The 120633-nt window shown below is 39.5% G+C and overlaps 2 protein-coding genes and 3 pseudogenes across 6 annotated transcripts; 4 read left to right on the top strand and 1 right to left on the bottom strand.

Moving 5' to 3' along the window:
* Nucleotides 1–13229: 13229 nt before the first annotated feature.
* Nucleotides 13230–48959, top strand: Cops4 (COP9 signalosome subunit 4). 3 transcript variants are annotated; one of them, XM_020167169.2, is made up of 10 exons: nt 13254–13458; nt 19202–19281; nt 21575–21726; nt 22395–22498; nt 26293–26446; nt 26610–26760; nt 34466–34636; nt 37003–37118; nt 41009–41093; nt 48448–48959. In XM_020167169.2, exons 1-10 carry the CDS (start codon nt 13385–13387, stop codon nt 48579–48581), a joined length of 1221 nt encoding a protein of 406 aa, XP_020022758.1. In that variant the 5' UTR covers nt 13254–13384; the 3' UTR covers nt 48582–48959. The 3 variants fall into 3 exon arrangements, with proteins under 3 accessions (XP_073897972.1, XP_020022758.1, XP_073897971.1); XM_074041870.1 differs by lacking the exon at nt 13254–13458 and adding an exon at nt 13652–14068; XM_074041871.1 differs by lacking the exon at nt 34466–34636 and having other exon boundaries at nt 13230–13458.
* On the bottom strand, nt 45237–84949 carry Plac8 (placenta associated 8). 3 transcript variants are annotated; one of them, XM_074041873.1, is made up of 5 exons: nt 84813–84949; nt 74103–74229; nt 72636–72760; nt 67310–67425; nt 45237–45667 (listed from the first exon to the last, which is right to left on the bottom strand). In XM_074041873.1, exons 2-4 carry the CDS (start codon nt 74212–74214, stop codon nt 67321–67323), a joined length of 342 nt encoding a protein of 113 aa, XP_073897974.1. In that variant the 5' UTR covers nt 74215–74229; nt 84813–84949; the 3' UTR covers nt 45237–45667; nt 67310–67320. The 3 variants fall into 3 exon arrangements, with proteins under 3 accessions (XP_073897974.1, XP_020022749.1, XP_020022750.1); XM_020167160.2 differs by lacking the exon at nt 45237–45667 and adding an exon at nt 64341–64587; XM_020167161.2 differs by lacking the exons at nt 45237–45667; nt 84813–84949 and adding exons at nt 64341–64587; nt 81347–81920.
* LOC109688658 (ubiquitin-conjugating enzyme E2 variant 1 pseudogene) lies at nt 55176–59156 on the top strand (annotated as a pseudogene).
* A 14649-nt stretch (nt 84950–99598) lies between the features above and the next one.
* LOC141410937 (U1 small nuclear ribonucleoprotein C-like) lies at nt 99599–102403 on the top strand (annotated as a pseudogene).
* LOC109688662 (heat shock protein HSP 90-alpha-like) lies at nt 102111–102979 on the top strand (annotated as a pseudogene).
* Nucleotides 102980–120633: the final 17654 nt, after the last annotated feature.

Raw genomic sequence — 120633 nt, 5'->3', positions numbered from 1 at the left:
GTTTCAATGAGGTTGGCATATCCTTCACTGGGCCATTGGTACTAAAGGTGTGGTCCCTAGGCAGGGGTCCTGTCAGGAGGTAGGGGAACTGTTGGGACATGAGGTCTAGTAGGAGGACCTTAGGTCCTTGCTGGTGTGAGGTAGTCTGTGTGTAACCCCTTGGTAGTTCTCGTGTGACCCTCGGAGTTCTTCAGAGAGGACTGTTGTACAAGGAGCAAGCCTGGTCCCTCCTGTTTTCTCTCTACTTCCTTTCTAGAGCTATGAGGATTTGCTCTGACAAACACTCCTGCATTGTCACCTACCATTTGCCATGAAGTCCTCACCAGAACTGAAACTCCAAAACTCTGAGAGCTATAATGAACACTTTCTCATTGTAAGGTTGCTGTCTCATGTATTTTGCTATAGTAACACAAACTTGACTAATATGGTAATATGCATGTTAGGGCGGTGGATTTTGAGGTGGGGAGTGTTTTGAGGTTCTGTTTTGTTTTGTTAGGAGACAGGGTTAGTCTTGTGGTATAACCCAGGCTTCTTTGGAACTCCCTATATAAGTCAAGCTATCCTTAAATTCCCAATCCTCATGCTTCAGCTTCCCGAGTGCTGGGATTACAGGCCTGGAGCACCACATCCAGTCCCCAATTTACATATATGTTGGATCATGTTGGTCCATATCTCTTGGATACTCTCTCTCTTCCACCCCACCTCCCTTTCCCTCTTTTGATCCTTCGTTTGAGTTCTTTCTATTGCCCTATCTTTAAATTCCTTGATTCTTTTCTTGACTGCATTGAGTTTTTCATGAGTTCACGGAGAGCATTCTTCATCTCTCTCTCTCTCTCTCTTTTTTTTTTCTAGAGGCACTGGGGTTTGATCTCAGAGCCTCACACTTGCTAGGCAGGCGCAATAACCACTTGAGCCACTCCACCAGCCCTCATCTCTCTTAAGACATCTTTGCTTACATTTTCTTTTAGTTTCTACCACTCTGTTTTAACTCATCTGTTCATTAATATTACCTACATTTTCTGTGAGCTTTAACATATTAACTATAGTTTTCTTAAAGTCCCTATCTGATAGTTCTGACATGTTTAGATTGCTTGTCTCTTGATATGTGTGTGTTTCACACTTCCCAACTGCATGCTTAACCTCACGAATGCATAGATGAGATGGAGGTGTTATTTTTACCTGAAAATAATAATATGTAATATCTTATTAAAATAATACCTTCTGCTTGGCTATTAATATGAGAGGTTGAGCTAGTCTAATCAGGAGTTGAGCTTGGCTTGGGTTTTGTTGTTGCTATAGTTACTTTCAGCACACCATCTTTTTCAAGTTCCTTTAGAGCTATTTTTTGTTTAGGGTGGGGACTGGTTAGTTTTCTCAATGCTTCTCTTCAACTTTAAGTTTTCTGTGCTCAGAGTGGGTCTCTCTTCAAGTTCATTCCCTTCTCCCAGCAGTAAACTGCTTGTTACTTGGAACATTCTAGAGTGGTTGATTTTGGAGGTCAGGAAGGAAGGGAGCCAGTTTTTCTATGGTCTTGTTCCAGTTTCAGTCTTTGGTAGACCCTGTGTTCTTGGGTCTTGAATGGGGCTTTTTCTGTGACCCTGGCCTAATGGTCTGGACCTAACATAGTTTTCAGATCCTCCCACAGGGATAGAAGGTTTTTTTTTTTTTTCATTTTCCTTTTCCTCCAGGATTTTCTGCTTTCTCCCAGCAATTTAAGTCTTTTGTTCCTTAAGGAAACAAGGTCTGGGCTTATTTTGGACTAACCATTCCTCTCCTCCTGCCTGTATCCTATTACTACCCTCAAGAAGACTTTCTCTTATTTTCTAATGTGCCCCAAATCTTCAATCTGGGTACCCAGGGGAGGTTCATGGAGAAGAGCCCAGTAGTGACTATCAACTCCCCTTGTGATTGTGACTCCCATTGGGTTCTACAAGTATGCCAGCACACATTCAGTCTTTAACAGTTGTTACTGTTTGGATCTGAAATGTCCCTCAAATGCCATGTGCTACAGGTTTTCTCACCAGCCAATGGACTATTGGAAGGTAGGCGAAACATTAAGAGTTGGGGCCTAGTGAAGTGAAGTTATGTCACTGGGTGTGTTCCCTTGTTTAAGACCCCTGTCATCTCTCTCTCTCTCTCTCCCTCTCTCTCTCTTTTTCTCTCTCTCTCTCTCTCCTGGTGAGCAACTTTCCTCTGTCATGTGTTTCTGTCATGACGTATGACTGCCACAAGCCCAAAGCAACTAGGCCATGTGACCATGACTGAAACCTCTGAAACCATGCATCAAAATAAATCTTTCCTCCTTTTATTTTATTAATTAAATTATTTATTTAGGATATTTGACATAAGATTTTGCTAGGTAGCACAGCCTGGCTGTGAATTCACTATGTAGCCCAAGTTGGCCTTAAACTCACAATCTTCTTTCCTCAGCTTCCCAAGGACTGGATTACAGACATATATACCATACAGGCACATGTACCACCATACGAGCTAATCTTTCCTCTTTTTTTTTTGTTGGTGGTACTGGGGTTTGAACTCAGGGAGACACTCTCCCACTTGAGGCACTTCTCCAGCCCTCTTTCTTCCTTTTAAATTAGTTTTCCCAGGTATTTTGTCACAGTAATGGAAAATTGACCAACACTCAGCAATTTATTTAAGAATTTAGCTGACCTCCTTTCCTGTTTGACTGTTTCAACTCCTCTCCCATGCTCTGCCACAGATAAGCCATGGCTTGCAACTCATCTCTTTATTTTTTTTTTAAAAATTACTTTTGGTAGTGTATATTAGGGTACCAAGTGGGGGTTTCATTGTGTATGTGTGTATAATGCACTTCGGTCATGTTTTATCTCATCTCAATTTAGAATCCCTTGTCTTTCCATGGGATTTCAGGCTAGTTGGTTGCCCTGAGACCTCAGCTCTCTGATTGGCTCAAAGTTTTAAGAATTATCTAGTTTGTTGTTGTACTGGGAGCAATGCTCCATCCAGCCTTCCATACCTAGACAGAAGCGGCAACACCTCCAGGTGTTGTTTCCTAGCATCCTAGACTCCAAGGGTCTCTATTGTTGGGGCACAGTGCACATGGTCATTACCATTTCTACACAGGACAGTCTTCTATCTACTGTCTTACCTCACCCTTCCCTTCTTGTCCTTCTGGATTTCTTTCTTTCTTTCTTTCTTTTTACAGTACAGGAGCTTGAACTCAGGGCCTACACCTTGAGCCACTCCACCAGCCCTTTTTTGAAAATGGTTTTTTATGAGATAGGGTCTTGCAGATCTATCTTCCCAGGCTGGCTTCAAACCATGATCTTCCTGATCTCTGCTTCTTAAGTAACTAGGATACAGGTGTGAGCCACCAGCACCTGGCCTCAACTATATTCTTTATTTGGTTTAACAAATATCTTTTGAGTACTTACTAAATATAAGGCACAGATTCCTGAGTGCCAAATAGTTTGTAAAAATGAATCTCTCCTCCTTCTCCTTTTTCTTCTTTAAGACATGGTCTCACTGTATTGCTTAGGCTGACCTCAAACTCACTATGTACAGCAGGTTATCATTGAACTCATGATCCTCCTGCTTCAGCCTCCCAAGTGCTGGGATTACAAGTATGTACCACTTCACCAAACAGGCTGTCATATTTCTTTCTCCCTTTTCTCCCACTTGCAGTTCAACTATATGACCCCAGGAAACATGAATTCATGGGAGCCATCTAACATACACAGTAGGCACTAGACGGTATAAATGAAGCCTCAGTTATAGTAAGTGTAGACTGGGAAGGGGAAGAGAATCCAAGCACACGGGATTATGGAGTAAGGGTAGCCTGTGAAGATCCACAGATACTTACTTAGTTATCTTTCTTTAGAGGACCTGTGAGTCATACTGATACCAGAGTAGCTTTGAGGGACCTAGAAGAGTTGTACTGACACTTCTCTTCCTTCAGGCTGAAAGATTGCTAGCTTTTTTTCTCCTTTATTGTTATGCTGGGTGGGGGTACATTGTGGCATTTACAAAGGTTCTTGCAATGTATCAAATATATCTTACTTGAATTCACCCCTCCACCATTCTCCTTTTCCCCCCTCCCCCAATTCCTGGAACTGTTTCAACAGGTATCACTTTTACATTTACATACATGTGTACACATTTTTTGCATGTATTCATCTGCTAACCCTTATCCCTGCCACCTCCCCCCCTCCATTGGTGCCACCCCCACCCCTGGCAAAACCTATTCTGCACTCCTCTGATTTTGTAAAAGAAAAAAGATAAAAGATAGATAGCAAAATATGACATTTTTGCTAGTTTGAGATAAAGATAGCTACGCAGGGAGTTTCCTTGTGATATTTCCATGCATATATGTATTACAGCCCCAGCTGTTTCTTCTCCTCTAATCCTCTTCACTCCTCCATAGTCCCAGGGTGTCCCTGGTCCGTTTAAGATTTCTATATTCATTCCTGCACAGAGAACACATCAACCACATTCAAATTCTTTGTTTCCTTCCTTTGCCCTATCCCTCTTGTACATGACCTCTCCTTAGTGTGACCAGTGTCCTACAATTTTGCTGCATTTGTTTTAGGTCTATATTCCACATATGAGAGAGAATGTGTGGCTTTGGCCTTCTGAGTCTGGCAAATTTCACTTAAGATGATGATCTCCAGTTCCATCTATTTACCTGTGAATGACAAAATTTCATTCTTCTTTGTGGCTGAGTAAAATTCCATTGTGTATAAAAACCACATTTTCTTAATCCATTTGTCAGTAGTGGGGCATCTTGGCTGTTTCCATAGCTTAGCTATTATGAACAGTGTTGCAATAAACATGGGTGTACAAGTGCTTTTGTTATGAGCTGACTCACATTCCTTCAGGTATATCCCCCTAGTAGTGGAATTACTGGATCATATGGCAGGTCTATTTTTAGTTTTTTAAGGAGCCTCTATAGCATTTTCCATAGTGGTTGTACTAGCTTACATTCCCATCAGCAGTGTATGAGGGTTCCTTTTTCCCTGCATCCTTGCCAACATTTGTTGTTATTTGCGATCTCAATGGTAGCTATTCTAACAGGAGTGAAGTAGAATCTTAATGTGGTTTTTATTTTTATTTTTTTATGGCTGGGGATGGTGAGCATTTTTTCATATTTTTTAGTCATTTGACTTCTTGCTTTGAAATGTCTCTGCTCAGTTCATTTGTCCATTTCTTCATTGGGTTATTGATTTTTTGGGGAGTTTAGATTTTTTGAGCTCCCTATATGTTCAGGTTATCAGTCCCTTGTCTGATATATAGCTGACAAAGATGTTCTCCCATTCTGTGGGTGACCTCTTCAATTTAGAAACCATTTCTTTTGTTGTACAGAAGCTTTTTAATTTCATGTAGTCCCATTTGTCAATCCTTTCTCTTAGTCGCTAAGCCAACTGAGTTCTATTGAGGAAGTCACTGCCTATTCCTTTTGCTTCCAGTGTAATCCCTGCTCTTTCCTGTACTGGCTTCAAGGTTCCAGGTCTTATATTAAGGTCCTTAATCCACTTTGAGTTGATACTTGTACAGGGTGACAAACATGGGGAAAAAAAACTAAAACTAGATCACTAGCTTTTGAAGACTGGAGGTGTGACTCAAGTATAGAGTGCCTGCCTAGCAAGCATGAGACCTGAGTTTAAAACTCCAGTATTATAAAAAAAAATAAAAATCACTAGCTTTTGAAACTGAGAAGCAGAGAATTTCCAGGTAATTTCCTTAACATGAAACTGGACAGGAACTGCTGTAATTCCCACTACCTGTGACATTGCACTGAGGGTTCTTCTGCAATCAGGTCTGAGCTCTGAGAAGTAGGTGATGGAAATGGAATGTACTCTCAAGGACCCAGCAGCCACGAAGAACAGGTAAAACACGGAGAACAAGTAGCTCCTAATAAAATGAAGCTTTAGAGAAGACAGAAGACAACTGAAACTATAAACATACGAAAACATAAATATAAGTATTTAAGACTATAGTCAATACACACAAGGCTATGGAACAAAATGCATGATTTTGTTCCTTTTTCAATTTGAGGTCTTATATTCTGTGAAATGCCCAGGTCTTAAGTACATGTTCCAATTTTGATAAATCCATACACCCATGGAACCCATACCCCATCCCTATCAACACATAGAACTTTTCATCACCTCCTGACACTTCCCAGTAAATTTCACCATTCCCCATTGTTCCCTCTTCTGTTTCTTTCACATAAATTAGCTTTGTCTGCTTTAGAACTTCATGTAGATGGACCCTTAGCATATGCAGTTTTAAATGCCTGCCTCTTTTCACTCAGTATAATATTTTTGAGATTCATTCATATTGTCAAATGTGTCCACGGTTCTTTCCTTTTTAATGCTAAGTAGTATTCTCATGAATGAATATACCAAGTTTTACCCACTTGCCTAGTAGAGGACGTTTAGGTTGTTTCCACTTGTGGCTATTATCAATAAGGCAGTTATAATATCTTTATGCAAGTATATTTATGGCTGGAGGAGTGGTTCAAGCAAAAAAAGCACCTTCCTAGCAAGCATGAAGCCCTGAATTCAGTGGGATGATGACTTTTGAAAATAAAAGATGTGAAAAGAGAAGTAAAAAGGTTTTGAGGAAATGTGACTGATACTAAAAACAGACAAAGAAGATCTAACATATAGATATGGTAGTTTCTGGAAAAAAGAAACCAAAGGAGACTGGCACAGTGGTATAGACCTATAATCCAGTCACAGGCAACAGGAATTTTGGGGAAGCTGTGTGTCCAAGGCCAGCCTGGATTACACAATGAGACACTATCTCAAACAAATAAAAAAAAAAAAGAAAAGAAAAAGAAAGAAGGAAAAAAATGAAAGAAGCCAAAAGAATGGAAGAAGCATTGATAATTATAACTGAAGTAAATTTTGGAAAAATTAAAAGTAAATATTGAAAGAGCACACTGTGTACTTGAGAATACTAGCCCAGATTGCCCAACACTGATGTGTAGTCTAGCAAAACTACTTGACCTTAGTGGAAAAAACTGGGAAAAAGGGGGAAAGAAAATTAGACTCTCATCAGATATTTTCAGCAATGGTTTATGCCACAAGAAAATGGAGTACCACACCTGACTCTCAAGCAAAGTGTGTCAGTTTTATTATGTGAGGTTATTGGACAATCACTTTATTTTCCTAGTCCATTCACGTGCCCATTTTGTTTTTTTGACGGTGCTGGGGTTTGACCTCAGGGCCTCATGCTTGTTAGGCAGGCTTGCTAAGTGGCTCTACCACTTGAGCTACTCCTCCAGCTGAAGCTTTATTGTAACAAAACTGATTTTCAAACATAAAAAGCACATTATCAACATTCAACAGTATGGAAGAATTTGTCTTCCATGCATCTGTTCTGAGAAATCTATTAAAGAACTAATTTTGGAAAACCAAAATGTCTAGACAGAAACTGATATAAGAGCTGATGCTAAGCATTAAATATGTATTATTTTTAGCACTAAGAATAAGGATGGCTTAAAAGGAAGAAAGTAGCCAAGACTGAAGGTGCACAACTTACAAGGCAAGCATGAGGCTTTGGGTTCAATCCCAGTACCATAAAAAAGGAAGAAAGTATAACTCATAATAGCTAAATATGCTCTCAATATAGATATAGCACAATTATAAGCAATGAGAAGCTGGGTGTGGTGGTACACTTCTCATTTCTGTAGTGGGTGGAAAAAGAGAGAGAGAGAGAAGGAGGAGGAGGAGGAGAAGGAGAAAGTAGAGGAGGAGAAGGGAGTGATGCAGAGGGACACAGAAAGGGACAGGGAGAGAAAAGAAGATAGTGTAGGAAAGCATTTAACTTTTCAGTAATCATATTGATGGTGGTAGTATTGTTATTCTGAAACTGTTGGGTGTGATAATGTGCTATAAACAAAATGAATAAATATTCTGATTCTATAATTCCTTACATACTTGGGAACCAGGATTTTGGATGTGGAAATAAGAAGATATAGATGTAATATAGAAGAGGTTAAGTAAAGCCACTTAAATTGGGATTGAAAGTATTGGTATGAACTTATGAGCCATTTTACCCTACAATATGTTCCTATGTTCTAGTTCTGTCTTAGGAAGGATGCCAAATGGCTGACATGATAGTAAAAACATTCCTAGCTTTTATATTGTTATCTGTAACTATCATCCCCCACTAAAAGAATAAGGGCCTATTGAGAAGTAACTCATTCCAGTTCTAGGCTAGAAAACAGTGACTCTAGAACAGATTGTTTTATAGCATTAATAAGATGTGAAATAAATGTAAAATAAGTATATAAGTGTAAAGTAAAAATAAGTGTGTAGAAAACAGAAGAATAGCTGGGTGCTGTGACTCATGCCTATAATCCTAGCTACTCAGGAGGCAGAGATCAGGAGGATCGTGGTTCGAAGCCAGCCCAGGCAAATAGTTTGCGAGACCCCCTGTCCAAAATCACCCATCAGAAAAAAGGGCTGGTGGAGTGACTCAAGGTGTAGACCCTGAGTTCAAGCCCCAGCACCTCAAAAAAACAGCCAAATATATACAATCAAGTATGCTCTTTTTTTCTTCTGTTGTGAGGTGTATTCAGTGTGGGCACAGTGGACATAAAGTAGAGTATGTACCAGGAAAGGAACCCAGGATAACTTGCTTTGCATATTTGTAGGGAAGCTGTGAGAGGGTAGAAATCAGTTTGCTGACTAGAATAACGGGATATTCCTAGCCAGGAAAATGGCTTAATTAGGTCAGAGTTTAGTGAGTGGAATTCATAGACCAATAATGTTGACTTCTGATAGATGCTTCACAACTTTAAATGTGCAAGAATTACTCAGGGACTTATTAACATGATGATTTTAATTCAGTAGGTCTGAGCTTTGAGCCAGGACTTGTGCACTTACCTTAAATCAGTTCAGATGTGCCCATCTGAACTTAGCATCTAACTTCTTGCTAAGCAACTGAAAAGAGAAGAGGGAATAAGCCTGGCTGGGCTATCCAGGTTTGCCTTTTTTTCACTGTTTTAAGTAAAGGATCCCAGAAACTGGCCCAGTCCTAGGCTGCAATATTGATGGGTGCTACCCTTATGAAATCATAGAAGACAGCAATACTGATGCAGTGGACACCAGCTAGTTAAGAGGTACAAAGGACAATATTTAAATGGGGATACCCTCCAAAAAAAATAGGTTGCACTCAGGTGTGGTTCAAGTGGTACAGTCTTTGTCTAGCCAGTGCAAGGCTCTGAATTCAAACCCCAGTACTGAAAAAAAAGGCAGAGGAGGGATTAGCATGGAAACCAGGAAATAGGACAGATTTAACAACTACTTCTAGAAAGAACTTTAGGTGTGAGTACTGAGTACTGGCACCAGAAACTGTCTGGAAGTAACTAATCAGAGATTATTGGATATTCGATGGAATATTAAAAGCAGTCAACCTAGTAAGTGCAATGCCCTGAGTTTGATCTCCAGTATTGCCCCCCGGCCAGAAAAAATTGAACATGGAAAAGTCCTAACACATTCTCAAAAAGGGAATACACTCAACATCCAGTAATCCCTTGTCTGTGATTTTGCTTTCAGGAGTTCAATTACCTGTGAGAACAACCACAGTCTGAAAATATCAAATGGAAAATTTCAGAAGTAAACAACTCATAATTTTTAAACTGAGCAGTGTTCTGAGTAGTGTGATGAAATCTCTTGCCATTCTGCTCAGTCTTGCCTGGAGAAATAACTCGTCTTTTTGCCCAGGACATACACAATGCATATACTACCATTCCATTAGTCATTCAGTAGTTGTCTTGGTTATCAGATCTCCTATGGCAGTATCACAGTGTTAAGTTATCTTTATAATGGCTCCAAAGTGCAAAGGGTATTAATGCTGGCAATTCTGATATGCCAGAGAGAAGTTGTAAAGTGATTCCTTTAAGTCAAAAGGTGGAAGTTATCAACTCAATAAGGAAAGAAAAATAATATGAAGTTGCTAAGATCTATAGTGTAATAAGATATCTTGAGAGAGACCACATTTGCAAACTTTGATTATTGTAGATTGCTATAAGTGTTACATTTTATTGTTATTAATCTCTTATCATGCCTAATTTATAAATTAAATCTTACTATATATATATAAATATATATATGTATAGAAAAAAGCAGTGTAGGCCAGGCTTAGTGGCTCATACCTGTAATCCCAGGTATCCAGGAGGTAGAGGTAGGAGGGTCTTGATTTGAGGCCAGCCCAAGCCAAAAATAGAAGAACTTATCTGAAAAAAAAAAAAACTAAAGCAAAAAGAGCAGGGAGTGTGGCTCAAGTGGTAGAATGCTTGCCTAGCAAGGGTGAGGCCCTGTGCTTAAACACAAGTACCAAAACCAACCAACCAAACATAAAAAGCAATATATATATAGTGTTTGGTATTAGTGGTGGTTCAGACATCTGCTGGGGGGGGCGGTCCTTGGAATTATTCCCTATATATGTGCCAATAGAGTGGAACTGCTGTATTTAGAAAATACGATGGACAATGGCAATCCTCTGAGAGCAGAACCAAGGTGTAATCATGGAACTTAGTCCACCACCAGGGGAGTGGATGTTCATAATTCCTGTCAGGACTCTGCCATTGCTGTGGACATGTAACCACTATGTGTTTCCTATTCTTCTCTTTTTTGGGTGTGAATTTTAACTGTGAAATCTCCAAGCCATAAAATAAATGGACTTCATACACCTCACTAGTGTTCTGCTTCTACTTCACTATTGTTTGTATAGCATGTGTGAGTATGGGCAGGTCATTTATTTTGTAGTACGTATACATACATATTTTTCTGGACCATGAAGATCCAAACCCCAATGAGATGGAGAGGATTGAACGTCATCAGACATCCTGTACTTTGAGCTGATGTAGAAACTGCTAAATAAAATTACAGGAGACATTGCTTTGGTTTATAATTCTTCTTCATTTATTAGAGCATATTAGTTGTACATAAAGGTGTCATTGTGGTATGTCTATACGTACTTATGGTGTGCTTCAATCAAATTCACCCTTATATTATTCTTTCTTATCTCCCCTTTTTAAAAACAATTTTAGTGGGTTTTATTATTTTATTTTCATACATGCATATAAAATACTTTGATCATATTCACACCCCCCCATCACCTCTCCTTCCCCTCTCCTCCCTCCCACTGGCTCTTTCCCCCAATAGTTACCCTTTCTTACATTCTCATACTTTTTTAGGTCTAGATTCCATGGCCATAGTTTTGGACTAAGCTCCTGCACTAGCCCCTACCCCGCCCCCCCAAAAAAAAACCCTTCCAAAATATCAAAATGGACTCTTTCCATGCTAAAGCTCCTTGTCACCAGGCTGAAAGTAAGCTATTTACTCTACCTTCTGAGAAACTAGGATCAGAGACTTCTCAAACTAGTTACAGTGGATATAATGACCAAGTTCCCTCTGCCTTTAATACATTCGCCAAAACCAGATAACCTAAAATTACCTAGGGTTAACTTATCAGTTAGTTTTTTATTGTTCTGTCTCCCTGTCTCTGACTTACAAGGAAAATAACTTTAAGTAGGGTCTCAGTGGCTCATACCTGTAATCCTAACTACCCAGGAGGCAGATATCCGAAGGACTGCAGCTTGAAGTCAGGCCCAAGCAAATAGTTCCAGAGACCCTATTTTGAAAATACCCAATGCAAAATTGTCTGGTGGAATGGCTCAAGTGGTAGAGTGCCAGCCTAGCAAGTGTGAGGTCCAGAGTTTTAAACCTCAGTATCACCAAAAACAAAACAAAACAAAACAAAACCCAAAAACCTTTAAAATACCTGGTCCACTTTTCATTTGTTTCATTTCTTCATTTATTCTGTTTTCTCCAGCCCTTTTCTGTCTATAAAACTAAGTACCTCTCCTTGGCTCATTTTATGAACACTTACTCTATTTTATGAAATGAAGTATTGTCTGATTCTAAAATCAAAAATAAATCCAGTTAATATCTTTAAATTGTTGTAAAATTCTCTTTTGATAAAACTGGATGGGAACTGGAACTCTCATTTGTAGGGAGGGAGGATGTTCCAACTGTGAGAAAGACACAGATATTTAGGTGTTCCGAGGGACAGATTGAGGTAGAGACTGTTGTCTCACTAACCACATCCCGTTTTCTTTTTCTTTCTTTTTTTTTGTGGGCAGGATGCTCAAGTGGAAACTACATTTCCATCTTGCTAATGGGATGTGTTGGGATTAATGTGGACAATCTCCACCTTAGTTCTTAAAAAAGAAATTCCTTGTTCTGGTCTTCTTTTCCTTCTTCTTCATAGTAGAGGAAGCATGTCATTTATTACATATCAAGATGGCAAAAATTCTAAAGTTTAACAACCTTCGAAGGTAAGGCTGCAAGAAATTGCAGTACTATGTGTCTGAGTGGAGGCTAAAACGATAAATTTAAATGCAATTTAGCAATACATACCAAAATTTGTGTCCACCCTTTGACTCACTCCTGAGAATGTATTTTACCTGTACATATATAAAATGATGCATGTACAGTTATTCATTGCAGTATTGATTGATTTACTTAAGTAACTTCAGTGTCCTACTTAATCCTTATTAAATAAATTATGGCATACCCTCACTGTGTAATACTCTTCAATTCTAAAAATAATTATCTTTTAAAGCCCGGATTTATATGGTAAAATGTCCAGAAAAAGTGAAAGCATCAAGGGCAGAACCGTAAGGTGTGTTACTTTTTGTAGAAGAAAAATTTCAAAATTTATTTGCTTGTATTTGCAGAAAGAGATTTTATAAGGATACATACGTAGTAATGAATATAATCACTTATAAAAGTAAGATGACCGTATGTTTTGTCATTCAAATGGAACCGTTTCTAGAGTGAAACGGGGTGTTATTAATAATTACTTCATGACAACAGATGGAAAATACCATTGTCCTGGACAAAATGGGATGTACAGTCAGTCCTGAAAAAGTATGTGTTGTCATTTTACAAAAGGATCGGGCTGTGGTGAACGAGAAATAAAAACTCGTTCTAAGTAGTTTAAGCGGTGCCTTAAAGAAGGAAGGACAGTATACCATAGACATAAGACGCGGAACTTAGCGAAAACGTAGTACTTTAACGTACCCGGACCTTACTGAAGTTGCACAAGCGACGCACGCCTTGAAGTTCTTCAGCCAATCACAAGTCAGAGCGTGAGAGCCCGAGTATGTGGGCGTGGCCTGGATGGGTTTTAGACGTGAAGAGAGGATCACGAGTCATTCAACCCTGGGGGCGGAGCTACCTTCTGCTCCCGTTGCTGGCGCTCTAGCCCACAAAGGCGAAACTTTGTGGTCTCTCGGGTTCTCTCTAGCTACCCTTGGGAGGACCATACTCGTTTTCTTTTTGGCTGCGAGAGGCCGGGCTGCTGTGACTGGGCTGGAAGAAAGATGGCGGCCGCCGTGCGACAGGATTTGGCTCAGCTCATGAATTCGAGCGGCTCTCATAAAGATCTGGCGGGCAAGTGAGTGTTTCCCAGGAGTACAGGAGCAGAGAGGTGGGGAGGGAAGCCGCAGACTTGCTCTCCTTGAGGTGACCGAGGCGCTCGAGCGCGTGGCTAGGAGCGGGCCTGGCGACCCGAGGGGGCGGGCCTGATAGTCGCCGGGGCGGTTAATGTGGGAGCACAAGGGGCTGAGGGGACCTTTTGCGGGGGCCTCTCGGGCCTTAGGTCCTCGTAGATATCAACTTGTGCAACTCTTGGTAACATCCGTACTGGTTCCTTTGGGTTCTGGAAGCGTGGTCAGAGAAACGACTGCTCCCTTGGCCTTTACTAGTCCCCATCTCATTGCCGGCCTGTCCCCGACACCGATTCAGACTTCTCCTTGCTCCTCCTCACCCACCTTTGGTTGAGGGGATTTGCATTCTGGGATCTTGGTGCAGAGTTTTCCAAGGAGGTGGCTTCGCGGGTTGACAGGCACCTAGGAGGTATGGCCGCTGTCCTGTCTCCCAGAGCTACTCGGACCGTCATCTGTGGTTCTTGTGTTTTGGATTCTCTTCACCTCACCACCAACTCTGAAGAATGTCCTCTTGTCGTGGATCAGGATGTCTAAAACAGTGATGTTTGCAGGAAACAGGTTTGTTTAGGAATTTTCTCGAAATCGTGTAGAATGCTTAGCTCCACTCCAAGTTAGAATTTGTGACACGTGCCTGTCTTGCAAGCTGTTCAACAGTTTAAAGGATAGGTAGGTGGGTGACTAGATCGTCTGTTTTTGCCTTGTAGGTTTCGAAGCATTGCTCTTTGTAATGAGTGTGCTTTCTGTTTAAAGTAAGCCTTTCAAGTTGGTCCTAATATTTATATCCTGACAGCTGAGATCTCTTTGATCTGAGGAGATACACTTGCTCAAACCTGAACTTTGGCGTTGTGAATATGTTTTATGTGAGCTGTGGTTCCTTTTTTTTCTGGAGGTAAACGTAACCTACTTTTATTAGGAAATTTAGCAGTATATCTTGGGCTTAGTATTTTGTGCAGCATTTTTTCCACTCAGGAAAATGGGAACTTTTTCTTGTCTGAGAACTAAATAAGTATGTGTGTGTGTAAATCTCCTAGTACAGTACCTGGCACATAGAAAATACCATCAGAGTGTTGTTGCTACTATAAGCAGTCAGCAAATATATTATTCCATGGGCTGGAAATAAGTTGAATATGTCTTCATGGCTCGGTCCTTTTTGTATTTGATCTTGATAGATTTGGATGAAAGTAAAACTAACTTCTTTACTTCCCCATGTTTGCTTTTCTTTTTATTATATTGAAGACTAAATCCATTAGTTATCAGGAGAGATACAACTTTTGAAGCCTCTGCAGAATTCTGAAACTTCAGCTATTTATTTCTTCAGCTCTGAATTGGAGATAATAGTACCTGTTCTATCTGATGCTTCTGTTTTTTTTTTTTTCACAAAGGCCCTCATGCTTGCTGGGCAGGTGCTCTTAACCACTTGAGCCACTCTGCCAGGCCCCACCACCCTGTGTGTGTGTGTGTGTGTGTGTGTGTGTGTTGTGTGTGTGCTTTTTGTGTGTGTGTGCACACTTTTTCACCTCGGGCTGGCTTCCAACCGCAATCATCCTGATGTCTGTCTTCTGAGTAGCTAGGAATATAGGCGTGGGCTATTGGTTCTTCCGTTATTCCTTCCCATTTAGTAAACTAAAAACTTAGTAGTGTAAAACAACTATTATTTGGATTACAGATATTTAGATTACAAACTATTATTTGGATTAAATGGATTTATTATGATGATAAATGAGGTAATTAGCTTGATTATCAATAGCCAGTGCAATGGTAGCTAGCAACTCCCTCAGAGATGCTGTCTGTGAAAAGTCCTGGCTTTGCCTACTGGTATTTATCTGGTCCTGTCTGGGGACTAATGTGTCAGGATATTTATCTGCATAACAAAACAGCTGTCAGGCTCAGAACTGGCACTTCACTTCTGCTATATTCTCCTGGTCAAATAAGCTCAGAGCCAAGGAATGAGGGAAATAAGCTGTACCTCTCTATGTGAAGAACTACCAAGTCACATCACAAAGGAGCATAGATAAAGGGAGTGAGAGATGTGGCCAATTTTTTTTTTTTTGTGGCCACTTTTTGTAAATACCAACTTACCCTGTTTGACCTTCACTGGGTTTCTTGAATCCATGGGTTGGATTCTTTCAACTGTCTTGAGAAATTTTCAGTTACAACTCTTTAAATATTGCCTCTTATTCTCTCCTTGTTTCTTTTTATTGTTGGGATTTTATACTATCACACCTTTTTTTTCTTTTTTGTATCTCTTTCATCATTTATGTTGTTGGGTTTTTTTGTTTGTTTTTCAAGGGTTGTTGGTCCAATCATCTAGTTCATCTACTGTAAGTAGAGCTTTTAGTACAAACTGTACGACTCATTTTGATACTAAATAATGACTGTGGAACATTTTCATGTGTGTATTTACTCCAGATTCCTTTCAAGTGCCAAAAACCCAGATTTTTACTAAACTTTGGTTGGTATACATAAGAGATGCTTAATAAACATACGTTGATGATAAATGGTTAGAATGGATGTAAAGTATCTTAATCAAATGAAATTTACTTTCCTCCATGAATTTTTTTCCATAAATATTTGGTTGTACTGGGGATTGAATTCAGAGCCTCACACTTGCTAGGCAGGCGTTTTACCACTCCACCAGCTCTTTTTATTGTTGGGTATTTTCAAGATAGAGTCTCATGAATTATTTGCCCAGGGGTGGCTTTGAACCATGATCCTCCTGATTTCTGCCTCCTGAATTGGTAGAATTTACAGGTATGTACCATCAGCACTTGGCTTCCATAAGTATTTTTTAAGGAAAAAATATTTGGTACTTGTTATGTTCTCCCTCAACCACTTTTCCATTGTGTGCATATTGAATACTCAATAAAAAGCTGTTACTGTCATCTGTGAAATTTTTTCTGACTAACTCATTTTGGTTTTACTCTTTTCTGACTTAATATATTGCCTCTTCACTTGTCTAACACATTGTCCAGTCATAACTTTTGTTTTTGTATTGTAATTTAATACTCGATATATTATTTAATTTTTTTGATGCCCAATGTGGGGCTCAAATCTTTTAAAACTTTTTTGTTGTTGCTTTTTGTTTGTTTTGAGACAGGGACTTTATGTAGCCCAGATTGGTCTCAAACTTGCAATCCTCCTGCCTCCGCCTCCTGAGTGCTGGTATTATAAGTGTGCACTGCCACTCCCTGCTTAACTTTTTACTTTCATTTTCCCAACTATAAGATCGTCAAAAACTATCTGGTTATGGTGGTACTTGCCTGTAATCCCAGCACTCCGGGAGGCTGAGGCAGGAGGATAGGAGTTTGAGGCCAGCCTGGGCAACATAGGAAGACCCTTTTTCAAAAAAGATCTTTAAAGACTAAGGTATTTACAAATTTTAAACATTGTACACAGAACTTCATATGGCATATTAAAAAGCCTAGGAACTGAATTAACATTAACTTATCTGAAATGTAACCAGGATAATAAGTACATAAATACAGGTATATGAAAAATTTAAATTTATATGTGCATGTAAATTTATATGTATACACAAATACATGTACACATAAATTATGATAGAGAAATTTTACCCAAATGAATTTTCTGATATTGATATTCCCTTTTTTTTCTTGGTGGCACTGGGGTTTGAACTCAGGGCCTAACACTTGCTAGGTACCCTATCTACCCCATGAGCCACTCTGTCAGCCCTGTTTTTGTGTTGGGTATTTTAGAGGTAGGGTCTTTAGAACTGTTTACCTAGCCAGGGCTGGCTTTGAATCTGAACCAAGATCCTCCTCATTGATCTCTACCTCTTGAGTAGTTAGGATTATAGGCCTGAGCCACCAGTAAAACAAAAACAAAAAGAAAAAAGATGAAAAAAGAAATAACCCTCCACCGCTTTTATTCCTTTAAAGACTCTCAAACTTATCAATATTAAAAGTGGTACTTTTGTTTCTGAAAGTTTAATATTTCCTTGCTTAGAATCAATGGGCTATTTTAGAATTTGCTATCTTTTCTGCCAGTATATCTGTTTTCATTGTGGTTTTGTGAAGTTAGATAACCAAGATTATGAGAATTTTGAATTGAGAATGACTTAATGCTACATTGTAGCTTTGAGGGTGTTCCTCTCAAGTTAGAAATCAGAATGAGTTCAGGTTTTATTTGTGTAAATTTTATTTCTTGGCTACATTCTGGATGACCTTCTGAATAATTGCAATGCTATTAAGTTTATAAAATGCATTTAGCTAAATAGTTTAAGACCAAAAGAGATAAAGAATAAAATAGTTTAAATGTTATGTACTGACTCAGTTTAAGAAATAAGATGTTACTAATATTGTTGAATATTTCAGTGCTGATGATGTGCTGAGTGCTGTTTGAGGTATTGTGTGTATTGCAGACAGAAATCTGTCCTTGTGGAGCTTGTATTTTAGGAAGGAATTTACCATTGCCTGATAATTACTGTTTATTTTTAGCATTTCCCTCATCCTTTTAGAATACTGATTTGAATCTTAGCATGGTCATGGACATTGGGTAGAATAGTTATTAGAATTGAATCCAAGTAAAGAACAGATAAGCACTGGCACATGAGGGTGTTCTATGCTGCATTGGACTTGGCAGAGTTTATTTTGCTCACACTGAGACATCAGTGTCTTATTTGGTTTTGTTGCCTACTAAGCGTTATCTTACTTTAGATAGCATTACGTCCAAAAGAGGAAAAGGTTCTGAATCACCTCAAACAGTGTTCTTGTGTGTCTGCGAAACATATGATTGAAGGAAAATATGTCTTTAAGAGACTTGAAAGGAAATTGGTTATTTATTTGGTTATTCACTTATAATTTATTTATTTTTTTATTATTGTTATACTGGGAGTACATTGTGACATTTACAAAAGTTCAGTTCACCCCTTCCATCAGAAATTGGCTTGCCTTTTTTTTTTGGCGGTACTGGGGTTTGAACTCAGGGCCTACATCTTGGTTACTCCACCAGCTCTTTTTGTGATGGGTTTTTTTCAAGATAGGCACTCGTAAACTATTTGCTGGGGCTGGCTTTGAACTGCGATCCTCCTTATCTCTGCCTCCTGAGTAGCTAGGATACAGGCGTGAGCCACTGGTGCCTGGCAGAAATTGGCTTTTTAATTCAAATTCTAAACTAACACTTGCAAGAAAAAGTGGCACTTCAGATTCCATAACAGAGTTATAGATTCACTTTTTCTTTTGATGGGCATGAAAACTTTAAAAAATTCTAGTATACTATCCTAAAAACTATAAGTGGCATCTTAGAATTATAGATTTAGTATTTCTTTTGATTGGCTGGAAACTTAAAAAAAATTCTTTGATGTCTAATAAAGAAAACCTCAAACTAGAGCACCATGAAAAAAATCAGGGTAGCTGGGCGCTGGTGGCTCACGCCTGTAGTCCTAGCTACTTGGAAGGCTGAGATTAGGAGGATATGGTTAGATGCAAACAGTTCACAAGACCCATGTCTAAAATAACTAGGGCAAAATGAGATGTAAGAGTGCCTGCTTTGCAAGTGTGAAGGCCTGAGTTCAAACTCCAGGCCCACCAAAAAACAAAAAAAAAATCAGGGTAAATAGAAGTGTATAAATACACATCAAAGTTGACATCAGAAATGAATAAATAAACTTCAGAGTTTACATTAGGAAATGTAGTGCCTTCTGGAAATTAATTTTATTTGATATTGTTTTAGGTATCGTCAGATCCTAGAAAAAGCCATTCAGTTATCTGGGGCAGAACAACTAGAAGCTTTGAAAGCTTTTGTGGAAGCAAGTAAGTAGAAATGAAAGTTTGGTTTGCTTGTACTTCTGAGCTAGTGTTTGAACATTTTCTCAAGCCTTGTTTTAAATCATATTATCAACGTTAAATATGCATTGAGATTGATTCATTCTCAAATTTAAACTGTTTATAGCTTAATTACTTTTCAATGAATTGTTTTCAGAATTACTACTAATTCTGTACAAATTACTTCCAATTAAGATTTTGTATAGTTTTTGGCATAGCAACTGATGAGAGACAGTGTAGCATAATTTAAAGAGAATGGCTTGGATTCAAATCCCGAAGTGCTGTTTTATGATCTTGGGTAAGTTATTTAAGCACTTTGTACCTCCTTTTCCTCATCTACAAAGTTAGCAGTAGAATTGTTGGGAAATTAAATGAGTTAATAAACAATAAAGTGCTTAGAATAGTACTGGCATGTGGTGAGTGCTGTTTGTTTACCATTACTAATATTAAGAATGTTCCTTTTGAATTGGGAACTGGAAGTTTCCATTCATCACTACACTTTTGTTCTACTTGCTGACTTGAAGCGTATCTATAATTATCTTGAAAATTACTCAAAATTCAGGCTGGAGTTTATACTGAACTAACATTATTGACACTTGATGGTGTTTTATAGTTTCCAGTATGTTCTCACATGTGTCATCTATCACAGAGGCTCCTTTCAATAATTCTATGATTAGACAGTATAGGTACAGGCATCCCTGTGTATATCGTAAACTGAATCTCAGGATTAAGATATATTTTTCTCTCTGAGGCTGGTTAGCTGGCCATTGGCAAAGCCTAGACTAGAAACTAGGTTTTCTGATTTTCTGTACTTAAACTTTCCTGAGTAATACTAGTATGTAGTAATTTTTTTCTGTCATAAGTGCCTAATGGCAGCTATAATGAGACTGTTTTCTCAGTCACATCTGGTATTACCCAGTAGTAAGAGTCAGTCAATATATTGTAAACTAATAATAAGAGCTATAAGTTACTACCTCAAAAAATTAGAGCCTCCAGTGTGAGATAAATTGGCAGTGGTTTCAGAGAAACTGTTCTGAATGGCTTCATTAAGAACACTGTGCTGCAGTAGCAAAAGAATAGTGTTTTTTTAAATTAAATTTAGATCTTTATATAAAATTTGAATTTAGTAATTCTCCCAAGAAAGGCAGTCGACTGTTAAAATTGGTTCAGTCTACTGAACAACTTTTAAATCACTTATTTTCATAATAATTTCTGCTTTTAGGCTTGAATAATTTATCTAAGTAATGGCTCACAATTATGATGCATTTAAAAGTGTATAATAGGGCTTGCCTAGCATGCTTGAGGCCTTAGGTTTGATCCTTATCACTGTTAAAAAAAAAAGTAAGAATATAATAATAGTAACCAACATTTGTTAAGTCTAACGTGCCAGGTGTTTTTTAAAGTACTTTGTGTATATTATTGCGTTTAAGCTTCACAATAATTTTATGAGGCAAGTGATTTTATCCTATGCTTATAGATGAAGAAACAGAAACATAGAAAAGTTAAGTTTCTAAAGTCATGTAATCAGGAGTGATAATTTAGAGTTTTCTTTGATAATCACATACAGTGATATCTCATAAGCATTTATAACCAATGTTGATACATCTAGTGCTGATTGAAATTGTTTTTATTGGGAAAGTACAAATGGCGTACCTGTACTGGTAGCACCTGGCTTCCTTTAAGTATCATGACCATTATTTTACAGTTTTTCTTTTTTGTGGTACTAGAGTTTGAACTCAAGGCCTCATGCTTGGTAGCCAGGCACTCTACAACTTGAACCATTCCGCCAGCTGTGTTTTGTGTTGGGTATTTTCAAGATAGGGGCTGGCTTTAAACCTTGATCCTTCTGAGTAGCTAGGATTATAGAAGTGAGCCACCGGCTAGGATTACTGGTGTGAACCAAGAGCCCAGTACTGTTTTCTTCAACTTCCTTTTGGAGCTATGTGGGATATAAACACATAAATAAAAATATAGGCATTTCTGTGCCTTTACTTTATAGAAAATAATAAGGAAGCATAAAATTTTCAACTATTAAACAAAGCTTTTTCTTTTTCTTAGAAAAGTTAAGGTATTACCCATCTGTTCTAATAATTTCATAAGTAATCCAGCATAAAGAAAACTGTGTAATATAAAATGATAAGGGTATGGAGATCTCTGGATAATGCATTGAAGGCTGCTCTAATATAGATTTTTTTTAGTATTTTAAGTATTTTAAGTAAAGGTTGGTTGCTTAGTGAAAATTTATAAATTACTCATGTTTTCTTTTATCTTTTAAAACAAGTGGTCAATGAGAATGTCAGTCTTGTGATCTCGCGACAGTTGCTAACTGATTTCTGCACACATCTCCCTAACCTGCCTGATAGCACAGCCAAAGAAATCTATCATTTCACCTTGGAAAAGATCCAGCCTAGAGTCATTTCATTTGAGGAGCAGGTAAAAATCTAGAGCAGTTGATTTTGAATTTGTGATTGCAGCACTTTTCTTTTAGAGCCTGGTATTATTAAATTCTTAAAAGGAGATAATCATACAATTTTACTTTTTACAGACAGTGTGCAAAACATCATTTTATAATGTAAAATCAAATAAATATTAGAACAGGTTTTTTTTTTGTTTGTTTATACTGGGGTTTAAATTCAGGGCCTCATGCTTGCTAGGCAGGTACTTTCTCTACCATTTGAGCCACTCTACCAGCACCTCCAATAAATATTAAGATGTTGCAACTCCAACTGTAACATTTGCTCGGGTATTAAAATTTTATCAACCAAATATTACTTATTAGACAATTTAAAAAATCAGTAAAATTGTAAGTCAGGTTGAAAACATAAAACTTTAGCATCATATGTGCAATAACATAAAAGCAAAAGTTAACATTTAAACTAGAGTATCGCTATAATTTACTTTGCAGAAATATGTTGTTTTGGTATTTTGTGAATGCAAGATTCATAGAAAAATTCGAGTGATCCATATCAACTTTTACTATTTACTTGTCAGCTTACTTTGTTGATTGAGAGCATTGTCAACGTAGATTACTTGTTATTTATTTATTGTAATTAGTTCCTATTCCAGTTAAAATAATTTAATATGTATACCTACTCTTTCAGGTTGCTTCCATAAGACAACATCTTGCATCTATATATGAGAAAGAAGAAGATTGGAGAAATGCAGCCCAAGTGTTGGTGGGAATTCCTTTGGAAACAGGACAAAAGTATAGTAAATACTGGATATTGGATAAATATATATGAGCTATTTATAATTGTTCACTTAGATTTTTTTCTACATTCTAGTTTAGGAAGCCGACAACTTAATAAATACGTTTTATAGTATGTTAGAACATGATAAATGTTATTCAGAGAAGTGTGGAGAGCAGATTATGAAAAGCCTGTGAGAACTGGACATAAGCAAGGCGACATGCAGTTTAATTGCTTTTACCTGTAGGCCTAGATAGACACAGCCCCGGCCAGGAAAACCTCTGTGTCTTCTGAGCTTGCATTCAGAGAAGCAGGAATGCAGGCTTCTTCTGTTAAAATGTGATGTCCCTCCCTGAGAGCCTCTGCTCCACCCTGTTTGCTGCTGTTTATAAAAGGCCTGCTGAAGGAGGGCTTAAGGCTTTTTGCCTTTTGCCTTTGGCTTTTACTTTGGGCTTTGGCTTGGGGCTTTTGCTTTGGGCTTTTTGGTGTGGGAAACTTTTGGAAGGGAAAAGAATTATTGAAGGGAAAAGAATTGCTAAAGGGAAATTGCTGAAGGGAAAAATATGGCTAAAGTCTGCACCGAGAACTTTAACATAGGCCTTAGAAAGCTAAGCCAAAGAAAGAACTTTAACATAGGCTTGAGAAGCTAAAGAAAAGCCAAAGAGAATGTGGGACAGTGCAAGATAAGAGGACCAAGACTTTGCAAGTCTGAGCATCAAGGCTTTAAGAAAGCTAAAGAAAAGCTGCAAGCCTGGGGCAAAAGACTTTAAGAGCCATTAAGCTAAAGATAAGCTAACAGAAAACATGGGACAGTATGGATCTAAGGAAAGAGGTTTTAAGCAAGGTTTTAAAGAAGACATTAGATGCAAGATTTTAAAGAACTGCAAGGAGTAAGGCCTTAAAGAACATAGAAAAAAGAAGCAATGAGGGTTGGGTGTCTCTATCTGAGTGCCCAACACACCTGACTCCACTTTTTGTCTGTCTGTCTGTCCTGTGTCTTTTCTGAATCTCCAGTTGCCCCCAGTTAAGCCCAGTTAGGTTCAGTAATAACCAGGAGTGAGAGAGAAACCTTGCTCCAACAAGGAAGGGAGTGAAAAAAGCAGTGCCCCCTCTAGAGAAGTAAGGAGGCAGACCATGCATGATGCTGTAATTCTAGCACTCAGGAGGTTGAGGCTGGAAGATTGTGAGTTTGGGGCCAGCCTGGGCTACATGAGTTCCAGACTGAGCTGCATTGTGAGACCATGTCTTTAAAAAAACAAAAAAAAAACCCAAAAAACAACCCAAAACAACAACAACAAAGAGGCTGGAGTGATAGAGTTGCCTACTTAGCAAGTGGTAGAAGGTCCTAAATTCAAATCCAGTACTGACAATAGACAAAGAAAGTGGACAAAGAGAAGATACATATGTATGTCTTATATAATATATATATATATATATATATATATATATATGATTAAATGGGGTGATTGGGGTAGTGGGCTGGTCCTGATGTCATTTTCTCAAAGATGTAGTGGAGGTAAAGGAGTGGCTATGAACTATCTGAAGGCAGAGTATCACTACTTTTAGAAGGGATGGTTAGTGCAAAAGCCCTAAGATGGCAATATAGTCAGAATGTTTTCTTAAGAAAAACGAGGAGGCCAGTGTGGACAGTGTAAACAGTGGGTAGAGAGGGAATGAAATATTAGTACCAGGGACCAGATTAGGTGTGGTCTTATAAGCCATTGTAAGTACTTTGGCTGAAAGTGAAGTGAGAGGAAGCCATTGGAGGATTTTGAACACAAAAGAGTGTCATAATCTGACTGTCAGATTTTACAGAATCACTCAGCTACTGGGTTGAGAATAAACTGCCAGCAAGCAATGACAGAGGAAGGGGTATTAGTTAAGAGGTTTGCACTACCACAGAAGTGATGGAGGAGTTCTGAGGACTGTTGGATTTTGGATATGGTTTTTAAGGTAGGGTGAGGATTTCCTGATGGATTCGATGTGGAGTATGCAAAACAGGGTCAGGATAAGTCCTGATTTTTGGCGTGAGCAGTTGGAAAAATGGAGCTGCCATCTACTGAGCAGGGAAGAACCCGATTTAAGGGATGACCAAGAGTTCCATTTTGGACTTATTTTGGACATGTGATGACCTTGTGGTAATATCTAGTAGGGAGTTGAACATAGTAGTCTGGAGTTTAGTAGAGAGGTAGTCTGGGCTAGAGGTGTACATTTGGGAGTCATCAATGCGTCGGTGAAATTTAAAGCCATTAGATTGGATGAGATCTTCAAGGGAGGGAATGCAGATAGCAGAAAGGACTGAGTACCGAGGCCAGGAAGGAGGAAGATACAGCAGGTGAGAAGAATTGTCCATTGAGGTAAGAAGAATATGGAATGTGTTGTCCTGGAAGTGAAATGAAAAAAATATGTCAAGAAAGAGCAAGAAATCAGATATGGTGTTGATAAGAACTGAGGGTTGACCATTGGCATTAGTAATGTGTAGCCATTGCTAACCTTGATGAGCAATTTTGGTGGAACTACTGTTGAGAGTGAAAGCCTAATTAGTATGGTTAAGAGAGAATAGGAAGAGAAGAATTAGAGACAGTGAGTAAGGGTAACTCTTTGGGGGAGTTCTGTGCTCCCCCCCCCCCACTGGCCTTAGGGGAAGTTTTCAAAAAGGAGAGAAAAGAACTAGGCTAGAAGATGACAGATGAGGTTAGGATAAGAGGCATTATGATTCAGAGGAAAGCAAAAATTTGATGTTGAGAATTTGGGGAAAGGATTCCTGCAGGAGTAGACAAAAGGGAAAGGAATCTAGTAGAAAGATAGATTTTGGTAGGAGTATAGATAGTTCATTGATGGCAGGGTTTCTGAGCCTGTGCACTATTGGCTTTTTTTTTGGTGAGACGAGTTTGAGCTCAGGGTTTTGCACTTGCAAAGCAGGCGTATTGCTGCTTGATCCCCACTTCCAGTCCATTTTGCTCTGGTTAATTTGGAGATAGAGTCTCATGAACTGTTTACCCGGCTGGCCTCGAACTCTGTCCTCCCAATCTCAGGCTTCCAAGTAGCTAGAATTACAATGAGTCAGCAGCACCAGCTAGATGGGTAATCCCAGCCCCAGCAAAAACTCGAGACTCTTTCCAAAAGACAACTAAAAAAAGCTTTATGGGGGCATGGCTTAAGTGGTAAAGCACTTGCCTAGCAAGTGTAAGGCCTTGAGTTCAAACCCCACTACCATCAAAAAACAAAAAACAAAACCTGTGGTGACTGTGAGCACATAGTAATGACTATAACTGCATAGTAGTCTGCCTTTTTTATGTACCACACTCGATACTATAAATACCGTAATAGGTGGTTTCCATTTTTCCTATCATAGATATTTGTACATAACTTTATAAATCAATACCTGTGTACATAAATATTTGGGTATATCACTGATTTTCTTTTTAGGATATTATCTGGAGGTAAAGCATAGTGGGTTAAGGACATCTGCAATTTGAAGGATTCAAAGGGTAGAGAGTATACTGTCTGAATATAATCCCACTGGTAGTATAAAATGTGTCCCGAAAGTGGTTAGGAGTTTTTTTAATGGTCTTTGGCTTATGAGATTATCTGAAGACTAAAAGTATCTATGATATAATGTAGTCACTGATGATAAAAATGATAAAAATTTAGTAAACTTGTATTTTAGTTAGTCTGTAATTCAATGTAGTTAAAATTTTAATTTCCTTGTATTAAGAGTATATAAAGAAACAAGTAACAATTTTTATTAATCCTAAAAATTTTCCTGATAAACTATTGAGCTATTCCATGTTTTTCTGATCTATTATAGACAGTACAATGTAGATTATAAACTGGAGACTTACCTGAAGATTGCTAGGCTGTATCTGGAAGATGACGATCCTGTTCAGGCAGAGGCTTACATAAACCGAGCATCGTTGCTTCAGAATGAATCAACCAATGAACAGTTACAGATACATTATAAGGTAACAGATGAGCCGTTTTGGAATTAATTTTGTATTGGTGAACCATGGCATACTAAAATGTTCCAGAATACCTGATAAATATTTTAGAAATTCTCTTTTCTCTTTCTCTCTTGGCCTTTTAAAAAAAAATTTTTTTCCCTAATTGAAACATTTCCCCCTGTAGGTATGCTATGCACGTGTTCTTGATTACAGAAGAAAGTTTATTGAAGCTGCACAAAGGTACAATGAGCTGTCTTACAAGACAATAGTCCATGAAAGTGAAAGACTAGAGGCCTTAAAGCATGCTTTGCACTGCACCATCTTAGCATCAGCAGGTAAACATGTCATTTGTGCTTTAAAGAAGTTAGTTATTTTACTTAATAACTTTAGAATGGTAACTACTGGAAAATTTAGCAAGGAAATAGTCTCCTAAGGGATGTCGTCTTAATACAGTTATTGTAAACTTAGTTTAATTATGTAAACAAAAACAAGAATAAAAAGGTTTGTTAGCTTTGAAAGTACTTAATAGGCCAGGCATGGTAGCATGTGTGTGTAATCCCAGCTACTCGGGAGGCAGAGATCAGGAGGATTGTGGTTTGAGGCCATCTCAACTGCTTGCCGAGCAAGCAGTTAGTGAGACTCCATCTCAATAAACAACCTAGGCCCAGTGATACATATTTGTAATCCAGCAACATGGGAGGCATAGGTAGGGGGATTGGAGTCTGAAGTTGGGCTAGGCAAAAAAGTCTTAGCTGGGCACTGGTGTCTCATTCCTATAATCCTAGCTGCTTGTGAGGCTGAGATCAGAAGGAATGAGGTTTGAGATCAGCCTTAGCAAAGAGTTTATGAGACCCCCCTTTCAGCCAATAGTTGGGTGCAGTGGTGCACACCTGTCATCCAAGTTTATTCTGGAGGCTGAGATTGGGAGGATTGTGATTCCAGGCCAGCCTGGGCAAGAAGAAAAAAAAAAAGGTGAGACCCTATCTCCAAAATAACCAGAGTAAGGAAGGCTGGAGGTGTGGTTCAAGCAGCAGAGCACCTGCCTAGCAAGTATGAGATTCTGAGTTCAAAGCACAGTACAAGGGGGTGGGGGAGTGAGATCTTACCTGAAAAATAACCTAAAGCAAAAAGGTCTGAGGTGTGGCTTAAGTGATAGAGCACTTGCCCAGCAAAAGACCCTGAGTTCAAACCCCAGTACTGGCAATAATAATAATAGTAATACTAATGATATGCGTGTATTTGTCTATTAGGAACACTTAAGAGAAGTGACATAAATTTAGTTCTAAAATTTCACTGAAAAAATACAAAATTAAATGAGAATTACACAGAAGAAAACAAAAAATCTAAAAATTAATGATATAGTAATTAGTGTACTGCTTTTAGAATTTCTTTTAACCTTCAAACCTCAGTTTTAGTGCTGGCATTCATCCTTTTCATCAATAAATATAACAAGCTTTTTACTAAATTATAGCATGCAAATCACTGAACATATAAAGTAGGAAGGACATTACAAAGTATTGCTAATTCTAAGCCATGGCCTTTCTCAGTTATCCTGAAATCTTCATTCTTGAACAGTTTTCACTTGTGAGCTAATGACATGTTCAGATTGTTGAGTCTTCCTTCATATTCTAGAGAATTGTTATGACTTCCTTATGTTTTCTTTAACGTAGAGGTAGTTTTTTTATATTCACATTGATAGTGTTTTAGTCAGTTATACATTGCTCAACGCTGCTCAAAATTCCAAGTTGAAAGTCTTCTCTGAGGCTCACAGGTAAACTCTTAGCTATGAGCCCCTGTAAAATCAAAAAGAAAATGACATAGTTACAGTAGCACAGAATAAACATTTCCATCCCCAAAGGGAGGAGTATGGAAATAGCAAGGAAGAATCAATCAGACCAAAGGAAGACTGAAACCTATCAGGGTAAACATTATATCCTGCAGCTCCATGTCTGGCAGCTGGGGCACACAGTGGCATGATGTGAGCACCAAAGAACTTGGGCAGTCCCGCCCTTACGGTCTTGCCATTGTAGCCACATGGCCTCTGTCTTAGGGTGGCTCAGCTTGCTGCCTGGTAGACATTCCACATTCCTGGTGTCTCCAATTTCCTGCAGTCTCCTTTGCATCTTCAGTATCACTCTCATAGCTTCACGAGTTATCCTCTCAGTGCCTGCTCACAGGGACTCTAACTTTGCTGCGTACACATTGTCTAGCCTCTCAGGCTTTCCTTTGAAATGTGGGTGAAGGCCTCTAGGATCCTGCAACTCTTGCATTCTGCATGCTGCAAAACCAGCATCATGTGGACAATGCCAAGATCTGCTGCCAGCTCAAGCAATAGCTAGGCCCCCTTGGACCATGGCCACAGTGGCCTCTCAGAACCGGGGTGGCTGAGCATGATGAAATGAATCCTACCTGAGATGGCCTGAAGGCATCTTCCCTAATGTCCCAGTGCCCTAGTCTTTGTAACAACTACAATTTCTGTGACCCCCAACTCTTAAAATGCTCCCTTTCTGACCAAACTGCATGCTTTTTGTTTTATTTTTAAACCCTTCTGCTCTGCTTTTTGTTCCCAGTTCTCACTTTGTAAACCTGGCTAGAAGCAGCTGGTAATAACCATGCCACAGCCTGAATGCTGGGCTGCCTTGAAATTTCCTCAGTCAGATTAATTAACCCATTATTTTTACATTCAGTCAGGCCAGGTGCCAGTGGCTCACACCTATAATCCTAGCTACTCAGGAGGCAGACATCAGGAGGATTGCAGTTCAAAGCCAGCCCAGGCAGATAGTTCCACAAGACCCTATCTTGGCAAACCCTTCACAAAAATAGGGTTGGTGGAGTGGCTTAAGGTGAAGGCCCTGAGTTCAAGCCCCACCTAGTAGCACAAAAAAAAAAAAAAAAATTTAGTCAGGATACAAAATGTAGATAAGTTCTTTGCCAGAATGTCATACTCTTGGCCTTTAGTCTAATTCCCAATAGATTCCTATTCCTGTCTTTATATTTGCATTCCTGTCAGTATTGATTCTCTGAGTTCCCACCAGAATTGCTCATGAAGGTCTGCTTACAGTATTCTAGGAGTTCTCTAGCCCACTTCTCCAAACTTCAAAATTTCTTGCACAAACCAGTTCCAAAGTGTTCTTTTGAACTACATTGGCAGGAATAGTCACAACAATGACCCAACTCTTACTACTAGTTTTCTGTTTCAGTCAGTTATTTGTTGCTGTGAGCACATACCCCATGGCAGAGTGGAAGCAGGGTGAGGAGCAGGACAATATACAGCCCCCAAGGACACTTCCCCAGTGACCTACTCACTTTAACTGAGGCCCACCTCCTAAACTGTCTACCGCCTCCCAAATAGTGCCATCGATGAGGGCCATCCTGCATTCTCCTCTAGTAGGCTCAGCTTTAGGCCTTATACGTAGGTCTTTGATCCATTTTGAATTATTTTGGTACGGGTGACAGATGGGGTCTAGCTTCAGTACTCTTAAGTTTCCCAGTACTGTTTGTTGAAGAGGCTGTTTCTAGCATATGTTTTTGGTGCTTTTGTTGAAAATCAGAATGCTGTAAGTGTGTGAGTTTATTTCTGGGTCTTTTATTCTGTTTCATTGGTTTTTCTGCCTTTGTGCCAGTACTATGCTATTTTTATTACCGTGGCTCTGTAGTGTAGTTTGAAATCAGGTTTTGTGATACCTCCAGCATTGCCCACTTTTTTTTTTTTTTTTGCTGGGCAAAAATTCAGGGCCTTGTGCTTGCTAGGCAGGTGCTGCTTGAGGCACAGCCCCAGCCCCAGCATTGCTGTTTTTGCTTAAGATTGCTATGGCTATTCATGTCTTTTGTGCAACCCTGTGAAATTTAGGATTGATTATTTCTGTGAAGAACAATGTTGGGATTTTGATGGGGATTGCATTGAATCTGTAGATTGCTTTCACAAAATTAAGTCTGCTGTTCATGCAAATGGGAGGGCTTTCCATGTTCTAGTGTCATCTTCAATTTCCTTCTTCAGGGTTTTATAATTTTCATTGTAGAGTTCCTTCGCCTCCTTAATTAAGTTTATTCCTAGTTGGTTTTCTGTTTGTTTTGTGTTTTATTGAGTGTGTGATTGAGACAGTATAGCACCTTGCTTTGTGCTATGGTACTAGAAAATTTACCCACATTACTTTTACACCACCAATGTGTAAAAGCGAAAATGTGAACACAGTGAAAAGATGAAGATGTGTTTGCATTATAGAAATTATAGTAAGAACTATTATAATAATTATAATTGTAGCATTGACTTCACTGATACCTTGAAAAGGTCTTGGGAGAGAATCAGTGCTTAGGGTTTGTTGTTGTTGTTTTGTTATACTGAGGGTCAAACTTGACTTGGCTCTTGCTAGGCAATGGCATTCTACCACTTGGCACTCTGCCAACTCTTTTTGCTTTGTTATTTTATTTTAATCTTTATTTTTGGTGGAACTGAAGCGTGAGCTCAGAACTTCATGCTCACAAAGCAGGTGCCGTACTGCTTGAGCCATACCTCCAGTCCTGCAGTTCTGTTATTTTTGAGATAGGGTCTTGCTTTGTATTGGACTGGCCTGGACTGTGATCTTCCTATGATATATTATAATTATAGTATATTTAGGATGACAGGCATGCACCACCTTATCCAGCCATTGGTTGAGATGGGTTCTCTCAAACTCTTTTCTGAGACTGGCCTTGTACCACCATCCTCCTCATCTCCACCTCCCAAGTAGCTAGGATTACAGTCCTGAGCCTACATATCCAACTTTTTTTTTAACCTGGCTTTTTTTTTTGTGGTACTAGGATTTGAAGTCAAGGATTCTCGTGCTTATTAGGTAGGTGCTCTACCACTTGAGCCATTCCTCCAGCCCTTTTTGCTTTAGTTATTTTTCAAATAAGGTCTCATGTTTTTACTTGAGTAGCCTTGAGTGTCCATGGTCTTCCTGTTATGCCTCCTGTGTAGCTGTGATGACAGGTGTGTTCCACCACACCAGGCTTATTGATTGAGAAGTTTTTGTCTCATCCAGGCTGGCTTCTTAATTCATTTGAATTTATTACCGTGTAAGAAACAAGGTGGGGATTTAACTTGTGTGTTTTTTTTTTTTTTCAGTTGCTAAGTGGTGAGTCATGTGACCTAGCATGATTTACTAAATAATTCACTGTTTTTCCTATTGATTTGAGACATGGAATAATAGATTTCGGGAACATAATACTACCTGTTTATAAAGATACTAGTATTAAGCTCTTAAAATTATTATAGCTTTATAATATGCTTTAATATCTAAGAGAGTCACTCTCTTTATTGCTCTTTCTCTCATTTTCCTGACATTTTAACATATTTGCTTTTCTCTCTATCTGTCACTCACTTTTTTTTCTTTTTTGTAATATTGGGGATTGAATCTTGGTCCTTGGGCATGTTAAATAAGCACTGTACCACTGAGCTACATCCTCAGCCCGGTCTCTCACTTTTTGATGTGTTGTGTTATGCTCCCTTCACACATCTAAAAACAAAGGCACTTTTCTGCGTACATGTAATCATTGTCGACCCTAAGAAAATGAACATAATTGTGTGTAAAATCTAATGTCTGGTCCAGTTGTGTCAGGAGGATCATTATAAAAGCTGCCTTTTGCTCCCTGAAGAAGGAGTAACTTCACACATAGCACTTGGTTATTATGTCTGTAATCTCTTTGAGTCTAGAACAGTTTCCTCACTTGAAAAAATACTGCGCTTTTGAAGAGCTCAAGGAAGTTTTTGTGTAGAACAATGTCCATTCTAGATTTGTCTGATAAGTATTGTTTACATGTTTCCTTTTTTTTTTTTCCATTGGTTCAGGGGTTTGCGCACTCCTCCCCCACCCAGGCCCATCACTTGCCTAGTAAGGTTGTACTTGCTCTACCACCTAAACCGTATCGCCATCCCTTTTTGCTTTTAGGTTATTTTTTAGATAGAGTTGCACTTTTTTTGCCTGGGACTGGCCTTGGACAGTGATCCTCTTCCTTCTATGCCTCCTGCATAGCTGGTACCACAGGTATGACCACCACACCTGCCTTATTTGTTGAGATGGGGTCTCACAAACTCTTTTGCCTGGACTGCCCACAAGCTACAATCCTCTGATCTCTGCCTCCCAAGTATCTGGAATTATAGGAATGAAACACTTTGTCCTGCTGTTTACTTATTTCTTAACCTTATGTATTTCCTGTGAACTAGAAGTTAGTTAGAAATAGGTTGGGTTAGATTCAGGTTAAAATTTTTCTGGAAGAATGCCCATGTAATTTCAATCACATCACTTTAGAAGACAATACTGGGTTGCCCCTTTGTTTGTGGTGCTGAGTTTGGTCATTTGACTTAAGGTAGAGACTCCATTGTAAAGGCACATTTGTCTCTTTTCATTTACTCAGTAATCTGTAGGAGCTGCTTTGATGGTCTATAAAAATCCTACTCCCCCTTTCCTTTCACGTAATAAATTAGTGTCCATTAGTTTTTGCCGTATCATTTGTTACGTTACATATATAAAGCAAGTGGTGACTTTCTAATTCTCTTCTTCAGCATGAACTTTCCTTTGGTTTCTTTTTATTTTCCATTTTCTCCTTTTCATTTGTCTCATGATGTACTTTTTTCTACATTCTTCCTGTATATATAATTTACATATAAAGAAATACACATATCAGAAATGTACAGCTTGATGAATTTTCACAAACTGAACACCCTCATGTGATCAGCATCCAGAGCAAGAAGCAACTTATTACCATCACCCCAAAAGCCCCTTTCATGCTTTATCCTGGTGATTAGTGCCAACTCCTCATACTCCAAGAACCTGGTCCTTATTTTTACATCAATGAAATCATTGATGTAAAATCTTTTTCAGTTTAAAAAAATTTTCACTGGTGTATGTTAATTGTACAAAGGGGTTTCCCTGTGGTGTTTCAACACCACATACATTTGTTGTTGTCTTGCTTCTTGTGCTCAGTTTTATGAAATTATCCACATTGTTCTGTCTAGTGTTCTTTCCTTATTTTCATTGTTGTGTAATATTCCACTATATGAATATACCAGTTTATCCTACTGCCTTTGGTTAGCGGTTTATTAGACTGTTAGAAATGGCACTGCTGTGAATATTCTTGTATATTTGATTTTAGTTTTTTGTTTATTGAGTGTGTTTTAATACATTGTAGTTGTTACTGTTTTTAATGCTTAAATTGCCCCAAATGTGATGAGGCCCTATTCGTCTTTGAATACTTCTCTGCATTCTAGCATAAAAGAATGCCTTATCATGCTGAGGCCCTGGGTTTAATTCCCAGCATAAAAAAAAACAAATGCTGAAAAAGTTGCCTTAGGCTCATCTTGTATTTTCCCTACCCCAGACTTGAAACCTGTTTTTCAAGAATCCTTCCTTTTAATGCAATACCAAGATTTAGACATTAGGTCTGCTCATTGCTCCTAATGACATTGTTTCATTCTATAGACTTAGAAATACATTTAAAAAGAAAAAGTTTATGGATAGTATTTTTTCATTAGTTTGACAATTTTATGTCACCAGTTGTTAACATAAATATTCTTGAAAGCATAAATTGAAATTGTGAACATTACGTCCTATCAGAGATGTTTGTTCATCTTTTATATATATATATATATATATATAGTTTGTTTTTTGAGACAGTCTCATTATGTAGCCAGGCTAACATTGAGCTCATGATCGTCCTGCCTCAGCTTCTCAAGTGCTGGGATTACAGGTGTGCAGAGTTACAGTGTTGGATGTGTTCAGTGTTAATGAATCAACAGCATATATTAAATAAGGTATCTTTAAACAGAAAGACATAAAACAAAGTCACAGAACAATTGGTTGATAAAAATATGGGAACCTAACCCTGTATTTCCCATTAAATTAACAGTTGACTCAATAGTTCATTAGTGATGGTAGTAACTTTATAGGGCATAACTATCATGATTAATGAGGATTATATTTTAGTAGGCAAAAAAGGGTCATAAAATATGACCACTTTTCGTTGAGGAAACATTGAAATCTTTGATGCTCATGTTTTCCTTAGGACAGCAGCGCTCTCGGATGCTGGCTACTCTTTTTAAGGATGAAAGGTGCCAGCAACTTGCTGCATATGGGATTCTAGAGAAAATGTACCTAGACAGGATCATCAGAGGAAATCAGCTTCAAGAATTTGCCGCCATGTTGATGCCTCACCAAAAAGCAACTACAGCTGATGGTAATGATCATGTCCTACAGTATGTGTGGAAAACTCGTAGTGCAGACTAGTTAGAAAGTTCGCTAAACCAGAGCTTGTTGCTGTCTTTATATACTTTTGTTAATACCTTCTGATTTCAAATAAAGAGGAATATTATACTGACTGGAGGTGAAGGTCATACATAGACATGGGCTTACAGTATATTTTTATTTATTTATTTTTGGTAGTACCGGGGTTTGAACTCAGCGCCTTATGCTTGCTAGGCAGGCACTCTTACTGCTTGAGCGATAAGGGTTTTTTGAGGTAGGGTTTTGAACTGTGATCCTCCTGATCTGTGCCTCCTTAGTAGCTAGGATTACAGCCATGAGCCACTGGTGCCCAGCTACAGTAGGTTTTTAAAAAGTTCCTACTGGAAAGCATTTTGTGAAATAGTACATTTTTTTGGAAACCTGTTAGAGCAGAAAAATTATAAACTATACCTATAATGTCTGGTTTTAATAAAAATTTAAACTATTGATAAGCAACTTAAGGATTAGATTCAAACAGCATATTTATTCAGTCTTACTTTAAATGGACCAAATTTTAGCACAGTAGCTTGCTCAAGATTACTCAGGTAAAGTGCTGACAATGAGACTAGAACTTCGTGTCATATTTTCTAGTTAAGCTATGTATTTGCTTAAGTCTGACTGCCTTTGCCAGGACAAAGGTTTTTAATAGTTGCTTATTTATAAATGAATTATTTTAGGTGCTTTTATCTACAGATGTTTTAAAGTAGCTGGTAACAATAACACATGATACTAAAAAACATAGATGCAGACAAGTAGAAATGTGCCAGATCAAAATCAGCATGCATATGGGTTAGACGTCCTGCCTTGGATTGATTGTCATCCTACATCAAAGAGAAATGAGCTGTAAAGAGTCATTTATGGTGGAGCTGGCTGAAAGGTGTGCACTTTACCCATTCTTTCTGCCCAGGTTAAGCTAGATCAGTGAAGGGATTGCATTTCTTTTGTTTAATTGTACTCTAAGAAGCAGCTCAGTTGATTCTTATCTTTCTGTTGAAAGGTGCTAATTCTTTCCAGAAAATCTTTATACAGATCCTCAAGAAAAATTCCTTTATAGTTTTAGGCTTATTTCTGATTCTTCTGTTTTTTACCTTATTTAAACACCTTGTGAATTGATAAAATAATTTTCTGATTTTGCTTGGCTGCTGCTAGAAAGCTTAAAATTAAATTTGTAGTCATTTCCTACCCCATCATGAATAGTATATATGTGTTTTTTGTATTTTGTGATACTGGGGTTTGAACTTAGGGCCTCCTGCCTGCTATGCAGGTGCTTTACCACCTGAGCCACTCCACCAGCTATATATATATATGTGTTTTAATTGTAACTATTCTTGTTTTTCTTTTTCCTGTTTAATTCTCTTACCCTCTGTATATTCTAAGAAGCAATAACTTTTTTGATAGATGATATCTGACACATAAGTTAAAAGCTATGTAAAAAGTTTCTGGAAGTGGTTTGATTCACCTTCAGATTGACTGTGAGCTTTCTGATCATGAAAGAAAAGTAAAAAGGTATAATTAGATAATTCTTTTCAGAAAAGAGGAATATTCACTAGTATCTTTGAGCAGCAAATAATTTTCATATGGAACTATGTATAGAAAAAAGATAATTGTTTTCTTCCACTTCCATGTTAGACCTTACTCCTTTACTTATCTCTTAGACATTTTTGTTTATTGCTATTACAGTTAACCCTAAGTGAACAATCTTAAGGCATAGTTTTTCTTTTTTTCCCCATTTTTTTTAGTATAAACTACAATTTGTGGGTTTTAATGTATTCTTAGGATTGCACCTTAGGGCCAGAACGTCATCACCTCACTTACAGGAGGATTCTGTGCCTGATCCCTGATGAGTCAGTGCCTCTACGTTCTGAACAGTTCTCACCTTACCTCAGAGTAAGGTGCAGGTGGAGTGACCAAAAGATGTGAGATCAGGGATCGCTATCAGGTTTACAGAACAGGTTGTATGATTGTTGGCTGCTGCTTACTAATAAAAGTTTGTGCTTGTAACAAGAAAAGAAAAATGACTGAATTTGGTAGATAGCCTCAAAGAGAGCAAAGCCCCAACCCAAAAGAGTTAAATCCATTAACTTAGTAATTACATAGCAGTCACTCATTTTCCAGTGCTGTATTATCTTTATGTAATTGTATGTTAACCAAACTGTCATGTAGGGAATTTTGATTGCTTTTTAAATATTGTTCAAAGGAATAAAGATGATGACTATGTATTGTTACATGCCTGGAAATTTTCAGAGGAAAAACGGGGGCATCTTTTTAAAGTATGAAACTAGTTTCAAATGTTAACTCTTTCGTATATGTTTATTTAAGGTTCCAGCATCTTGGATAGAGCTGTTATTGAACACAATTTGTTGTCTGCAAGCAAGTTGTATAATAATATTACCTTTGAGGAACTTGGAGCTCTTTTAGAGATCCCTGCAGCTAAGGTATTTTCTTGATGCCAATATATGAAAAGGAAGTTAAGAACCAGAATTATTGTAGTAATGAGAAAAAATGATGTGGGCAACTATGACAGAACTTACAGATAAAAGCTGCAAGTAGCCAGGCATTGGTGGCTCACACCTGTAATCTTAGCAACTCAGGAGGCAGAGATCAGGAGAATTCGTGGTTCGAAGCCAGCCCAGGCAAATAGTTCACGAGACCCCCATCTCAAAAATACCCATCACAAAAAGGGCTGGTGGAGTGGCTCAAAGTGAAGGCCCTGAGGTCAAGCCCCAGTACCGCAAATAAAAAGCAAGCAAGTAAATGGATATAAACCATTTAAGTACTAAAATACGATTGCGGTGAAACTGCCTTAGTACTTTTGGTTTTTTTAAAATAGTGTGAGTAGAGGACTGGCAGAATGTCTTAAGTGGTAGAGCACCTGCCTAGCAAGCCTAGTGAGCATGAGGCCTGGGTTCAAGTCCCAGGACTGCCAAAAAAACAAGTAGTGTGAGTGAAAATTTTATAAGAGTTCCAGGTTATGATACCCATTTCATAAGAATATTTTTATTTGGTGCTTATTTAAATCCACTTCATAGTAATTCCTGATTTCTGACATTTTAGATGTTTTGTTGTTGTTTTTTTAAATAGTGTCCTGTTATATAGCCCAGGTTGGCATTCAACTCACAATCCCCCTTCCTCAGCCTCCCAAGTACCAAGTGCTGGGATTATAGGTGTGCACCACCACATCCAGCAGATATTTTAGACTTTTTTTTTTTTTTTTGGTGGGACTGTTTTGAACTCAGAGCTTCATGCTTTCAAAACAGGTGCTTTACTGCTTGGATCACACCTATAGTCCATTTTGCTGTGGTTATTTTTGGAGATGGGGGTCTTGAGAACTATCTGCCTGGGCTGGCCTTGAACCTAGATACTCTGGATTTCAGCCTCCCAAGTAGCTGGGATTACAGACATGAGCTACTGGCACCCAGTGACATTTTAGGTTTTGGTACATGCCTTACTTCTTTTACATTTCATCTCTTTCAGAGAATGAGTATGTTTGTAACCCAGGTTACTCTGTTTTAACTTCTGTGCTTGGTTTAATTTAATAAGTTGACTTAACTTATTACGGAATTTAATTTCATTCTGCGGATGTGTTTGACCATGTATAAATTCCAGCATAACATCAATAGTACTTAGCGAGTGTGTTGATTATCATTTACAAAAGATTCTCTTAGGCTGGTGGAGTGTCTCAAGTGGTAGAGAGCCTGCTTTGCAGGTATGACACCCTTAGACAGGGTCTCCCTATGTTGCCTCGGCTGTCCTTGAACTCATAATCCTCCTGCCTCAGCTTCCTGAGGGCTGGGATTATAGACATGTACCACCATGCCAAGCTTTCTTAATTTTAATATTAAAAGCAATCAACTTTAACGTTACTTGCAAACCTTAGTCAATTATGGGTGAATATCTTTTTTTTTTTTCCCTGTGACAACCAGCCCTTTTTTTTTTTTTTTTTTTTAATTCATATGTGCATACAATGCTTGGGTCATTTCTCCCCCCTGCCCCCACCCCCTCCCTTATCACCCACTCCGCCCCCTCCCTCTCCCCCCCACCCCCTCAATACCCAGCAGAAACTATTTTGCCCTTATCTCTAATTCTGTTGTAGAGAGAGTATAAGCAATAATAGGAAGGAACAAGGGTTTTTGCTGGTTGAGATAAGGATAGCTATACAGGGCATTGACTCACATTGATTTCCTGTGCATGTGTGTTACCTTCTAGGTTAATTCTTTTTGATCTAACCTTTTCTCTAGCTCCTGGTCCCCTTTTCCTATTGGCCTCAGTTGCTTTTAAGGTATCTGCTTTAGTTTCTCTGCGTTAAGGGCAACAAATGCTAGCTAATTTTTTAGGTGTCTTACCTATCCTCACACCTCCCTTGTATGCTCTCGCTTTTATCATGTGCTCATAGTCCAATCCCATTGTTGTGTTTGCCATTGATCTAATGTCCACATATGAGGGAGAACATAAGATTTTTGGTCTTTTGGGCCAGGCTAACCTCACTCAGAATGATGTTCTCCAATTCCATCCACTTACCAGCGAATGATAACATTTCGTTCATCTTCATGGCTGCATAAAATTCCATTGTGTATAGATACCACATTTTCTTAATCCATTCATCAGTGGTGGGGCATCTTGGCTGTTTCCATAACTTGCACCAGCCCTTTTTGTGAAGGATTTTTTTTGAGAGAGGGTCTTACAAACTATTTGCACTGGCTAGCTTTGAACCATGATCCTCCTCTGCTTCCTGAGTAGCTACAATTACAGGCTTGAGCCACTAGCACCCAGCTCCAACAATTCCTTTACTTTTACAGAATAAAAAAGGAAAGTGGATTAATTTGAGAACTGGTATTTTAGTTGCTATTTAAAAGGTGCTCTTTTCTCAGGGTTTGAGGTTTAATCCTTTGTTGAAACTAAGGGAAGTGAACATGCTGTTAATACATGGGAGTCATAGTCTGTTAGGAGTGATTTAAGAATTGATTGTGAAGATGGGCAAAAGTAATGAATGACCAAGTCACAATGCAGTCTGCTTACATAGTAAACATTAAGTGTGTTTTCAGGAACTGGATAGACTTTTTGTTCCCAGTTTATTATCTTTTTTTTTTTGTGGTGCTGACGTTTGAACTCAGGGCTTTGTGCTTGTGAGTCAGGTGCTCTACTGCTTGAGCCATGCCTCCAGACCCCATTTAATTATCCTTAAATCCTTTCATTTTCTTTTGAATTTGAGCATCTATTCCTTCTTTCAGTGTTTTCTTTAAAAATATTACTTTTTAGGCCAAGTATGGTGGGTGACTCATGTAATCCTAGCTACTTGGGAGATGGAGAGTCAGAGGATCGAGGTTTGAGGCCAGCCCAGGCAAATAGTTCTTGAGACCCCATCTTAACCAGTGGCTAGGCACGCTGGCATGTGCCTGTCATTTCCAGCTATGCGGGGCAGCACACACAGAGGATCATGGTCCAGGCTGACTTGGGCATAAAGTGAGACTCTTATCTCAAGAATAACAAGAACAAAAAGGGCTGGTAGAATGCCTTCATGGTAGATTGCCTGCCTATCAAGCACAAGGCCCCGAGTTCAACACACAGTACTGCCACAAAAAAAGTACATATTACTTCCTTAAAGAATATTTCAGCTGGGCATGGTGGCACATGCCTACAATCCTAGCACTTGAGAAGCTGAGGCAAGAAGATGGTGAGTTCAAGGCCAACCTGGGTTGTGTTATTTTAAAACCGTGTCTCAAAAAAGTACAGTGTTTTTGGTTTGCTTTTCTTTTGTTTTGGCTATATTGGGGTTTGAAGTCAGGGCCTCACACTTGCTAAGCAGATGGTCTACCACTTGAGTCATGTCCCCAGCAAAAAAAGATTTTTTGTGACAATAAATGCTGTAGAGATTAAAATGAAATAAAATAGGAAAGCACAAGTTTGGCTGGGTTTTGTTATTGTTGTTGTTTTGTTTTTTGATGTAGAGTCCAGCGAGAAGAAAAATAATTTTTTACTTTGATTTTGAACAGAGGGGAAAATTGGTAAAAGGGATAGATTCTTGTCTAAAATCTCACATCAAAAAAAGAAAAAAATCCCAATTAACTTAAAATGAGTTATACCCTGAAAAAAAATTACTGAAATTAGCAGATAAACACATGTAAATTTTAGTAGTAGGTAGTTAAAGCAAAACTTTCTAATCTGTTTTTTAATATATAGTGAAAATGATAGTAAAGTTTTTTTGGGGAGTACACTTCAGCAGACTGAAGGCGGATCATCTCTAGAGTGGGAACGACTCCATTTTTTATATGTGAGTAACTGTTAGATAAGATAATGTACATTTCTGAGAGTTTGTTTTTCTTTATAGGCAGAAAAAATAGCCTCTCAGATGATAACAGAAGGACGTATGAATGGATTTATTGACCAGATTGATGGAATAGTTCATTTTGAAAGTAAGAAGTTCTGTGTGTTTGTCATAATGGAATGGCAGTGAACTGTTGTATATTCATGGCTAAAATATGTTGATAATGTCCTTTGACCTAGAATTTTACTACTGGAACAAGCATGTCTCCAAAAGAAATAATTCCAAGTAGTTATATTCATGAACCTACTTAAATGCAGCATTGCCTAAACTAAGGGAAAAATTGTAACTTGAATTGTATTAGTTCACTTATTTACCCATCAAACATTCATGGTAATGGGCAGGTAAGTGGGTCCCTTGACTTTCTCATTGTCTGAAACCTTTTCAGCTTCTTATTCCCACCTGCCACACACTCTGGACCTTGAAGTATCCAGAACTGTTCCACTTAAACAATCTTAATTTGAAATACTTCATGCTGCCCATGACTTTTTGCTTTTGTTTCTAGGAGTCTGTCTTAGTTCCTCCCACTTCATAGCTGGTGCTTGACCACATGGGAAGTAGCTAGCTAATGTTGCTGTAGGAGAGTCAGCAACAAACAACACTGTGAATCAGAGTCCACAGGTCCTCAGTACTTGGGATTCATGGTATATCTCTCTAGTCCATTCTTTTTCCTACTTTGCGATGATTATTTCAAATTTGATTCTTGTTAAATCTCTGAGTTTTATCCCCTCCTGAACAAAAATCCTTGTTTTCCATTTCACAGAAGATAAAAACAGACCATCAGTGACATTTTTCTAACTTCTTGATCAGATTTATAAACCTCTAAATTTTAGGTATAGATCTAAATCCTTTTTGTTCCTTCTTGTTACACTGGAAGTGGTTTCCATTCACCTGTTTTTAGGATTCCTTCTCCTACCACCCCTCCTCCCCCCAAATGCTGTTTTAGGACCTTGAGGTTAGCAGTAATTTCTGTCTGTTTTCATTCTTTCTTTCTTTGTTGGCTTCTTCCTATCAGTATTTAAACACATACAACTCTCTCTCATTTAAACAAAGATCCTTTATCTTCTAGGCTTCATCTTAACTTTACAACAAAATGAATAGTGTTGGTTACTCCTTTTTGAATACACCGCTGCCTTCACTTCTGTCATCTTTTCTACCTCTTTCTCCTGCTTTCCCTCCTAATTTTCCAGGTATTCTTTGCAGTCATCTCTCTCTCTTCTTTGGCCTTATATTCTTTTGTTGTTGTTGTTTTTTATTTTTTATTTTTTGGTAGTACTGGGGTTTGAACTCAGGGCCTCATTCTTGCCAGGCAGGTGCTTTTACCATGTGAGCCATTCCATGTCTTTGCAGTCATCTTTGTAGATTCTGGGATGCCTTTAAATTTAAATATTGGAGACACTCAGGGCTTAGTCCTAGGCCTTGTCCTATTGAGTTTCCATAGGTAATCTCATCTCTTCCCTTTAAATTCAGTTACCATCAATATGTAGACAATGGCTGGACTGACTTTGTAGTGCCAGTCTCTCTTCTGATTCCCAGACTCATGGCTCTAATTCATTATTCAGGTGTTGTGCCTGACTGCTTGGTAGTCATCTTAGAATAAACACATATCCAAAACTGAATTCATTATCTCCCCTTTCTGTATGCTCCCTATGACCAGCCAGCCAAGCAGCCATTCAAAAACGGTATTATTCACTTTCCATATCCTTGCGTTGTTCACTTATGAGGAATGACGCTTCATCTCCTTCCCTGCCCCGAAAACCTGTTAATTTTACCTCTTCATTTTGTACCATTTACCAATCTGTTCTGAACCCTACTATCATAATGTCTTCTGGTCTTCTGAGAAATAGTTTCTTTACTTTTTTTCTTAAATCTACAATTACTCCTTTCTTATATAAATTTCCTATTACAATCAGAGTGCTTGTGATCTTTTAAAAATGCAAGCATAAAAAAGAAATAAAAAATCAGGTGTGGTGGCACATGCCTGTAATCCCACCACTTGGAAGGCTCAGGTGGGAGGATCTTGAGTTCGAGATCCTGGGCCTCATAGCGAGACTCTGTTTCGAAAAAATAGGGCTTGGGATGTGGCTCAAGTGACAGAGCACCTGCCCTGCAAGCACAAAGCCCTGAGTTTAGACTCAGTACTACCAAAACAACAACAACAACAAAAACCAAACAAAGAAAAAGAAATAAAAACCAAATGATTGAATCCTATTGTTATTGTCTTGCTTGCACTCCAATGAATGGCTTCCCTCTTGTTTATAGAGCAAAGTTCTACAAAGTCCAACAGCTCTGCCTGGTCCTTTCTAGCTTTCTTCTGCCAATCCAGTCACATAGGTCTTCCTTTGATTTTTTTCAGCATTGTAATTTCCTTTTCTCATCATACATTCTAAAATATCCACTCTAAAATCTCTAGCTGTCTTCTTTCTGTCCTGGAGTCTCAGTTTGAAGGGTGATAATTGTTAGTGATTTTCCTGTCTCTCCAGATGAGATATGGTTCTAAATCCTATGTGCTCATGATTCCCTGACTTCTTCCTAGCATTAATCCTGATTATTTCCAGTTGTGGAAGTTTGTCTCCATGTTCATTTCTTCTTCCAAGCCATAATTCCTGGTGATAGGGTATTAAGTCTGTCTTATTTCCCATGTATATCCAATATCCAGCGTCTAGCACATTGTAAATGAGAAATAAACACAGTGTATGATGAGTAGTATGACAGAGGTGTCACCAAGGCAAAGAACCATGTAAGTCAGTTTATATCACGTTACTAGAATAAGAATTTTTCTTTCTAACTTTTTTAAATTGACAAAATTATAATGGTAAATATGGTCATTACAAGTAAAGCATTACAATGACAAATAAAGGGATAATTGATGCATCCTTCCACTGCCTCCTCTGTTCCTGTAATGTGAGCTCCCTCATGTAACCCACTTCAGCCTTTTGTGTCTTTCTAGATGCTTATGCAGATATATAAACACATAACAGCTTTTTAAAAAGTGGGATTATGGAATTATATTTTAAAGTGCATAGTATTCTGTAAATTGCCATTTAAATTTATTGTATCATGGACATATTCTTGAGTCAGTGAGTAACAATCTGATGTGTTAGTTTTATAGCTGTAATATATATTGGAGTTACACTCCTCACTTTGAAGTGTTTTTCTTGTACCTATACCTTTATATGATAGTATACTTACTTCTACAGAACAGTCTTTAAAGGTAATACTGTTGCATCAGAAGGTATGTATTTTGATTTTTAAGAGATACTATCATTTTTTTTGGTAGGACTAGGGTTTGAACTCAGGGCTTCTTGCTTGCAAAGTAAACACTCTACTGCTTGAGTCACATAGTCCATTTTGTTTTGTTTATTTAGAAGGTGGAGTCTTGCAAACTATTTCCCTGGACTGGCCTCAAACTGAGGTCCTTAACCTCCCAAGTAGGAGGGATTAAAGGCATGAGTCACCAGCAACCGGCTAGAGATACTGTCAGTTTGCTTTTACCCCATTTAGAATTTCACCAACATAAGAGAATGAATCAACAGCCCTTTTTATCTTTTGCCAGTTGATTTGGGGGGGGTTAGTTTGCATTTTCTTGGCATTAGTGAAGGTTAATATCTTTCCATGTATTTGGCATTAGCATTTCTTCTTTGTGAATTAATGTTTCTATTTTCTGTCTATTTCCTCCTTCCTACTATACTCTCACTCTTGTTTTAACCTTTTGGTAACAGTTTTCTTTAACTTTAGGTACAGTAAACATCTTAATTTTGTTTCATGTATTACAAATGTCTTCCCCACTCTGTCAGTTTTCTCTGGAAGGCAATGCATGCTTATAAACACTTTTTAAAATTTGTTTTACAGCCAAATATATCAGTTTTTAAAATTTTATGGCTTTGGGGTTTCCTATATTGAAAATATCTCTTCCACTTAAGGGTACAAATATTGTTTTCCTAAACTTTCTTTATATCTTTACTTACTGTTTTATATGTAGAAATTTGATCTATCTACAGTTCATTTTTATGGCCAATTTCAGGGTAATCTAGTTTTTTCTAGATGAATAGCTAATTATGTGAGTATAATTTGTTGCGTAAAATATCGTTTCTGATTGAATTATGTCCTTTGGTATATGTTGGGTTCCACATACATACCTCATTATACCAATCTGTAATAATATGATAATAAACAAATTTCTACTAATGGTAAAGCATCTCCCACTCACCCCGACTACTGTTTTTTTATTGAATTGAAACTCACATAACAAAATTCACCATTTTGAAACAAGATAGTTCAGCGGTGTGCAGCGCACGCCCTCGCCTCCATCTGTGTCAGTTCCACAATCATTTGCCACAAAGCACTTATTCCCATCAGTCCCTCCCCAGTTCCTGCAGTCACCAGTCCTCCTGTCTCTGTGGATTTACATGTTCTATATATTTCATCTGAATAGAATCATACCTATGTGACCTTTTGACCTCTGTTAGTGGCATAATAATTTTGAGTTTCATCCATGTTGCAGCATGTAGTCCATAATTCTTTCGTTTACAGCATGTAGTCAGTACTTCCTTTTCTGAGGTGGAATGGTATGCCACAGTTCTATCTCTGCTTTCCATTTTCAAAATTATCTTGGCTATTCTCCAGTATTGGTTATTTTTCCATATTAACTTTAATACTTTTGTCCTGGTTATAAAACAAAGTAGAAAAGGGGTGTTATTTTGGATTTCATTAAATTTATAAAATAAAGGGAAAGGACTGATAGTTTTATGACATTATACACTTCCAGCTGGGAATGTGATTTGTGTCTACCCAAGGTAATATGATTTTATATTTTTTTCATTAAATTTGTGCCCTTTTTTTTTGTAAATTTCTTTGCTGTTTTGTTTTGGTGTTACTGAGGCTTGAACTCAAGGCCTCACATTTGCTAGGCAGGTGCTTTACCATTTGAGTCATGTCCCAGCCATTTCTAGTTACATAGTGCTAGTATACAGAAAAACCTGGTGAATTCATGATAGTGTTTTGAGTAGTGGTTATTGGGTTTTTTGTTTGCTTGCTTTTTTTGTTTGTTTGGCAGTACTGGGGATTGAACTCAGAGCTTTACACTTGCTAGACAGGGACTCCATTGCTTGAGCCACTCCACAACCCTTTTTTGTGTTGAGTATTTTTGAGGTAGGGTCTCACTATTTATCCAGGGCTGGCTTTGAACTGTGATCCTCCTGATTTCTGCCTCCTGAGTAGCTAGGATTACAGCACCAATTACAGCTGGTGTTGTAATCCTACAGCCGGATTACTGGTGCCTGGCTTGTTTTTTTTTTTTTTTTTTTTTTAAGTAGTACACTCATGTAATTTAATGACAGGAACACACTCTGAGAACTGTCACTAGGCAGTTTCGTTGTTCGAACATCATAGAGTACATCTGTGCAAACTGAGACGGCTATAGTGTCACTAGGTCATGAAATCTCATGGAACCATATATGTGGTTCATTGTTGACTAAACATCAGTTATGCAACGCACGACTATAACCAAGTCCAGATTCCCCATGGTTGTAAAAAGAGAAAACCTGCAAGTAGGAGGAAGAGCTGTGGACTCCCAGGCCCCAGTCTCATCTTCTGGGACCTTCTTCCCCTTGAGATGGTTCACAGATGACCTTGGCCACTACCCATGGCAGTCGTGCTCCCAGTTAGCACTCAGTCTTTGTGTGGATACCTGTTCATACTAATGCCCAATGGAACAGCTGGGACCGGGCTGAGAGAATTATTATTGTTACACAAAGGATCAGGGAGATGAGGAGGTGAGCACAGGGAGTGACCTACTGTGCTTGGACTGACTGTTGTCACTAGGCCTGGCTTGTTTTCTGTGGCTGGCAGGTTCTGTCCTGCTCTAATCTGGATCAGCTGCATGTGCTGGGCACCATTGTGACCGTAGTTTCTTCGCTGTCCAGACACTAGGCAGTGGAGGGGATCGTCCCCTGCGCTACAGTAGCAGCAAGGTAGCCCTAACTGAGCTGTTGAGTGTTAAGCACCCTATCACTGTGCCAGGAACTGTCACGCCTAGCCACATGTACTCTTTACAGCCCTTTCAAGTAGGCACTCTCATTATTTCTCTGTGTTCAGATAAAGAAACTTGAGGACCAGAGATTTTAAGGGACCTGCCCAGGATCTCATGGCTAATAAAGTGGAGCAGAAATGTGAACTGGTGCTGACTCCAAAGGCTGTTTTCACCGTATCATCTCTCCACGTCTCTGTGGCTAATACAATGCTGATTGTTAGGTCTCCTTGTGGAACCTGCAGAAGCAGGATCCCTGGGTGTGGAGTGTAAGAATCCAATTTTTCCCTGGCTTCCTGGGCTATCTTCTTGGAGATGGTGGAGAACCACTGCAGGCACATACACCCTGTCCAGCGCCACTGTACCGTGGCCTGGAGGGCAGCTCCTGGGATAGCCTGAACAACACATTTAAATCTCATGGTTTGCCTGTGATTAGTTTATTTGTTGGTGTCTTCATTCTAGAACTCTGCCAGTGGTAGATGGGGAGTGTCTGGGTTGGAAAGTGGCCCAGATTTATCTGCCATTAACTTGCGTGCAGCATCCACAAACTTGTCTAATCATCCACCAGCATTTTTGCCATTAAAATAACCCCCTGTTAATTTATCTTTGGGAAAATAATCAAAAAATTTTTCTTTGAGTCCAGGCAGTCATTGAAAATGGGATTACATTGCAATTGACCACTGTGGCATGAACAGAACAGATGGGTTGTCTTGAGCAAGGCTCCACATGGAGGCTGCTGTCTGTGGCTAACATGCAGTAGCAATGCTCACTCCACCACCATACAGGGAGTTGGCTGTGACACACAGCAAACTGCATGTCCTTTCTTAACTGTGGAACTGAGTACACTGGCCCTAGCGGGGGAGATGGGAGTCTGGGCACAGAATTCTTCTTGAACTTGCCTCCTGCAGGTAGCTGTATGGGATGGGCAGGATACACGTGTGGAGCACCAAGGCTTGGGTCACACAGTATCATGCAGGAAAGAGGTGAACAAGGTAGAACTTATTCCTTCAGGGTGACCTGGTTTAGTGGGATCCAATTCTCCCTCCACCCAGCTGGCTTGTTTTTTGTTTTAAATGTATTTATTGAGTCAGGTAGAAGCAGTATTGAATATATAAATATACTTGCCTTCCCCAGTAGGTGGCAGTGTCTTATGGATCAGTAAATATTGAGACTGCCTTTTTTGTGATGATCTTTGTGGCCTGAGGTTGCTCAGTTGATGGGTTTTATTTTGTTTTCAAGGGTAATGACAATATGTGTCTGTGTATATGTTTTGTTTTATACTTTCTATCAGTGATTTGGGTTCTTAACTATTGCTTAATTAATGGAATAAACTTTTAAAGTTAATATTACTGTATTTATCTTTTAACTCACATTTGCTATGAATACAAAGGAGTAATTTCAATTTTATATTTTTTAGCACGAGAAGCCCTGCCAACGTGGGACAAGCAGATCCAATCACTTTGTTTCCAGGTGAATAACCTTCTGGAGAAAATTAGCCAGACAGCACCAGAATGGACAGCACAGGCCATGGAGGCTCAGATGGCCCAGTGAATCCTGCAGAATGTGTGCACACTGCATCTCCATGTTGTGCACATTGATCTCACTGTCCCTCCAGAGTGTGTGCATCATGACCTGTACATTTCAATCCCTTTTATGCTGGATTCCATTAAAGAAAAGGTTAGAGCAGGAAGGACAGGCATTTAAACATACGTAGTCATGTATTCAGGGACTGTGCACTAAGCTAACTCAGATGTTTTGAAAGCTTTCTCTTTAAACTGAGGTGAAGTATCTGTGACTAAAAGGTTTGGGATTTGTGATAACTTTGCAGTCATGTAAAACAAGTGCTTTGTGCCTCTCCAAATGTTGTAATTCTAATAAATGGAGAAATGAGCCAAATAAAAGTAGTACTTCGTTTTTAATTAGTGAAAAGCATTATTTCCTTTTTTTCTTCATTTTGCACATTGATTTATATCATATACTGCAAATATAAAGATAAACTATCATGCCTGTTTTCCAGGTATTCAGAGTGACAGAGCCAAGACATGGTAAGTTTAATAGTTGCACATGCACTGAGTACTAGCGCCCACACGGGGGAGCTCTTGTTTAGCAGAGAGAAGTCAGGGAAGATGACTCAGAGGGTTATTTGAGCTGAGCTTTGAAGAATATGGAACAAGAACTTTTTGAAAAGGATGTAGGTGACTTCATTTTAGCTCCAGTGTGTAAAGAGCTTGTGTCAACAACAAAAGAGCCAGGGTCTTTTCTTAGATCCATCAAAAAATTATAGTCACAGGGAAAACCACTCCCAAAACTGAAGAGGGCAGGCAGGTATAAAGGATCACCGATGAGGGCTGGAGGTGTGGCTCAAGCAGTAGAGCAACTGTCTAGCAAGTACCAGACCCTGATTCAAACTCCAGGACCACCAAAAAAACCCAAGTATCAAGTCTGGCTTTCAACCTAAAAAAATTACAAGGCAGGCTAAAATGCAAAAAAAACTGAAGAGATAAGTCCAGCATTAGAACCGGACTGCACTGTAGGAGTGTTGGAATTATACACCAGGAGTGTAAAAGGATTGATGAGCATGCTGAGGACTAATGGAGAAGTAGACAACAGGCAAGAGCAGATGGGCCATGTAAGCGGATGAGAGACCATTTACCAGAGCTGGTGGCTGGACACGCACCTGGGAGCCCCATTCTTCTGGATGTCCAAGCCTCCACGTGCTTCCCCTTTGCTGCTGGTGGGGTCCACCGGTTCTGGGCTTTGCAGGAGGCTGGAGATGGGTATGCATCCACATCCTTCCTGGGCCAAGAGAGGGCTGTCCTGAAGAGGAAGGCTGCCTCCCCCGCCGTGAGGCTCCCACAGGATTTTAAATCCCCTCTTCACCCCAGTATGCAGCTGCTGTGTGTGTGCTTCCTCGTGCTCTTGGGTTCGTAGCCTCATTCCCATCTTCCAGGGGACTTCTGGCAGCTGGTGTGTCATGGAGAATGGATGGGTGGCAACACTTTGGCTTTCTGTGGAGCTTGCCCCTAGGTCTTGGTTGCAGTGCTAGGCTTGGAACTGAGGCAGTCTGACCCTAGATCCCCTCATGCTCCTAAATACTTCCATATGCCCATTCTCTTATACTCTTTATTCAGCAATCAGATTTGTTTGATAATGTACCTAAAGATGCCTGGCACTTAGGTGCTATGTGTACACACATGAATGAGTGAATGAAAAGCATTTGTTTTTAAAATCAAGGTCCTCCTCATCTGTTAGAACTTCCATGGCAACTTGAGTCCACAGTAATCTCAGACTTCCGTCAAACTGTAGCTATTTTTCTTTTTACATCTAATTTTATCTATGTGTAGTTGTCCCTCTCATCAGGGAGAATGAAAGCTTGACGTCAGGGGCCTTGTCTGGTACTTGTCTGGTACTTGTTTGTAATAGAGCAAAGCAATCTCCCTGAAATTAGCTACTGGTTGATTTTTGTGGGATCTTTCTGTGGCTGGCAATGCAGGCCTACAAGCTGAGCTGGTTGGCATAGCTCGGGCTTTGGAGTCAGGCAGACTTGAGCGTGAATCCTCTCACTGATGTTTTTCTGCCTTGGGATACCTGAATTCTTTACGATACTTGCCCCTTTTAAACTCACTGAGTCAAACATGTTAAAATTCATATTTGGGTTGGAAGGTTAAAGACAGTTAAGACAAAGTGACTTTGTATTTAGAATGCAGCAAGGCATTGTGGTAATGTAAATGGTATTTTTGATGTTTCTTTGGTGCATTTGTATGGTAATGATGCAATATTTTTATCATAGGTGATTACATAACTTTTTTGTATGTGGTACTGGAGAGACAATGCTGGGCCTCCCACATACTGAGCAGTCACCCTCTTGCTGATCTCCACCTCAGCCTTTTGAGGTGTGATAACTTTTGAGGTCTGTCTGTACAAAAGTTTCAGTATGGTTTTCCCTCACTCAAGGAAACACATTCCTTCACTTAAAAGAAACGAAATGCTATAAATACTATCACAGAAATGAATACCATAGATGGCTCCTCATCAGACTAGAGCTGACAAAGAATCGGTGAGCTTGAAGCTCTGTTGGAATAGGTGCTTAAAGCTGTTTTTGCTGAAAAACACTGACTCCTTCCTTGGGCTTATGAATTCGCTGAAAGCAGGAGAAAAGGCTGGCATCTTTCCATTTTGTACCTATTGTCCTTTACTCTGATATGTTCTCTCCTGTGGCTACCTTGGAATCTAGGAAGAACTAATTGGTAATATCTTCACAGCAAGAAAAGGAGGACACTGCCCCCAAGAAAAGGAATAGCAGAGCCTCCCATAAGACAGACCCCTGGCCAGGCCACTCAGCAATGACGTACTGTAACAAGGCTCCACCTGATCAGTCCTGAAACAATGAGCTGCCAGATCACTTGTTGCCACCTCTGACCACTGGAACACACCTGTGACTGAGACTATTTAATAATTATGCATACCTCTTCCCCTGCCCCCAATTCTCCCTCCTATTTAAACATAAAGCAAGTATCTCTTCTGAGAAGATGAGTTGAAATGCTTACTGCCTTTCTTCTTACTGCTGCCTGTGTTGTGTGATAAAATTCTTTTCTCTGCCCTTCACCATTAGTCGTCTTTTATATTTGGTGTGTTAGTACAAGAGGCCAGACCTGACCAATGAAACCTAGGATTTGGAGTCTAGAGCCTAAAACATCCTGTAACAATGTCAATAAAATCTTCCCAAACTAGGGACTGGCTGAATGGATAAAGTGGTAGAGTGCCTGCCTAGCAAGTGTGAGATTCTGAGTTCACATTCCAGTACTGGAAAAAAACACCTCAAATAAACACAAACCTTTTTAAAACTTCCCGAACTAAATGCAAAGAGAAAAGAGAATGAGAAAAATAGAACAATATCCAAGAAATGTAGGTGTCAATCATGTAATGGGAATACCAGAAGGAGAAGAAGGAAAGGAAGAGAAGAAATATTTGAAATAATAATGGCTAAGAATTTCCCAAAATTAATAATACTCATCAAACCACAGCTCCAGGAAGTTTAGAAAACAAGTAGGAGCTGGAGATGTAGCTCAGTGGTAGAGTGCATGCATAGATAGCATGCATGAAGCCCTGGGTTCAGTCTAGAGCACCAAAAAACCAAGCAACCAACCCCCCGCCCCCGAAAATATCAAGTAGAATAAATATAAAACACTCAATACCTAGGTATATATTCAAATTGTAGAAAACCAACAACAGAGAGGAAATCTTGAAGCAAGAAGAGAAAAACACCTTATCTATAGAGAAACATGAGAAAGAATTACACTGATGAGCTCAACCCCAGTACTGCCAAAAAAAAAACATACTACTACATGGGATTTCTTATCACAAATCATACAAATAGCACACAGCTGAAAACTAAGGTGTTGAAAGAAAAAAATATCCACCAATATATGATTTTTAACCAGCAAAATTGTCCTTCAAAAGTAAAGTAGAAGTAAAGACTGTTTGAAAAACTAATATAATTTTTTTTTTTTGCCAGGAGGCCTATCTTGCAAGAAATTTCAAAGAAATTCTTCAGAGAGAAGGAAAATGGCATAAGTTAAAAATTCAGATCTATAGCCAGGAATGGGTGAGTCACACATGTTATCCTACCTACTTGGGAGACTGAGACTGGGAGGATTGTAGTTCTAGACCAACAGAGGCAAATAGTTAATGAGATCCCCATCTCTAAAATAACTAGAACAAAATGGACTGGAGGTGAGGTTTAAGCAGTAGAGCGCCTGCTTCACAAGTACAAAGCCTTGAGTTCAAACCCCTATTCCTCCAAAAGAAACAAAACAAATAAAAAAACTTCTCAGATTTACATGAAGGAAGATCAGTAGAAAAAATGAGTATTAAAAAGTATTCCCTTTTTTCAATTTTTTTGGTGGCACTGGGATTTGAATAAATATAATATTTCAGCTGTGTGCTGTTTGTATGATTTGTGATGAGGAAATCCAATGTAGTAGTATTTTTTTTTTTTTTTTTTGGCAGTACTGGGGTTGAACTCATCAATGTAATTCTTACTCATGTTTCTCTATAGATAAGGTGTTTTTCTCTTCTGGCTTCAAGACTTCTTCTCTGTTGCTGGTTTTCTACAATTTGAATATATACCTAGGTAGTGAGTGTTTTATATTTATTCTACTTTATTCAGGGCTTCATGGTTGCTAGGCAGGTGCTCTACCACTTGAACCACTCCCCGGCATAATTTTTTGTGTGTATTGGTTATTTTCAAGATAGGGTCTCCTGAACTATTTGTCCAGGATCCTCCTGATCTCTCCCTCTTGAGAAGTAGGATTACAAGAGTGAGCCACAGGTACTTGGTTCTTTTTTCAAAATTTCAAGTGAAGGGCTGGAGGTGAGACTCAAGTGGCAGAGCCCCTGCCTTGCAAAAAAAAAAATCAAAATTTTGATTGAACATTGGCTCTGTGTTCAAAGTATGTGTTAGATCACGTGTTAGATCAAGTAGCAAATCAAATCCAACAATTCTTTAAAAAAAAATTACACCCTGCAACCAGGTGGGATTTATTTATTCCAGGTATGCAAGCCTGATTCAACCAACATCCAAAAATCTGTTAATAAACAGGCTAAAGAAGAAAACCATATGCTTTTATCAGGTGGGTTCAGAAAAGTATCTGATGAAGTCCAGCACTCATTCCTGATATCCATCCAAAACAGGGCTGTAGAGTGGCTCAAAGTGTAGGCCCTAAGTTCAAGCCCCAGTACCACAAAAAAAAAAAAAAAAGTTAGGAGATGAAACCTGAATAAGTTTAAAAAGCATGCTTTTAACATATATTCCTTTCAAAATGTTTATAAAATCCATCTCTCCACTCTAATGGCACAGATTTTTTTTCTCATATAGCCTACTATGTGGCCATCTGTAACTGAGATGGACTCCTCTGCTTCAACAAGAAAACACAGGGGAAGAAAATCAATGGCATCTCCATAGGAGTCTTCACACTATTCGATGGGAAATACACATTTACAAAAGACAGACTGGTGGAGTGGCTCAAGTGGTAGAGCACCTGCCTAGCAAGTATGAGGCCCTGCATCTGACTCTGATGCTAAGGTGACAGTATATGTAAGTATGTTTTTCTCTGTCTCTTCCATTTTTCCTTGTACACTATTGGGGTGGCATTTTTGGGTAACTGGGGTTTGAATTCAGGGCTTCATGCTAACAAAGCAGGTGCTCTACCACTTGACCCAAACCTCCAACCCTCTTGCAGTACTGGGGATTGAACCAGGGCCTCCCTGCTTGTGAGGGAAATGCTCTACCACTTGAACCACGCCCCCAACCCTGTAAAGTAGGTTTTGTTTTTAGTGAAGGGCACCTGAGAAAAGGTGGATTTACTTTCTTCTATTCAAGAGTTATCAGCTGATGTGTGCTCTTGAACGCCCTTGCTCTCTTGCACGAGAGCACAGGCCAGGACCGCAGGCCTGCAAGTAAGGCTGGCTGTTTTATGCAGCACTCACAACTCACCCCAGTGTGCTACTGCAATTTTTGCTGCCTACATGTGTCAGCCAGGAGCATGATCTGATCTTGAACATCACTGCAGGTTAACTACCTTGTTAACAAAACAAAATGAAACAAACAAATAAAAAGTCCAACCCTGCCAGCAGAGCCTGTGAACTGAAAGGTGAGTTCTGAGTAGTTATTCAGAATTGTATTTGCACAAGAAAACGGATGGGAGAGGAGATCCAAGATGGCAGAAAGTTTAGGGAATCAGAATTCCTGAGCTCCATGATTTCAAAACCCACTTGAAGATGTGGGAGCTACACTTGGGTAATTCTGATTGTGTCTAGACAACTTAATAACTGCCAATATCCTGGGCAAACATAAATTTCAAGGGTTGATCCTTGAAACAGCTTTTAATTGCACCTAACAGTCAGGGAAATCCCAGCGTGGCATAGCACTAGGGCATACCTGCCCTGGGTAAAAGCCCCCTGGCCATCTCTCCTCCTTTCTTCTTTTTCTCTTTCTTTCTTCTTCTCTTCCTTTCTTTCTTTCCTTCTCTCTCTTCTCTCACTCTTGCTCTCTCTTTTCTTTCCCTGGGAAAAAGCCCCTGGCCATCCATCTCTCCCTTTTCTTTCTTTCTTTCTTTCTTTCTTTCTTTCTTTCTTTCTTCTCTCTCTCTCTCTCTCTCTCTCTCTCTCTCTCTCTCTCTCTCTCTCTCTCTCTCTCTCTTGCTCTCTTGCTCTTTCTTTTCTTTCTTCTTTTTTTTCCAAGAAGCAGAAGATAGAGCATCAAAAAGAACAAAATCCTGTGACATACTGGACCCCTAACCTGTGGAAAGCCTACCTATGCCCTGATGGGCTGAACCTAGTCCCAGTAAGTGTTTGTCTTGAGAAAAACCACCTGCCATTTCCCCCTGCTGGCCAGTTTCAAAGCTGCCTATGTAAATCTGCAGACCCAACAAGTGAGTGACACATACCACATGCAATCTCTTGCTATTTTTACCTGGACACATACCACATGCAATCTCTCACTGTTTTTACCTGTTATTGCTAATTTATTCTTCTAGGCCAGGGACAGAAAGAGGTTGATGACAGAAAGCACATCAACCTAGCTAATGACTAAGCCAGTCACAACACAAAAATTAAATCAAGGGAAAGAAAATAGGCAATTAAAATCACCAACTAGCCAATCAAAATCATAGTTGCACAGCACCAATTAGAAGCATGGGGAGAAGAAGGCAAGGAAACTCCACTCCTCAAAAGAACAATGCAAGAGAGGATTTATAAAGAAAATGTATACCCAATTCCTGACCCCAACAGAACAATAATAAATATCACCAATGAGCTCAATGATGTCCACAAAAAAATCTCTCAAAGAGGAAATCATGGAAGAGATCACTGAGAAACTCATGGAGAAGCTACAAGACATGATTAAATAGAAGGGGCAGGATGAACTCAAGAAATATCAAGACACCACAAATAAAAAACTTGAGAAGACACAGAAACAACTAAGTGAATTCAGAGAGGACTTCAACAAACACCAAAGTGAAACAAAGGAGACTATGAAAAAAAAGAGAGATATATGAAATTAAGGAGACAACACAAAATATGAAAGAGGAGATTATTTCAAGGGACAGTGATGCAAGATGGCATCCACCACAGGTATAGGAATAAAAGTCCCTTGCAATTTCCAACTGTTGGAAGAACTTGAAAGCCAGAAAGGAGTAGGAGATGGCACAGTTAGCTGGGATCTAGAAGATGATGGAGACATGGCACTTACAAGATGGACAGGGATGATAATTGGGGCTCCAAGAACAATTTATGAAAACTGAATATGCAACCTTAAAATAGAATGTGGACCTAAATATCCAATCTTACACCCCCCTTGGTAAGATTTGTAATGAAAACTGATATGAATGGAGTTAATAATTCTAGCGGAGTGGTGGACCCAAGAGCTATATCAGTGCTAGCCAAGTGGCAGAATTCATATAGCATCAAAGTTTTCCTGCGGGAGCTTTGGTGCTTGGTGATGTCTAAAGAGAACGTGAAACTCTCTCAGCCACCCAAAGGACAGTGTTAACAGCAATTACTCAGAGCCCAAGCCTCTGTTCCATTTACCAGTCTTCAATTTCCACAGTAGTCCATTTTCTAGGTATGTCTGTAGACTCAAGACATACATAAGAGAAGCTCCCAGTCAATGGCAATTTATCTTAAGATACTGTAAATTTATCTTAAATACTAATTTTTGTTCATTTGAAATATGTAAGTTGTGCTATGTAAAAAAAAAAGGAAAGAGAGAAAGTGGAGTTGAATGAAGATATGGGAAACCTCAGAAAAAAGAATCAAACAGAAATCCTGGAAATAAAAAGTCCCTTTAATGAAATAAAAAATACAGTGAAAGGCCACTTCTGGAGACTACAACAAGTGGAAGACAGAATCTCAGGGCTCAAAGATAAAATAGAAATTAAAGAAAAAACAGAAGAACACTTAGTCAAACAACTCCAGAGCTGTGAAAGGAATATGCAAGAACTCAGCAACTCCATCAAAAGACCAAACCTGAGAATCATGGGATTGGTGCAAGCCAAAGGGATATGTAGTATATTCAGGTTGCCATTCAGGTACAGGAAGCCTCCAGGACACCAAACAGACTTGACCAAAATAGAATCTCTCTGTCTCTGAAGCATATTATTATTAAAACAACTAACGCAGCTGGGTGCAGGTGGTTCACACCTGTAATCCTAGCTACTCAGGAGGCAGACATCAGGAGGATTGTGGTTTGAAGCCAGCCTGGGCAAATAGTTCACGAGAACCTATCTCAAAAAACCCTTCACAAAAAAGGGCTGGTAGAGTAGCTCAAGGAGAAGGCCCTGAGTTCAAGCCCCAGTACCACAAAAAAAAAAATGCAGCACAGAGAAGACAGAAAGAATATTGTCAGCTGTAAGAGAGAAAAAACAAATAACATATAAAGGTAAACCCATCAAATAACAGCAGATTTCTCAATAGAAACCCTAAAAGCAAGAAAGGGATGGAATGAGGTACTTTGAACACTGAAAGAAAACAATTTCAGCCCTAGGATACTCTATCCAGCAAAACTATCATTCAAAATTGATGGAGGAATAAAAATCTTCCATGATAAACAGAAACTAAAACAATGTATGATAACCAAGTCACCACTACAGAAGATTCTGCAAGGAATTCTGCATACAGAAATGAAAGCAAACAAAACCACAAGAGGACTGGAAGTGTTAAACTGCAGGAGAAGAAAAGACAAGTAATCAAAGAGTAGCATTGAATTGGCTGCACACAGTCAAACCCTTAGACAACAATGACAGGGATCACCACATACCTGTGAATACTAACACTGAGTGTTAATGGACTTAACTCCCCCATCAGAAGACAGTGTTTGGCAAACTGGATTAAAAAGGAAGATTCTGCAATCTACTGTTTACAAGAGACCCACCTTATTAACAGATATAAATGCCAGCTTAGGGTGAAAGGCTAGAAGAAGATTTATTAAGCTAATGGCCCCCGAATATAGGCAGGAGTAGCAATACTTATAACAGAGAAAGTAGACTTCAAACTTACATAAGTCAAACGAGACAAAGAAGGTCACTTCATACTAATCAAAGGAGCAATAAATCAAGAGGAAATAACAATCATCAACTCATATGCACCCAATGTCAGTGCACCCAACGTCATTGAACATACACTCAAGGACGTAAAACCACATATAGACTCCAACACAGTGGTAGTGGGAGACTTTAATATCCCTCTATCACAAATAGATAGGTCATCCAGACAAAAAAAAATGACAAAGAAATTCTAGAACTAAATGACACCATAGATCAAATGGACCTAACAGATGTCTACAGAATATTTCACCCTGCAACAGCACAATATACATTCTTCTCACCCATGGAACTTTCTCCAAAATATACCATAGCTTAGGGCACAAAGCAAGTCTCAACAAATATAAGAAAATTGAAATAACCCCCTGTATATTATCTGATAACAGTGCACTAAAACTAGAACTCAACAACAAAAGCAGCAGCAAAAATTATGCAAACAATTGGAGGTTGCTCAATAATTAGTGGGTCATAGAAGAAATAAGTAGCAGTATACAAAATCAACTTACAAAAATCAGTAGCCTCTCTATACACCAACAATGAGCAGATTGAGAAAGAATATAAGAAAATAATTCCATTTACAATAGCCTCAAAAAAATCAAATAGTTAGGAATAAACTTAACAAAGGATGTAAATGACCTCTACAAGGAGAACTACAAACTATTGAAGAAATAAATGGAAGAAGACTATAGAAGATGGAGAGATCTCCAGTGCTCATGGATTAGTAAAATAAACATAGTAAAAATGGCTATACTACCAAAAGCAATCTATATGTGCAACACAATTCCCATCAAAATCCCAATGATATTCATCACAGAGATTGAAAAATCTATCCTAAAGTTCATTTGAAAACACAAAAGACCATGAATAGCTAAGGCAATATTGAGCAAAAAAGCAATGCTGGAGGTATCACAATACCCTACTTTACACTACAAAGCCATAGCAATAAAAACAGCATGGTACTGGCACAAAAACAGATATGAAAACCAGTGAACAGAAGAGGACCCGAAAATGAATCCATGCAGCTAAGCTCACCAAATTTTTTACTAAGTTGCCAAAAAACATTCGATGGAGAAAAGACAGCCTCTTCAACAAATGTTGCTGGGAAAATTGATTATCTGCCTGCAGAAAACTGAAACTAGATCCATGTTTATCACCCTGTACAAGTGTCAACTCAAAATGGATCAAGGACCTTAATATCAGACCTGAAACCTTGAAGTTAGTAAAGGAAAGAACAAGGAATACTCTGGAAGCAGTAAGCATAGGAAGGACTTCCTCAGTAGAACTCAAGCGGCTCAACAACTAAGAGAAAGGATGGACAAATGGGACTACATGAAATGAAAAAGCTTCTGTGCAGAAATTAATGTGAGTCAACTCCCTGTATAGCTATCCTTATCTCAACTAGCAAAAACCCTTGTTCCTTCCTATTATGGCTTATACTCTCTCTTCAACAAAAATAGAGATAAGGGCAAAATAGTTTCTGCTGGGTATTGAGGGGGTGGGGGGAGAAGAAGGGGGCAGACTGGGTGGTAAGGGAGGGGGTGGGGGCAGTGGGGAGAAATGACCCAAGCCTTGTATGTACATATGAACAATAAAAAAAAAAAAGCTCCTGTGCAACAAAAGAAATGGTCTCTAAACTGAAGAGCCCACCCACAGAGTGGGAGAAAATATTTGCCAGCTATACATCAAAGGATTGATAACCAGGATATACAGGGAGCTCAAAAAACTGAACTCCCTCAAAATTAATGACCAAAAAAAGAAGTAGGCAACTGAACTAAACAGAACTTTTTCAATGGCAAAAGTCCAAATGGCTAAAAAACACATGAAAAAAACATTCACCATCCCTGGCCATAAAGGAAATGCAAATCAAAACCACACTAAGATTCCACCTCACTCCTCTTAGAATAACTACCATCAAGAACACAAAGACAAATGTTGGTGGGGATGTTGGGAAAAGGAACCCTCATGCACTGCTGGTGGGAAGGTAAGCTAGTACAACCACTGTGGAAAACAATATGGAGGCTCCTTAAAAAACTAAACATAGATCTGCCATATGATCCATCAATACCACTCCTAGGGATATGCCTGAAGGAATGTGAGTCAGGTTACTACAAAGTTAGCCAGGCTCAGAAGGCCAAAAGTAGCATGTTCTCCCTCATATGCAGATTATAGACCTAAAACAAATGCAGTAATATTATGGGACATGGGTCATCCTAAGGGGAGGCCATATATGGGAGGGACAGGGCAAGGGAAGGAAACTAAAAACTTGAATGTGGTTGATGTGCTCACTGTAGAGGAGCAAATAAAGTAATCTTAAACTGGCAGAGGCCACTATGGGAAGGGGACTAGGAAGTAGTGAAGAGATCTGATAGAGATGAATTGTTGTGGGTTGCAATACACAAGTGCATGGAAGCAATGCTAGCAATCTCTCTGTATAGCTATCTATCTCAAACTAGCAAAACGCCATGCTTTCTTACTATCTTTTATGTATTTTCTTCTACAAAATAGGAGAACAGGAGGGCAGAACATGTTCTGCCTGGAGGTGGGGGGAGGGTGTTGAGGGGAAAAGGGTTAGGAGGATGAATATGGTGTGAACAATGTGTACACATGTATGTAAATGCAAAAATGACACCTGTTGAAATTGATCCAGGAATCAGGGGAGGCGGGGTTGGGGAAAGAAGTGGAGGGGGTGAATTCAAGTATGATATATCTGATATATTATAAGAGTCTTTGTAAATACTCAAACATACCCCCACTCAGCACAATAATAATAATAATTAAAAGGAAATCTAACAATAACATTAAAAAAAAAGAAACAGATGGGTACCATTGATACAATCAAGGAAAATCTTGCCCATTTTGATAGCTAAAGTTCTAAAAACAAAACAACAGAATCTTGTTAGTAAAATCTGTTTTATTTTAAAACTTATTTATTTATTTATATTTCAAATATATTTTAAAAAAATTACATTTTTACTTCTGGGGCTAACAGCAACTTTGGGCCCCTCAGCAGGCAAGATGCTGTTCTGCCACCTGTGTTCCCATGTTTTAGGAAGAACAGGTTTGGAATCCTCCTCAGCACATAGGAGGCAGTTGAAGCCATGGGAGTAGGTAACCTTATTGAAGAAGTGGAGGTGTGGAAGGAGAGGACGCAGGGTAGAGGCCAGCAGGAAAGAAAGGGGCAGAGGGCTCCAGTTTGTGCCTACCAAGTTCCAGGTGTTTCCACTTCTAATTTATTTACTATTTATTTATTTATTTTTGCAGTACTGGGGATTGAACCCTGGGCCTGGTACTTGCTAGACAAGTGCTCTATCTCTCAAGCTATGCTCCCAGTCCTTTGATGTCCTATCTCTCTGAAATTTTACAATCAATACATAAGGTACATAGTTTTGCCTCTCCCGCCCCTTGCCCCATCAAATGAAATTGAATCAGTTGTGTAGGAGGACTAGGGGAAATCAGAAAGTGAGATTTTCATAAGGCAGATGAATCAAATAGGGTAAAAAATGTTTAAAAATTGTGTCACACATTTAAGCCATCATTATTCAACCAAAGTCAAGTCATATTGAATTTGATAATATCATTTTTATTACTTGCTCTGCTACCTCATATTTAAAAAGAAAAGAAGCCGGGAGTGGTGGTACACATCTGTATTTTCAACACTCAGGAAACAGTGGCAGGAGGATTGCAAGTTTCAGGCCAGCCTGGGCTACATAGAAAGACCCTGTCTTTAAAAAAAATTTTAAAAAAGGAAAGAAAAATCAATACAAATTTAGGTGGGAAGCAAGGAATAGGGTGTTCTTTGCATAAAGCCTTGCCTTGTCAGCATTAATCACAGATAACATGAAAAGGAGCCAAAGTGTTAACCCAAATACCGTAACTCTCTGAGAATCTGTAGATTCTCCCCATCCCTAAAGTTCTTGGGTGAAAGAACTGAGTTGCTGTGGACCAAAGTCTGATAAGAAATCAAACTTTGGCTGGTGGAGTGGCTCAATGGTAAAGAGCCCGCCTAGCAAGCATGAGGCCCTGAGTTCAAGTCCCACTGCTGCAAAAAAAGAAACTATAAGAACAAAATAATGAGACTGACCCTTGAAATTAACCAATGACAAAAGCATTTTATAATCTACATGTTTAATGCAATTCCCATCAAAATACCAATGACATTCATTAAAGAGATTGAAAAATCTGTTAAATTTATATGGAAACACAAGAGGCTACGAATAGCCAAGGCAATACTCAGTCAAAAGAACAATACTGGAGGTATCACAATACCTGACTTCAAACTATATTACAAAGCTATAACGATAAAACAGCATGGTACTGGCACAAAAACAGACATGAAGACCAGTGGAACAGAATAGAGGACCCAGATATGAAGCCACACAACTATAACCAACCTCTCTTTGACAAAGGAGCTAAAAATATATGATGGAGAAATAGCAGCCTCTTCAACAAAACCTGCTGGGAAAACTGGTTAGCAGTCTGCAAAAAACTGAAACTAGATCCATGTATATCACCCTATACCAATATTAACTCAAAATGGATCAAGGATCTTAATATCAGACTACAAATTCTAAAGTTGGTACAGGAAAGAGTAGGAAATACTCTGGAGTTAATAGGTATAGGCAAGAACTTTCTCAATGGAACCCCAGCAGCACAGCAACTAAGAGATAGCATAGATAAATGGGACTTCATAAAACTAAAAAGCTTCTGCTCAACAAAAGAAATGGTCTCTAAACTGAAGAGACCACCCACAGAGTGGGAGAAAATATTTGCCAGCTATGCATCAGACAAAGGACTGATAACCAGAATATATAGGGAACTTAAAAAACGGAATTCTCCCAAAACAAATGAACCAATAAAGAAATGGGCAAGTGAACTAAACAGAACTTTCTCAAAGGAAGAAATTCAAATGGCCAAAAAACATATGAAAAAATGCTCACCATCTCTAGCAATAAAGGAAATGCAAATTAAAACCACACTAAGATTCTACCTCACCCCTGTTAGAATAGCCATCATTAGCAACACCACTAACAACAGGTACTGGCCAGGATGTGGGGAAAAAGGAACCCTTGTACACTGCTGGTGGGAATGTAAACTAGTACAACCACTCTGGAAAAAAATTTGGAGGCTTCTTAAAAATCTAAACATTGATCTACCATATGATCCAGCAATAACACTCCTGGGGATATACCCAAATAATATGACACATGTTACTCCAGAGGCACCTGCACACCCATGTTTATTGCGGCACTATTCACAATAGCCAAGTTATGGAAACAGCCAAGATGCCCCACCACTGACGAATGGATCAAGAAAATGTGGTATCTATACACAATGGAAGGCAGCCATGAAGAAGAACGAAATGTTATTTGCAGGTAAATGGATGGAATTGGAGAACATCATTCTGAGTGAGGTTAGCCTGGCCCAAAAGACCAAAAATCGTATGTTCTCCCTCATATGTGGACATTAGATCAAGGGCAAACACAACAAGGTGATTGGACTTTGATCACATGATAAAAGCGAGAGCACACAAGGGAGGTATGAGGACAGGTAAGACACCCAAAAAACTGGATAGCATTTGTTGCCCTCAATGCAGAGAAACTAAAGCATATACTTTAAAGCAACTGAGGCCAATAGGAGAAGGGGACCAGGAAGTAAAGAAAAGGTTAGTTTGAGAAGAATTAACCTAGAAGGTAACACACATGCACAGGAAATCAATGAGAGTCAACTCCCTGTATAGCTCTCCTTATCCCAACTGGCAAAAACCCTTGTTCCTTCCTATTATTGCTTATACTCTCTCCAACAAAATTAGAGAGAAGGGCAAAATAGTTTCTGCCAGGTAGTGAGGGGTAAGGGGGGGTAAGAGAGGGAGGGGGGAAGGGGGGAGAAATGACCCAAACATTGTATGCACATATGAATAAAATAAAAATTTAAAAAAAGCATTTTATTTGTTTTAACAATAATAAATACTTTTTCAAAGATATCTTTTGAATAAATTCTGAGAAGTGCTTTTATCCAGAGTGTAGACAAAAAGTTTGTGGCATACATTACTACGTTGCTCATGAAGGCATTTTAGTGAGCGCAAAGCAGCATAAAGAGTCTTGGAAGGAGCTGGGCGGATGTAGCTCCACAGTAGAGCACCTGCTTCCTATGTGCGAGGTCCTGGGTTCCATTTTCAGCACCACACACACAAAGCGAAACACAACAAAAGATCTTGGTTGGTAAAATTTTATTTTAAATGTAATGTAAAAAATTGTAAGTCAGAAAATATGCTAATATGGTGATAAGAAGCAACTAAGGGGCGAGGAGCAAGGAGCTCAGGAACAACATGCGTTTAAATCCAAATTTAGGTTTTTCTTATTTCATCGTCTCGTAATTAAACATATCCATCACCTTTCAGGGAAGTACTGCGGCTGGAGAGATGTCTGCGGGTTTTAGCTTCTTCTGTACGAGCTTTTTACCTAGAAGAGGCGCACAAAGAATAGTTTGGAATTTTCTCAATCCTTTTTTTTTTTGCAGCACTGGGGTTTGAAGGTAGGCACTCTTTTTTTTTTTTTTCCCAGTATTGGGGCTTGCAGTCTGGACCTACACCGTAAGCCACTCCGCCAGCCCTTTTTTTGTGAGGAGTTTTTTCGAGATAGGGTCTTGAGAACTATTTGTCTGGGCAGGTTTCCGACTGTGATCTTCCTGATCTCTGCCTCCTGTGTGGCTAGGATTACAGGCTTGAGCCACCCGTGCTCCGCTCACATTTTTAACTTTTGATAATATGATAATATTGGTTGTAATTAAATGCTACATTATTTTTGTTACTCAGACTTTTCCTGTTTTGGTGGGAGGAGCTTTTTTCACTTGGTTCCTATGTCCTGTTGTCTCAATCTATTTTATTTTATTTTCCTTTTTAGTGGTGCTGGGGAAATCATGTGCTTATTGTTTGCTCTTTGTCCCTCAGTTCTTCACTGGGAACTAAGCTTATGAAGATGTTTCCCCATTGTTCTTTTTTGTCTCTTCAGTTTCACTGGTGTTGTGTTGATTGGAAGCACCCACTCGGCTCATTTGAGTCACATCTTATGTCAATGAGCTTCTGTTTGACCCCTCTGATCCCCTTCCATTCTAAACCCCCTGCTTCATGACCTGGCAGGGTGACCTGTGGACCACAGCCATACTTTCCTGTCCTCTGGCTTTCTGGAGGGTTGAACCAATGGGAAGCCCAGAGGACAGGAGAAAGTGAAGCAGTGTGCTTTTAACTTGATCCCATCCTGCTGGGTTACCTCAGGTTATTCTATTTCTCTATTGCTAAGATATCGTTCCTCTCAGGGCATTATTCTTCCCACAGCTCTTTCCTGTCCCTCTTCTAGTTGGGGCCCAGGGGTGGTAACAGGTAGGTTGTTGCTGGCCAGGTGGTCACATCATCCTTATCATTTTCCTCCACCCACTCCTCTGCAATCAGTCTTCATTAAATGTTTTCACAATCTCAGTGCCTTCTATTTCTTGTTGTGAACCGATAACACACTTCCTCTTTAGAATTTAAAAACAAAACAGAACACTTCTGTCAAGAAACTTTTACTCCTTCATCTCACAAGTGTGATCTTTTCCTCCTCTGAGCATGGAATCACTCTCTGTCTAAAGGCACTCATCAAACTCTGCATTTTATTTAGGGCCTTGTGTAATCACTTCTTTGTAAGATAATTTTTTGGTGCCCTTTGGGTTCGAACTCAGTGCCTATGGTTGCTAAGCAAGAGCTCTACCTCTTGAGCCATGCCTCTGGCCCATGTACATAACATATATGACAGAGGGGCTAGTTTATTTTTGTCCCCATGACACCCAGAAATATTTTACGTGGTACTAGATACTTGACACATTATTTGCTAAGTAAGTGAACAGTTTTTTCCATATTTCACAAGAGTTATTTTTGTTCACCTACACAGAGTTCCCACTCATTTCAGACAGGAAGTGAGGTATTACAAAGAATGGAAAAATTAATGTTTTCTTCCCATACTCGAGAGATATTCTACAGAGATGACTGATAAATTTGTGCTGATTTCTACTTAACTACATTTGCAGTAGCTACTCCTGGGAAAGATGAGTTTAAAATAACCTGATTGAATTTCAGGTTGTGAAATTTTATATAACATTCCCAAATATTGTAAGTCCTATATTCACCCTTTTCAAAGATCACTTCAAGAAGATGTTCTTTTTGTACTTTTTTAATAAACATAATTTGTTTAGGGGTTTATACATTTATTTCTAAATTGATGTATTTTTAGAAGGTATATATATTCATTTATTAGAAAGGCATATATTTGTGTTTGTGGCTTTTTTTGTTGTTTTTGTCTGTTCTTTTTTAGTGCTAAGGATTGAACTCAGCGCCTTCTGCATGCTAGGCAAGCACTCTGCTTTGTTGTTGAAGTTTTAGCAAGAATTTATTTTAGTGTAAAAGAATAAAGTATAGACAAGGGGGGAGGGGCGTGGAGAAAAAGAGAGAAACATTTCCTGTTCCCCATGCAGGAAATGGGAGCAAAGATTCAAGTAGCAGTTTGTTGTTGTTGTTTTCTTTTGTTTGTCAAGTTGTTTGTCTTAACAGCAACTGTATTTTCTTTTTTTTTTTTAATTTATATTCGTTTATTCATATGTGTGTACATTGTTTGGGTCATTGCTCCCCCCTCCTCCCCACCACCTTCCTCCCCCTCCTCCCCACCACCTCCCTCCCCACCATCCCCTCATTTCCAGGCAGAACCTGTTCTGCCCTTATCTCTAATTTTGTTGAAGAGAAGACATAGTATAATAAGGAGGACAAAGCATTTTTGCTAGTTGTGATAAGGATAGCTATACATAGAGATTCCTAGCATTGCTTCCATGTACCAATGTGAAAAACTGTATTTTCAACATCTTTTGTAATTTAGTATATTCTGTTATTTTATAAGTGGTAAGTGCTTCATTAATAGACAATCAATTCTGAGAAGTTTAGAAAATTCACTATCCCATTGTTCACTAAAAATACGGTTTAAATCATAGAACTATCTTCTTCGTAAGAAGAAATCAAAATCTTGTATTAAGATAGCACTGGGGAGACGTAAGGAATTGTTATTACTACGCTATTATTCGAAACAACGAATAGCTTACAAAGTCCTTGTTTATACTTCTAACAATCTATAGATTGCAGGAGGAAAGCTTGTATTGACTCACCACCCGTCTTTTCAAAAAGCATTCATGGCTTTCCTCTTGTTGATATCTCTCTTGATTTGACAAAGAGAACACACAGGGCAGCAAAAGGTCACCATGGTGTCATTAAAGATAGATCCCTGTTTGAAGATGTGAAAGAAATATAAATGTAAAATACATTTGCATTTTAAGATGAAACTTAAACATGTGGAATATGCTCACAGCACTTGAGAGGGCGAGGGAGGAGGATCGAGAGTTTAACGCCAGCTTGGGCTACATTGCAAGTTCAAAGCCAACATCACTTACATAGTGAGACACTACTGTTGCGGGAAATTATGAGCTGAGATAAGAGTCTTTGAGACAATTAGCAGGAAGCAATGTTTATTGTGCCTGCACAGACCCAGCGGACTCTCGTCCAAAGGCAGAGCCCCAAGAGCAAAGGGGTCTCCCCTTATATACCCTTGCAAGCAGGTTACAGAAGCAAAAAGCAAAGCTCAGCCCACATGTGGCTGCAAGTGACTTCATTGGCTATTTCATCTCCCTAATGCTATGTGACCTTCATGTTTTAATTCCTTAAGTTTTATCTCTCTGCTTTGCCATCCCCTTCCCCTGTCTCATCAGAACACCAGCCTGTCTGGTTCTTTTCTGGCCTTCCTCCCTGCTACAGCTACCTAAATATCAAGGGCTGGGGAAGTTGGTCAGTGGTAGAGTGATTGCCTAGCATGCACAAGGCCCTGGGTTTGATCCCTGACGCTCACACACACACACACACACTCACACACACACACACACTCACACACACACATACACACACGTGTGCATGCACACACACCCAGAGAGAGATCCCTAACACACACACGCACCCCCAGGGAGAGATCCCTAACATACACACAAACTCACACACACACATGCACTCACACACACACAGAAAAAGTACACTTATCTGGAAGTAAGACTTGTGAATTTTCAAGTATCTTGAAGAAAACCAGAAGGCATTGTTTTCTGTTTCTTTGGAAGCAGTTTGGATGGATAAATTCAGGAAAATGTTAAATGATTTTTCCATGTAACTCTTGCCTCTTTTCATGATGCAAAATGTTTTCTTGTGCTCTGTAGTTCTGAGAATATATCCAACCAAACTATCAAGTATGAGGTAGAATCAAGACTTTCAGGAAGTGGAATCTCAAAATTGTTTTTTCCCTCACCCACACCTTTCCCTGTCTCAGGAAGCCACTGGTTCAAATCAAGTAGCTCAAAGGGTCAGTGAGCAATTTCACCGAGAAGGAGAAGGTGATAGGGCCTCTGATGTGTGGAATATGCTCGGAGGAGATTTAGAAAACTGGCAAAGAAGTTGAGGTTAAAGGACTCATAAGTAAATGGAGGAGAACTACTAATGAAGAAGCCAGTAGTCACTAACACCAAGAACAAAGTTGAATAGGAAAGTAAGTTACTCCACACTGAGGTTGAATAAAGCAAGTGTATTGTAACTAAATATTGAATATGGAATTAACCCAAATTACATAAAACTATATGTGAAGTAGTGAGTTGGAAGATGGTATGTGTGTGTGGGTGAATGGGAAAAAAATAGAACTAAATTTTCATTTTCTATAGTGGGGGATCAATAGATCATGCCCCAACTGAGAAATCAAGAAGCAGCAACACAAAGTCTGTGATTTGAAGATTGGGAGGAAAACACACCCAAAATCTGCTCTGCAAAAGGAGAGGTAGGAGAAAGAAGTCTGGGAACTACTATTTTCCTTACAAACCCTGTAAAATTAGATCATTTTAAAAACCATTTGCTTCAAATTAAAAAAAAAATGAAAACTGTATTAGAGAATAGTGAATGGTGGTATTTAGTGGGCCAGAATTTTCAAGTGGTTTTAGGGTGTACAAAGCAGAGGGGACTCCAGTGATAGGGAATGCAAATCAGAGCCCAGGAACTGGAAACCAAATGCAGTGATGGGACGCTCAGAAAGGAGGACCAGCAGAGGACTGATAGACAGGGAAGTCGCTGCAGGACGCCTGAGCCCCTGAGCAGCTGGTCAGAGCTGCTGCTAGTGACTTTGCCTCAGGACACAACATACAATGAGAGGGCTCCAGGAGAGAAGAGGTGGGAGGTAAGTGGAGCCCTTGTCACTGGTCTCCTGTTTCAGCACAAGCACATGGAGAAAAAGAACAAAAGGTCACTCATCCTTGGGTAGACATGGGTTTCTGTGCAGTATTCATTGAGAGTGTGTGTGTGTGTGTGTGTGTGTGTGTATGTGTGTGTGTGTGTTTGTGTGTTTTCTTTTTGCTTAATAGATCTCTGATTCCTTTTCAGATGTTTCCACTTATTTGGATCTGGTTAGTGATTACCCTTAAATTTTTATTCACAATATATATATATATATCTCAAACAAAATATCTTTTTTATTATTTAAAAATGGTGGAATGGCTCAAGTGATAGAGCACCTCCTAGTTGCCTAGTTGCCTAGCACAAGGCCCTGAGTTCAAACTCCAGTACCACCAAAAAAATTGGTTTTAGACAGGGTTCCTTGAAGTGCAAACTGACCTGGAACTTGTGATCTTTCTGCCTGTGCCTCCCGAGGACTGGGACTATAGGTGTAAGCCACCTTCAAGTTATGTCGTTAAAATACTTTCATTTCTTCTTCCTTTCAGTTTCCAAAATTTTGTTAAAGCCAGGTGAAATTTAATTTCAGATGACAGTTAATTTTTCAAACCTCTAAGGAACATTCTAAAAATTACGCAGTAAACCTTTAAAAATCTTGATAAGTTTCATCTTGAGAAACAATATTGGCCACCATGAGTGAGGCGAGTAGCTTTGGTCACCTGTGTCCCTGCCATGATTCTCTGCCTCACTCCAGACCTAAATGCAATGGAGCTCACTGACCGTGAACTGAAACCTCTGAAACCATGAGCCGAAATAAAATCTTCCTTCATTTGAAAAAAAAAAAAGAAAAATTTCCCACAAATCAGTATGGTATGCAACAATAACCAAGCACGTGTAAAGGGAATTGGCAGAGGAAATTTAAAAAAAAAACAAACCCTAACGTTCCACGATTTCACTAATAAAAATTAAACTAAAACAACGATGAAATAACATTTTTCCTTTCTGACAAAATAAAAAATTATATTATCCAATATTGGTACATTTATATAAAATGCTAATGAGTTATAAATTGATGGGTTTTTTTTGTGGTACTGCGGTTTGAACTCAGGGCCACTCCACCAAGCCCTTTTTGGTAATGGGCTTTTTTTTTGGAGATAGGGTCTCTCAAACTATTTGCCTGGGCTGATCTCTGCTTCCTTAGTAGCTAGGATTACAGATGTGAGCACCAATGCCTGGCTTAAACTGATAGTCTTTTGAAGGAATAGTTGGTGGTATCTCTCAAAATGTGTATGTACATCCTGTGATCTAATGTAACACACAGCACACACAGCATGCATGCATAGTTATACATATGCAACCACTTAGATTGCAGCAATATCTAACCTCTCATCAATAGGGAAGTGGTCAAGTAAATTACATGTTGGAACACTATGCAGACATTAAAAAGAATTAGTGGCTTAATCTACAGTATGTCTGCCTAACAAGCATGAAGCCCTGAATTCAAACCTCAGCACCCCCCAAAAAAAATTAGTATTACTGACATGAATTTCCATATATTGGGTGGAAAAAAGTCGTAGTACATTGTAAACCCATTTAAAAATAAAAGCAAGCAGAAGCGCTCCCTAAAACCAAAACCCTGTAGGTCTATATCTGTAGCTATATCTACCTCTAGTGTAATATTTTTGTAATTAAAAAAAAATAAACATATCTATTTTGCTTTTATATGTATATCTAAACAGATATATCATCTATCTATCTATATCTACACATATATATCTATTTTGTGGTACTCAGAGCCTACACCTTGAGCCACTCCATCAGTCCTTTTTGTGGTGGGTTTTTTTGAGATAGGGTCTCTTGAACTATTTGCCCAGGCTTTGAACCTTGATCCTCTTGATGTCTGCCTCCTGAGTATCTAGGATTACAGACGTGAGCCACCAGTGCCTGACCCCAAAAAACTGAGATCTATTTTTTAAGTGAAAAAATAATTTCAATGCAATAAAATAAGGTCCTAGAAAAACTTGCATATTCATTTTTTCCTGTGATGGTTAATTTTATGTGTCAACTTGGCTGTGCTGTGGTACCCAGATATCTGGTCTGATGTTACTGTAGATGTTTCTTGAAGGTAGGTTTTAGACAAGATTTAAAACAGTAGACTTTGTGTAAGCAGGTTATGGTTCACAGTGTGGTGTGCCTCATTCATATCTTAATAAAAACAAGACTGATCTCTGAGCAAGGAGTTCTGCCAGTAAACTGTCTGTGAACTTGAGCTGCAGCTCTTCTCTGGGTCTCTAGCCTGCTGGCCTACTTTGCAAATCTGGGACTTGCCAGCCACCATAACTGCAGAGCCCAATTTCTTTTTCTTTTTTTTCCGGTGGGGGTGGGGTTTGAACTCAGGGACTTACACTTGGCTAGGCAGGTACTCTGCCACTTGAGCTGCACCTCCAGTTTATTTCATTCTGATTATTTAGAAGATGGGGTCTTGTGAAGTGTCTGTCATGGCTGGCCTCAAACAGCGATCTCAGCCTTCTCAGTAGGTGGTACCCAGCCCAATTTCTTAAAATAAATTTTTCTCTCTCTCTCTCCACATACACACATCCATTCATACACATATATCGAGACATCTCTTTTTCTTTCTTTATATATATATATACATATACATATACATATTTATATACAGCATACAGATAAACACATGTATACATACATAACACACATATCCACACATTGGTTGTTTCTCTGTAGAATCCTGACTGTTACCCTTCCCTACTAGTGAAGTGAAATAGGTGTAATGGGAGGACAGGCATGGACAGTTGGAATTGGATACTGAACCCACTTTCTGGGGTTGGTGTGAGAATTGTCAGGTAATTATGTAATGAGCTTAGGGCATAGTAGTTTCTTTTTTTTTCTGTCTGGGCAGTATGGGTTTTGAACTTAGGACTTCAAGCTTGCTAGGTGGGCGCTTTATCACTTGAGCCACTTCTCCAGCCCTCACAGTAGGTCCTAAAGAATCCTCTTCCATTGTGTGATACACATTACAAAAGTAAGGGTTACTTGTTCTCTAGTGTTTTCAACAGAAACCTAGAAGTTTTCACATAAGCAGAGGATCTACAGCCACAACTGAACAAAGAGCTGCATGTGCCCAGCAACTCTCAGCAATCAAATGCAGATGATGGAGGCCGTCAAATGGCTTCTGTGTCTACAACAATTTTTTTTAACATTTGCATGATATAAGTGACTTACAGGGATGCCATATCTGGTTCGGTAGAGAGTCCTCATGGCGACAGTTGGTCCACACAGACAGCATTCATTCATGTCAGCAGCAACCTGGCACCCAAGGCACATAAAACAAAACGTGCCGCAGATACCTGGATGCATGAAAGTGAGGGTATAAATTACTCCACTCTACCCACATCATGCTGAATGTTAGCTCACTTGTCTTTGCACATACCCTGTTCATCTTCAGTGATTCTGATGGACTTTGCCTCATTGTCTTCCTCCACTCCCAAATCATTTCAGGACTAATCACATCTTGGAAAGGATGCCATTGTTTTCACAGAAGTGTCTTTCCATTTATTCATTGATTTACCAAAACCTAGCCATGTTTCAGACATTATCCTCCTCACAATGCCCTGACTGAAGTCTAGTAGGAATGTAATAGGAAGAGATCTTCCATGGAAAACAGCTTAGGACTCCAAGGGGTCACTCAAAAAAGTGTTGCCTTCCAGGCCTGAGTAGGAAATGCTGCTTGAATGGAATGGTAAAGGATGATTAGAGAATTTAAAGGTAGAGAAAGGGGTTGACACAACCTTACAAAGACTAGGGTTCAGTCAGTATGGCCAGAGCCCCAGGATGTGATGGGGATGAAGCAGGCATTGGGGGGCAACATAGGTTGGGGACCAGATGATAAAGAACTTGAGTGTTCAAATCTTGTCAGCAAAGTCATGAAAAACCACCAAAGTATTTTAAAAGGAAAGAATGATTTGGTCAGATTTACATGTAAGAACATCTGCTGTGAAGCTCTTAAGCTTGTCTTAGAACTTGGTAGTCATTCATTTAGGTAATATCCTAAGGGTGGGAGGATTAAATGTTTAGAGAATTTTACTTTCATATGATCACTTTGATTTGCCAATGTGGAACTGTATAATGAGATGGGTGTCTTCAGCCCGTTATCTAGTAAGACAACAAGAGTGAATAAACAAACCCAAGTAATTATTAACTTGATCCAGTTCAAAGTTTCATTTCACTGATAAGTTAAAGGCTAATGTATTTTTTTCCTTGTCTAGGAATACTATTTAGACTTGAGACAGGAGAATAAGGCTTCATGTTTTAAAAAATCAAGTTAAACTTGAAATATTTCTCTCAATATATAATAATTTATAATTATTACATCAGAGCTATTGACTTGTAGAATCAATTAGTTCTTTCACTGTTATCTAACTCTAGAACTTATTTCAGGGATGGCTGTTCTTTAATGAGCTATAGAAGAATTAATTACTAATCAGTACAGAGATATTTAATCTTTTATATTGATGTCTAATCAGTATCAGATTTTTTTTTGTTAAACATCCCATTGTCTGCATGCAAGATGCCTGTAATAAATTACAAAGTTACATTGCACAATACTGTAGGAGGATGGGGAGAAGACTTGGACATTCGTAATTCACCTCCTTGTCATTGTCAATCATAGGATACTTTTCTCACACTTACAGACTCCGCAGTCACTGAAGCAATCACAGAGGCCTGTCTGCCAGTTGGAGTTTTGGGGTGCACGAAAATGTTCAGGTTGAGTCACAATGACAGTTGCTGCCTGAGTTTGCATTTTCAACTCAAGGTCCTAAAAGCAATGGTGTGAAAAGGAAAAGTCGGCGTTAGGCACTGAGCTTCGCTGGCTGGGGAGGCAATTCAGATGGAGTTGCTTGTTGATCTTTGCAGAGTGCTATCATTTCTAGCCCCACCCCTCAGATGGCAGAGGTCTCCAGGGGAACCGGTGCTTCTCATGTGGTGAGACGGTGGAACAGGATTGTTGATGTGCTATATTTACACCGGTACCTGTTAGCCACACTAGACAGGGAAGCAAATGATGGAGGTAGTGAATTATGGAAAATAGCCTTCTGGGAAATGGCACTTAGCTTTCATGTACATTCACCTTCCTCCCTCTTTCTCTTTTTGTGTGCTCTCTTTTGTTTTGGGCTTCTTTCCTTTTTTTGGTAGCACGAGAGTTTGAACTCAGGGCCTCACACTTGCTAGGCAGGTGCTCTTACTGCTTGAGCCACTCCACCAGCCCTGGACTTGTTTCTGATTGGCAGTCTTCTCTAGTCTTCCTGCATCCAGGCTGGTCCATCACTTCAAGTTTCCTGGGAGCTTTTGTCCCTTTGTCAGTCAGTGCTGGCTTGATAGACCTTTGCTGTGTAGTAGGGCAAACCCTGATAGCATGTGCCAGCAAAGTTTTTTTTTTTTTTTTAAGGCAGGATCTTACTATGTGGCCTAGGCTTGCCTCAAACTAGTGATCCTCCTGCCTCAGCTCAAGTGTTGGGATTGTAGCATGCACCACCAAGCCTGGCACCCCAAATTTTTTAAAAAGCATATTTTGTTACATTACTTCTTTTCTCTCCATCATGAGAAGCACTGTGAAGACGTGGGACATGAATTAGATTTGAAAGAAGAGTTATGTTTGCTCAAGTACTGGTTTCTGAAACTGTGCAGTCTTAGTAATTTACCTAGACATTTAAATTTCCATTTATTCATCTGTAAAATGGAAATGGTTTCTGACCTACCCACCTTCCATACTCCTTGAAAGCATTAAATGAGATCAAGTCCATGGGTGAATTTAGTGACCAATAAAGAACCAAGCAAATATAAAGGAGAGGAGGTCTGTTGTAGCACTCATTACAGCATGACCTTGTCACTGGTTTGTGGTGATCTCCTGGAGAACAGGAACCCTCTTTTTATATTTTCTTTAGCATCAAGCTCAGTGTTAGATTCATAGTAGATACTCTGTCTCCTTGAATACAGCACTTTCAATATGCTTGCCTCCCTTACACTGTGCTAGGATGTAATACATTTCCATTCAAGCCTTTAACACTTAGTTTTAAAAGCAGAAAAATGTGGAAGTATAGTGTTTCTAGAACTCTAGCAATGTGGCTATACCATTTGCTTTTTTAAACTTTTTCCCACACAGAGAAAACAGTTTCAGAACCAGGCAATTGCCCCCATTTTTTTCATACTATTTTGTTCTTTTTAATTTCCTGAATTAGCTGTTTTATAGAGTTCCTTGCTTAGTAATATCTGCTAGTAATTGCTTAGTAATATCTGATATTTCTAGATAGTAATATCTAGCTATTTCTCCATACAAGTAGAAGTGAACTGTGCAAGGATGCTTTGAACATAGCTGAATCTGTCCACACTTCATTATAGCTAATTATAAATCAATCAGGTCTGGTTTTACAGCTGCTCCTGAGAATCCATGCAAATAGTTACATGCAAAGCCTGCTCAGTTATTTTGGAACAGGATGAAATTGATTTTTTTCCCTGTAGTACCTGGGGCTTGCACTCAGGGCCTACACCTTGAGCCACTTGTGAAAGATTTTTTTCAAGATAAGGTCTTGAGACCTGTTTGCCCAGGCTGGCTTCAAACCATAATCCTCCTGATCTCTGTCTCCTGAGTAGCTAGTATCTACTGGTACCCAGCAAAACTGGTTTAATTTTTTAGAAAAAGAAAAAGGAGGCTTTAAATGTTCTTTTAAATATTTGTATCTGTTGAACATCATCACTCTCAATAAATAGTTCTAGATATTTCTTTCCCTACTAAGTATAATATGCAAACACCTTGTAGTTAAACAATTTAGTAGAATGATTATCAGTATAACAAGAGTACAAAGTTTGACATTAAGTATGTTTAAAACAACTCTGGTAAATATGAGTCAGTTCCAATTATTTTATTTCAATCATTGGAAATGAAATGATTGGGAATTTTCCAGTTATTGATACTATAGAAAATATCCTATAAATCAAGAGATGTTTCAATAAATGAGAACTTTCTGGCTTTTATATGTGATTTTTGTTTTCTCTTATTTTTATTTATTTATTTTTTTGTGGCAATGGGGGTTTAATTCAGGGCCTCATGTTTGCTAGGCAGGTGTTCTACCACTTGAGCCATTCTACCAGCCTGCTTATTTTTAAAAAATGAGCATAAAAGAAATGTTAGGACTAGCATGTTATGGACAAAAGATTCTACTTTCCTAACAAATAAAAAAATTCTTCCTTCACAAAGAAAGAGACAAGGCTGATAAAAGAAAACATAAATGAAATAACTCATGTGGGCAGGAAGAATTATGGGAATAATAAAAGAGAAACTCATGACATTGTGATATTCAGGGTAGATGGACGACATGGACATGGATGACTAGGGTGTGGTAACGCACCTCTGTACCCACCTTTTTGCACAGCTTTGACTCTTCGAACCACTCTAGTTTCACATATCAAATCAACTTAAAAATAAGAAAATTGGCTGGGCACTGGTGGTAATTCTAGCTACTCAGGAGGCAGAGATCAAGAGAATCGTGGTTTGAAGCCAGCCTGGGCAAATAGTTCAAGAGACCCTATCTCAAAAAAACCTATCACAAGAAAGGGCTGGTGGAGAGGCTCAAGGTGTAGGCCCTGTGTTCAAACACCCGTACTGCACAAAAACAAACAAACAAACAAAAAAACAAAAACAGAAAGTGGCTAGAACTCCAAATACAATATAAACAGTAGCAAACTGAGGCTAACTGTGTTTAGCTAACAGTATTTTGACTATAAAACTAAAGACAAAAAGAACTGACACCAATATTATATTCTTGTTTGTACATTTGTTTTTTACAGGGCTATGCATTAGCATTTCTGAACCAGCTCAAAGATACGTAATATTTATATATAGCTTGAACAAACAAATATATTGTAGATAATGAGATCAAGAGAGGAAGGCTAGGACGAATCCTATTCTGTTAGATTGGAGTCAAGGTATGAACTCACAGCTATTTTCAAACACACATGCACACAGGTTGTAGGGTCTTTAAAGATCACTCCAATGTGGCTGTGGAAATTACACTTGAGAGGAATGGGAAATGAAAGGATTTATCATACTCACAGGTCAAGAGAGGAAGACATAGCTTGCCCAGAGCTCCCTATGAGGTCACCCAAAACCCTGAAGTCTGGTCAAAGCAGGCAGGGAAAGAGCAAATGTCAGGACCTATAGGCAAGTGCCTTTATTGGAGGGACAGAGGTAGGGAAGTATGTGACATGCAGGGAGCACTCTTGTTGAGTAATTTGGATGTGACTAGGTCAACATGGGAAGGGTAAAATGGTGACATCTTCGTGAAGTTTATGAACACACATGTTGTGGACTCAAAGATGGGCAAAAACTAGGTAAAAATTCATGCAAGGCTGCAGTTACTTGGGAGGCTGACCTGGGCAGTGTGGGAGATCTTTTGTGTGTGTGTGTTTGGGGGGGGTTACCCAAACCCAGGGCTATAAAACATAGTGAGATCTTTATCTTCAAAGTAATTAAAAATAACAGGTCAGGTGCCAGAATATGCACACACACAGATACACATACCCACATATGTATCTATGAGTATATAAATAAATACATTTCCTAGCTGTGTTCACTGCGAGGGCCTAGAAGCAATTAAAACCTTTTATCAGTAAGCATACCTTGTGACCAAATCTTGTTTAGCAAATACTATTTTTCAATAGAGAAGAGCCAGGGATTCATTGGAAAAATGATCGGTTGCAAGACTGGGGCAAGGAGAGTTTAAGTTAAGCCTGGGTCATCTCATGGTATTAGAAATAAAAGGGACCAAAAGGACCCAAAACAGATTGCAGCCAGATCCAAAGAACCAAGTAGATGGCTCCACCAATGGCCAAATCTAGGGGATTTAAGCAATAAAATAATGTTATTAATAAATTATAGCTCACAGAATAAACTATCATTTCTTACTGATCTAAATGAATAACTTTTGAAATGGGGGAGAAGGAGCAGTGCTTTCTTATTGTAGAATTCCAGTTTAGTGAGTGTAGAAGGAATAATAAGACCACCACAGTAATGTTACTGGCAAGACTGGTGGATGGAAACTAATACTATGATGTGTAGTTTTTGCTTCTCCTTTGTTTCTTGGCTTATAACTCAGAAGTCTTCTGGGTTGATTGTTGCCATGTGAGAGTAGAGGGAAAAGGTTTGTCTTACAGACACACAGATGCTAAAATTAGGAGGTTTTGAAAGTGTGATTAAAAACAAGATATTCATAGGTCTTAAAGTACCTCCTTACAAGATACTTACTACTTAGGAAGAGAAAAGAAAACAACAATTTACAGTGGAGAAACCTGGCAAACACTTTAAGGCAAATTAAATCAGGGAAATTAAAATTAAATTAAATTAAAATCAAATTAAATCAGGGAAATTGAGGTATGGGAAACAGAAGCCCAGAATTTATAAGTAAGTATTGCACTAATGAATAGCTAGATTAAAAACGTATAGACACTACTTTCTTTCTCTGCTTTAAGCTTTACCCTCCCTCAACAAACTGCAATATTTACTAAAGAGGAAAAAAAAAAAGGGAAGAAGGGCAGCTCTCTCCCTCTGACCTTGCTTGCCCACCTCAAAATAATTAGTGTGCTCTGAGAACTGAGAAAGGTTATCTTAAAGAAAGACACTTATCCTGGGATAAAACTCTTGGGAAAATGGCTCCTCTGTACACAAAAAGTACCTACAAAGAAAAATATTTATCACAAAGGTGGTCACCTGTCCTGAAGGGAGCATCTGGAGGACCAATTCTTTGTTTAAAGTGATGTTCAAACATCAAAATCACAGTGACTCAAATTTAATGAGCGGACCAACCTTGAAATCACTGGGCCCAACTAATAAGATAGTGTAACAGCAAAAGCAACTAATTATACCAGGTGTCAGAACAAAGGGGAGCACTTTTCCCAAGGTAAATTCAAAACAACCCCAGGCCACTTTTCACCATAAATACTCTGGATGTTAGAGTACTGTTATCAGATATGCCTGCAGCCATGTCTTGGCTGTGAACTATCTGTTGTTCCTTTGCTTTGCTTTACTAATAAACTTTCTTGATCTCTACCTCATGTGTCCTAAAATTCTCTTTCACAGCAACATTGCAAACTTGGTACCCTTTTAGAGACCTTTCTAGAGCATTGCTGGTTCTGGTAACACAAAGTATTACCAGTGACAGGACATGTCGACATCACATGCCTAGTGTGACATGAGGATACACGACACTTCTCTGTTATTCCTGGTAAAAATCCATAAGCAGACTCTAAACACAAGAAAGTATCAGACAAACATCAACTGGAGGACCTTCTACCATATAACTGGCTAGTACTCTTCAAAAGTGTCAAGGTCATGAATGCCAACTCAAAAACTGAGGAAATGTTCCAGGAAGGCTGCAGGAGACCCATGAGACATGGTAACCAAATGCAGTGTGGGATCTTGAATGGAATCCTGGAACAGAAAAGGGACTATCACTGCTTTCTAGCCAGAGGTTGTCAAGAGGTTGACCTGTAGTGGAACAAGTAGGGACAGGGAGAAGGCACTCTGGAGGGATAGGGGGGATGTCTCAGTGAGAGGGTGTTACAAAAAGACTTCTTAGAGGACTGACTTCAGTTGAATGATATGGAGGAGGAGTCAACGTGGAGGTGCTGGCAGAAAGTGGAGGCAATTTCATGATTGGGTATATTATTATTCAAAATAGAAAATTAGTAAATTGTCTCTGAGGAGGGCTGACTAGACGAGACTAAGTCTGCAACAGATTAAGTGGCAGTGTTTACTGAGGGAAAACCCAAATAAACTGTCTAGTTCCACTTGCTTTTCAGTGATTTTAATAATCACTAACTTTGGAGGTGATTATTGTAATCAAATAAACAATATATGATTAGTCCCTTGACAGCTTCGTTCTTTACAACAGCCCTAACTGAAGGCACCTAGCAGCTTAAAACTGTTCTTTGAAATGTATTTCACTGCCTTGTCCTCAGGCCCTTGATTTTGGTTATCTTCCTCCGTTCTCTGATAAAAGATGCCGTTTGTATCCAATGATTAATTGCAGAGCTAATTATTCCTGGAAAAGGAACTAAAATTACATGAGTCATAAGACTTTCTAATCAGTAACTTTTCTTTAGATCTACAGAACTCAGAAAGTCCAGTGATAACGAAGCCTGTGCATCAGAAAGCAGTGACCATCTGAAATTTATAACTACCCTGGCCCCTTCCTAGCTGATATTCCTCTCCTCAACTCTCTAGTGCATCTACAACTCTGAAGCAAAATGGATTTTTTTTTGTCTGGACATAAGTCCCTGTATTCCAGCTTTCTGGCTTGTTGTCAGTAAAGTTCTTTTTTCCTCATCACCCTGTCTCTCAAACATTTGGCTTTATGTGTGTGTGTGTGTGTGTGTGTGTGTGTGTGTGTGTGTGTGTGTGGTGTCTGGTTGAGGGGGGGCTGGAGGGAGGGGACTAGACACACCTGTATGGTTACAGCATTCCTATTAGTCAGAAAAGGGAAATGTTTGGTATTTTTATTTTGTGGCTTGGACAGTGTTTAAGGTTCACCTATGTTCAAAATCCTTTATCCTATGTTGATGCCCTGTGAACCTGTTTATGTGCAGTCAAGACCTAGAAGCAGTTTCAAAGCCTAGTTGCCCCTGACCTGCTCCTCTATGTCAGGGGCTGCTTTTTTCTTTCTCAGGATATTAATGGGACAATGGTTCACATTTGAATAAGATCTGTAGGTTAACGAATAGCACTGCATTAACACTGATTTCCAGGTTTCATCAGGTGATGGACTCGTGTCTGGTTGCACTCTGGCTGGGGACCGGTTCCAGGGAGGAGGTTTAAGGAGGCATTGAACTCACCTGTCACGTGGGAGTACAGGAGGGGAGGGCGGGGGCCGTGGGCTCCTTACCTGCCGGCTGCTCAGGACCCAGGATGTGACCTCAGGAGGCTTCTACCAGGTGCCCAACGATCTGCCTCCACCAGCTTTGGTGCGCCCGCGTGTCACCTCCGCTGGGACCCTACCCTGTTTGTCTCAGAGTCTACCCCAGGGAGACCAGGTTCAACCAGCTGAGGTGGCTGCACCTGGCCGGCTGTGGGAGGGAGGAACGGAGCCATCCTGTCGCGGGAAGGGCCTGCGGGGCCCGGATCCCGGAGCTGCAGGGTCGCGGCCGCCGTGTCCCCGGCACCTGCGGCTCGGCTCCACCTTGCAAACTTTAAAACGTTCTCATCAGAGGCTCTGATAGGAAAGTGAGAGGAAGAAGCGATCATCCCTGGTTTGAGTGCTGTCTCTGGGTCACGTGCTGCTTCGCGTCTTAATAGGACGCCTCCCGAGCTCTCTTGGTCAATCTCCCTGTCAGTCTCAGGGACTTAAAGAAACTGCAAGAGTTCAGTTTTCCTTGTTCAACCCTTTCACAATAATTAACTCAGCTTGGGGAACTGGAAGTAAAGACATTGCAGTAATTCGGTTTCCCCTGCTCATCCTTTGTACAATAATTAACTTGATTTGTTGAACACTAAGCACCACAGAGCCCGGGATGTTAGGGCTGTGTTCACACACTTTAGCAGCCACCTGGTACCTAATGGGTGCCCACGATGGCCCGCGCCACCTTCACTTCTCGTCCTGGCCAACCGTAAGTGATGCCAACCCAGACGGTGAACTTGAACCCGAGATCACTCAGCAGTGGATGAGGTTGGACTCTACGGGACCCCTCGGACCTCCACCCATATTAGAGCCCAGATCTTCCCTCCATCTCAAATTCCAGCCCCAAAAGTATAGAAATCATATTATGGACGATGACTTTCCACAATGCCTTGGAGGAAAAGGCATTGTAAAAAATAAGAAAAGACGGCTATGCAAATCTCTTGTGCATTGCCTTTGAATAGTCAAATGCCAGAAAAAAAATGAAAGGCTACTAGTATTGGGTAGCTAACTTAGGGTGATTGGCTGGTAGATTTTTTTTATCTATATTTTTCTATATTGTCTGAAAAAATTGGGGGGCTGGGGTATAGCTCCCTGGAAGAGTGCTTGCTTAGCATGTTTGGAGCCCCAGTATGGCAACAAAAAAACCCCCCTCCATTTATAGTTAGCATTTATTTATTTTAGAATCAAAAGAGGAGATAACTTTTTCAGAAACAAAAAGCAATCCATAAAAAGAGATTATGCCAGTGATTCTAAGCTGTACTTTCACCCCGGAACACTAGCCAATGCCTGGCACACAGCTGGCATTTGATAAATAACCATTGAATGAGTGAGTGACTGAATAGACTTTCCACAATCTTTTTTGGCAGAAAACCATGTTCCTTTAACTCACTTAGTTTTCAAGGAACCTACAGTGTAATTTTAAATATAATAGCAACAATCTGAAAAATTCAGAATAAAAACTGGCGTGCAGTTATCACCTTGTTCTTTGCTTTACCTGACTGTCCTCACCCAGTATATTGCATATGTAGAGTATTTACATTAGGCTTTGTTAGACTACAGCAGCGTGAAACCTGAGTGTGCACTGAGTGCCTTTGAAATCCAATCACCAGCAATTTGTATATTTGAAACTGCATCCAAACTACCCATTTGCTGACAATAGTTGGAAGAAAGTGTACTTCCTCCAGGTAGTGTCCAGCAGTCTTCAGGCCAGAAACCAAAGTTGTATGTTTCTGTTTCTTTCACTACTAGTGACTTTTTTGAATGTGGGAAATTGTGAGTAGCAAGATGTTTCCGGGAGAGACTTTGACACCAGGAACTGAAGCCAGGCATGGGGCCCCCAGGAGGCTTCTAATACTACTAGAAGTTCCTCTTCTGTGAAGGTTACTTATAGGTGGGGAACTCTTGTCACCTTTAGCTTATTCTGAAAAGGGTCTTGTAATTTCTCATGTGAGATTTCTTACTGAAAGTACTTCCTCCATAGTTATTAGTCCGAGGGGAGGGGCTGCAGGGATAGCACAGTATCAGGGTGTGTGACTAGCAAGCAACAAGAGTCTGGGTTCAGTTCTCAGCACTGCTGAGAATAGAAAAACAGAGAAGAGGCAGTGAATGTGTTCACTCAACTCAATGGGATTATTTCAAATTCTAGTTATCTTTTAAGTTGCAACAAAATATAAAACAGAAAGTAATGTCAAACATCCAGGAGGACTGCAATTCTCTTTGCTTCAGAAGTCATGAAGTACTCAATTTATCCTTAATCATTCAAAGTAAAAGGTCAGCCGGAAATGTATGGGAAAAAATCTTCCTGGGAACCTCTTTAGTGCAGGGTGATGTTTCTAAGATTGTCCTGGGACTTTATGCTTGTGCCTGCCTCCTATTTCACAAGCTTACTATGTGTAAAAACCACTTGGAAAGCTTGTAGGCAGTGTAGATTTCTGGACACTTGCCTCAAAAATTGTGATTTAGGTGGGATGGGCACCTGCAGCCTCCGATCTATGTAAAAAGTCTTGAGATAGATTCGGTAAGAGCTAACAAGGTGTCCGTAGATCCTTATTCATGGGCTGTGGCTCTGCTCATTACTGAGTGACCACACAGCAGTCTTGTTTTACGCCATTTTTTATCCCACAAGACCAAAAAGAGTGATAAAGTTGGTGGAAGCCACTCAGCAAAAATGAAAAGTGGAGGCAGGTAAGTTCTTGAGGACAATCCACTATTGAATAAAATTAGTATTATTAATTTGTTATATGGCATTAAGCATATCAATATTAATAAATATCAATATTGATAACCCAGATATTAGATATATTACTTAGATCTTCCTCTTCTTTCTATTGGATGTTGATATTAATTTTTTTTTGCTTCGATTGAAACATTTCCATTACATAATAGTCTCTCATCTCATAAACTACCAACTGTGACATGTGAAGGGTGGTATCTCTCTATGAATATCAGTGAGTACCAGAACTTAATTTTGGTATGAATCTGTTTTTCTTCCTTTCATAATAATAATTCAAAGATTCTTATAATTCATTAGCTAAATCCACAAAAATCTGATCTTTTATTGCTAAATATTTTTAAATGGGTAAAATAAAATTTTTTTTCAATGTACAAAGAAATTACACATAAGCATGCATTTATATCGAAATAAAGAGTGAAATTAATGACCAAGTTAGTAAATGCAATACATGATAGGCATTTCTTGCCTAAAGCAGTATTTGAGGAGACTTGAAGGCTGAGAGCTTCCACGACTTTGAAAAGCATGGCGTGTAGTAAAATACATAATTACTGAGTTGGACTAAATTTACTAGTTAAAGAAATTAGATAAAACAGCATTGTTCTTTCAGCTGAAGCTCAAAATATGGCATGTTAGGAATAAAATAAGGAAATCAAATTACTCTTAAATTCTTTCATTGCTAATACAAGTTTTAAAAGAAGTTCTTAATTTCAAAGTACTTACTTTGAAGAAATAGGCTGGGAGCAGAAAGTGGCTGTGGTGTGGAGAGAATCTTAGAAGTGAAAGCTCTGTGGAGTGAGTGGCCTTTATAAGGCAGTGTGCAGTACAACGACCAAGAATGCACCTCCTGCTTGACTAGGGCACCTCGGGGGAAGAAAGAACGTTCAGAGTTCACGTTTCTCGTCATAAGATTAACAATCTCTTGTCAAATGAGTCATATTCCTTTTCTATACTGTGCTAAAAATACTCATATATCATATATCTTTTTAAGGAGAAAAGATCTGTTTCATTCATTATATAGTTTGATTGGTTTTACATGCCTCACAGAGTTTACGGATCTATAAATTTTGTTTTCCTCTTTTAACAAATTGAGTAGCTACTATTTAGTGCAAATTTATTGCCGCTTTTTTTTTTTTTTTTTGTGGAGCTTGCAGAGTGTTAGGTTCAAGGCCTGTCCAGTCTGTTGAGGTCGCTTCATTTTCTTTCTCAAATACCCTTGCTTCGTTAAATAGTTTGAATCTAACATAGAGAGCATTTGGGAAAAAGTGAGTTACCTGGAATTCCTTACCTGATTAGATATTTCTAGTTTTCTTTTTGCTTCTTTGTATTGCTTTGTTACATAGAGTGAACACTTATGTGTTAAGCACAGCTCCAAATACTTTTTGCATGTATACATTTTTTAAATTCTTCCCACAATTCTGTAAGGTGGTACAATTATTATCCCCACTTGACTGACAAGGAAACTAAGGTATAGAAATGTTAAGTGGTTAGTAGGTGGCAACTGCAATCAGGCCAAATGAGACTGTAATCTTGGCTCTTGGGCCCATGCCACAAGCAGCTATGTTCTTACTATACAATCGAACACAGTAGTCTATACTAGTGAGAAGGGTTTCTCTCATTTCTGAGAGTACAGTTTATGGGAGGCCATTGTTCTGGACCAGCCTCCAGCACTAGGTTCCTATAGACAAGACCAAATGAGAATGCAGCTATTTGTGCTAAGGGCCACATAACCAAAGTGAACTTTGAAAGAGTCCAGTTTTCCCAAAAGGAGATTCTAGTCAAAATGACTCAAGAGTAATAAGAAAGACTCCTCTTTTGTTGTTTGGACATTAAGTGTCCTACAAAAGGCTCATGTGTTGAAGGCTTGGTCATCAATGCAATGTCCAGAGGAAGGGCATTGGGGAAGTGATTAGATCATGAAGACTTTGACCTAGTCCATGGATTAGTCCCTTAATTGATTCATAACTAGAATGCAGTATTGGGAGGTGGTAAAATCTAGGAGGTAGGGCTGGATGGAGGAAGTAGGTCATTCTGGGCCTGACTTTGAAAGGTGTATCTTGTTCCCAGCCCCTCTGCTCTCTCTGCTTCTGGGTTGTCTCTCTGTCACATGCAATGAAGCCAGATAACCATGACTGAAACCTCTGAAACCATGAGGCAAAATAAATCTTCCCTCTGTGATGTTAGGTTTTCTCAGGTTATTTGTCACAGCAATGGGAAATTAACACACCCTCTGGTTTTATTTTGATGTTGTTGTTTTTTTGAGATAGGGTCTTGCTATGTACCCCAGGCTAACCTCACTGGAGATCTTTTTGCCTCAACCTGCTGAGTGATGGGATTACAGTACAGGCATGTACCACCATGCCTGTCTATTCCCTCTGTTTTAACCCTACCATGAAAGTAATTTTGAAATGACCAGTGTGCTTTCTGTTGTCTGTCTCTGCGTTCTTCAGCTCTTTTCTGCCTAAATACCAACTTCCCTGTTCAGCTTTTGGAACACTCATCCTACTTTATGGAATGAGGTACTTCTAGATTCTAGAATCATAAGTAAGAGTCAATTAGATTTTTTAACTAAATTTGTTGTGGCATCAGAAATTCAAAGTCTATGAACAAGTATTTCAAAAGAAAAAAATGCAAAAGCTGAGGGAGGGGATAGCTCAGTAGTAAAGTGCCAAGTCCTGGATTCAATCCCCATCACACACACAAGAAAATAAATCAAAAGGAAGCAATGCAAATACAAATACTAATAAGAAAGGTACAAATAAATTGAATGTGATGTAGTGAAAACAGCTATAGTTTGGAGATGACAGTAAGTGATTTGTTAGCTATGATGTGGCAGGAAGCATGGAGGGGGAAGGGAGATAATGAGAGACAATGAGAGATAACGATTGGAACAACAATTAAAAAAAACAAACCAGATTTGAGGAATGACCAGAGAAGGGTCACCTCGCCCCAGAGGTTAAAATGGCCAATAAAATAGTGTGTGACCATGTATGGGACAAGCTGTTTCCCTCATTTCTATAACCTGCTCTAAATGGTATATAAGGAAAGCTCCCTTTTTTCTCGGGGCTCGGCTTTTAGATGCAAATCCGCTGAGTTGCTGGGGGCCTTCTTAATAAACTGCTTCCTGAAATCTTTGGTGCCCTGCCTCTCTGTCTAAACCACCCTACAACAATGTGGCCTCTGAAAGTCAACTCAAGAATCTGAAATGTTTTCCTTACCTCTAAAACTGGAAAAATAGGGCTTAACTACCTATTAAAGTTATTAAAGAGACATTGGTAATGCTTGACCCATTTTTTTTTAAGGTTTCAACTTAACATTCATTGTACACTCAAAACCCAGAGCTTGCCAACATACAACTTCACCTTCAAGGACTGCAGTGATATACCCCCTGAATAAAAGCAATTTCATGGGAACACACGGGAGAACATGTATTAGGTCAGACAAAGATAACACTGGAGGTTTGGGATGGATGTTTCACATAAACAGAAAGTTCAGAGGCTTGGAAATATGGTCAATATAAAATTCTTGTTTCTGGGCTCTGGTGGCTCATGCCTGTAATCCTAGCTACTCAGGAGGCAGAGATTAGGAGGATTATGGTTCGAAGACGGCCTAGGGATATAATTCATGAAACCCCCATCTTCAAAATAGCCAGAGCAAAATGGACTGGAGACATGGCTTAGTGGTAGAATGCCTGCTTTGCAAATGAGAAGCCCTGAGTTCAAACCCTAACCCCTAACCCCACCTAAAACCAAATTAAACAAAAAAAGCCACCTTAAACTACAAGTGCTATTTATGTTAGCATAAAATTTAAACTTTAATGTTTAACATTAGGGAATTGTTAGATAATTTAAAACAATTCCCCCTTCCACATCCCTAATAGTCTCCCTTCTACTTTCATGTCTCCCCTCCCCCCAAATTTCATATATGAGAGAAAACATGCAGACTTTCCTTTGGGTCTTGCTTATTTCGCTTAATACAATAATCTCTAGTTCCAGCCATTTTCCAGCATACAACAATTTTGTTCTTCTTTAGGACTGTGTAAAATTCCATTGTGTGTGTGTATGTGTGTGTGTGTGTGTGTGTGTGTGTGTGTGTGTGACATTTTGTTTATTCATTCATCTATTGATGTGCACCTAGGCTGGTTCCACAGCTTGGCTGTTGTGAATAGTGCTGTAATAAGCGTGGGTATGCAGGTGTCTCTATTGTATGCTGACTTTCTCTTGGAAATATATCCAGAATTGCTATAGCTATAACATATGGTACAGCTTTATAATTAGAATAGGCGCCAATATACTTTCCTTTTTTTCATATGGGGAAGGAATCTTTCTTTGAAAAATTGTTTGAAGCTTGGACAAAAATTCCACAGCAACTTTTCTTAGGACTATTCTGTAGAGTCTTCAAGATTCAGATGATACAAGAAGTCATTCCAGTTCACAAGTTCTCATCACCCAGGAGGATGTTGGTGGCAATCAGAAGCGATCTCTTTCCATCACAGTTATACCATATGTCTACTTCTGCTCCCACCATTGGCTCACCTGGGTCAAGTGCACACCCGTAAATTGACTTGATTATGAATGCTCGCCTAGAATTTTAATGTTTCCTGAAGGTCAAAACCAGAGTTCTGGGCAAAAACCTTGGGAAATAATGAGCAAGCCTCAGCAAATGCTTGGAGTCCACTGGGGCTCTGCCCTTTACACTGGGCTTGTGTTGAATCAGGGCTCTGCCACTGCCACTTCGACTGCACCAGCACACACACCACATACTCGTCATCAGGAGCAGTGTTGACAGCTCTCAAACCCTCTCTTTCTGCCGGTTTGGTTTCAGTGAATGTGCTTATTTGGTCCTTTAACAGAGTGAGGATTGTCATACTTCTCAATAGTGGTGAGCGTCTCATCTCCCGGTGTGTAACACAGACTGCATTTTCCAAACGGTCAGGCTTGCTGGGCAGGTGCTCTACCACTTGAGCCACACTCCCATTCTTTCATCTTGGTTTTTGATGGCTAACATGGAGTTTACTGCAGCATCTGTTAAGATTTCTGTAAGCTCAGCATGAACTTTGGAATGCAGAGGTATTCTGGCCACATATAAGTGTTTCCCTGTCTATCTGTCCACTTACTTTGATTTGTTCCAAAACCTGAAGGTCCTTTTCCTTTGTTGCTTCAAATCTGTGAGTTTTATGGGATGAAGACCTACAGGAATGTAGAGACTGACTTCCCCCAGCTCTTCACTGATAAGGACTTTCATAGTAGCATCATTACTGGTTATGTCATCCTGGGAGTTGCTATTTTTGTTGTTAAAGAGGTTATTGTGTGGTACTCACCTGTAACTCCAGCACTTGGGAGCCTGGGGCAGGAAGATAGAGAGTTTGAGACTAGCCTGGGCTACAAAGTGAGACCCTGTCTCAAAAAACAAAAAAACACAACATGAAACAAAAGAACAACAACAACAAAAGGGTGGATGAGTTGAATTTGCATTTCATGAAACAGTGTCTTTAGTAAGCTTGGTATCTCTAGCACTGGGAACAAGCAACTCTATGGTGTCCTTAGACCCTTGGCTGATCCTTAGCATATCCTGCAGGCCTTGTGTCACACTGTTGTTGCCATCCCATGTTAGGACTATCTATGTAAGTGGATGATGTCACATTAAGGATGCTTGAGATTCCGACTGTAACCTAAAATAGTAATGATCTCTTTTTTTCCACAAGGATGACATTCATTCATGACAAGAGGTCAAGTTGTATAAAGTCCAAATCCATATACAGCGTATCTGACCAGGAGTGAGAAAGAAAGAGCTTAACTACCCAGTCCATCCTTTCAAAGGATTCTGGGTACAACAGGGGACAACACAAGGTAATATATTCTAGAGAATATGGGTAGAATTCAATGTCAAGGAAATAACTATTGGTAAGGCTCACTGAGGGCTGAGAAAGTAAATGAATTCTTGTTATATGAAATAAACCTTGAAGGCTAAGATTTGAATTGGTGATGCAGCACAGCTGTAATAGAATGAGCAAAGACAAAGACATAGCAATCAGCAGAAAGGTAAGGTGACCACTTCAATGACCCAAAACCTTGACTTCTGGGGATAATAGGATAAATTTGAAATAAGGACAATTCTAGAACTTTCTACTTTGCATATTTTTGAATATGTAAATATTCAAATTAGAACACCAGGTAGCTGGCAACACGATCCATTCATGGCTTAAGTCAAAAGCCTAGGTGAACCCTTACTTTCCATCCATTCTATTGGCAAGGGTTGCTGGTTTTGCATCTGAACAGTATACCTAACCCATCACTGTCTCCCATTGCCCCTGTTCAACTTTGTAATTCTCCTCTGCATTGCTGCAAGAGCTTCCTTATTTGTCTCCATGCTTTCACTCCAGCTAGGATGATCTTTCTAAAATGTAAATCAATTGTGTCCCTCCCTGAGGAAAGCACTCCAACTGCTTTCCATTGTACTTGGAATAAAATTCAAATTTTGTCATAGTCATTATCCATTCACACTCAGCTTCTTTCAGTTTTTGTAACAAACTTCACTCCTCCTTAAGGCCTTTGTGCTCACTGTTTCCTCCGTCTAGAATGTTCTTACCTGTACTCCTATTCTTATCTCAGTTCAGAGAGATTTTTCTTACCATCTTATTTGAGATAGTTCCCTGTTACCTTTCTAGGAACCCCTTTCCCCATTCTGGAAGGTTTTAGGGAGCACTTAACCTCAAATTAAGTTGCATATTAATTTTCTTATTCATTTCTCTTCTGCTTAGTAGACACCTTCATATAATTGGGGAGAAAGACTTAACACATATTGCTAAGATTCACATCCTTGCATGTAGTTATAAATCATTCATTTTGTGCACTCTGCTCCAGCCAGGAGAGATTCCTGGGCATTCTGGTTATTCTGCCCTGGGAAAGTGGTGGACATTGGGATGCCCCCTATTGAACTCTATCTGTTGATCATCAGCCATTATGGAGAGAAGGTTTCATACAACTTTGCTTGGCTTTCACATATTACTAAAATCACTGAATTTGATCTGCAATTGAGAGAATTATATGGCGCCATCATTCAGCTTCAACAGTTATCAACTCATGGCTCTTACTGTTTTATCTAAACCTACCCATACCAAATTACAAGTTCTTTCTTTCCAGGTTATTCTGAAGCAAATTCCAGACATTATCCCATTTCAGCAGTACACATTTTAGCATATATCTCTAAAAGATAAAGATCTCTGAGTATTTTAGCATATATATATATCTTGTTTCTTTTTTAGACTTTCTTTCTTTTTTTCTTCTTTAGTACATATATCTTTAAAAATTCTGTTAAACCTAACTGCAGTGGCTGGAGTGGTGGCAAAAGCCTATATCTCAACAATTAGGAGGTTGAGGCAGGGGGATGGTGAGTTCAAGGCCAACCTGGAATACATAGTGAGATCTTTTCTCAAAAACTAAAAAACAAACAACAAAACTTCTACAAACCAAAAATACTTTGACCACCCCCTCAAATTTCTAGCATATGAAATATTCAATAGGTGTTTAAATTTTCTTGATTGTCTCATACTTTTTAAAGAAAATTTGTTGTTTCTTTGAGTCCACGTTCAAATGAAGTATATACTTTCCCATTCATTGATATGTCTCAGAAGTCTTTTCAATCCATAGATGTCCTCTTTTTTCCCTATTCCTCACTCTCGTCAACCAGCCCCAACATATACTACTTATGTATGGAATTAGCCTGCTTTTGTGTGTTGGGTGTTTCGCATAGTCTACCTTTACAGATTATGCTACCACCATGTCTTTTAACATATTCCTCTGTCCCCTTGTATTTCTTCTAAAGTGATAGATCTAGAAACTTGGTCAGATTTTGGCAAGAACACTTCGGGGCACTAGGGGCTCACACCTATGATCCCAGCTGCTATGAAAGCAGAGATCAGGAAGATAGCAGTTTGAGGTCACCTGGACAAAAAGAGAGATCCTATCTCAAAAATACCCAACACAAGTAGGAGCTGGCAGAGTAGCTCAAGTGGTGGAGTGCCTGGGAGCAAGCGTGAAGCCCTGAGTTCAAACCTCTGTACCAAAAAAAAAAAAAGTTCAAGGCCAGCTTCAGCTGAATAGTGAGACACTGTTTCAAAAAACTAAAAATAAATAAATAAATTTAGAGAAAACTTTCAAGAATATTTAGGAATTTCTAAACCTTACATATATCAAAAAAGAAAAGCTGTCTACACTAGCTAAAAATGGTACTATAGGGTATCCAGTTTTGTCATAATGAAAAAAGTAAATAGAAACTTATAAAATGCTAATCTTTGTCCTGTGAAGACAGTAAAGCTTTAATATGGTTTTAAGGGGTTGGAGGGTGAAAGTTGCATCCATTAATCAGACTTCCCCTAGTGCCTGCCTAGGTAGGCAAAGTAAGAGGCAGTTGTGAGGATTCTTCCATGGATTAGGAAATGACTATTGATTTAAGGAAAGAGGTGAAACCATCTACTGCTAGCAGAAAGGGAGTGAAGAAACCTTCCAGCAATGGGATGCAGGGGAGGATGGTATGGCTCTGATGGGCTGAAAAGAGCCATGTTAGGGAAATTGACTGGGACTGAAGGAAGAGGGTCATGTATCCAAGAGAGATTCTCTCAAAGCTTCCTGTGGCTGAGGATTTGGCCTGGAAAATTCAGGAAGAAGAGACCAGCTTTGTGCTTCTCTATTTTGTAGTATGAGGATCTTTTTTTAAAAATTTATTTTATTTTATATATTTTTAGTGAGGAAGGTAATAGAGTTTATTAAAGATAAGGGGAAGGCATTACAAAAAGCAATGGGCCAGGTGGGTGGGAGGAGCAGGAAGCAGAGAACTAGGATCCCTTTTTTAGTATAACAAACTTTCAGAGCCCTTTCTATATGATAAATACTAAAATTTAAGAAAATACTGATTGAGAGAACATACAATGATTAAATGAATAATTTAATCTTCACAGCAATCCTTTGAATTGCATAATATTAGTGGCCATATTTCCCACACAAAGAAACTGAAGTGAAATAATTTGCCTGTGCTCCATCCTCTAGGAAGTAGAAGAGGTAGATGTCACATCCAAGTTTCACTTGACATTTCAGTTATAACAAAACCAGTACTGGTAGTACTTTAAGTTTATTTATATCTTATCAGTTATAATGGTGGCTATTTTCAATGGAAAATAGTCATTCATATATGTCCATCTACATGTCTCAATGTTCTTAAATGTTCACAGGGTCTCTATAATCATCTACACCAGTGATCTCTGGCATCAACTGTATGGTGCTTAAGCATTGTTTAGGTTCTCATCCATTCTGAAAGGATTTCTGAGAATTCTGGAGAAGCTTGTCTACAAATCTGTCCTGGTGGAGGCTGGTCCCCAGAGCTAGCTTTTTAGTTCCAGATTGTTTCATGGAAATCTGATACACACAGATACTCATTTAAAATGCTCACACAAGCTCTTCCTTAATAGAAATATTTTCCTATAATAAAGACTTACATATGAAAAAATTAGTCTAGATTGAGCTATCATTAAAATGAATGTTAATAGACAATTGCTCAAACAACTTAACAACTGTTTATAAATATTTACTCCACACTCACCCTTGTCTTTGGAAAGTCTATGTATGCATATTGCATATGGTTCTGGTGGTTTGGTGCAGTACCCCACCCCAACCCCAGGGAGGATATGTGTTCTAGTTTGGTTCTCAGTGACGCAGACAGAGAGATGGAGTTAAGTGTATTGAAGCAGAACACCTATGAAAAGAAAAGAGGAAGAAGGATTGAGCAGGGGAGTCATGAGAACACTATCAGATAAAAGGTATCAGTTAACCATAGCCCTCACAACTAGCCCTCACAACTAGACTTTTCTTAAGGTGGCACATTTGAGTGCTAGCAACAGCATTCAACCCAGGCTTAGCCAAACAAAGAGCTCTATATACTTGGAAATTGATTGGGCCAAAAGATTGAGCATATGACCTAGACAGGGTCAATTTTATTGTGGAGATGGAAGGAAAAATCTCCCTTCTACAGGAATTGCTTACCTGAAGTGAGAGCCTGGTATTGCCAGTGGCCTCCTGGAGGAAGTCTAACTGTAGCAGGAGAGAATGATTACATGTGCAGGCAGAGGTGAAAGAAGAGTGCTGGGAGTGGTGGCAACACTGAAATTCACTCCTTACCCCAAGGCCCTGGCTTCTGCTAGCTCTCTCTTGGGTTCTATGAGTGCTCCCTCAAATCCTCACAGCTGTCTGGACCAACAGTTACCAACTTCTAGTTCCCTTTTGTTCTGTGATAAAGAAGCTTTAATTGACTTTAATTTCAGTCACTTCATATCTAAAAAAACTCAACAATAATGTACTTAAAATTATACTGTCCTTGCAGGGGAAAACTACTCTTTAAGAGATCCACAAAGATTTTTTTAAAAGAAATAATAACAGGGAATGAAAAAATGCTCACCATCTCTAGCAATAAAGGAAATGCAAATTAAAACCACACTAAGATTCCACCTCACCCCTGTTAGAATAGCCATCATCAGCAACGAGGATTTGGGGAAAAAGGAACCCTCTTACACTGTTGGTGGGAATGTAAACTAGTGCAACCACTCTGGAAAAAAATTTGGAGGCTACTTAAAAAGCTAAACATTGATCTACCATTTGATCCAGCAATACCACTCTTGGTGATATACCCAAAAGACTGTGACACAGGTTACTCCAGAGGCACCTGCACACCCATGTTTATTGCAGCAGTATTCACAATAGCCAAGTTATGGAAACAGCCAAGATGCCCCACTACTGACGAATGGATCAAGAAAATGTGGTATCTATACACAATGGAATTTTATGCAGTCACGAAGAAGAATGAAATCTTATCATTTGTTGGTAAATGGATGAAATTGGAGAACATCATTCTGAGTGAGGTTAGCCTGGCCCAAAAGACCAAAAATCGTATGTTCTCCCTCATATGTGGACATTAGATCAAGGGCAAACTCAACAAGGTGATTGAACTTTGATCACAAGATAAAAGCGAGAGCACACAAGGGAGATATGAGGATAGGTAAGACACCTATCAAAGAGCATTTGTTGCCCTCAACACAGAGAAACTAAAGCAGATACCTTAAAAGCAACTGAGGCCAATAGGAGAAGGGGACCAGGAACTAGAGAAAAGGTGAGATCAAGAAGAATTAACCTAGAAGGTAACATATATGCACTGGAAATTAATGTGAGTCAATTCCCTGTATAGCTATCCTTATCTCAACTAGCAAAAACCTTTGGTCCTTCCTATTATTGCTCATAGTCTTTCTTCAACAAAATTAGAGATAAGGGCAAAATAATTTCTGCCAGGTATCGAGGGGGTAGGGGGGAGAGGAAGGGGGCGAGGTGGGTGGTAAGGGAGGGGGTGGGGGGAGGGGGGAGAAATGACCCAAGCATTGTATGCACATATGAATAATAATTAAAAAAAAAGAAATAATAATAGGGGGAGGGAGGGAGAGAGTGGACGGGGCGGGGGCAGGAGGGAGAAATGACCCAAACAATGTACGCACATGTATATTGTGCGTACAAAAAAAAAAGCTCTTAACCTTAAAAAAAAAAAGGCAATAAAAACTTCACTGAGGGAATGATGGTGGGGATGAACCTAACAGAAGTTCTTTGCAAGCATATATGGAAATGTCACAATGAAACCCTTGTATAACTAATATTTGCTAATAAAATGTTTCAAAAACATCACTGAGGGAAGATTTTCTTTTTAAATGTTTCACTTACAAGGTTATTGGCTACTGACTGAATTAGATAGATAGATACATGTGAGAGGGGTGAGAGAACACTTCCCTTCAAATGTCTAAATTTTTTCTTTTTTGTGGTGCTGGGGATTGAATCTCGGGCCTCATGCAAACCAGGCAAGCATTCTACCACCAAATTACCCATCTAGTCCCCTAAATATTTCAAAAACAATTTCGGACTCAACAGAAGAGTTGTAAAAATAGGTTGGAGTTTCCATATGTGTTTCCCTTAGTTTCTCCTAAAATTAAGAGCTCATATAACCATAGTCCAATGATGAAAAAATGAAATGAACATTGCCATAATAATATCAACTAAAGTATTTGAATCTCAAGAGTTTTTCCACTAACATCCTTTTTTTGTTTGAGTATCAAATCTAGAATTCTACATCACAATTTGTTGTCATCTCTCTTCTTTACCTCTTACAGTCTAGGGAATTTCTAGTTTTTCCTTGTCTTTCATGACTTTGTCATGTTCAAGGAGTACTTTTCTATTATTTTTCAGAACTCAGTCTGAGTTCTTTTGCCATTTTCTCAGTGATCATACCAGAACACAAACAATATCAATATACCTTATTGCTGGTGATACTCATCTTGATCACTTCACCAAGGTGGTATCTGTCTGTCTTCCCTATAAAGTTATTATTTTCCCCTTTGTAATCAATAAATATTTTGGAGGAACTACTTCATACTGAAAATACTGTTTCTCCTTTCTCTTTCACCTACTAATTTTAGTATTCATTGGTAGATCTGCCTACAGCGCCAATTTTCTACAGTTTCATTCTTTGTTCATTCATTAATTGGAATTCTCTAAAAGCAAATCCCTCATTTATTTGTTCATTATTTTTTTTTTTTGGTGGTGCTGGTTTTTGAACTCAGGGCGTCATACTTGAACCATGCCTTCAGCCCTTTTTTCTCTGATTATTTGGAGATAAGTTCTCACTTTTTGCCCAGGCTGGCTTGGACCTTGATTCTCCTATTTTATGGTTCCAGTTGGGATGAAAGGTGCACACCATTGGGCTCAGCTATTGGTTGAGATGGGCTTTCACAGACTTTTTTGCCTAGGCTGCCCTGGAACCTTGATTCTTCTGATGTCAGCCTCCCAAGTAGCTAGGATTAGAGGCATGACCACAGGAGGGTAAAACAGGTTCTGTCTGGGGGTTGGTTCCAGTGGGAGGGGGGAAGATAAGGGTATCAGAGGATGAATGTGGTGGAAATATGATGTATTCATGTATGACAATGGAAAAATGAGACCTGATGAAACTGTTCCAGGAATGAGGGGAGGAGGAGTAAAGGAGAATGACGGAGGGGGTGAATTCAACTATGATACATTGTAAGCACTTTTGTAAATGTCACAATGCACCCCCAGTACAACAATATGATAATAAAAAAGATGTAGAATAGGATTACAGGCATGAGACAGCAGCATCTGGCTCACTAAATTGTTGATATCAATATAGACCTAAAGGTACTTGTTTTTTATGAATTACAGTCTAGTGCTGGTCTTTGGGGTTGGCTCCTGTGTCATTCTAGCACACCTCATCCCTTATGATGTCAAAGATTATGTTGGTTTATTATCTTTGTTTTTGGGTTAAAGCATGCAAACTAAATACAAATCACTAAACTTAATGGGAACAGAGGAATGCATGGTCTGTATCCTCTAAATATTGAAGGGTCAGCTTGAACAGTAAGTGCAAGTCAGAGAAATAGTGGAGCTCACATGGTTATTTCCCTAATCATCATTTTCTCAGGGAGAAGGAAAATGAAACGAAAGGCACACATTATTTAAAACTCATTTGTTAAAGGAGAAGATAAATACTATAAGAGGAGTGTTGTAGGAAATTTCTATGGTTAGATCTTTGTCTACTTCAATCTCATGTCAACAACTTGAGTCAGCTATGTGTGACTTATGTTCCAGAGGCTATAATAGCTGGAAATATGGCTTTACAATCATGAGTGTATGTAACAGAAGTGGTTGTGACATTTGCTTCCTTGGGTAAATTATATCTTTATTGTGGAACTCCTAACTACAGATTAAATTCCTGACCTCCCAAAGCCAGCTGAAAGACTCCATTTCTTGAGGGAACACTGTCTCCATACCCAGTAGCTATGGAGTTGAGGTAGATACGAGTTTTCTTCATGAAATTTGGGAGCACTTGTTAGGAAGAGACCATGAAACAGAAACACCTCACTCTCCCCTCAACTAAAACAAAACAAATAAAAGATACAAGAACCTGAAGGCAGGGATCTAAGTAGCCCTTAGAAATCACCAGAACCAGAAACTTGAACAGAGTTCAAGAATAGAACTTTCTATTTCCCATCTTTGTTCTTTTTGATTACAGCCTGTTTTTTGCCCCGAAATAGGGAGTGATCATATGGTTCTGGGTAGGCACAAATTACAGGGAGTAACAGGATTCTTCTTTGTAGGATGGAGCAGAAACTGCAAACAACCCACTGTGATGGCATGGGTTCGTAGGCTTGTCTGGCACTTGGGAGAGGTATGAGGAAGAAGACACACTTGCTCTAGTGTGGCTCTTGCTCCTTGGTTTATTGGGAACCTGGAATCTTTGCTGTGTGTTTTCTGACTGTAGTGGCATTGCACCACCCATTCTGTTGGATTCAGCTGTGGTCTTGAAACCTGCACCCCCAGAGGTCTTGAATCGCCTTTAATATCAAGGACACCTCTTGCTCTTCCAAGCTTCTGCTCCATCCCAACCAGGAAAGAAAACCATGGTGTCTATGAGAAACTGCAGTGAAGGTGAAGCTTCCAGAGGTTTTAGAAATCTTTTATGGTACAAACCCGTCAGTTTTTGATATTCAAACAGTGAGAGATCAAAGCTTGAGGGTCTTCTAGAAAAATTAGTAACTTCCTTAAAATTTCAGAAATTACTACACTTTAAAATTTGAATGAACATTTGTTTAATACTCTTAACTTCCTCCTACGTCATGAAGAAATTTAATCTTTGTATAAGTTAAAAATAACACAAGATGCTAATAAGGGCAAATTATACTTACTACTCAAGAACTTGACAATGGCAATGTATATTTAAAATGTTTTTATATTTCTTTAAAGTAGTACATGGAAATGATTTTACAAATTCAAAACTATAGACAGTTTTATAATTAAAAGCTGCAGTCTCCTGCCTTACTTTTACATAGTCTTATTCTTGTTCCAGAGCAGAAGCTAATTTTCCCTTTTTTTTTTTTTTTTTTTGTGGTACTGGGGCTTGAACTCAGGGCCTTCTCCTTCACCAGCCCTTTTTTGTGAAGAGTTTTCTCAAGATAGGGTCTCATGAACTATTTGCCCAGGCTGGCTTAGAAACGTGATCCTCCTGATATCTGACTTTTGAGTAGCAGGCATGAGCTACTGGCACTCAGCAAATTTTAACTCTTTAAATGGTTTCTGTTTCTGGTTTTAATCTTTCTGAGGGGTTAATTTCATATCTGTGAATATGCAGCTTTTTCTTGATTAATAATTTTAGATAGTATTTATGACTTTCTCTATGATAGAGAAGGATTTAGCACATCTACAGTCCTCCTTTTCCCTACCTCTTCTTTCTTTCTTTCTTTTCTTTTCTTTCTTTTCCCTCCCTCCCTCCCTCCCTTCCTTCCTTCTTTCCTTCCTTCCTTCCTTCCTTCTTCCCTCCCTCTCTCCCTCCCTCTCTCCCTCCCTCCTTCCTTCCTTCCTTCCTTCCTTCCTTCCTTCCTTCCTTCCTTCCTGTACTGGCTTTTGTACTTAGGGCCTACACTTTGAGCCACTCCACCAGCTCTTTTTTGTGATTTTTTTCTTTTTCTTTTTTTTTTTTGTTGAGATAGAGTCTGGCTTCAAACCATGGCTCTCCTGATCGCTGCCTTCTGAGTAGCTAGGATCACAGGTATGAACCACCGGCACCCGGAATCTCTTCTCTTTTAAACGGCACTATGGCAATCTATTTTTGTTCCAACCAGAGTGATTATGCTCTACACTTTTTTTCTTGTGGTGGGAACTGAACCCTGGGACTTAATGAATGCCAGGCAAGTGCTCTGTTGCTGAGCCATGTCCCAGCTCTGAAGGACAGCTGGAAATCAGAGCTCTTCTTTTTGTCTCTCGACATGCTCCTCTTGACCTATTTGAAAACAGAAAGAAAAAGGAGAACATTAAGCTGTAAGCAGTTGGAGTTTTCATCATGTGTAACTGGAAACAGTCAATCCCTACGGAGTGCAACAGCCTGCAGAGCAACATGCCCAAGTTTTATGGGGACCTCACCTGTGACTCCCCATCTGTGAGAAAGACGCACCATAGAAGTAGGAAACACAAAGAGAATGTGAAAGACTATTATCAGAAATGGATGGAAGAGCAGGCTCAAAGTCTGATTGACAAAACAACTGCCGCCTTTCAACAAGGGAAGATACGTCCAACTCCATTATCTGCTCCTCCTCATGCAGGGGCAATGATCCCATCTCCCCCGAGTCTCCCGGGTCCTCCTCGCCCAGGTATGATGCCAGCACCCCACATGGGCGGCCTTCCCATGATGCCAGATGATGGGTCCTCCTCCTCCTGGAATGAGGCCAGTGGGACCTGCTCCTGGAATGAGGCTGCCCATGAGAGGTCACATGCCAATGATGCCTGGGCCTCCAGTGATGAGACCTCCAGCTCGTCCCATGATGGTGCTCCCTCGACCAGATAGATAAGCATAGAGGGGAGGCCTCTTTCTGTCAGTCTTATATTACTTGTTCTACTTCACCAGGAGCTCATGGTGCTGTGACTCTGGATGTCTTCCAACAGCATGACAAGCAAGACTTGCTCCCCTTTCTTATCAAGAGAATAGTTTTGCAGGGGAGAAGTGGGACAAAAAAAGCAACAGTTTTCATTTGTATTGTGAAATGTGAAAATAAAATTGTCAGCTCTTTTAGTTAAAAGCGTGTTCCCCTTTTCTCCCCTCTGTACTCTTTGTGTATTATAAAGGAGATAAAACATTAAAAAAAAAGAGTCAAGCTCTGATTATATAAATTTAATTAGAGGGGTAGTGGGTTCTGAGGATCTCCCTCAAAATATTTCTTGTGAAATATTGCAACAAAGAAAAGTTTGAGAGTTATCAGAAAGAATTTGGTCAAAAATGCTCAGAATTGTTCATGAAACTGGCAGAAGTTAAAGAGAAATACAAAAAGTTTTATCAGAAGTTCTCTAAAAATACACGAAGACTCAAAATCAGAAGAAGCTTTCAGAGCTGTTACGAGACTACACATCTGCTTCTGGGGTGAGGTGGAGTCTCTCAAGGACTGTTGCACCAGAATGAAGGAAATTCAGAGCATACCTACTATGTCACATGTGAAACCAAGGACCTGGTAACTAATTTGGCCCTTGTGGACCATCTTTGAAAGCCTGGCTTAAAACGATGTATACGATGAAGCCCACCTGTTATAGGAACCAGTGAGGCTCCAAAGAGGAGGTCTCCAAAAGGGAAAAGGCTAGGAGGCCTCTGCCTGAGTACTGAGCTTGTGATGTTGAAAAAAGAATTTTAGGACACACTGAGATAGAGACCAAGAAAGTTTATAGTAAAGTAAAGTGAAGGAAGATAGAAATATAGTACGCAGCCCAGAGATGGGTGTGGGCACATCTGATAACAGGTGCTGTGGCTTCTTTAATATCAGGGGTATTTGTGGTGAAAAAGTAGATTGGGGGTTTCACCTTAATTTACCCTGGGATGAATGCTCCCCTTTGTTCTGGACGCCTGCTATATGCCATCATTCTTGCTGTCATACTGCCTTATCAATTGGGCCTAGAGATTTTCAAGGTTGGCCTGTTTACTGAATTTTGGGACATAATGACATGTGTATTTTGGCATCCCTTCATACAAAGGATGGATCCTGCCAGATGCTCCCTTCAAGACATCTCTGTTTCCTTTATAAGCACTTTTTGTATCCAGCACACAAGATATCCTTGCTTGTTCCCAGAACATGGTAATCATTTGGGCAAACAGGTAAGGTCAGAGGGAGAAAGATGCTCTTTTCCCCTTTTTTTCCCTATTTACTAAATGTTGCAGCTTGTTGAGGGGATATAAGGCTTAAAGAAAAGATAACAGTGCCTGTTCAAACCATTCATTAACACAGTGCTTTTTTTTTTTTTTTTTTTTTTTGGCAATGCTGGGGTTTGATCTTAGGTCCTTACACTTGAAAGGCACGTGCTCTACCGCTTGACCACTCCGCCAGCCCGATACGTACTTCTCTGAGTTCCTCCTTCTATTTCCCGTGCCTATTTTCCCTGACCTATCCTATCTCACATTGATGAGTGCTGTGCCCAACAGCTGAAGCAATTTGAGGGGGAGATTTTCATGTCAGTAGAAGAGCCAGGAAGACAAAAGACAAAGTTTGAAAACCTCTGCAAAATTATGAAAAACATCTTGAAGAAAAAGGCTGAAAAAGTGGTTGTGTTAAACAGATGGGTGACATCCTTGTGCTGTATTGTCACAAGCACATACAAGCTGGACAGCAAACACGGAAAGAATTATGAGAGCTCAAGTCCTAAGGGACCACGCAACAGTGGGTTATATGGCAGCAAAGAAACCCTGGCGATCAACAATGACCACTTCATTACTGAGGCAAAGGCAAAAGGCAGAGGCTGACAAGAATGCCACGCCTGTGAAGGGTCATCTTGTTTTAGAAAGCTGCTCTACTGGCTTCAGTATGGAAGATCCCAAACCCATGCTAACAGGGGCTGCAGGAGGATCAACCGTGGTTTTGGCAGTGATGGATGTCCCCATCCCTAACAATACCAGTGCTGCTGTAACTGAAGAAATGCCGCCCCTGGAAGGAAGTGAGGACGCACCAGGCATGGAAGGAGACTAAGCTCCAGTGATGCTTACCTTCATTCCCTCTTGTAATATAATTTTCAGGATTTTTGTTCTTTACTTTAGTTAATATGTAAAAAAACCTTATGACATGGTAATAACTACCTAAGGGGAAGGTAAGATTTCTTTCTACTTTTAAGTGATGCTGTGAGACTTGAGGCTCTACATGCTTTCTCTAGTTTCACCTTGGCTTATTTTAAACAGCTCAGGATAGCGTTTGTTATAAGCTGTAATGTATGCTTGTTGACTTTGTAGTCTCGCATGTTCAGCTATCAAGCTTATTCCTTAGTAGACCAAATCTTTCATTGCTGAAATGTTCTGAGATACACCTTGATGTTTAAAAGAAAAGACTTTGTTTAAATGCCTTGAGTTTCATCTGTAGGACCCACTTTTTAAATTTTCCATCCATTGTAGTTAATTCTGCATGGACTGGTCCTCTAGAAATAAGTATGTTAAGCTGAAACAACTTGGTGGAACTCTCCATAGGGCTTGTTTTGCAAAGAAAAGTACTGTTCAGAGGACAAAACCATATACTTCCCTAGTGTGTTGTAAAGCTCTTTGAGAAGTAACTCAGCAAGACTTGTATAAAGAAATGTAGTGCCCAAGTCACACTCTGCTTTAAAAGGCAATAAATACAGATGAGGTAAAAAGAAAAACGAATTCCATGTTTTAAAAGATGTCTCTATTGGAGGGGCAAAATAGAAGGAGACATTCAATTCCAGAAAAGGTAAGAAGCAAGAGGGGACAAAAGAAAAGTAGGAAAAGAGATAAAAAGCAGAAGATAGACTGGCAGTTTCCTCCCCCAAGCACATCAACAATCATACTAAATAACTCAGTTAAAACACAAAAATTGTCAGATCAGATTTTAAAAATAAACAGATCTAGCAATCGCTTCATATCAAGATTTACCAGTAACAATACATAGAAGCTTTGTAAGCCAAAATTAATTATTAATATCAGACAAATAATATTACAATACAGGGAATGAATGGACCTCAGCTGTCTACAACAACATGTGTGAGGTCAAAATACAATTATGATTGAAAAATGTAAGTCGGTGGAAAATAAGCAGTGTAATGATGCTTATAGAAATTCCATATAATGAATGTATGTTATATGATAATATATTTTAAAACCCAAATCCGCAATACATGTATGCCCAGTAACACTGAAATGAGATTAGTGCAAAATTTAGGTTGCCGCCGCCTGGGATAGAGAGAATGAGTTCAGTACAGGACCTTTGTGTGTGCCCCAGATACCAGAAATATTAAATATCTTTATCAGGATGGGAGCTTCATGGGTGTTTATTTTATTATTTTCATGTCATGCTTGTATGTGAACAAAAGGAAGTCATATTACAACTGAGCCCCCTCCCCCTTGAAGGTGACTTATTGAAAACTCTCCACTGAGCCCTAAAGGAAAATAGACATCCACTTTTAGCCATTTTCTAGAAACTCCCCACCTGGCCCAGAAGGCATGATCCATCCTTAAGCCATTATCTGGGTCAATGAGGATTTTCCCGCTCAGTGACCTTTGTGGGACTTCTCCACCCACCTCATAAATACCTCAAGTCTGCCAGCAGCTGTGGGCTCCAGCTGTCATGCTGGGGGCCCCCTCGGCAGGACCACTTCTCCACAATTAACCATGTGCTTGTGTATAAGCCAGCTTCTGCCTATCCATTCCATGCTTCTTTGATTTCTTACAGTTATCTGTGCTTTTGTCTACATATTTCTTTTGGAATTTTGAAGGTTTCTTTCAGTTCTACCACCTGATAAGAAGTCAACTGAATTTTTTTCCCCCCAATACTGGGGATCAACCCAGGGCTTCATGCTAGGCTCCACCACTGAGATACATCCCCAGTCTTCAACTGTGTTTTTACTCCTTTGGAATCCATCTACTTTTGGAATATTTTAGGATTGTCTTTTTCATGCTTTCGTTTCTGAAATTTTTCAGTGAGTTGTTGATCTGTTGATTTTTCCCCTTTCTTTGTGTGGGACCCTTCATGGATCAATCCTTTCACTCCAAAGACTTATGTCCCTCAGTGCTAGGAAAACCTGTTTGTTCAGTTATTGCATCTGATGTCAGTGCATATCTGAATTCCATCTGCCATTGTTTTCAGTGTTTTTGAAACAAGAGTCTCTAGTGTTTTATAAGAAAGAATGTTCTTTCTGTGATACATGATCTAGAAAGTAACTTCCTTGGCTTTTTCTTCAATTGTCACTCTTTCGCCTACTTTCAGAAATTAATTGAACTCTCTTCTGTTTTGCTAGTGACCCTCCTCTGCTGACTCTTCAGTTCACAGCTTCTTCATCAGTTTTCCTGAGATACTGAGAGAGAACACCAGTGGGGGAGGGTAGAGTGGAAGCAAAGAGAATTGGAGTCAGCCTGAGTGCTTAAAATACCAAAATGCCCCCGACTCACTAACTATATAGTCATGGACACTGGATTGATGCACTGCTTTATTCTTTTATCTGTTTCAAATTCTTGTAAAATGGAGAAAATGTTAGCTACAACAGTGAGTAAAATAGAGACAGTCCCAGGCCTCATGCAATCTATATCAAATGTCTTACCTCTGAAAAGAGACTGAATTCCTTCTCCCCACATCTCATGGGTACTAGGATGGAGGAGGGTTTGTTTTGCACAAAGGAAAGGTTGAACATTCTGATCACTGAACTGAGTTAAACTAGTGGCAGTGAATGGGCACTCCTATGGGCACTGGGGGTGGCTTGGAGAGAGGGAGGGTAGTCCACATTCATTGTCTCTGCGTTCCTGACTCCAGGTGTTTTTCATCTGGATTCTGCTTTCATTCGTTAATGCTGGGAGATCTCAATAAAGCAATTAGTCTTCCTGGTGGGTTTCTCCCAGCCTCAGTCAAAAGATACTGAGGTCATTTGGGGAGCAAACCCAGGGAGTACTCTCAGTCAGTTCACAGTGTCTCTGGCCTTCTAACCAAGCATAATTTCTATCAGGGTAGGGCCTGACTATCCGGTTATTAGATTAGAGGGTGGGGCACTGGGCTAAAACATCAGTGCCTTGTCTGTGCAGGCAGATATGCAAAACCTCAGAGCATTAAACTGTTGAGAGATAGCCACTGTTTACTGAATAAACACGCTCTGCGTAGTCCCATAGAGGTTTACTTGACTGCTTCCAGTATCAGAGCGTGTACTCCCACTCCAGTGCATTTGCACAGCTCTTCTGTTTGCTGCCAGCACTGCCTTCCTGGACCTTCTTGGTTAGTTAATTCCTAGTTGCCCTCTAGATCTTGATTTAGTCATCAGTTTTTCCATGTAGCCTCCCTCAACCTTTTTTTTTTTATTGTTTTATTATTCATATGTGCATACAAGGCTTGGGTCATTTCTCCCCCCTGCCCCCATTCCCTCCCTTACCACCCACTCCGCCCCCTCCCTCTCACCCCCCCACCCCCTCAATACCCAGCAGAAACTATTTTGCCCTTATCTCCAATTTTGTTGAAGAGAAAGTATAAGCAATAATAGGAAGGAACAAGTGTTTTTGCTGGTTCTCCCTGAACCTTGATTATGGCAATCCTACTCCAGTCAGCTCTCATACTGTGTAACCCTCCTAACAGCCCTTCTGCTGATACCAGTGTCACCTCATCTGGCTATAATATATGACCTTTGCACAGATTCCCCTTGAATTTCACTTCTTTTCCTCCTTCCTCTCTTCTTTTCTCTCCTCTCTCCTCTTTCCCTTCCCCCCTCCCTCCTGTCTTCTTTCTTTTGTGAAAGTTGTCAGAACCAAAATGGAGTCACTTGTGTCAAGAAAGTAAGAAAGAAATAAAGATAGAAATAATGATAGCCGGGCGCCAGTGGCTTATGCCTATAATCCTAGCTACTCAGGAGGTAGAGATCAGAAGGATCACGGTTCAAGGCCAGCCTAGGCAAAAACTGAGACCCTATCACAAAAATACCAAACACACAAAGAAAGGACTGGTGGAATGAGTGGTTGAAGTGATAGAGCTAGCAAGCATGATGTCCTGAGTTCAAACTGCAGGATTGCCAAAAAAAAAAAAAAAAAAAAAAAGAAAGAAAAGAAATTAATTCAGGAGGTCATGAAGTATGGAATCTCATACACTTTTGTTTGAAAACAACTCTCACAGTATTGCTGTGAGGACATCTCCCCAGCAACTGCTTGACCAACCTTGGAGTGACATCACTCTTGCTTTTGACGCTCATAGCCCAGGATGGTTATCTTCAAGCAAGTTCTAGAATCCGCCTCCCTTTACTTTAAAACCCCTTGTCTCCTGGATTCTCCTGAATATGCACACGGTGACCCTGTGTAGCGCTCATGCCTCAGTAAGTTCATTACCTTCAGAGAATCTCTCCTTGCTGTATTTTAGGTTGACACTTCCTTTCTGAGAATTCAAGTTTTCCTGTCTGGTTACTCTTCGTAGTTTCCATTTCAGGACTGTAATGCTGAGACAACACCTGATAGAACAATGACGCGGCCATTTTATAAATCAGGGGCACCGCTTGGAAAATTGAGCCATTCCCAGTAAACAGCCCCCACCCTTTAACAAGGTTTCCCCGCCTCCCAGACAAGCTCCGCCCAAGCTCCACCCCCATCGGGACCGGCGCATGCGCCAACCCCTCACCCTCCCTCTTCTATAAAAAGGCCAGGCCTGGCCTGAACCATCCCTTTTTTCCTCTTCCTGCGCTGCCTTGTATCTTCCATTAAACCCTGACCTTGGACGTGAGTTCTCTCATGGGCTTTAAAAATGTCTAATTTTCATTTAAGACTGGTAGAAAGTAGAAACATCTATTTGAAGAAAAGATAAAGCAATCCAAGCTTTAAAGACCATACTGCAGCTCTGAAATACTCAATAGAAAGTAAGCTGACCATGAAAGTACTAACCCAGCATTTCAGTACGAAATGGTATCCGTGCTTCAGAGATGCTGTGGTCCTTATTCAAATTAAGACTCTGGATCCCACAACAGAGCTGAATCAGACTCTCCGCAGGAATAGATATTGTTACAAAGTCCGACCACACTCAATACTCTGAGAACCTTTTAAAAGTCACCAGCAAGTCTGAGCTGGCATGGTGGAATTACACCATCAAAACTGACAGCACAAGTCGGGCAGCTGGTCCTTACTGCTGCAGCCCTCCTAGAGGAGCCGCTGGGAACACATGGGTGACAGCTGCAATCTCAAGACACATAGAGAGTCTCCTGGCATCTGTGAAGATTATATTTTTCCAAAGGTGGCCACAACATCTCCTGTTCTGTTTACCCTTCAAGAATCTTGCCATACTTTATCAAGGGTTAGAGTCTACTAGGGCATGGTGGTGCACACGTGTACTCCCAGCATTTGGGAGGCTGAGGCAGGAGGATCATGAGTTCCAGATCAGTCTGGACTACATATTGAGATCCTGACTCAACACACACACACACACAAGAAAGAGAGTTTATGTCTCAGAACCGTCGAACCTGGGTGAGTCTTTGCAACTGCTTCAACCAATAGAGTTCAGCAGAGCTGAGAAAAATGTCATGTACTTCATGTGGAAGTATTTTTTGAGATGCTTTCTCTAAAAACCCAGCAACCATGCTGTGAGGGAGTTAAGACAGCCTGCAGAGGCTGATGTGGAATGGAGCTGAGGTCCCCTGACTGAAGCCCTGGCTGAGCCCCTAGGCGAGATCCAGCACTAACTAGCTACATGAGTGAATCTTTTTTTTTTTAATTTAGCATTTATTTATCTCCAAAAATGGGACCTTACTGATATACTATTTTGTAAACCAGGCTTTTACAATGCATCACAAATATACTAACATGTCAACAAATACACTTCAACATAATTTAAATGGTCACTTTGCAATGTATTTTGTATGGATGTACTATGATTTAATCTTTCCTGTCTAATGGCTATTTGGGTGATTTTTTTAAATCTCTTTCCTTTTAAAAAAGTTCTTGTGCTTTGAACATGTTTGTAATGCAGATCTAACTATTGTTTGGTTTCAATTTTTTTTTATTCATATGTGCACACAATGTTTGAGTCATTTCTCCCCCCTCCCCCCCATCCCCTTCCTTACCACCCACCTGGCCCCCTCCCTCTCCCTCTTACCCCCTCAATGACTAGCAGAAACTATTTTGCCCTTATCTCTAATTTTGTTGAAGAGAGAGTATAAGCAATAATAGTAAGGACCAAGGGTTTTTGCTAGTTGAGATAAGGATAGCTATACAGGGAGTTGACTCACATTAATTTCCTGTGCGTGGGTGTTACCTTCTAGGTTAATTCTTTTTGATCTAACCTTTTCTCTAGTTCCTGGTCCCCTTCTCCTATTGGCCTCAGTTGCATTTAAGGTATCTGCTTTAGTTTCTCTGCATTGAGGGCAACAAATTCTATCTAGTTTTTTAGGTGTCTTACCTATCCTCATATCTCCCTTGTTGCTCTCGCTTTTATCATGTGATCAAAGTCCAATCACCTTGTTGGGTTTGCCCTTGATCTAATGTCCGCATATGAGGGAGAACATACGATTTTTGGTCTTTTGGGCCAGGCTAACCTCACTCAGAATGATGTTCTCCAATTCCATCCATTTACCGGCGAATGATAACATTTGGTTCTTCTTCATGGCTGCATAAAATTCCATTGTGTATAGATACCACATTTTCTTAATCCATTCGTCAGTAGTGGAGCATCAATGGATTGGTAGACTCAACATAGTAAAAATGTCTATACTCCCCAAAGTAATCTACATGTTTAATGCAATTCCCATCAAAATTCCAATGACATTCATTAAAGAGATTGAAAAATCTACTGCTAAATTTATATGGAAACACAAGAGGCCACAAATAGCCAAGACAATACTCAGTCAAAAGAGCAATGCTGGAGGTATCACAATACCTGACTTCAAACTATATTACAAAGCAATAGCAATAAAAACAGCATGGTACTGGCACAAAAACAGACATGAAGACCAGTAGAACAGAGTAGAGGACCCAGATGTGAGTGAATCTTCTTGGAAGGGTGTCATCTTGCCCCCATGTGAGTTGCCCCATTCACATTGCATGAACTGAGACAAGAGGTCTTGCCCAAACTGTAGACTTGAGCAGGAAGAAAATGATTGCAGCAATAGATAACTTTGAAACAGTGGAAGCAGGAATACAGATCATTCCACACCCTGGGGTCTAGGTGGATTCTTTTCTGCTGTTCTTTGCTTTGTAAATCTTTTCCTGTCCTCACTCTCACTTTCGCCAGAGAAGTTGCTTATTCTTGGTTGTAGCAACTTCTAGTGTGAAGTAGTATTTCAGGAGGATTTTGGTTTGAGACAGGTAGCCTGGTATGTGGGAGCCTTAGGCATTTGTAATAATACATGGAATAAAGCATGATGTCAATAGCGAATGAAGTAAAAATAATTGTTCTCAGTTAGATCAAGGATTTTTTAAAAACCTTATTCATGGTAACTGTTATGCAAAACACATAAAAAAAAAAGCATTTTGTAACTGTTTTCTGAACTCCAACCTAACTTTCCAGTGAGGCTGTGTAAGAAAATTGCTGATAGCAGAGTTCTACTCCCATCCATCCTCTCCACTGACTTCCCCAATGAAATCACCTTTACAGTCTGGGTGTCCAGCTCCTTTGGGGATGTTGTTCCTAGGACTAGAAAGCTGAGGTGGAGCAAAATTGTTCTGCATAAAACAGAAAAGTGGAATTAAGAACTATGCAATTTGTTGTTTCCAGTCAGAATTGCACAGTCCTGTAACTCACCAGAGGACAGAAGTGCTATGAAGACCTCTCCAAGACAGGAGACTGCAGCTTAAGAACAGCTGGAGCGCTTCTGACATGATTGCAACACACAACTGATCTTTTTCCCCATTAAGCTTTAAGTTTTTTTTTCTTCTTTATATAACAAAAATTTTAACACAAAAGAAGGTACTAGTAGAGAAGGAGAAAAGATGTATATCTATATAATACCACAAATAGCAAAATGGCACCTAAATCTTGTGTAAACGTAAGTGATTTGAACATTTCAATTAAAAGAGATTGACAAAATAGATTTTTAAAGCACACATAAGCCAACATGATGCTGCCTAAGAGAGACATATTTTAGGATGAAAGACAAACAAAAAAGTTGAAAATAAAAGAATGGGAAAAATGATGCCAAACAAACAGTAATCAAAAGACAGCTAGAATGCCTACACTAAGAACAGGAAAAATAGACTGTAAGACAAAACTTGTTACTAGAAACAAAGAGAACATTTTATAGTGATAAAGCTGTCAATTCATCAAGAAGAAATAGAAATCATAAACATATCTGCACCTAACAGCAGGACCCCTACATTCATGAGGCAAAACCTAAAGGAACTGAGAAGAGAAATAGATTATTCAACAGTAGTGACTAGAAATACTGAAACCCCACCTTTAATAATGGATATGACAAACAGAGCAACAGGGAAACAGAAGACAACACTGAAGAGATCTGTAGACTATTTCACCCAAGAACCGCAGGATGCACACTGTTCTCAAACGTATATGAGTGTTCTCTAGGATGGAGTATGTACGTGAGGCCTCCATACTTGCTAAAGGATGAAACCAGACAAAGTGAACTCTACAATCACAATGAAATAAAGTTAAAAACCATGTTTGCCTGCCAAGGCTAGAGGAAATCCTGCTCATTGGTAGAGGAATGGCCAGTCTGTGGATGTAGGAATGCTCCCTCTATCAGGTGACAGGTTTAGGATGCCCTGAACCTGGCCTGAGTCCCTTTCCAGATCACCTTCTACCTGCCATCTTTCAGAGTCCCCAATCTTGTCCAGTGCTTGTAGTTGTGTTCAGCAGAGAGGAAAAGGTAGAAAAAAATTACATCATTTTGTCCAGACTACAAATCTGCCTTTGGTTACCTTTTATTTTTTATTTATTTACTTTTGGGCAAGGGAGGGATGGGATTTGAACTCAGGGCTCAGGCTTGCTTGGCAGGCACTCTACCTCTTGAGCCACTCTGCCAGCCCTTTTGGTTACCTTTTAGAGTGAATTGCTATTCCTAATTGAATTTTCCTCATGGTTGCTTATGATTTTTTTTTTTCACCATCAGTCTCTACCCTCACTCCTCAGTTTTGTTTTTTTTTTTGGTCAATTGAGAGATTTGTCAGAGTTTCTTAACTTTTTAAAGTTATGCTGTTGTTTATTTATTTATATATTTTTAGACACAGAGAGGTCTGCCTGTAGGGCTTGGATGGTCTAAATACAGAAATGCATCGGACTGTTTTCTATGTTTTGCAGCTCATATCTGTCACATAAATTTCTTGTGTGTTTTTGTAAATTATGGCATTGATGTCAAACCACAACATAAAACAATAGTAACCCAAGCCTGAAGGCTTTGTAGACCTTTTACCTGTGACCTCTGGTAACAAGAGGAACTCTGAATATTCAAAATCTTATAGCAGATTCTTATTTATTGTCACACACCATGTCTTCCATCTCTCTGTCATCAGTACAAGGCCACATAACCTTGAAGATCAAGAAGGGAGCCAAGGTCAGCTACTTTCAGTGGGCAATGCAAAAGCTTCCTGGCACCCCTGCTCTAATGTGGTAATCTCATAGGAGAGTATACAAGATTACTCATTAAGGGAAATAAAATTCTACCTTGCTTTCTTTAAAAGAAAAAAAAAAGGTTTACTGATGTTTAATGGATTGGCATGGCATCCTCTCTCATAAATCTTCAAATTTAAGCAAGCTTCAGAGTTTCATTTGACAACTTCATGTGCATAGCAACCATTTGAATTTAGGAGGGGAGGAAAGTGCAAAGCAGAACTCCAAAGTTAATTTTATATAAAGAGGAGAGTGGAAGGGCTGGCAGAGTGGCTCAAGTCACAGAATGCCTGCCTAATAAGCAGGAGGCCCTGAGTTCTAACCCCAGTACTGCCAAATATAAATATATATGGAGAGGGAAAGGCAATGATCTTAACACTGTCCTAGAGATTAAACAAAATTCCATTTAAAATGAAAAGAAAAAGAAGTGAAGATCCCCTGGCTCCCACGCAGCAGGAGTGGATTTTGGGGAGGACAGAAATGCCTAAGGGGAATCTTAATAAGGCTATGATATAAATCCTCTTTTGTCTATAATCTTCAGTGAAATCTGTGTTGCTCAGTGTCATGGTTTGAATGTGTGTGTCTCCCAAAAGCATGAATTAAAAGTCTCTCCTCCAAGTGATAGTATTTGGAGAGAGAGACTTTGGGCAGTGATTAGGTGATTGGGAATGGGATTAGGATTTTGTAAGAGAGACCTTGGAGAGTTAACTTGCTCCTTCCACCATGCCGAGGTTACAGCAAGAAGGCGCCATTATGAATCAGAATTCTAGTCCTTACTGAGCATTGAATTTGCTGGTGCCTTGATCTTGGACTTTTCAGTCTCAGACTCTGTTGTTTAGAAGTCACCCAGTTTATGGCATTTTGTTATAGCATCCAAAAAAGACTAAGATACTCAGAAAGTATTTCCTGGAGTGAATTTACTTTATGGGAATGTAAGGAAGTGCCAAATACCACTTTAGTCTCCTAAAGGAAAGGAACCATACTTCTGTGTGTTCATGGGACCCTGGTGTTTATCTCTCAGCCTCCTGACTTGTGATGTGAGTGGGTTCTCTGACATGTGCTCTAGCCATTGCCAGCTACCATCTTTATCAAAGTCCAAACCAGTGGGTTGCTTGAGCTTGGACTTAGACCTCCAAAATGTGAGCTAAGTAGACCTTTTCTTGTTATAAGTTCGTTGCCTCAGGTATTTAGTCATGTTAACATGAAACTGAGTTGGTCTAGTATTAGCACTGACAGACCTTTGTTTACAGTGTGGCAGACATTTTTCATCACCTGCATCTTTGCTTCGGTGGTCGTTCAAAGTAGTTACCCTTCCCTATTCTCTTGACTTCCACTTAGTGAAGACTTGTGAATAATTCAGACTAATGACTTTTCAGGGGGGTAGTTTTTATCACTTCTAATCTAATGCCTTACTTACATTATTGGTGAGAATCATCTAGAATGCTCTATCTCACTGTTTTTTGGTGGTGCTGGGGTTTGAACCCAGGGCCTTGTGCTTGCTAGGCAGGTGCTCTATCTTTTGAGCCATGCTGTCAGCCCCTCACTCTTGATTATCTTAAGGTTTGGACTACTGAGTCACAACCGAGAAGACAGCTCCCCTAGACAGTCATCCAGGCCTGTGGTAGAAGCTTTTGTTGTTTTAAGACACTAGTTCTTTAGGTTGATATTTTACTTCAGCAAGACCAAGCTTACATTTACTAAAGAAATCTAAAACATGCTCTGAAAGGTTTCTAGACAATCTCAGTGAGCATAATTATGGTTTTATCTCTAGAGGTATGATATGAGTTTATTATTTGTTTTAGGTTTATGTTTGGAGGCACTGGGGTTTGAACCCAGGGCCTTGCGCTTGCTAAGCAGGTGCCCTACCACCTGAGCCATGGCCCCCAGCTCTGTTCTTGCTTTGGCTGTTATTGGGATAGGAGCTTACCACGATGCCTGGAGCCAGCTTGAACTGCAATTCTCCTGTTATTCTTCCCAGGAAGCTGGGATGACAGGCATGACTACCACTCCCAGCTTTTATTGGTGGAGATAGGGTCTCTCAGACTTTTTGCCAAGGCTGGCCTCAAACCATGATCCTCCTGACCTCTGCCTTCCAAGTAGCTAGGATTATAGGCTTGAGCAACTGTGTCCAGCAAGTTTATCCTTTCAACTAATGCATTTTTAAGTATGTAGAAAGTTTATTGATTTTATTTTACAGGCAATAGAGATACCATTGATTTTTACTTATAAATGTTAATACTTATAAAGTATTAATAAGTCCACTAAAATGTTTTTTTAAAAAGAAACTAGAAATTAAAAATGTTTTGAAGCCATAAGACTAATTTGAATTAGTTTCTGAAAGTCAAGGTAAGATGTCAATTGGTAAATGTAATACGGTATTTTATTCCAGTTTAAAAAAAATTTTTTTTAACCAAAATGTGAATTTGACCTGTGGAAATACAAAATGGGTGTAGCAGAGGACTCGCTGAACAATTTAAGATGTATCAGTTTTTACAATAATCTTGTTTTACATTACTTGTTCCAGGCTTGTTAAGCCACGTGCTCTACCACTTGAGCCACTCTGCCAGCCCAGATTTCTTTCCAAACACCAAAACTTCCATTCATCGCCTTGCCCAATTGCCAAATTGTGACATATTTGGAATTTAGGTCACACTGGGCATGATGATGCATGCAGGAAATCCCAGCACTCAAGAGGCTGAGACAGGAAAGTTGTGAGTTAAAGGCCAACCTGGGCTACATAGTGAGGCCATGTCTGAAAAAAGCCAAACAAACAAAAGAGAGAGAGAAAGAAATGTATACATGTGTCAAAACATCATATGGCACCCTGGAAATACGAACAATTTTTATGTTTTGGTGGCTCGGCTTAAACAATTGACTTTTTTAAAAGGAAAAGGAAAGATTTGGCCATGGACTCATTAGGAAGCTTCATGTCCACCAGTCAAGAGTCAGATGAGTCTCCCAGGTGAGGACCTCATCATCTTTCCTTCCTTGAAAATTGCATCCATTTATTCATCCATAAATATTTATTAAGTGACTATAATGTGTCAAGAATTGTTACTAGGTGGGGTGGTGACCCAGAAGAATTGCTACCAAGTATCGGAAAATCATCAGACATGCTACAGGTAAGAGTCATCCAAAATGTAGAGAGTAATCCAAAATGCAGCTTCTTTCAATGACTGGGGAACCAGCTATCTCTATATCCTAGTTCCCTTCAGGATACTCGTCACCAAATTCCAAGTCAAGTAGGTAACAGATATTTCAAGACTTCATTCCTTGGGAAGAGAGACAATAGTACAGGGAACATAGGAAGAAAAAGAATGACTGCTAAAAGTGAGGCATTGAGGGAGGCCATTACAAGGAATCAAAAAAGAAATACTGAGGCTTTTCCTAGCAATAAAATGCAATGTGCCAAAGCTTGGTTCATGAAGAAGACATTATGTTATGCTGCATGAGGCAAAAATGGCTTGAACCATGAGAGACAAATTGAACCAATGTCAACCAATGCCAACAGATGACTGCGACATCCTGATCAAGCATCTTCGAAAGCCCTTGGGAGACAGGAATTTTACAGAGAACAGCCATTTCCAGGTGAAAACTATTACATATTCTATGGGATTGAGAGTAAGAGACTGAAAGCAAGGACAAAATATGCCATTGCTGCCTCACCTGAGAGACATGGGAGGAACTGAGATTAGTAGTGACTAGGTGCTATAGTTTGGATCTTAAATGTCCCCCAAAGGTCCATGTATTAAAGGCTTAATCCCTGGTTTGGCCCTATTGGGAGGTGGTGGGAACTTTTAAGACGTTAGACTTGGTGCTGGTGTGCCCTGAAAGGGGAATGTGGACTTGGTCTCTTCATTTTTCTCTCTTTTGCTTACTGGCATGAAGTAAGCCATTTTGCTTGGCTATGTGCTTCTGCCATGATATGCTATTTACCACAGGCTCAAGGCAATGAGATCAATTGGTCATGGACTGAAACCTCCAAAACCATGAGCCTAAATAACCTTTTCTCTTTATAAGATAATTTATGTCAGGTATTTGTTATAGTGATGGAAAGCTGACTAATGCACTAGGAGAGTTTAGGAACCAGGTCACTGAGCGGCTGCCCCAGAAAATGCAGCCCTTAGTCAGTAACTTTTCTCCATACTGGGAGCTTTGAGAAGTTTGGGTAGTTGGGTGAATTGCCCAAAGTTAATTTATAGAGACTAAGATAGCTTCCTGTCACTTAGAATGAATCATGCTTCTGTATCATGGTGTTGACAGGAGAAGAGAAGCAGAACATCTCAGTGGGCGACTGTCAGTAACAGTACAAGGTCTAGGCTTAGGTAAATGATTGCCCTATCACACATCCACATCCACCACTTTTTAGTCATGGTACAATTAGGGTAGGAATGGTTGATATGAGGCACATTTATTTGGACTTCACATAGCCTTTGGCAGACCTCCTAACAAACTGCAGAATTTCCACCGGCCACGATCTCTCAATCCAGGCTCTGGCTACCAGCTAATTAGTGTAGATTGGCAGTAAAAGAACCATTTGACAAGTCAGGTGCTTAGGCAGTTGAGGCAGGAGGATTGTGAGTTTGAGACCAAGTTGGGTTAAAAAGTAAGACCCTATCTCAACAAAACAAAACAAAACAGCAACAAAAACATCAGTTCTCCACTTGCTGAAGGACATTTCATGTGTCTTTGTGTGGGTACCAAGGACAACAATGTCTTTGAGAATTTGTTTTGATAGACATCAGCAAAGAAATTCTATCAATTTACCAATTGCCTTTCAAAAAGCATTGAGTGCTGCTGGTGCCAGTGGCTCCACCTGTAATCTTAGCTACTCAGGAGGCAGCGATCAGGAAGATTGCAGTTCAAAGCCAGGCAAATAGTTCACAAGACCCTATCTCAAAAAACCCATTACAAAAAAAGAGCTGAGGTAGTGACTCAAGGCGTAGGCCCTGAATTCAAGTCCCAGTACTGCAAAAAAAAAAAAAAAGCAATTAGTGCTTTTCTTTTATGACTATCTCGCTTGAGTTGACAAAAGGCACACACAGGAAGCATCACCACCATAAGTAGTCATTGCTAATGGGAAAAAAAAATCAACATGTAGTCTACAAAGAGAATCACACAATCCCATGCATTTGCATTCTTTAAAATATGCACTTCATAAGCCTCACACTGCAATTCCAGCTACTGGGAGGCGAGATTGGGACAATTGTCGTTCCAGGTCATCTGGGCAAAAAGTTCATGAGACTCAACCTCAACCAGTAAAAGCTGGGTTTGGTGGTTCACGTCATGCCAGCTATGCAGGATAGATCAGAGAGGGTGCGAAGTTGCAGCTTCATGAAGGTTTGTACGGATGTAAAAGGATGAAAAAGCAGAAAGCCAGAATTACACAAATCAGTCCCAGGAACTACTGACCATTTTAGAGTCTACTCTAAGTAGGAAGAACACACTGTCTATAAATAAACTTATTTCATGTCTGCTAAGGAAATTTACTATATTATGTAATTCTAGACCTAGAAGTGACTTTAGACAGCATCCAGCACAATTTCCTCATGACAAGTAAGAAAACTGATGCCACCAAATGCCAGATACCTTCTTGGAGGGTCATAAGTTAGCTATCTACTGAGCTGTTCCCCAAACATTTATGTCCAGAATCCAGCTAAGCACCCCCTTCTATGCCATTTTGGGGTCATGGGCCATATTGAGAATCTCACCCTTATACCTCATGTGCATACCCACATACAGGAGACTTTGCACAGTTTTAAGAGGTCAGCGGTCCAGCCACAAAGTCAGGAAGCCCTGTGTGCTAGGCTGCCTTATGAGCAAGGAATTTTATTTTTATTTATTTATTGTTTTGGCAGCACTGGTATTTGAACTCTTGGCTAGGCATGTGCTCTTACCACTTGAGCCACTCTACCAGCCCCCCGCCCCCCCTTTTTTTGTGATGGGTTTTTAAGAGATAGGGTCTTGCCAACTATTGTCTGGGGCTGGCTCTGAACCAGGATCCTCCTGATCTCTGCCTCCTGAGTAGCTAGGATTACAGGCATGAGTCACCAGTTCCCTTCAGAAATTTTATTAATGGAAGCAGCATGGAAAACTGAGAAGTCAGGGAAGCACAAGAGAAATGAAGTCAGTGCCCTAAACACATTCCTGCCCTAGGAAAAGAGGCAAGTCAATTTCCAAGATAAAAACAAAACTATGTCAGGTATTTATCAAGAACTTATTACTTGGCAAGCCCTGTGCTAAGCACTGTCCATACATTATCTCACATAATTATTACTGCAGCACAGGGAGGATATCATGATTACCACTTTATCAGCGATGGAGCTAGGTTTAGTAAGGTTAATATCTTGCTTCCGTCACATGGAGCACTGAGTGGGGAAGGAACAACAAGCCATCACTCATAGTTTTCCAGATCACTCAGAGTGAAAGCTAAAAAGCCCCTTTGATGTCTGCAGGACCCTAGAGTTTCTGGCCCTTGCTAATAATCTGACTTACAATCTTTTATTAATTCCCTCACTTATTCTACTCTCACCTCTCTGGCCACTTGTCACTTCTGGAGCACTCCAGTTGAGCTCTACTTTAAGGTTTTGGCTCTCTTTCCTTACATGAGTCATCTCTTTAGATCTTCATTTTCTTACTGAGATCTTCTGTGATGTGCTTAGATTATATTAGAACCCTTCCACTGATTTTATTCCTCTTCTCTGCTTTGCTTTTCTCCCTAGCATTCATTATCATCCCACACATTATGCTTCACTTACTTATATTGTGGCTGTTTTTCCCCATAGTATGCAAATACTACCATCGACAGCCACCCCAGTAATAACCAACGCATGCAAGAATCAGCAGTGGAGATTCCAAGATGGCGGCTAGAGGGAGGAAGCAGAAAGCGTGCTTCCTAATGTAAAATCTTGGAGAGATGCTGGAGATACACCTTACAGGAAAAACTACCAGGAAGAGGCAAAACTCCAACTCCTCCACATTCCCAGCCTGCGCATAGCATTCCCACTTCACATTAAATGGAGAAACCAGGAGGGCTCCCGCCCAGTGCCCAGACCGCTTGGGAAGACGCAGACCACAAGGTGAGCTAAGCGGCATGCAGTACTCCCACAGATAACTCTGGGCCAGATCAGCATAGCCTCCTGGACAGACCAACCCCCACCCAGGGAAAAAAGAAAAAAAAACTGAATAATAAACAATAACAACAAAAAAAAGACACGTAGCAAAGAGGGTGGGGTGCCCTGAGCACTGAAGAGGGGGAGATGGGAAATCCCTCATGGAACTGTAAATAAACAAGCCAGCCAGAGAAGGCAGGAGCGGTGGCACACACCCAGCAACCAGGAGCGGGAAAGCTTGTAAAATGGCAGTGGGAGGAAAACTCCACAGGAGAGGGGGGAATACCCACTTCCCACGTGAACTGTAAATAAACACACTGGCCTGAGAAAGCTGGTGCAGTGTCACCTCCCCCAGTGTGCTTGGAAAGGGGAAAGCTTGTAGCAGCAGCTCGTGCACAGGAAAACTCTAAGTAAACAAAGCCTGTGGGGCCAGGTGAGTGCTAAGCTCACTCCTGAGATCTGCATAAATAAAGCAAGAGCAGGCTGACAGCAGCGGGCAGGTGAGCCACAGCCTCAGATAGCCATTCACAGAACTGTCTCCAGACTCTTTTTTTTTTTCCCTCTCTTCCTTTGATGAGACAACAACCAAACTACATCTTCATGCTGGAAAACTTACTGAAACTGTATTGCATTTGAATTTGGGACACTTTGTGGGTTTTTTTTTTGTTTTGTTTTATTTGGTTTTTTTCCCCTTTGATGAGACAATGACAGAATTATTTCTGAGACACCATCTCTAGGATTGGAGGCTGAGAGACTAACACCAAAATTATTAAGATGAAACTGTATTGCATTTGAACTTGGGACACTTTGTGGTTTTTATGTTTGTTTATTTTATTTCATTTTATTTGTTTTTTTCCCCCTTTGATGAGACAATGACAGAACTACTTCTGAGACACCATCTCCAGGATTGGAGGCTGAGGGACTAACACCAAAATTATTAAGACTGAAACTTTATTGCATTTGAACTAGGAGATTTTTTTTTCAATCCTCTAACTGTCTCTCTAATGCCTGTTTAGCTTAATGTTGATTAGTACACTATCTCTCCCTGTTTATATCTTTGAAACTTTTTTGTTTGTTATTTACTTGTTTGTTTCTTTGTTTTTCCCTTTTTCTTTAACTTCTTTGCTTTCCCTCTCCTCTCACCTTTCCATTCTAAATATCACCATTGTTATTATTACAAGCTAGAAAATACTTAATTGCATACAGTACAGGGACAATAACCACACAAAGGGCAATGATGGGGAGACAGAAAAAACAGGGAATCCAGTTTCCCCACAGCAAAAAATTAGTACAGGAACCA

The sequence above is a fragment of the Castor canadensis genome, chromosome 9, assembly GCF_047511655.1.
Source record: "Castor canadensis chromosome 9, mCasCan1.hap1v2, whole genome shotgun sequence".
NCBI lineage: Eukaryota > Metazoa > Chordata > Mammalia > Rodentia > Castoridae > Castor > Castor canadensis.
Note: the sequence above shows the minus strand (reverse complement) of the source record. Positions and strands in the feature narration are given on the sequence as shown.

Coding starts and splice junctions, on each gene's coding strand:
- Cops4 (XM_020167169.2), top strand. CDS start 13,385: ATGGCGGCCGCCGTGCGACAGGATTTGGCTCAGCTCATGAATTCGAGC. Junction 19,282..21,574: donor GAAAGCTTTTGTGGAAGCAA/GTAAGTAGAAAT, acceptor TTTTAAAACAAG/TGGTCAATGAGAATGTCAGT. Junction 21,727..22,394: donor TCATTTCATTTGAGGAGCAG/GTAAAAATCTAG, acceptor CTACTCTTTCAG/GTTGCTTCCATAAGACAACA.
- Plac8 (XM_074041873.1), bottom strand. CDS start 74,214: ATGCAAACTCAGGCAGCAACTGTCATTGTGACTCAACCTGAACATTTT. Junction 72,761..74,102: donor CTTCAGTGACTGCGGAGTCT/GTAAGTGTGAGA, acceptor TCATGCATCCAG/GTATCTGCGGCACGTTTTGT. Junction 67,426..72,635: donor GAACCAGATATGGCATCCCT/GTAAGTCACTTA, acceptor ATCTTCAAACAG/GGATCTATCTTTAATGACAC.